Genomic DNA, 144179 nt, shown 5'->3' with positions numbered 1-144179 from the left:
CATTCAGGTCCCTTACTCCTACAGAGGAGAAGTATTCAGTAATTGGAAGATAAGACCTTTGCTGTTGTTTGGGGCTTAGAACATTTTAGAAAATTCTTATGGGGGAAAAGATTTATTGTTAGGACTCATCACAAACCCCTTACAAAATTACTTACCACTGAAGGTCTCAACAGAGCCACATCAGGATTGCCAGACTTTCTATGCATTTGCAAGATTATTTGTTTGAAATTCACTATGTTCCAGGGGCTAAAATGAAATGCAGACTGCCTTAGCAGACTTTCTTCACCCCTTACAGAGATTGATTGTAACTCATGGAATGATTTCTCTGTTGCCAATGTTCTTTCTAACAGTGATCTCAAGAATAGCATTTCTCAAGAACAATGGTTAAAGGCTGATATGGATGACAATATTTTAGCTGATGTTAAGTCAAGAGTCGTTGATTGGTGGAACATTTCTAGTAAAAAGAATCTTCATGATGACATGAGATATTTTTGGGAAGTTAGGGATAAACTTTCCATTTCTGATAATTTACTTTTAAGAGGTGACAAAATTATTCCTCCTGCTCTTTGAGAAAACAAATCATACATTTATCTCATGAAGGTCATCCTGGCATTTCTCGTACTAAATCCAGGGTAAGATACCATTATTGGTGGCCTGGAGTTGACAATACTGTTGAAAAGATTGTAAGAACATGTGTAAATTGCAAAATTGCTGACAAGTCCGAGAAAACCTTTAATCCACCTTTAGGTATTGTTTGTTCCCCTAAATTACCTTGGGAAGAATTAGCGTTTGACATTGTGGGCCCTATCAATTGGATGGATGGTCCATTTAAGTACATTATTGTCCTTGTTGATTTATTCTCTAGGTGGTTTGAACCTAAAGTTGTTGCTAAAGTGGACACTAGAACTGTTAGTGTTTTTTTAGATCCCATTTTTCTTCAAGAATGTTTACCGGCTTATATTTTGACCGATAATGGGGTGCAGTTTAAATCTAAAGAAATGTTGAATTTTCTTACTTCTAACGGTATTATTAAAAAATGTACCCCCCTTTATCATCCCTCCAGCAATGGCACTGTAGAGAGACTTAATAGAGTTATCAAAGGCACTTTACAATTGTGTAGAAAATCAAAACTTTCTTGGGAAGAGGAGTTAAAAAAATGCTGTGAGCTTACAGAGTGACACCCCATCCATCTTTAGGCAAACGTCCTTTTTCTCTTATGAGATGTAGAATTCCATTTTTCAAAACAAATACCAGTTGGATGAAGCGCAATCAAATGTCTTTTTGTGATTTAAACGATGTTGGATCTACTTTAGCTAACTCTCAAATAAAAAATAAGGTTTATTATGATGCTAAACATGGAACTAAACCTGCAAATTTGTATGTTGGTCAATGTGTTTGCGTTAAAAGTGCTAAAAAGGTACCCAAAGGACATAGCAAGTTTAGTTTTCCAAAAAAGAGTCCAAAAATCCATCATAACACTGTGACTTTAGATAATGGTGAAACATGGCACATGAGTCGATTAGCTTTGGCTCTCTCTACCAGTTCGGGTGATTTACCTGTTTCTGATCACCAATTAAGTACTGGCACAAAGTCATCTCCCCATCATTATTTCTGGTGTTATGAAAATACCAGTAAAGATTGACATTCTTCTTCCTTTGATGTTGTTCCCTCCAACATTAACAGTGATCCAGTGCTTGGACGCCGGCGGGAGGGCAGCATTAATTTTGCTGGACCTCTAGGCAGCGTTCGACACGGTCCCTCATTCACTTCTCCTTGCGCGACTTGCCGGGATCGGTGTGTCAGGAGCGGTCTGGGGCTGGCTTAGGTCCTTCTTGGAGGGGCGGGTTCAGCATATTTGGCTTCCACCGTCCTCCTCCTCCCCTCAGTCAGTGACAACTGGAGTCCCCCAGGGGTCTTCCCTTAGCCCCCTTCTTTTTAACATATATGTCACACCTCTGATATATCTGGCGGAGAGTTTGGTGGCCAAAGGTGATGGCCTATGCTGACGACACCCAGCTGCTTTTCACCTGGGACAAAAATGCGGACTCTGTTCTATCGGTCCAACACTGTCTATCTTCTATCTTCAAATGGTTGGCAGATGCACAGCTCAAGTGCAATGAAGAGAAGTCCGAGATTCTTCTTTTTGAGAAATTTCTGTCCAACTTCCAAGAATATCTCTGGCCACCTGAGTTCTCCTTTTTGATGCACATTAAGAAGTTGGCTGGTTGTTGTTTCGGTCTTCACAAAACCCTTAGAAAATATTTTCCTCTCCTACCGCAGGCGGCAAGGGAAACTGTTACTTGTGCACTGATTCTGTCTCGGCCTGACTACGCAAGGGACAAGGGCTCTGCTCCCCTCCTGGACTTAACCCAACAATCGGCACTTGCTCCCTCGGGAGCCACGACATGGTCAAAGAGAACCCCTCCTCTTGAAGTCTGAGCCATGGGGCATTGACGTCTGCGAACGCTTGCCAGACGACCAGAGCCTGACCAACTTCAAAGTACATTCCGATAGGCTTCCCCTCTGAATCCCTGCTGGAGTCCTGCTGGATTCCTGTGCTTTGACTCGCCTCCGCTCCACTCGACATCTAGGATGGGGAAGGACAAGGCCCCCAAGGCATTCACCACCCAGACCCAGACTAAAATGGACCAATATACCACAAGCGCGTCAGGCCTAATTGAAGATGCGACCGGAGGCTCATCCCTGCCAGGAGCCGATCTCGCTGCAATCCTTCGTGCCATCAGCACGTCCAGGGCCTTATTAGAGAATAAGATCGTGACGTCCAGGTGGTCGTGGCTCTCATTTGCCAAGACTTGTGTAACGCCACAGCTCATATCTCGGAAGCAGAATCCTGAATCTCCACAGCTATAGACTGTGAGAAGGTGGCCTGGTATATGCTGTCCACTAGTTAAAGTAGGCACCCTGTACCAGTCTACATGACCCTTATGATGAATGAGGTCAAAAATAACCTTTAGAAAGCTATCCTAGTGGTAGCTGTGGATAGCAGCTTTCAGACTTAATCTTGAAGGAAAGTAAAACAGCTTGTTTTACCAGAATATCACCTCCTGAATGACCAAATGAAAGGAGAACCATATAGTAGTTATATATAAATATGTATTTATTAATGTAACACTCTCTACTATCCTCTACACGAGGATAGAACACAAAGCACACAATACTGGATCAATAGAACAGTCGTAAGTAGCACAATACACAGCGGGCTCCAGGGGGAGACCGAAACATATACTAAAACAAGCATTTGCAATGCAATAGGTCTCGCATTTATAAGAGTTTGAGCTATTGGCATTGTAAAATTACAATGCCTTTTATTTATGTTTTGGTTTTAAAACAAATAAAAGGCATTGTCATTTACAATGTCAGTAGCATAAACTCGCATAAAAGCAGTGTGTGGAGTGCAGCAGTGTGTGGCGTGCGGCGTGCAGCAGTGTGCGGCGTGCAGCAGTGTGCGGCGTGCAGCAGTGTGCGGCGTGCAACAGTGTGTGGCGTGCAGCAGTGTTTCGTGTAGTAGTGTGAGGCATGCAGCACTGTGTGGCGTGCAGCGGCGTGCAGCAGTGTGCGGCGTGCAGCAGTGTGCTGCGTGCAGCAGTGTTGTGCAGCATGCAGCAGTGAGTAGCAGTGTGAGGCGTGCAGCAGTGTGTGGCGTGCAGCAGTGTGTGGTGTGCAGCAGTGTGTGGCGTGCAGCAGTGTGTGGCGTGCAGCAGTTTTCGGCATGCAGCAGTGTGCGGCGTGCAGCAGTGTGTGGCGTGCAGCAGTGTGTGGCATGCAGCGGCATGCAGCAGTGTGTGGCGTGCAGCAGTGTGTGGCGTGTAGCAGTGTACGGTGTGCAGCAGTGTGAGGCGTGCAGCAGTGTGCGGCGTGCAACTGTGTGTGGCGTGCAGCAGTGTTTCGTGTAGTAGTGTGAGGCATGCAGCACTGTGTGGCGTGCAGCGACGTGCAGCAGTGTGCGGCGTGCAGCAGTGTGCTGCGTGCAGCAGTGTTGTGCAGCATGCAGCAGTGAGTAGCAGTGTGAGGCGTGCAGCAGTGTGTGGCATGCAGCAGTGTGTGGTGTGCAGCAGTGTGTGGCGTGCAGCAGTGTGTGGCGTGCAGCAGTTTTTGGTGTGCAGCAGTGTGCGGCGTGCAGCAGTGTGCGGCGTGCAGCAGTGTGTGGCGTGCAGCAGTGTGTGGCATGCAGCGGCATGCAGCAGTGTGTGGCGTGCAGCAGTGTGTGGCGTGTAGCAGTGTACGGTGTGCAGCAGTGTGAGGCGTGCAGTAGTGTGAGGCGTGCAGCAGTGTGAGGCGTGCAGCAGTGTGGGGCGTGCAGCAGTGTGGGGCGTGCAGCAGTGTGTGGCGTGCAGCAGTGTGTGGCATGCAGCAGTGTGTGGCGTGCAGCAGTGTGCGGCGTGCAGCAGTGTGTGGCGTGCAGCAGTGTGTGGCGTGCAGCAGTGTGCAGCGTGCAGCAGTGTGTGGCGTGCAGCAGTGTGTGGCATGGTTTGTAAAGAACAAGAAAAGCGGACATCAAAGGAAGGGTGGGAGGGAACGAGCATATGGGGTGTGAGTTATAACGAAAGTTAATTGTTGTAAGAGGGGATGCAGGAAGTGAGGCCGAGCGCGCGCTGGCGAAAGCAGTCTGCTGCTTTCAAGTCCGATGCCAGATGCCAGCTTCGCGCTTGAATGCCTCACATGCACTGGCCATAAACCGCATTCCTAAGGTCTTGTGCCCCTTACTAACAAACATTTGCAATGCTCCTTCACAATCCAGCCAATAGACAAAAACGCAGGAATGCAAGGCAATAAAACATAAGGGATAAAGGCTACGGGCATCGTAACACTGTACTGTACCCCATAAACCAGCAATCCGCCCCATTTAATAGCACCATTAATAACCCTAGAGCCAATCATAGGGTTGTTCAATGGTACACCAGCATGGGGAGCGCGACTCTGCTAAGGTACACTTGAGGAGTCAGGCGACAATAGATACATTTCCACTGAAGTAACGAGTCTCCATTCACAAATGTGGACAGCTTTTTCTCCAGGTCTATTGTCATCCCATCCTTAACCACTCTAGTACCTGCGACTTGCAGAGAAGCATGTTCACTGTTCACGTTTAAGATCTGCATCCCTGCTTAGAAATGGGGTTCCCTGCTGTTCTTTGTAACCTGAATGAGCTCGAAGGCGATGCCTGATCATGTATGGTTATTTACAGGACGGCAGTCAATGGGTCTTCCTAATTTCGAGGTTGGTTAAAGTAGAAACCGGCAATTCACTTGTGTTCCACTCCGCATATTATGTTTTATTTCTTGGCCTGTCCTCGGGGCCTCTGCTGGCTGACGGCCTTGACTGCAGTGATTAGTTCGAGCATGTATGACCTTGAAGCCTGGTCTAATAATGTTGAGTGAAGTGCAGTCAGCGCCAGGCCTGTGCATTAATGCCCGCTGCTCTTTTGTAAATGAAAAATCCAGGGGCCCTGAGCAGTGCGGGTGCTGCGAGGGCGCTGTGCTGTGAACACCAATTACATAAAAGATGGAATGTTTTGAATTATAGGAGTGGATTGCTTTTCCACTAATTTCCTCTCTTGAGTCTCTTGGCCAAGACTTGGAGTCGAATCAGATTTTCATTGGCGTGAAAAGAAACACGAGACACCCGCCGCGCTTCGGGCATTATGTAAAGTATTTCAGCAACAGATCCCAGCAACAAAGGCGCTTTATTAATTCATGTAGCCTGTGACAGAGAGGAAGATTGGATTCTGCGGTTCACCATCAAAAAGATGTTCTCTTTAAAGATACGTGCGTTTCCATCTGCTGAGCCAAATGTTCAGTAAGAGGATTATTTGCCTTCGACAGTGTACATTACATTTATAAGGTTTGCTTTCTAGATTCTCCTGCCCCTGGCTTTCAAGTTTAAATGCCAAAACAACGCTTGCATGTTTCTGTGAGACAAATGCGAGATATTGAGACTGGATGAAACCACATCCTGTGCAAACATAAGAGTGATAATTGAATTTAACATTGAGCCTGCGAGTCCGGATCCCCCGGGGCTGTATTGACAGCAGGGATGAAAGGGCAGAATTCACACCAAGTCTGATTGACTCAAGCACCAAAGTGCACTCGGCGGTGAAGATTGTCGCATTGACTGGAAGACAAAAAAAAACAAGCATTGGCCGCTAAAGCACTTAATGAGCCATGACGGCTGGTAGATAAGAAAGGCAGATGGCGGCTGGAGCCAAAGCTATTGAGAAGGGAGGGGGGAGTGGGAGCAGACGAGCCATTAGATGCTAGCTGTGCACGTGCATGTGATCGTGCACTCAAGGTTTAGGCCAGCCAAAACTGTGGGTAGCACTTTGAAAATCCCACATATAAAATGTCTCTTCGAGCCTTTGGCTCGCGAGACCTAAAAATGGTATGACTATTATGAGTTGAATAAACACAGTGCCTAGAGCATGTAGAATCGCTGGGACCCCAAGGAACCGCCCAAGGTAGTGACACAGGGAGAACACAGAGGACGGGTACAGTGAGGAAACACGACTGCGTGCTCCATACAACTCTATGAGAAAGTTGCTGTTGCAAAGTTATAGTTAAAGGACACTTCTAGGAGGACTTCAAGCAAACCCTTTGGAACATAAGAGGTTCTAAGCCCAACCCACCCGTGGATACCAAGGTACCCGAGTAACCTATCCCAGAGGAGCCGGGTGCCTAGGGGTCAAGTGGTGTCGGAAACCTGAGTTGTTTTCAATGGATTGCTGAGAAGAAGTGCTGCTGCCATGAAGGTGAAAAGTGTCCAGTGGAATCCAAGCCTGGATTCGGGAAGGAAGGAACCTGAAAGCAGAGGGGACAGAGTCTGGGTCACTTCACGTGACCGGGGGCTCGGCGGTCACAAGGACCCGGAGATGTCTAGGACGACGAGGAGCCAGAGTGAGCTGTCCCACAAAGGATGTAGAGTGCTGAGGGGTCGGTGTCTGGCTGGAGCACCAATCAAGCCTTGGCAAATGCAACCCATGAAGGAAGACAAACAGGTTACGGTGTGGACCAGCAAGGTCCAGGGGACTCTCCAAGCAATAGAGAGTCAGGGTATGTCTAAAACAACCAGGAAAGCCCAAGAACAAACAAGGTGACCCTCACCAGGACCCACAGGCCAACGGACCAGGAGTCGCGAGGAAACCTCAAGCAAGTTTGCAAAGTACCAGCCCACGGAGCACTCAGGGTGAGGAGGCCGGAGTTCTTCGGGGAAAATACTGCTCGGGGTCACGACTACCTGGAGTTCAATGCACAAGCTCGGGAATCGCCAATTTGCAAATGTATGTGGTGAACAGGGGTTCGGGTCAAGCAGTCCCCACGAGGGATACTGGCCTCAGAATTGCTGAGAGGGCAGATCAACCTCAGGGACCTTCTGAAACCAACCTCCTGTGTTGTTGAAATCTCCGGAGTCCTCAGGAGCTCGGGAGCAGCAAAGGCGCAGCAAGCCAGTCAGATGCACCTAGGTGCCTGTTAGTGCAGGGGAGTAACTCCTTTACTCCAAGGGAGATTCTTCAGTCGTCCAGCGTCGTGCAGACAGTCAAAGTACTTGGTATCTTTTTAGTAGAATCTTGTCCAGGTAAAATCTAGCCAGGTAACCCATTTTATACCCACGGGAAAGGGCTGGACAGATTCAGGGGACCCTCCTAGGGGAGGGGCAGGAGAGACAGGCGGCTACATCCATGTCCTTTGTAGGAAGGTGGAATCTAACTGCATGGTTGCCCCCACTTTTTTCCTGGTGTTTTGATGGTTTTTGACTTAGTTACTGGGAACCTGCTATTCAGGCCCCCAGCCTATCTGCTTTCTCTTATAAATTGATTCCATGTACTTAAGGTACACTCCAAATTGGATTCTGGGGTACCCTTGTGAGTCCCTAGTATATGGTATACTATGTACCCAGGGCATAGGTACCCCAGAGGCCTACCAGGGGTTGAAGACTGTATTATGCCACCCCTGGAAAGCCACCCAAAATGACACCACAGGTTTGCTACTGCAGCCTGGGTAAGGTGGTGCATGCACCCCTTACTGAGGTATAGGTTCTCTATACCTCACCTATCACTGCACATACAAACCGATCAGTCACCCCTATAGCAGGCCTTATCAATCCTGAAGGCAGGGGCTTGTTTATATGTGAGAGGGTGCCAAGGCATGAGCTGAGCCTCTCTGCAGCCTTCAATCACTTCTCCGGGGTTGTCAGTGGTGCAGCCTGACCATATACTCTTAAGTGCATTATAACCGAAAGGTAAATGCTAACTTTGGACTGGCTGCACAGAAACATGTTGTGTTAGGTGTCAAACACCTTGGAATCATAACCCCACATCAGTAACTGGTGTGGGAGTATGATCCCACCCTTCTAGAGGGAGAGACATGACAGCACTGGGTTACCCGGTAGAAATCTAGTAGAGCCCTGGCATCACAAAATGGATGCTGCAGCCACAGACACGGGTCTGGCCTCCTGCTGTTGACTGAAACTCCAGCAGGGGAGGCCTGGACAATAGGTTTCCTGTCACAGGGAGGTGTAACCACCTCCCAGACAGGATGATGTGTATTGGGGCTGGGTGGGAGCACTCTCTGAGTGCTTTGAAGTCCTGCACTGGGGGCACATTTGGTGTCCCTGTGAATAGTCCAGCTCAAACCAGTTCAGGGGCTTCCAGCCCCTGCTCTGGCGTGAAACTGGACAAAGGAAATGGGTGTAGCCAACCCTCTATCCAAACCCTAACATAGGTGGGTCCCCAGAGCTAGTCCTACCCCTTCCTCAGGTATAAGTAAGAAACCTCTGTAACCAGAACTTTAGATATCCCTGGACGAAACTCTGAAGCTGAATCCTGGAACTTCAACGCTCTACTCAAGACTAGAGGACTGAAGAAATCTCCCTTGGGGTCAAGGAGTGACTCCCCTGCTTGGCAGGCACCAATGGAGCAATTTGGCGGTCTGCATTTCCGAAGCTCCCGCCAGACTCAGAAGTATTTGCAGCCCAGGAAGAGGATTTCCAGACATCTCAGAGGCCAACCCGAGTCCCCATCAGAGCTGAGACCCGCAGCCCTCGTGAGTAGCATGGAACCGGAACACTTGGTCACCGTACACTTTTGCAAATGCATTGACTTCTCGACAACTCTTGAAGTCGTGCTTGGGCTGACTGGTAGCCCCTACCTCGAGCACAGAATCCACCGAAGATTGTCAGCCTAGTCACCTCGAGTGACCTGTGGGCCGCCATTTTGTGCTTCGTATTGAGGTCCCTTCGCATTCCCTGGTCCGCCGACTGGTGGGTCCCTGAAGGGGGTAACTTTGAATTTGCTTGGGCTTCCCTGGTTGCTCCAGACGTGCCCCGACTCCATACCAAGTGGTGAGTCCCACAGACCCTGCTGGTCTGCACCGAAGCATCGTTCTCGTTTCTGAGTGGGTTGCTGTTGCCAAGGCTTGTTGTCTCCAATCTGGGCACCGACGCTGCAGTACTCGACATCCTTCGTGGGACAGCTCAAATCCAACTTCTGGTTTGTCCTCAACGCTTCCTGGTCCTCGTGGCTGAGGATTCAATATTCACCTTCTTCACCTGAAATCAACCGACATCGGTGGGCATCTGCCTATCGCCTTCCTGGTCACTGGCTAGTGACCCAGTCTCTGTCCCCTCTGCTTTCAGGTTCTTCTCATCTTCGATCCAGGCTTGGATCTCTTCGGACACTTTGCATCTTCCCGGCAGCAGCACTTCTTCGCCAGCTCCCATTGAAATCGACGATGCGACCCAACACCATTTGACACCTCTGCACCCGGCTTCCCTGGGTGAGGTAACACGAGTACTTCGGTGCTCCCGTGGGTGTTGACCCAAGAACTTCCTAAGTCCCAAAGGGTTTGGTCCTGACTCACTTCTAAGTGTCCCTAATCTTTAAAAATCTAACCGTGACTTTCCCCATAGAAGCTAAAAGGAGCTCGAGGTTGCGTTCACACACTGCACACGGCCCCCGTGGGTCCCCTGTGTCACTACCTTGGGTGGTTCCTTGGGGTCCCAGCGATTCTAAAGGCTCTAGGCCTTGTGTCTAGTTAAGTCGTGGTTCTTATACCACTATTTTAGTATATGGTTTGGCTCGCCCCTAGGGCCTGACGTGTATTTGTGCTATTTTATTGTCATATTTGAGGTGTAACTTATGTGTTTTGACCTCTCGTCTCATAAAGAGACTAGGAGGGTGTGTTTAGTAATAAATACATATATTTTATATATACCTGGTGTGGATGTCTTTCATTTAGGCACTCAAGAGATTATAGACTGGTAAAACAAGCTGCTTTACATTCCTTCAAGATTTAGACTGAAGGCTGCTCTCCATAGCTACCACTAGGATAGCTTAAAATAAAGGTTGTCTTTAACCTATAACCAATAAGGGGTTGTTTGGACTGGTACAGGGTGCCCACTATAATTAGTGGACAGCATATACCAGGCCAACTTCTAACATCCTTTGTCCAGTTTCGCGCCAGATCAGGAGTCAACAGCTCCCAGAACTGGTTTGAGCTGGACTATGCACAGGGACACCAAATGTGTCCCCAGTGCAGACTTTCCGGCATTCTCAGAGTGCACCCACCCAGCCCCAATACACTAAACCCTGTCTGGGAGGTGGTTACACCTCCCTGTGACAGGATGCCTATTGTTATGCCTTCCTCTGCTCGAGCTTGGCTCAGCAGCAGGAGGGCAGAAATGTGTCTGTGGCTGGCAACGTCCATTTTGTGCTGCCCGGGTCGAGAAAGCTGAGACCGGGTAGACTGATGACCCATAAAGGTTACTTCTGGAGGGGGGAATCATACCTCCCACACCAGTTACTGGTGTGGAGGTATGATTCCAAGGTGTTTGACACCAAACAACATGTTTCTACGCAACCGTTTTAAAGATAGCATTTTACCGAGGTTATAATGCACCTTTACCTATATGTCTGGCTGCATCACAGACAACCCCGGAGAATGGTCTCCAAAGGCTGCAGAGGGGCCCTACTCATGCAGGGGCACCCTCTCATGTAAAACGCAGCACCCTTCCTTCAGGGTTGGTAAGGCCTGCCATAGGGGTGACTGATACGTTTTAAGTGTAGTGATTCAGATATAGTGAACCTATTTTGAAAGGCCTTTCATGGGTGGCATAATACATGCTTCAGCCCAGGGGAGGCCTCTGGGGTACCTATGCCAGAGTACATGTGTACCATATACTAGGGACTGATAATGGTACCCCAGTATCTAATCTGGAGTGCACCTAAAGTACATAGATAGCAATTTAAAGGAGAAAGCAGATAGACTGGGGTTCTGGATAGCAGGATCCCAGTCAGACTAGTTCAAAAACATTGAGACATCAGCAAAAAGTGGGGGTAACCATAAGAAGCAGATACTACTTTCCTACAAAGACGACATCGGCCAACTGAAAGAGCAAGTAACCCACCTACGAGCCCACACCAAGGAACTGCACAGAAGAGCTGAGGACGCCAAAAATAGGTCACAGAGCAACAAACCCCGCCTGGTGGGATTCCTGGAGGGGGCCAAATGGGACCAAATGGTGGCCTTCCTTGAAAGCAGGCTGACATCATGGATGCCCAGAGACGAGCTGTCACCATGGTTCGCTATCGAACGTGCCCACCGATCTCTTGCGCCTAAACCACCTCCTGGCGCCCCACTATGCCCCATCATTGCCCGAATCCTCATTTTTAAAGACAGAGACGCTATCCTGAATGCGGCTCCGGCCCAGGGTGCCCTGAAATTCCAAAATGAAACCATATGATCATCCCAGATTACACTAAGGAAGTTCAGGCTCAGCGGCGCTCCCACACAGAGGTCAAGCAGAAACTTTGTAACTCGGGCCTCCAATACAGACTTCTCTTTCCAGCCCGTCTCTGAGTTGTTTTCCAAAACAAAACGCATTTCTTTGAGTCTCGGCAATCAGCCTGGACCTGGATAACCGAAGAATGACCCCTTTGGGTCCGCTCCGTTTCCTCGCCTGGGTCATCCAGATCACAAATACCTGGTCCTCCATCCCCCATGCAAAGCAGGAGATGCACACAATCACGTAGGGGCAGGGGAGCACGCAAGGAGGCTTGCAAATCGTCCAGTGCAAAGATGCGGGGATCCAGTATCCAATGCTGCCACTGACCCGATGGGCTCCCCCCTACCCCACCCCTGACATCGGGATGGCTCTGCGAATGACCTGTCCCCTGCAAGAAGTCCCTCCAAGACTTTAGATCCGACAGCTACATACTCAGATCTCTCCAGAAGCCCTGTGATTTGAGGTATCACATCACCATTGAGAGGTGGGCAAGGGAGGGTCTAGCGAAAAAGAGACATGTGGACCATATCCCACGGAATTACAGAACCTAGAGATGCCTGCCATTGCTAACATTAGATCCGATATTATGGAGGGGTCCAACACGCAGCTCTCAGCGAAACGTATTAGTTTAGTTTAAGTAGTTATGTTTTTACTTTGCAGGGCGACAGATGCTTCCGTTCCGGAAGTATAGGGTGGAGGGGAGCAGGGCGGGGAGGGGTAGGACCTTTGTCCTCTGCCTAATTTTATGTTGGGATTTGTAAAAATTTCCCTTCTTCATTGTTTGCAGCACCTCAGCTCTTGATCACCATGTAAGCGCTACGACCACGGACCTCACAGGGAGAAGACCAGTTGCACCCTCCCACAACACAGCACCAATCCCCCTGGGGATTCCCTGCCCCATTTCCCATCCAATGCATACACCAGATATGACACGATCATCCACTTTTATCTTGGAATGTGAATGGATTGCTAGACCGTATTAAACGGACAGCGGCCCTTAAATGCGCCCAAAGACACACCCCTGACATACACCTACTTCAGGAAAACCACCTCCTAGGGACTCAGTGCCCCTTCCTTGCGAGGTATGGCTTTGATAGGGTATGGAACTCTGGGTTTGAGCGAGGGTCATGAAGAATCGTCATCCTGCTATGACGAGGCCTTCCTTTCACACCCAACCACATTACTACAGATCCTCAAGGCCGGTTTGTCACCGTATCCGGGCCGCTGGAGGGGAGCACCCTCAACTTGGTTTCCATATACATTCAACCAGCTACGGTCACCTCCTCTCTGCACAACCTCACTGACATTATCACTGCCCTACCCCTGGGCCAGATGGTGATAGGGGGTGACTTTTATGCGGTTATGGCATCAACGTTCAACACCACTAGCACACTCACTACCGCTAGGTTGGCGAACGCAAAGAAACTGGTTGACTGGGCGGCTCCCCTGGGGCTGTGCAATGTCTGGAGCATCTGGAACCCCCGGTGCTCTCAGTACACTCATACCGTGGCGGCACATCACACACATTCGCGAATCAACATGATCCTCATGCCTGCCTCTGAGTGCCAGAGAGTATCAAACATTGCCGTCCTCCCCGGGGAATCTCAGACCATTCAGACCTACTTCTATACCTAGGCGAAACCCCTGATACGCCCTGCCCACTGTGGTGACTAAACGCTTGGTTCCTGCAGGACAAGGAGTCCAAGGAAGCGATAGGGGAGGAGCTATGCCAATACTTCCCCGCTAATCTAGGATCTGTCCCCTCCTGAGCACCCTTTGGGAGGCAAGTAAAGCCACCATGCCGGGGTGTAGCCAGAAGTCAAGTCCAAGCGCGTCGGCTGGCCCAGACCAGCCGCCTAACCCTTTTTGAGGCCCAAGCAATATGGATTGAAACAGCCCCATATGAATCTCCAAGCGATCTGCGAGACAGGCAACTCACGGTCATACGTGAGGAGATTAAACATATCTCATTAGAAACGGCCAAGATAATGTGGCGTTCCTCTGTACCCCGAGTGTACAGCTGGGGAGACAAGAACGGGAAGCTGCTGTACAACCTGGACTCTCACCCCCTGGCCAACCGAATAATCCCCGAGATCCATGACGCCTCAGGGACCACCAAGCACACGTCACCGACAATCGCACAGGCATTTGCAGACTATTACGCTCACCTATACACCACTCCCAGGTCCGAAACTTCCATTGTGGACATGATTAGCCAAATGAGGGTCCAGCTCCCCTGTCTCGTGGAGACAGAGGCGGCAGACCTGCATCTTCCCTTCAACCCAGAGGAAATACACAGCGCAATCTCCTTGCTGAAGGCCGGTTAAAATGCCGGGGCCAGACGGCTTCCCGCAGGAGTATTACGCAGCTTATCGGGACCTATAGGTCCCCCACCTTACTGAACTGTATCGCTGTGTTGCTGAGGCCCGGTCTTTCCCCCCTTAAATAGATAGGGGTGGCAACCATAGTGATGATCCCCACGACCCAACCACCTTCACCATCCTGCACAGACTACAGCCCCATTTCCTTAATTAACACAGAAGTAAAGATATATGCCACGATACTGGCCCAATGTCGGCCCAATGTCTGCACTCACAACAAACTACTCCACCCGGACCAATGCAGCTTCATGCCAGCACACAGTACGAGGCACTACCTGAGGCACCTCCCCCTGGCCCATGTGCACCGTCCACTTCTCACACCCTACCGGACGTTCCTCCTTGTCTATTTTGAAAAAGCCTTCAACACGGTTGACTCGCTCTACCTGGAGGAGGTTTTAAAGACAATGGGCCTGGGTCAGCAATTTAGACACCAAGCGAGCCCTGTCAGAGGCGTTCCCTATTCAAAGAGGAACGAGACAAGGCTGCCCCCTCTCCCCCTTCTATTTGTGCTGGCAATGGAGCCCTTGGCATGCCTAATTCGGTCAGATGACTTGATCCAGGGCTGGGCTTGGAGGAGCCACCACATTGACAAAATTGCCCTATATGCGGACGATGTCCTGCTTTTCCTGGCAGACCTGGCCAACTTGGGCCCACGCTGTCTCCAGGCCCTCCATACCTTGGAGAGCGTCTCTGGGTTCCGGCTCAACCCGGAAAATTCGACCCTAGTACTCCTTCATCCCTCGAGGGAATGCTTTGACTGGCAAACCTCCATCCCTATTAGGAGAATATCCTTCAAATACCTGGGGATATGGATTGCTCTGCTCCCCATACTAGAGTGGGCATTAAATATTACCCCGCTGGTCAGAAAAACCAAAGAGGATCTCAAGCGCTGGCAAACCTTACCACTCAACCCACTGGGGAGGGTGGCTCTGTTTAAAATTATGATCCTCCTTCCACCTCCCATGCAGCTGGTTTAAGCTACAAGATTCCTGTGGGGGGGCGGAAGACCACGCATCGCCCTCGCTCGATGTCTGATCCCACTTTTGATGGTGACATGGGCATGATTGACTTTCACCTGTACTACTTAGCTACCCTACTTTTAGTCCTCCACGACTGGTTCACCGGGGGCTGGTCTGACCCGGCTTAGAGAGCAGAGCTGAAGGACTGGGAGTTTCCTCAGATCCAGGCATTCCTATATGGCAGCCCACTACCTACAGCAATACCACCAATTACCAGGGCAGTCCTGATAGCCTGGCGTATGGCCATCAGACACACACGTTGGGACAAGAAACTAAGCCAGCAGACACCTCTCTGGCAGGGCATGTGGCTGGGCAAGGTGGCGGCGGGGATTCAGGCGATGGGACCATATTGGAATATCCCAACTGGGCGATGTCTGGGTGGGCGACCACATTAGACATTTCAAGACCTGCAGAGAAGCTACACTCTTCATACCTCACCATTTTATAAGTACCTACATTTATGTCTTGCTCTCGGCACACATATTCCAGCAGACACAACACTCCTTGAATTTAGCCCATTAGAAGCGGAGGTCATGATGGGAAACTTGGGGAAGGGAGGAGTATCCCGGATATACCATACCTGGTGGAAAGGACGGCTGGCCTCTGGAGGAAGGGGACTGGCACGATGACCTTATGGCTCCCAAAGCCATTGCAACTTTGGCCAGACTCCGCCTAATCCAACCATATTACTTACACACTGCCTATATCACCGCAGAGCGCCTTTTAAGAGCAGGCTTACGGCCCTCCCTGTTGGACAGGCCACATGAAGGGCTTGCTCCCTCCCCGCATGACAGGGCCCGAGCCCCGGCCCTCCAGGTGTTACCCACAGAAACAACCCGCACCCCGTCTCCAGACGGGACTCCTGCCCCCGGACATCTCTGTATCATGGGGCCGAACCACTACCGGCTCCCTCGCCCGGCCCAGCCGCCATCTTGGACACTGCACCACGAGGCCGCGTGGCCTCAGCTCGACCCTAACCCTGGGCCTGGCCAGGCCCCGACATCCCGGCACCACCATCCACCCAGGAGGTGAACGGACCACTTGGCAGGTCGATGGGAGAAAGAAGTGTCGATGGCTCTCCCCCGCCAGGTGCCGATCGCCCCCCAGCTCCCCCGGGCGCTGGCTCCACCCCCCTGCTGGGTGTCTGGACTCCCTCATCCCGGACCTCCCGACCTCCAAGTGCGAGGGTCCGGACATCAAAGGGCGCCAGACCTATAACTGGGGCAGCTCCAGAGCAGGAAGGCAGTTGTATCCTGGAGTCGAGAGACACCGAGAAGAACTCATCCTTGACGGACTACCGGCGCTGCCGTAGCCCTGCCTTGTGAACTATCATCCTGCCTGCTGGCGCTGCCGCGGCCTTCTGCATCCTCCATCCTCGTCGGGACCTGCTGGCGCTGCCGCGGACCGTTGTAACTACCACCTTCGTTGGGACCTGCTGGCGCTGCCGCGGACCGTTGTAACTACCACCTTCGTTGGGACCTGCTGGCGCTGCCGCGGACCGTTGTAACTACCACCTTCGTCGGGACCTGCTGGCGCTGCCGCGGACCGTTGTAACGACCACCTTCACCGGGACCTGCTGGCGCTGCCGCGGCCCGTCCAGCTAGAACACCGAGCTCGAGGATTGTGAGCTATCCATCATATCATCGCATCTACCAGATTGGTAACCAGACTGTCCCGCTACCCCCTTTCCCAACCAAGAGACTAGAATTGAGGGGACCCCTGAGTCCAGACCTCCTTGTACCATTCTATCGTACCTAAGAGATCGCTTATAAAGAACGTTAAACCTTATCCTTGTGTGGTGTACATCTGTGGGGGGGAAGTTACTCGTCTGTACGATCGCTGGAGACGGCTCTCCCCGGAGACCTCTGCCCTTGTCCTCGGCCGACCCTCCCGGTCCGTCTAACATTGGTGGCCAGCGGCGCGATCCGAATCGAACGCGTAATCGTACAGAGAGTAGCTCACCCCACGACGAAACCACAATGTCAACCAAAGAGAGCGGATCCACCGAGAAATTCCAGATGGAGAAATTGGAAGAGTACAGCCATCGTGAATTGAAACAATTCTGCATTGAACTAGGCATTGCTACCACCGGCCTGAGTACCAAAGACGATTTCAAGCACGCCATTGAGTCGTGGGCAGAAACCGGGGCCGCCAGATCCCCGGACCAAAACATTGCAGCATCAGAGAGGAACACCACGGCTCCCGAGGAGCGAAGAACGGGTCTCTCGCAGGAAGAGATCCAAGAGAGAGAAAAAAGCAGACTACATGAGCTAGAAATGGCACTGCTCAAAATGGACGGTAAAATTAGCCGAACAAAAACTGAACCTAGAACATCTGCGGCTCCGAGAAGAACGGGAAGAAAAACAGAGGCAGAGAGAGCTCGAAGAAAAAAGATTAGCGTACGAACACGAGCGCAAACTGTCAGAACTAGACCTACGGAAGCAGAACAAAGACATGGGGGTGCCCGAGCAACCGCGCCCCCCAGGAGCGACAGAAAAGAAAGTCCACATCCCCAAGGATGTCGTTCGAGAGTATGTCCGAGATGACGACATACGACAGTGGTTCAAGGCCTACGAGATCGCCATGACCTCCCACCGGATCGATCGAAGTGACTGGGGAGCCGGTCTATGGGGGAGGTTCGTCAATGAAGGCCGCGATGCCCTGTTACAGCTCCCAGACCATCTGATGTCATCCTATGACCACATGAAGGCTGCCCTCCTCACCCGATATGGGCTCACACCCGAAATGTACCGCCAGAGGTTCCGAGACTGCACCCGGATCCCAGGTACAACTTGGGTGGAATATGTGAACTATTTCAGCCGAGCCTTCGAGGGTTGGATCAAGGGAAGCCACGTAACGACCTACGAGCAACTTTTTAATCTCATGGTGTGGGAACACCTCTCTAACAACTGCTTCGTCGAGCTCAGGCAGCACCTCCTCGACAGTAAATTGACTGACCCACGGCAGCTCGCCGCCGAAGCCGACCGGTGGGAAAGCACCCGAGTAGGCCGGAGAGGGCCGCACGAACAGAACCGGAACAACCAAGGTCAGCACCGTCCCCGAGGAGGAGGAGGAGGCCAGGGACGAGGAAGAGACACCGTCCCGGCCGCTCCCGCTGCCAGCACCCCACCCCCGGCCAGCCGGGGCAACCCCCCGATGCGCCCGGGGTTCCGAGCCAATGTCACGTGTCACCGATGCCAGCGAGTCGGCCACTACGCCAATGACCCGAACTGTCCACAGAACCAAACTCCGAGACCCCGCCAGGTAGCTGCCGCCGCCCTGGGGGGAGAACAAATCTCCGAAGAACAGGAAGAATGCGAACAGGAACAACAAGAGTGGGAACCGGCCGCCATGGTTCTAGCGTGCCTAGGGGGAAGAGACATGGTCCCGCGGGCTCCCCTACCCGCCAACACCAGAAAATATAGTCAGTGGGTGAACATTAATGGACGCTGGGCCGAAGCCCTATGTGACACGGGGGCCAGTGTGACGGCCGTCCGCTGTCACCTGGTAAACCCAGAGCAGATCCTGCCGAACATTCTCTGCCCCGTCCGTTCAGCCGACAATTCGGAGAGTCTATGTCGGATGGCCTGCGTCCCCTTCGAATGGGGAGGAGTCTCCGGCATGTTGAAGGTGACGGTCCGAGATGATACCCCCGTGGACTGTCTCCTGGGGAATGATCTTGAGAGTTCCCCGTGGGCCGCCGTAGAAAGAAGAGAGCACCTGGGGATGTTGGGCCTCCCGGACTGGGCGTGCGTAACCACCCGGTCCATGGCCGCCCGTGCCATCCCCCGACCAGAAGTACCAGAATGGCCAGCACCTCCTCCCCCGATCGCTCCAGTAGAGGACACCGACCATACCGACCCCCCAGAGCAAACCCCCGAAGGGCTCGCTCAGCCCCAGGACCTTCCCGACCTGGCTCAGTGGCGTCAAGAAGGGGGGCCCACCCAGGAACAGTTCCGTCAAGAACAGAAGACCTGTCCCTCCCTCGAGGGACTCCGCCAGCAAGCCCTCGCCCAGAGCGCAGGGGACACCACCGGAGCCCATTGGATCTATTGGGACAACGACCTATTGTACAGTGAACAGAGAATCGCGGAGTTAGGGGCCAGTAGAGTGCTGGTGGTGCCCCTCCGTTTTAGAGACTTCCTGTTAAATTTGGCCCACGATGTCCCTCTGGCTGGACACCTGGGCCAGGACAAAACCTACAGTCGCCTGGTGACCCACTTTTTCTGGCCAAAGATGAGAAACGACGTCCTCCACCACTGCCGGTCCTGCCCCACGTGCCAGGCCAGCGGGAAGAGCGGCCGCAAACTCAAAGCACCTCTGCAACCCTTCCCAGTTGTCACCACCCCGTTCGAGAGGGTGGGAATAGACATTGTGGGGCCCCTGGACCCCCGTACAGCACAAGGACATCGGTTCATCCTGGTACTGGTGGACCACGCCACCCGCTACCCCGAGGCTGTGCCCCTGCGAACTGTAACAGCCCCGGTGGTCGGCCGGGCCTTAATGGGGATCTTCTCCCGGGTGGGCTTCCCCCGAGAAGTCGTCAGCGACAGAGGCACAAACTTTATTTCGAAATATATGAAGTCCCTCTGGCAACAGTGCGGGGTCACCTACCGATTCACGACCCCCTATCACCCTCAAGGAAACGGACTCGTCGAGCGGTTTAACCGCACGCTCAAGGGAATGATTGGGGGGCTGGAAGAGCCACTCCGTCGCCAGTGGGATGTACTACTTCCGTGCCTCCTCTTCGCATATCGAGAAGTCCCCCAGAAGTCCCTCGGCTTTAGCCCGTTCGAACTCTTGTACGGGCACCCTGTGCGAGGGCCCCTCAGCCTAGTCAAAGAAGGTTGGGAGATGGCCCCCCTAAAGACCCCTCCAGACGTCTTCAAGTACCTCCTGACCCTACGCAATCAGACCAGGCGATTCAGAGAAATGGCGAAAGCGAACCTTGAGGCCAGTCAGGAGGACATGAAAAAATGGTACGATCAAAATGCCTCCTCCATCGAATTCGAACCTGGCCAACAAGTGTGGGTGATGTCCCCCACCGAACCATGTGCCTTGCAGGACAAGTGGACGGGGCCCTTCAAAGTGGTCGAGCGCAAGAGCCCCGTCACCTATCTCATCGATATGGAATCTCCACGGAACCCCCTCCGGGTCCTCCACACCAACAGACTCAAACCCCACTTTGTGCGCTCGGAGCTCAGCCTCCTGATGGCTACAGACAGTGGAGCGGAAGAAGACTCCGAGCCTCTCCCTGATCTCCTGAAGACTCGTGAGAAAGATGGTTCCGTGGACGGGGTCCAACTCTCCGATGCCCTCACCCCGGGACAGCGCCAAGGCTGCCGGGACCTCCTGCTGCAGTTTGCTACCTTGTTTTCCCTCACCCCAGGGGTCATCCCCTGGTGCTTGCACGACGTGGACACTGGGGTCAGTCCCCCTATCAGACACCGGGCGTACCGCGTACCAGATCGGGTACGGGCCTGCATCCAAGAGGAGGTATCAAAGATGCTCACGCTCGGGGTCATCGAGCCCTCGGACAGCCCCTGGGCCAACCCGGTCGTGCTGGTCCCCAAAGCTGCTGCCCCCGGCACCACTCCTGAGTCGACTATCAGGGCTTGAATGCTGTCACCAGAACCGACGCTCATCCCATCCACCGAGCGGATGAACTGATCGACCGCATGGGGGCTGCCCGCTACCTCAGCATCTTCGACCTGACAGCGGGCTACTGGCAGATCGGTCTCACACCCCGGGCCCAAGAACGATCCGCCTTTTCTACCCCCGATGGCCACTACCACTTCAAAGTCATGCCCTTCGGCATGAAGAATGCCCCAGCTACTTTTCAGCGACTGGTGAACCAGGTCTTGGCGGGACTCGAGGAGTTCAGCGCCGCCTACCTGGACGATATCGCTGTGTACAGCCGCCACTGGACCGACCACCTCCACCACCTCCGAGAGGTCCTGCAGGCCCTCCAACGGGCCGGCCTCACAATCAAGGCCAGCAAGTGCCAAATTGGTCAGGGGTCCGTGACCTATCTCGGACACCAGGTGGGAAGCGGTCTGGTGGCCCCTCTGCAACTCAAAATCGCTGCCATCCAGTCCTGGCAGCCTCCAGTCACGCAGACCGAGGTCCGAGCCTTCTTGGGGCTCACCGGCTACTACCGGCGGTTCGTGAGGGACTATGGCAGCATTGTGGGGCCCCTCACGGGGCTCACATCCAAAAACCACCCGAAGAAGGTCAACTGGACCCCAGACTGTCAAGCGGCCTTTGAGAAGCTGAAAGCCGCCATGTGCACTGCCCCTGTGCTCCAGGCCCCCGACTACAGTCGGGAATTCATCGTACAAACAGATGCCTCCGACCATGGCATCGGGGCGGTCCTCTCCCAGCTGAACTCCGAGGGACTTGACCAACCGGTGGCCTTCATCAGCAGACGCCTCCTGGCCCGAGAACAGCGCTGGAGCACCATCGAGAGGGAGGCCTTCGCAGTGGTGTGGGCCCTCAAAAAGCTCCGGCCCTATGTCTTCGGTACCCACTTCCGGGTGCAAACAGATCATCGACCCCTGCAGTGGCTAATGCAGATGCGGGGGGAAAACCCCAAACTATTGCGTTGGTCCATCTCCCTGCAGGGGATGGACTTCACTGTGGAACATCGACCGGGCCAAGACCACGCCAACGCAGATGGCCTGTCACGCTTTTTCCGCCTCGACGAGGAGAGTCCCCAAGAGGATGGGTGACTCTCCCCGCCTTCAGCTGGGGGGGACGCATGTTGGACAGGCCACATGAAGGGCTTGCTCCCTCCCCGCATGACAGGGCCCGAGCCCCGGCCCTCCAGGTGTTACCCACAGAAACAACCCGCACCCCGTCTCCAGACGGGACTCCTGCCCCCGGACATCTCGGTATCATGGGGCCGAACCACTACCGGCTCCCTCGCCCGGCCCAGCCGCCATCTTGGACACTGCACCACGAGGCCGCGTGGCCTCAGCTCGAACCTAACCCTGGGCCTGGCCAGGCCCCGACATCCCGGCACCACCATCCACCCAGGAGGTGAACGGACCACTTGGCAGGTCGATGGGAGAAAGAAGTGTCGATGGCTCTCCCCCGCCAGGTGCCGATCGCCCCCCAGCTCCCCCGGGCGCTGGCTCCACCCCGCTGCTGGGTGTCTGGACTCCCTCATCCCGGACCTCCCGACCTCCAAGTGCGAGGGTCCACACATCAAAGGGCGCCAGACCTATAACTGGGGCAGCTCCAGAGCAGGAAGGCAGTTGTATCCTGGAGTCGAGAGACACCGAGAAGAACTCATCCCTGACGGACTACCGGCGCTGCCGTAGCCCTGCCTTGTGAACTATCATCCTGCCTGCTGGCGCTGCCGCGGCCTTCTGCATCCTCCATCCTCGTCGGGACCTGCTGGCGCTGCCGCGGACCGTTGTAACTACCACCTTCGTCGGGACCTGCTGGCGCTGCCGCGGACCGTTGTAACTACCACCTTCGTTGGGACCTGCTGGCGCTGCCGCAGACCGTTGTAACTACCACCTTCGTCGGGACCTGCTGGCGCTGCCGCGGACCGTTGTAACGACCACCTTCACCGGGACCTGCTGGCGCTGCCGCGGCCCGTCCAGCTAGAACACCGAGCTCGAGGATTGTGAGCTATCCATCATATCATCGCATCTACCAGATTGGTAACCAGACTGTCCCGCTACCCCCTTTCCCAACCAAGAGACTAGAATTGAGGGGACCCCTGAGTCCAGACCTCCTTGTACCATTCTATCGTACCTAAGAGATCGCTTATAAAGAACGTTAAACCTTATCCTTGTGTGGTGTACATCTGTGGGGGGGAAGTTACTCGTCTGTACGATCGCTGGAGACGGCTCTCCCCGGAGACCTCTACCCTTGTCCTCGGCCGACCCTCCCGGTCCGTCTAACATCCCCAAGCTGCACACGCTGTGTCCACAAACAAGCAGACTTTTACAACATGACCTGGACCTGACCATGCCTTGCCCCTTACTGAGCTGCAATAGAGTCCGAACTCACACACATCCTGGGCTAGCAGGATCCCCACAATCCCCTAAGGCTCTTTTTAGGAGTAATGGACGGTCTAGATGGATCTCGATCCGACAAGGTGTTCCGGGGACAGCCATTGCAGTAGCCAAACGCGATGTTGTGGCGACATGGGCACAGTCTAAGCTTCCAAACATATCTAGGTAGCACCGAGGAGTAGACTGGTGTGCCGCGCAGCAAAAACCCATATTTGAGGCCAGGGGATGCCCTACTAAATACCAAAGGGTCTGGGGCAAATGGACAAATCAGTTAAATTGATTAGAATTGACACCCACCACTGTCTACAAATGTAATGTCCATGTGCTGTGGTTGTAGATCGACACGCATGTACCTTACTAATGCAACTGTACTCTGAGATACCATGTATTACTGATCAAATGTGCTATGCTGCTATTTGTTTGCTCAGAAATCAATAACATTGTTTATCCAAAAAAATCCTCTTTAATAGTAAAGTTAGATTTTTACTTTCTATTTTGAAAATGGCACTTTCAGAAGGTTTTTACATTAAGTGGGATTTGATCCTGTTCACACTCATTTGGGGGGATCAAGTATTAAAAGTGGAAAAGAAACAATACCTCCACCAGTCTTAGATTAAACTCTGCTGAGCCCTGTGGGACTGAGTCTGACCCCCCAATTGTTGTCCTCCAGGTCCTGGACACTTGGCTGGAGACGGACTGTACTCCTCATTGCCCAACTGGAGACTTCACAGAATGCAGCACATGATGACACTGGGCCTCACAGCACCACTCAGCTCCTGGTCAGCAGATTTACCCTGACCTGATGCAGAGCAATGCCAAGAGTTGCATCACAGCTCACAGCACTGTACAGCTCCCGATCTTTGGCTCCACTGGACAGCACACAGAGTCTCCCATAGAAGCACCATGCAACTCCAGAGGGGTGGCTTCACCGGGTCCAACTCAGCATGCACAGTTCGACACAGAGCCCTGCAGAGCCGCACCACACCGTCTTTACACCAATAGCACAAGGTAAACCTTCCAGCCGAATTAACCTGGACCTTGATACGGCCCATGCTTTTTCACAGTCATCCTGCACTTGTGACGTTTTCCAACGCCGGTGTAATCAGATACCCACAATTGGTGCTTTGCACCTTTTTGTGCTATTTTTACCTAAAATTGTAAAAACCCATAACACCGATTCTACTTATTGGATTTTTGTTTCCATGGTACCAATTTATTAATTAAAATATCCTCTACTTTTCTAAATTGGATTGAGATTCTTATTCTTCTTGTGTTGTGTTTTCACATTATTTCTGTTAGAGTGCTATGAATACTATGCACACCGCCCCCAAGTTAAGCCAGACTGCTTAACCAGAGGGTTAACCAAAGGTTTATTTATTGACGTTTGTGGTTCCACCTGACAACGACTGTGATATTATTAGACAAGGTTCTGACCCCCTTCAACCAATAATTCAATTTTGTACAGGCACTTTTATAACCCTACAGATATCTCTGCTTTTCTTTATTCTGACTGGTCAAGTTTTCTATCTACTTTTTATCATCTGGTATTTCAATGTCCTACGCAGTTGTATTTTTATATAATTTTACGTAAATCCTTCATCGAACAATAACTGTATAATTTTGCCCCTATGTGCGTCCACTGATGGGTCAAGATTATTGTTGTTTGTACTTAAATTATTGCCAATTTTGCTGCATCTCTATAAATTATTTCTATGTTTGTTCAGTGATGATGTGTTTTCGTTGATGTCCTTGTAAGTGTACTAACCGACTAAAGCTCTTTCCATTTTTACTGCACTTGAATGCCTTTTCACCTGTGTGTGTTTGCTGATGTGTTTTGAGGTGTGATGACTGACTAAAGGTTTTCACACATTCACTGCAATTATATGGTTTTTCCCCTGTGTGTGTTCGCTGATGTGTTTGTAGGTGCAACAACCGACTAAAGCTCTTCACACATTCGCTGCAATGATATGGCTTTTTCCCTGTGTGCGTTCGCTGATGTCTTTGGAGCTGTGATAACTGACTAAAGCTTTTCACACATTCACTGCAATGATATGGTTTTTCCCCTGTGTGTGTTCGCTGATGTGTTTGTAGGTGTGACAACCGACTAAAGCTCTTCCAACATTCACTGCACTTGAATGGCTTTTCCCCTGTGTGCGTTCGCTGATGTGTTTGTAGGTGTAACAACCGACTAAAGCTGCTCCCACATTCACTGCAGTAGTATGGTTTTTCACCTGTATGTGTTCGCTGATGTACTTGTAGTTGTGATAACCGACTATAGCTCTTCACACATTTACTGCACTTGAATGGTTTTTCCCCTGTATGTATTTGCTGATGTATTTTTAGGGCTGAGGGGTCACTAAAGCTCTTCACACATTCATTGCACCTGAATTGCTTTTCCCCTGTGTGTGTTCGTTGATGTCTTCGTAGGTCTGATAATGTAAAAAAGCTCCTCGCACATTCACTGCACTTGAATAGTTTTTCCCCTGAATGTATTTGTTGATGTCTTTTTAGGGCTGAGGAGTGACTAAAGCTCTTCACACATTCATTGCACCTGAATGGCTTTTCACCTGTGTGTGTTTGCTGATGTGTTTTGAGGTGTGATGACTGACTAAAGCTTTTCACACATTCATTGCACCTGAATGGCTTTGCCCCTGTGTGTGTTCGCTGATGTGTTTGTAGGTGTGACAACCGACTAAAACTCTTCCAACATTCACTGCACTTGAATGGCTTTTCCCCTGTGTGCGTTCGCTGATGTGTTTGTAGGTGTGATAAACATCTAAAGCTGCTTCCACATTCACTGCAGTAGTATGGTTTTTCTCCTGTGTGTGTTCGCTGATGTTTTTGGAGATCTGATAATTGACAAAAGCTCCTCGCACATTCACTGCACTTGAATGGCTTTTCCCCTGTGTGTGTTCGTTGATGTCTTTGTAGGTCTGATAATTGACGAAAGCTCCTTGCACATTCACTGCAATGGTATGGTTTTTGCCCTGTGTGTGTTTGCTGATGTCTTTGCAGCTGTGATAACCAACTATAGCTCTCCTCACATTCACTGCATTTGAATGATTTTTCCTTTGTGTATGTTAGCTGATTCATTTTTAGGTTTCCTGAGTGACCAAAGCTACTTCCGCAGTCACTGCACTTGAATGGCTTTTCCCCTCTGTGTGTTCGCTGATGTCTTTCTGGGTGTAATATCAGCCTAAAACTCTTCACATATTTACTGCACTTGACTGTCTTTTCCACCTTGTGTGTTTGGTGATGGTGCTTTAGTTCTGATGACAAACTGAAGATTCAGCGGCATGTGTTTTTTTTTTCTTTCTCGGGTAGATATTTTTCTACATCCCAAGATTGTGTTTTCTGAATGCCCCCTGTATGTATTGGTATTTTGTAAGTTTGATTTCTAATTTAACAATAAAGTACAATGGTCACTAAATACTTGTCACATTCATAATATGTGTCAGGCGTCTTTTTGTGTGATTGTCTCTTTAAACTAGATAACGGTTTTGCTCACTTGTGGGTACAGATCCTTCCTCTTCCTAGTTGATGCAAACTGAGGCAGTCCTCTGTATTTAAGACAGAAGAGCTCCTCTTTCCCTCACCCTCCAGTTGTCTGGCTCCACTCCATTGTGCCTTTGTCTGGTTGCTGTGGTTTTGCCAGAAAGAGTTTACAAGATACCCAGAGCACTGAATGATGGTCTGATATCATAGAAAGAAGAGCACTGCTGTAACCACATCATACCGATCCCATGATCAAAGCTGTTGTTGGACACTGACTTATACCGGAGGTGGTTTGTTATTGTTTTTGCCTTTAGTTTCTTCGTCGTGTGGCTGGAGGTGCCCAACTCTGACTTATGCATTCACTGAACTGCCCTTGACGGCTCCTTCCAGGATCGGTGAGTTTAAGTTCAGGTTCCTCTGTCTCGGACTGCGCTTATTTTGTGCGCTCAAGACTTGTTTCCTGTTGGCTGTAAAGAGATTGAAAATCGCTAAATGGAAATGTAATGGAATATGAATACACAATATTTTACTGGTTGCAAAAGACATGTCTCCTTCACCATCTGTGAAACGTATCAAGCGATATTTCATCATACACTAATAATTAACTAAAAGTTCTATTACCCATGTGACATCTTTACTTCACAAAAGGTGGAGATTTACCAGGGTTAACAGAGTAACTCAGTAAAGAATGGGCGGTCACAGAGCACCATGTCCAGCTTTAGGCAGATCCAAGTGGACAATATTACATTTAAACAAGAACATATTGAGGAAACAGAGATGGATCAGGACATGATGCTGTTACTTTAGTTTGAGGGAGTGTATAACAAAGGTAACTCTTCGGAAAGTATATAACAAAGGTAACTCCATTCACACACTTCTTCACAATCCTTTCATGTTCACATTGGATCAGCTGATGCGCCAACTCCTTTCTTTACCTTGTTGCTCACTTGTTATCTTTGCCACTTTCCACAGCCCCCCTGGGGTTGGTTCAAGCATTTCTGGTCTCTTCAAACCTGTAAGATTGGAGCATTATTGTGAATTGAGGTGGATTTTCTATCACCATAATATCCGCCCATCTCCCTGAGACTAGTGCAGCTACACGGCCTAGTTCTGGCCCGGACACTTTACACAAACTAGAGATTCTTTAGTTCTTCCTAAAGCAGATAAAGTTCGGATCTCGTTACACTTTCAGCTGCAACCAGAATGAGACAAGGCACAGAAACAACAGCAATATCAGTTGTTTAGCTCTAAACAGAGTGAATCCACCACAATCAATAGTTGACCTGACATACCCTTGCAGCCAAAAGAGGTTAATTTAATGTTGTCGTTTAGTGTTGAGGAGGCTACTCTGTGGCCACGAGGGTATTTGGCGGAGCGGAGGAGGTGTAAGTTCATCACCCCCTACCACTCCCCTATACCTGTTTTATCACTCTACAGGGCTCACTGTTAGCCAAAACAAAGGGAGCGGTTTGAAACCTGTACAGAGCACAAATCGGGTAACAGCCTAATAGTCAAACGACCATTGTTGGCAGTGTGGGATCACAAGCTTCATTTTAGAAGCTCACCTGGGAGGTATAAATGGAGGAGGTGCACGGGTAGGTGCTTATGGGGTACAGACAAAGGAGGGGCAGAGGTAGGTACTAATGAGGTACAAGCAGAGGAGGTGCAGAGGTAGGTGCTTATGACACAAACAGAGGAAGCACTCAGGTAGGTGCTTCTGAGGTACATTCAGAGGAGGTTCAGAGGTAAGTACTTATGAGGTACTAACAGAGGACGTGCAGAGGTAGGTGCTTATGACATACAAACAGAGGAAGCACACAGGTAGGTGCTTATTGGGTACAAATGGAGGATGTGCACTGGTAGGTGCCTATGGGTACAAACAGAAAAGGTGCAGAGGTATGTGTGTATGATGTACAAACAGAGGAGGCACACAGCTAGATGCTTGTGAAGTACAAACAGAGGAGGTGCACAGGTAGGTGCTTCTGAGGTACAAATGGAGGAGGCGCACAGCAGTTGCTTATGGGGTACAAATGGAGGAGGTGCACCGGTAGGTGCTTATGAGGTACAAACAGAAAAGGTGCAGATGTAGATGTGTATGAGGTACAAACAGAGGAGGCACACAGCTAGATGATTGTGAGATACAAACAGAGGAGGTGGACATGAAGGTGCTTATGAGGTGCAAACAGAGGAGGTGCACAGGCAGGTGCTTGTGAGGTACAAACAGAGGAGGTGCAGAGGAAAATGCTTATAGGGTACAGAGGAGGTGCACAGATAGTTGATTATGAAGTACAGAGGAGGCGCACAGACAGGTGCTTATGAGGTATAAAAAGAGGAGGTGCACAGGTATGTGCTTATGATGTGCAAACAGAGGAGGCGCACAGGTAGGTGCTCTATGAGGTATAAAAAGAGGAGTTGCACAGGTAGGTGCCTATGAGGTGCAAACAGAGGAGGTGCACAGACAGGTGCTTATGAGGTATATGCAAAAGAAACAATTGATGGACGGAATGCTGGACAATGCAAACATTCACCCCTAGTCACAAGGATCTCGGTTTAATCCATAATTTCTTCAAGATTTAGGTACCTTTAATATGTCCCAGATCCCTCTTGTCATCCTCCGTATAAAGAGAGCAATAAAACTTACCAAATGCATCCCTTATGGACTCTGGATTAGTGGTCTGTCCTATCCCCGGATGGATAATGTCTTGCATTATGTTGGATGTTGTTTGCTCCCTGGTGCGAACTGCTGGTTGGTGGCCAACCTGTTGATTTAATTCATACACCATTTCCCTTCGTGCTATCGTTTTGCTCACCGCTTTGTTCGTAAATACATTGATAATGGCTGCTTTTGCAAATCGGTATCTGCCGCTGTATTAACGCAAGATCTTGACCTTCCTCAACTGCCCTGACCAAATCTTCTTCAACTGCCCCCAGATTATCCTGTAATGTTTTTAGGGACTGCTTGACCTGTTTGTTACGATTCAAGGAATATCGCAATGTTTCCCCCCTGTTGGACAGGCCACATGAAGGGCTTGCTCCCTCCCCGCATGACAGGGCCCAAGCCCCGGCCCTCCAAGTGTTACCCACAGAAACAACCCGCACCCTGTCTCCCGACGGAACTCCTGCCCCCGGACATCTATGTATCATGGGGCCGAACCACTACCGGCTTCCCCGGCCGGACCAGCCGCCATCTTGGACACTGCACCACGAGGCCGCGTGGCCTCCGCTCGACCCTAACCCTGGGCCTGGCCAGGCCCCGACATCCCGGCACCACCATCCAAACAGGAGGTGAACGGACCACTTGGCAGGTCGATGGGAGAAAGAAGTGTCGATGGCTCTCCCCCGCCAGGTGCCGATCACCCTCCAGCTCCCCCGGGCGCTGGCTCCACCCCCCTGCTGGGTGTCTGGACTCCCTCATCCCGGACCTCCCGACCTCCAAGTGCGAGGGTCCGGACATCAAAGGGCGCCAGACCTATAACTAGGGCAGCTCCAGAGCAGGAAGGCAGTTGTATCCTGGAGTCGAGAGACACCGAGAAGAACTCATCCTTGACGGACTACCGGCGCTGCCGTAGCCCTGCCTTGTGAACTGTCGTCCTGCCTGCTGGCGCTGCCGCGGCCTTCTACATCCTCCATCCTCGTTGGGACCTGCTGGCGCTGCCGCGGACCGTTGTAACTACTACCTTTGTCGGGACCTGCTGGCGCTGCCGCGGACCGTTGTAACCACCACCTTCATCGGGACCTGCTGGCGCTGCCGCGGACCGTGTACCGACCACCTTCATCGGGACCTGCTGGCGCTGCCGCGGACCGTGTAACGACCACCTTCACCGGGACCTGCTGGCGCTGCCGCGGCCCATCCCAGCTAGAGCACCGAGCTCGAGGATTGTGAGCTATCCATCATCGCGTCTACCAGATTGGTAACCAGACTGTCCTGCTACCCCCTTTCCCAAACCAAGAGACTAGAATCGAGGGGACCCCTGAGTCCAGACCTCCTTGTACCATTCCACCGTACCTTAAGAAATCGCTTATAAAGAACGTTAAATCCTATCCTTGTGTGGTGTACATCTGTGGGGGGGAAGTTACTCGTCCGTGCGATCGCTGGAGACGGCTCTCCCCGGAGACCTCTCCCCTTGTCCTCGGCCGACCCTCCCGGTCCGTCTAACACCCCCTAATTCTGCTTTCATGGCATCCCATATTACCTCGATGGAGGTACTTCCCTATATAATCTGCCAGAAATATTGTGATCCAGTGTTTCATATGGGTAGAATATTCAGTATCAGAGAGTAAAGCTCTCTCGAATGACCAAGACCTCCAGTTAAAATTAGCTACCTCTATTTCAATCTCTAGTACTAACGGATGATGATCCGATAGTACTCGTGGTAGTTTCGATATATATGGCATATTGAATTCAATGAACTTGAAATAAACATATAATCCAATCTTGCATGGGACCTGTGTGGATTAGAAAAAGAGGTGTACCCTGGTGTACCCTGGATCATTTGATCTTAACAATTGCCAACAGTCAACAAAGCCATGAGTCTGACACATGTTCCTTAAGGCTTGAAATACTTTTGACTTTCGTCCCACATATCTCCACCCTCCCTCCAGAGACCAATCACTTGGTAAATTAATATTGAAGTCTCCACATACAATAAGTGGGAGTGGCCAGTGAGTGAGTTCGCTCGAGATAGTATTCAGTACTGTAGGATCATCTCTGTTGCATCCATATAATGTGCACAGTGTTAGTTTCTTCCCCACCCCATATTGGCATTCAGAGATAGCCCAACGTCCGAATTTATCTGAACATGATCGATTAAACTGTAGCCCCCCTCCTTTAGCCAGGATCACCACACCCCGTACCTTAACCCCCTGTGTTGTCGCACTTATCACACTAAATCCCAGTGTATTTAGAATATGTAGTTGTGACCCATCTATATGTGTCTCCTGGAGGCAAATGATATTAGCACCCATCAATTGTAACCCAACCGCAACTTTCTGTCTTTTCTTTACATAGTTTAAACCACATATATTCATAGACACCACTCTCAATATCTCCATACCATTTTATGGTGTTGACCTACGACTAATACCTTATCTCCATTAAACCCCGCCACCTTACCAAAAATTTCTATCCACTTATAAGAAGTACTGCACAAATGTCTAAACCATCCAAGAAGCAATATAGGCATAACTTAGTTCCTTTCCTCCCCTGTCTGGGAGTCCCCCCTCCCTCTCCCCCTCACCCCCCCACCACAATTCAGGTAACCAGGCTCAGCCATGAGCTCGTGTGAGGACGTCTGTACCAACTCTCCTCTCCCTTAAGCTCCTCCCCCATCGAATGTGCCTTACCAAATACCCATATCCAGAGGAACAATCCTTCAAGCCTACAATTCTTGCTTACAATAGTTACTACATTTTTTTTACAATTTACGATTTACCCCCCCCATACTCCCCGCTGCAATATCATCCAAGAGTTTCTGTGCTTGAATTTCAGAGGTGAAACTGAAATTCTGGCCTTTGTATATCACCTTTAACCTCGCTCGATTTTGTAGGAAAACCACGGTTCCTGCAGATTGAAATGGGGTCATTAATTGCCTGAGCCGACCATCTCCTCTCGACCGTAGCGTGTGCAAAATCCGGTTTGGCAAAAACAGAAAAACCTTCAAAGTTCCTTTTGGCATTGGGTCTAACTAAATCATACACGGCTTGTTGAAGCAAGAAGTTACCAAAATAGATCAATATTTCATGGGGTAGAGCTTTTTCTCTGGAGGAATGCCTTGATGGTAAAAGGGGGAATCTGTGAGCACGTTGAACTTCCTTGTCCCAATCCCATGTTGGGAGCTCGGGTAGGGAGCCTCTTAGCATGGTTACTATGAACTTTCTTATGTTGTTACCCTCACAGTTTTCAGGAACTCCCTAACAGCCTGAGGTTATTGCGGCGCTGCTGGTTCTCATAGTCCTCAAGCTTTTACATCACATCTTTTATAGTACTGCCCTGCGATGAAGCCTGCGCCTTTCCACTGTGCTTTCAAGCATTTCCGTTCAGTCACTCAGCAATGTCCGAGCAGAGCTTCCCCACTTTCCCTATGGAACCTTAAAGTTTCTTAGTTGCTAGTCGTGCCTGTCGATTGTCGGCTTTGACATAATCCTGAAAAGCTCGTAGAGACTGCAATATCAGAGCCAGTGAGGGCTCAGCCGGGTTTACTCGCTTCGTCTGATCTGAGATCCCACCGATATTTTCCGCCGTTCGCTTCTCACCTTCGTCTATTCCCTACGGGGATAGCATTGATGTTGCTGAATAGTCATTCCTCTACCGTCTCCTGTTCCCCTGTGATCTTCCTGCGAGCCTTCTTCCCCGACACCCATTTGTTTTTTACTTGAGGTTGTGACTCTCTCTGACTCTTCTGTCAGTGAGAAGAATTTTTCCCCAGGTACATCTGGGGTCAAGCAGTCGGCTTCCATATCCCCGTTTGGTCCTCAGTGCCTTCCAGAGTATATGGCCCATTTTTGCCAGCCACAGCTGTTACTCTGTTCTCCTGTTCGCTCTTAGCTGTACCAGAAATACCCGCGTCCAACATCCGGGATCGAGTACCCTGCATTAATACGTCTTTACTTGGGCTAGTATTTACAGCATGCACTTGTGCCTCTATAATGGTATTATCACCATTTGCCTGCCATGGAGTCGTGTTTCCCCCATCCGGGACGTCTGACCTTTTACTTTGTCCAGTGGGCGTTCGCACTGCGGATGTTATTGCCTGGTCAGTTTCTGATACATGGTCGCTTCTAATCCTGTCCATATCACCATTGCCATTATTTTTGTTATTGCTGAGGTCCTTTTGTGTCTCCATTTTTAGGGGCCCCCTCCCCACCGGAAGCTATGGGCGAGACGATGTTTAAAATGGATGGTTGTGCTTCCTCTACATCAGTGGATGGTTTAGTTCGCCATAAGTTTGTTTTTCCAGAAAGTTCAGTTTTGTCATGTTCGATTTTCCCTTGATTGTCTCCTTTATTTGGCCGTAGATCCCCTTTTTTGAGATCGATTTTTAAATCAGAGTCCTCCTGCTGTAACTGTACGGCGGTAGCGCTCACTCGTTGCTTTCCCCTGCCTTGAGCAGCGATTGCCACTGACTCGCTGTTACGCTCGGGCTCCGTGTCTAACAGCGCTCCTGCCGATAGTGTATTGCCATCTCCAGGCAACCAATGCGAGCCGTAGGCATGCCCTGAACCTGTTGCTGCCATCTGCAGAAGCCACATTAGGGCCTCCCAGCGTCCCTGACAGAAGTTCCCTTTAGCTCTGCAGGAATGCCCTCGCTGTCCGACTTGATGGAAAGTTGGAGAACTCCACCGAAGCACAGCATGCCTGTCGCGGACTTCCCTGCAGCTCCAATCCATACTCTTGGGCTCCAGCCGGGATTTTTACAGCGAAGAGGGGGAGAGAGGTAAGCGGTGGCTCCTACTCAGACGCCATATTGCCCCGAATTGAGCTAGTAACAAATTTGTGATGATGTTTGAAGAGTTGTTTAAGGATACGTTGGGGCGTATGAAAGGCTATAGTCATCGTATTAAGTTGAAGCTTGGTGCCAAGCCAGTTGTAGCTAAGGTGAGGAGGATTCCTTTAAGTGTGCAGGATGCATTGAATTAGGTAATCACCAGGTTAATGGATTCTGGATTGATTGAGCCTGTGGAGGCAACGGAGTGGTTTGCTTCAATTTTGGTGGCCAAGAAGAGTGATAATGAGATTCGCTTATGTGTGGATCTTCAAGCACACAATATGGAGGTGGTGGTGGATAAATTCCCACTCCCCAATATTGATGCGGTCATGTCAACTCTGGGTAGGGCATTTTAATGTAACATTCTTGACTTAGCATCCGCCTACCATCAGGTGACTTTGGATAAAAGTTCACAGGAGTTGACAGCATTCATAACTCCCATGGGGGCTTTTAAGTTCGTAGGGATGCCATTAGGTTTGGTGTCGGCGGCTTCCGTCTTTCAAAGGATCATGAATGATATTGTCAAGGGAACTGCAGGTGTTCGTTGTTACCAGGATGATGTGTTGGTTTATGGGAAGACTATTGAAGAGCATGATGATAGAGTGGTGAAGGTTTTGGAGAGGCTATTAAAGGCAGGGTTCACGCTACGTTGTGGGAAAAGTAAATATGGAGTAACTAAGGTTGACTATCTGGGTCATCACATATCAAGCAGTGGGGTTAAGTCAAATAAGGATTTGTTTGACACTATGACACAATTGAAAGATCCATGTTCTAAGGAAGAGATGGCCTCATTTTTGGGTATGGCTGAGTTTTATAGCAAGTTTGTAAAAAGGTTTGCGGAGAAAACTAATCATCTCAGAAGTATGTTCGGCAAGAAGGTAGAATTTATGTGGGATGATGTGGTGGGCAAACGGGAGTTTACAAGGGGTAAGGCTGATCTGACGTGTGCTCCTGATCTTCAGGCCTTTACACCAGGTGATGCAACGTATATAATCACTGATGCAAGCAATAAAGGGTTGGGTGCTCTGCTAGCTCAACAAAGGAAAGATTTGGAACATCTGATTGCCTCGGCTTCGAGATGCTTAAGAGGTGCTGAGATAAACTACTCAGTCAATGAGAAGAAAGCACTTGCGATTTTCTGGGCAATAAACAAATTCAGGAAGCTTGTGTGGTGAACCTCCTTCATTGTTAGGTCTGATCTCAAACCTTTGAAGGAGATTTTTGAGAAGAAAGGTTTGGATTCAATTTCTTCAAGGATAAGGAAGTTGGTAATTTCCCTGCAAGAATTTGATTTCTCTATAGAATACATTCCAGGTGCTACTAATGTTAGGGTAGATTGTCTTTTGCGTCTGGTTGACAGTGTGGATTCTGGGGTTAATAAGGAAGACATGAACATTGTGGAAGAGTTTGATGTGAAAGTGTGTGAGATCACCTTGGGAGCAATCAAAGAGGAAGTATAGTATTGCCCTGCGATGATGCCTGCGCCTTTCTACTGTGCTTTCAAGCATTTCCGTTCAGTCACTCAGCAATGTCCGAGCAGATCTTCCCCACTTTCCCTATGGAACCTTAAAGTTTCTTAGTTGCTAGTCGTGCCTGTCGATTATCGGCTTTGACAACATCCTGAAAAGCTTGTAGGGACTGCAATATCAGAGCCAGTGAGGGCTCAGCCGGGTTTACTCGCTTCGTCTGATCTGAGATCCCACCGATATTTTCCGCCGTTCGCTTCTCACCTTCGTCTATTCCCTCCGGGGATAGCATTGATGTTGCTGAATAGTCATTCCTCCTCCGTCTCCTGCTCCCCTGTGATCTTCCTGCGAGCCTTCTTCCCCGACACCCATTTGTTTTTTACTTGAGGTTGTGACTCTCTCTGACTCTTCTGTCAGTGAGAAGAATTTTCCCCCAGGTACATCTGGGGTCAAGCAGTCGGCTTCCATATCCCCGTTTGGAGGACTTAAAGAAGGAGGATTTAAAGAAGGATTCTGAGCTTGTGAAAGTGATGGATGGGATTCTGGAAGATAAAGTGGATAAGCTTGAGAAACCTTAGTAGTTGTTGAGTGATGAGTTGGCCATTTGTAATGAGATGCTTACTAGCGGCATGAGGTTGGTTCCCCCGGTAAGTCGGAGGGACAACATCATTCAAATGGCCCACAAAGGGCACATGGGAATTTTGAAAACCAAAGAACGCATTAGACAGGGTTTTTGGAGGCCTGGATTGGATCTCATGGTCAAACGCGTGGTGAGTGAATGTGTACCCTGGTGATAAGATACTCAGGCCGAGACAGTCACCTATGGTCTGCAGAAAATTACCTACGTGTCCTTGGGAAGAGGTAGCTATAGATATTGTTGGAGCTCTTCACGGTGATCAGACACCGTATTTGATTGTTCTTCTAGAGTCATACTCCAGGTGGATTGAAGTGAGTTGTGTGCGTGACATTACTTCTCAATATGTGATAAAATTTCTGGATGCAGTTTTTAAAAGTGAAAGTTTTCCTAGGTTCTTGTTGTCGGACAATTGTCCACAGTTTTGTTCGTGAGAAATGGAGCAATAGTTGGAAGGTTGTGGAATTGAACACAAGAGAACTTATTTTTATCATCCAGAGACTAATGGAGCCATTGAGAGTTTGAACAAAACTTTGAAGGAGGGAATTCATTTTGCGAGGGTGAACAGTTTGAATTGGAGAAACAAGTTGCAAATCAGGATTTCAGCATACAGATTCATGGAAAAGAGGTTGTGGTGTTTGCCTTAGCTCATGTTAATTGTAAGGGGGAAGAAGTGTGAGGTAGCTTGGTTCCATATGGAATATCAAGGGCGGACAGAGTGTGGATTTGATTGGTGATAGTTGACCGCACTTGTTGATGGATGGGGTGTTAAAAAATGCCTCTTGATCTTACCTGTGTCTTCAGAGGTTTCTTCATCATTACTATTACCATCGAAGGACCTTTTGAGGGTACATGTCTGTGAAACAGAGAGCTTCAAACAGAGATTAACTTCCCTGAGTTCTAATCTTGTTTGATAGCCCAAGGCTCCATGAAGAGATGGTGGTGAGGTTATTTAGAGAGTACACTCAATTGATCCATAGATAATGGATCATGAGAAACTAGCCTAAGTCAACAGACAGTGGGTTCACCAAATTGCTGAGCCTCAACAATTTAGAAGAGAAAAATGCTTTTCTAGAGTCCCCTCACTCACCCAGGGTTGCCCCTAGGTGACATGCTTCATCATTGGGGCCATCCCAAGCATCTACTGCTTGGGGCGTGCTACGACTTGCGAGATTTACGTAGGAGCACTTTTTTGCGTGAAACTATGTGTTGTGTAGTGTTGGGGGAGTGGTGTTTGTGTTAGTTAAAAATACCTAACTAGTGAGTTAACAATGTATTCCTACTCCTAGCTGGAAAGATAAAAAGGGGTTAATAACAGGAAAAATATAACTGTTATGTGGTTATATTGCCTATTATTTTGTCAACATGTTTCGAGGTATCCCCTAACCTCTTCTTCAGGACAGCATGGGATCCAGCCCCACGTGTACCACTCCGTGTAGAAACCTAAATTAAGTGTGACCTGTAATATGCGGTCGAGCCTGGGACTTACAGGTCACACTGACGGAGGGATGCCGAGAACAGGTCCTACAGGCCCCTCCACCCAGACAGACCATGGGGCATATTAGTGCTACCATATAAATACTACGTGTTCATCAAAAACCGTATGTACATAACCAAGTGCGCTCAATAGGCGCACGTTATTAGTCTAATTTTTCACCTTAATTTAGGTTTCTGCACGGAGTGGTACACGTGGGGCGGGATCCCATCCATGGAGCAGAACACAGAGTTCAAAAAGTCTGAGCAACAAGAGCTTATGCGACTTGGAAGTGAAGAATGTCAATAGGGTGAGAAACATGATAAAGTTCTGTTCGTTTAAAAAAATATCATTCTGGGAGGGGATTAAAAAGTAATAGAAAGGAAAGAAATATTTTAAAAAATGTCTGGGTGGCCTGGTCTTATCAATCTATCAGCGTGTAAGCGCAAAAAGTGGCGACAGCTATCAACAGGAAATCATCGTCTGAAAATGTAGATGCCATCCAGTTAAGTAATTCAAAGGAACAAACATGCTCATTAACGATGGGTGCTTCCAGCACCAAAGGTGGGCAACTTGTGTGGTACTCGATGTAACTCCGTTGCAGGAAATCATGTGCTGCTGCACCGATATCCCACTGAGCTAGCACTCCGAGCGCGGCTGCACAGGCCATCAGACCCATACCAGAACAGTCCTGCTCATGAGACACTAGGGGGCTCATCAGTGAGGCAAAGTCCGGGTCAGGAGACGCTGTGTTTGTGAGGCAGAGATCCAAAGCCCATTGAAAAAGACATTCCAAACTGGTTGCACGCAAGTGTACCATGGAAAATAGGAAAGACAGATGATAGAACACAGATACATCATCCTGCACAATATCAACAACAGAAGAAACAATATTGTCCAATGTGTATATCTTGGATGAAAGGGTATTGATACTGTTATCTACCACAGCAAGAACTTTTTCAAGATTAGCTTGGTCGATAGCCCTTAAACGTGAAGCGGCTTCAATTTGAGACAATTTCCAAATGTCATTGTAAACCGCATATATCCATCGTTGAGGCCTGAGGCCAATCGGGCCTTTTATGAAATCTGATAAATTCACATCATTCGATAACATTGGCAAATGCAGTGTAACAGAAGACAAGGTAGTGTTGCAACCAAGTTTGACACAATTTACCAACAGAATACGTTGTATTAGAATGTGTAGTCAAAAATCGTGGATGAGGCCTGTCCTGTAACCTGAGCCCTGTCAGGGAAACGCATTTGGCATGCATCTGCACTGGTCTGACAAACCAACCACCCCATAGAGTCAATATTAGAGATATTAAATGTTGCATTTGTAAATAGAGACTGCAACTCCTCAAATGTGTAATTGGTAGTAACATTCCAGTCTGGATATTCTGCAAGGGAAGGAAAAGCAGGAGCCTTCAGTTGTTTAGCCGTAGCGAAACCCACACAAGTAGTCTGATAGATAGAATCATTCAAGAACAGTATTTGTGTTGGTATAAGACATGCACGATACAAAGCTTCCGTGCCCTGCACCTGCCAGGTTTTGGAACCCCAAACTGATTTGAAATCAACTGTATTTTTCCAATGATCATAGCTACCCACCGCCAATTTAAGAATGAAGGAATCAGAGTATAATAATTTAGTGTGGGTAAGCATAACTTTCGTATTTGATTTAGAATTTTATTTAAAATAGTAAGATTCAGGATTTGAGTTATCAAAACTCGTAAAATATGTACATTTATTCAACAGGGTCTTAGAACTCCCTATTGGTGGGGTGGGACAATGTTCCCATTGCGTGTAATTAAAAACAGCTCAAAGTAGTTGCTTTATGCAAATAATGGTGGCCATAATGCTGATAGCAAAATAAGTCAGCATAATTTGCAGAATTCAAATACAAGTCTTCAGCATCAAATGCTGCATAGTATTTTAAATCTGAAAACAGAGATTGTATTGCTCGCACATCCCAGTCATCTGAACGTATATTATATTTAACCACATCACCCATTGAGACACGAAGTACATTTGGAACACTAATAATCTCGGTTGGACCATGGATTTGAAACGGGACTGTATCCCAAACTATGCCATCTGTAACTGGCCAGGCTGCAATGTTGACGAAAGTCAGGTCCCTTTTCATGATGTGCGATGAAGAATGCGGGGCCAAAGTCCCATCTACCAGTTCAGCAGCAGAGCGTTCTTTAAGGTAGTGTCCATTGATCAAACGAAAAAACACAGTCACAAACACAATGGACATGAATAGAAAAATAAGGAGGAGCACCAGCCAGATTATATCCATGGGGGAACCAAATAAGTGCGTTTGAACCAGGAGATAAAAATTGCAAATTTTGATGGGGTCAAAGTCGATGTTGAATGAGAGTCAAAGGAAAAACGTGACCCGTTCCTCGCTGTAGCATTTAACACAGGCAAAGATTCACTTGTAGGGTAAGAATATGCTGGTTCTTCATTAGCATCTGTGGATTGTTGGACCAGCAAAGAATCAGCAACAGAGTCCATCTCTATGGCAGTGTCAGGATTTCCTGGAATAGTGCCATACGATGAAGCTGGAGGAAAACTATTCAGAATCGGCCAGATGGTGTAGCTTGACATTGTCAATTGAGACGTATCTGTTGTCTTTGCGACCTGGAAGTGGTGGTAAAATTACTGTACGAGTTCCCTGCATGCCCAGCACTGGAACCGGAGCTCGATAGGATGGACCAAATTCTTTTTTGTTCTCCACCTTCTCTCTGACCAGTTCTCCAACTTTGGGCAGCCAGCCGATCACTAGAATCTGCAGCGCACCATCAGTGGCGGCAGGTTAATGGTCTTGTGCTAGACTGTCTCTTCTGTCTTGTAGGTTCTGTAATACAGCACAATGTTTATCTACGTCAAAAGGGGCAGCAACAGCCGCCAAGTCTAGACCATCAAGGTCTGGCACAAACATTTTCATGCCAAAGAGCAATTCGTAAGGGGTCCGCCCACCCAGAGGTCTTCTAGGGAGATTATTAAGTGCGCGTTGTACGCTATACAAATGGGCGAGCCAGTTCCTGCCATTGCCTAGAACTCTAGCAGTTAAGGATTGCTTTAAGTCACGGTTCATTCGCTCCACAACGGAATTGCCCTCAGGCCTGTATGGAGACGAAAATTTGACCTGCACCCCCAAAGACCTTATGGATTCTTTGTACGCCTTAGAGGCGAACGGCGGACCCTGGTCCGAATGTAAGGTGCCCACTGCAAAAATTCCAACAAAAACACGCAAATCCCTGACTACAGTTCGAGCGTCAGCGCTGCATTGTGGCCAGACCCATAAAAAACTTGTGTGCGAATCAACATGCAACTAACATGTATTTATATACAGTATCAGAAGAAAATGGACCGCAGTGATCCAAATAAACACAAGCAAATGGTCGATTGGATATGCATAACGGTGTTTGTGATGTCTGGGTCACAGTAGATGGCTTGATTTGCTAACAAATTTCACAAGAAAGTTCATAAGTATGTGTTTGTTTATATAAGCAACCCACCAGTAACGTTGTTGCAAGATACTGACTGTAGCAGACACACCAGCAAGCGCCGAGGCCATGCCCTCGTGTGCTGCGATTATCAGTGTAAGGCTGCGGTCCGCGTAGGGAATCAACCTCTCACCAATGTTAGAAATTGTCACATAGGGAAAGTTATCAGGGTTTAATTGATAAGAGTATTTGGAAGGGAATCCTTTTGGATAATTACCTCCCTTCTCTATAGCAGCTATAGCTGCCAAGATGTCATCATCAATCTTACTCATGGATCTTGTAACCGCTGCTACTAAGCACATGCCACTGTTGACTTAGCTGCTTCATCAGCTAAGCTGTTACCAACCGCATGTACTCCTACACGTTGGAGGCCAAGAGTATGAATTACCTGTGTGAGCGGCAGGCGTTCTTTCAGCTCTGCCACTTGAACCCATAGCATTTTATGCTAAATTGTCTTGCCTTTGGAATCACGGTAGTCATTTTGAGACCAAAAGAATAAAATGTCATTAAAAGACTGCACACAGTAATAGGAATTGCTTGCAAGTAAAGTAGTCACATTAGGATCTGCAAACTCCAGTGCGAGCACCAAAGCACGCAGCTCAGCCAACTGGGCAGTACAGTCGCCGAGTGCCTGTGTGTGTACCACACTGGACTTAAACTCGCCGTTCACTATGGAACCAGCCACAATCGCACAGGCTGCAGAATAAAAATGTTTAGATCCAATCGCTGGTTGAGTGGGCGCATAGACAGAGGAGCTGGATGAACAAATTCATATTGCTGTGACTCCTGAGTCTGTAACGAGGAATCATAGATAAATGTGACATCCGGGGATGTCAACGATGTAGCCCATTGTATCCACCGTGGATGTAAAGCTTTGGAATTAGGAACACTCGCCTTTGTCACTGCTTCCAGAGCAGGATATGGTGTTACCACCAACACGCGTTTTCCTTGTGCCAGGGAGCGTTCTTTTAGAATCGCCATCTGGACTGCCGTCAAAACTTTTTCGACAGAGGAAAACCTCAGTTCTACTAAAGTGTACAAGTGTGACTTATAAGCAATAGGGACTGTGTCTCCTTCATTAAATATCAAGTATGTGGTCGTGCCCAGATATTCAGACTTACTGGTCGACTATCCACGAGACCCTCCGAGATCTCACGGGGTTGCCTCATCTAGATACATGGGAGTACTGCGCACTGGTAATAATGGGCCGGAAGACACGGCACAAAGTGCCCATACGATTTGTCTCCTTAGCACACCTCCTGGCTAAACGATGCATAGCTATGCATTGGCGTTCCCCCACGGGCCCCCCGCTGGCGGCATGGAGGGGGGCGGTGCTCAAGTGGTCCGCGGCTGAGGAGGATGCCCTGCGAGAGGAGGAAGCTAAGGGCATACGTAAAACCCTGATTTCCCTGGAGTGGGCGCTATTGATGCATCAGTTTAAACAGCCCCAGCCCCTAGCTGACCAGGGCGCGACCGCGACCATCCCTACTGCCACGCAGCCTTGCGCGACACAACCCCACTCGGATAATGCTCCCCCTAATGCCCCACGCCCACCCTAGAGTGACCACGTTCCTATCCCCGCTACTCCGGGGCCTGCACCTATGCCGTATGTCCGCCTGCATAGTCGTACCCCGACCAGGGGTTCCCCACTGCGTTGTCTCACCAGTTACCTAACGGACCACATGTGAGATGGTCCGGCTGCCCTATCCCTGATAGTCCATGACTGCCCCTAGTTTACTCTCCCCCTCCCTGGTTTGTTTATTCATACGGCAAATACCTGTTACATTGCATATAATTGCAGTAAAGTTATTTCTACATGTCAAGATGGATATCACCTGACTGGAAAAATGTACTTAATGACGCCACGCTCCAATACTGATATGTAACAACTGTACTAACAAATGCCAATAAAAACAAGTTTAAAAAAAAATAAATAAATAAAGGTGGCGCAACCATTGAAGCCCACTTTTCTGCAACAAGTTGCGCATGCTCCTTTGGGACATTGTGTAAAAAACTAGGGAGGATTACCTCCTTCCCTCTCGGAGCTGCCAGAACAAAAGGCGGGGGCCAGTGTGCCTCCGCTAACAGGATGTCATACGAAGAAGTCAGATTTTCCCCCAAAACACCTTTGATAATGCGTTTTATGTCACCTTCTAAGAGAATACTAATTTCATATAGTCTGTCAGGGGGAGCCTCTCGGGTCTCAGCAGTTTCAACTGTGATGAAAGTATCAGTTGCTGTCACCTCCAGAAATGGACGCAGTGCTTGCCGCACTACTGTAACCTCCGCTGCGCTGTCTAGCAGCGTTACCGCCCATGTTAGATTCCGGAGCTGGGTCCTCACCGTTCGAGGCTTACCTCGCAGTTAAAGTTGCCACTTTTCTTCTTTTGAAAAGGGGGACGCTGACGGGGAAAGTCGTCTTGTTTACCCTTTCCATCACTTGCCCGTGGCTGCTCATGTCCCTGCGGGGCACCTCGACCTCTTCCGTGCTCCTGGCGATCACCTCCACCGGCATATGAACCCGATGCTTCCTGTGAAGAACGAGGAGAACCTGAAATCGATCAGGAGATTTAATTCTCGCGCGGTCACGCAGTTCATAAGTGCATTCTGAGACAGAAGGTGTAGGGGGCAGTGCCCGTCCCCTTGCTTTTGTTGTGATTTCCCCTGTTTGTTATTCTTCAAATTCTTTTTAGGGAATTGTGGACGGCCTCCTTGATCAGTTTGAGACATCCGTTGTGCCTGCGGTCGTGTAGGTACTTTAGCAGAAGGCTTAACACCCAAACTATTACGCCCAACTGTTTTATGAACCTGGGCAATAATCTTAGGTAATTCGCGGGGCTAGTCTACATCTGGGACAAGCGCCAAATCATTAGACACCTGAAAGTTGACTGCATCACCCTTAACATTAGCAAGCATTAGATCAGCAACCACGTCATACGCTGCAACTAACCTCATCCCCAATTCTACTGCCGCCTCTGGTCCGTGCTCATCTTGAACACGTTTGATTCCAGAGGGGAGTACCGTCATGGATGGTGTGCCAAAACACTTTGTATAAACTGCAGCAAATATTTTACCCCAACTCTCACAATCAGTGACTTTGGGTACTAAGTCTTTCAGCAAACTAATTATCAAAATTCGGTGCTTCTCCACAGGAATGGTATGTGGAAACACCGCTTCCAGCTGGTCAAATTTCTAAACAAGCCAATAAGGTAAATCTTCCTTATTTGGGGGAGGCTTGCCCATAACCGAATTAACCATTACGGGGCTAATAGTAACACTGCCAGCACCAGCTGGTTGCTGCGCAACTCCAGGTGCTCCCGCCTGGATGTTGCGTTTCACATATTGAACCATTGCTCAATACACACAGACTAGTGTAGTGTGCATGAGACAGAGAGCCACTACATCGCACGTGAAATACCGTGGATGCGGCGTGTAACCCGCCAACACAGGCCAAATGGCCCCATCAATCGACAATGGGCCAGACATGATAGGTTTCAGGGGTACGGGAAGGGCGCCATCAAACCATATGCGATGCTGCCATGCCATCAACTGAACTTCTAGAGTGCTATCTGGCCGATACACAGCAGGAAGGTAGGTATGGCTGTATTTATGCCACAAATAATCCGCTCCCTCAATTGCTGGAAATGTCACCCAGGAAGAAAACACCTCATATGTGTATACTGGGTCGGCTTGGACCACAAAGATCAGATTGACACCAGCATCCGGCACCCTACATGCTTGCAAATGATGCCGGATTGCCACGCGGCTGTGCGCCGCGATGTCAACTTCAGCCATATAGAAACGTGAAAAGAAAACTGTAAGGAAAAAGGTGGCAAGACAATGTCGGGTCGTAATTCAAAATACAAACGATACCTTTTGTAAATCTCAAGCTTGAATCACCTATAAAAGTGACAATATAGGCAGGTAAATCGTCACCAATGTTTTCCGGAAACAGAGGCAAGGGGATTGTGAACAAGTAGTGAGAACTACTAAAGTGCCTCGTAAATAAGTACCAGACCAAACGTTAGGTGCGCCATGTTTCAGGGATTCTGCACATACACAGAACTATGCACAGGAAACCAGGACCTCGGTGTGTTGTGGTGTACCAAAAACTCGCCTCAGTGCCCAGAACCCCCTTCCGGCTAGCTATAGTATCCCATTCGTTCTCTGTACTACAGCGGAGCTACCAATGATTGGATATCCTAGAACATGTGACTCAGGGCCTCTTAGAATTCGTGGGAACAAGACACTCTTTCGTTTAGATACTCATACCTGTTCACAATGTGAGTAATTAGAGACACTGTATAGTTTAAAATGTTTATTTCAACTAACATGCTCTGTAATGCAGTACACGTGCTAACATTAGCAAAGAAATGCATAAAAACAATGTAATCATCATGGTTACAATTCCATATAATACGAACGAGGATAGCATATTATAATGACAGTGGATGAAGCCTTATAGCGCTTTACCACCCTCCCCGTGCTACAAGCTATGTTTATTATATCAGTGGAAGACCTCTGGGCTTGGACAGTGGAACCCCCTACCTCAAGTCTTAGATGATAGGATTTACATCTCCGGACAAGCACAGCTCTTCCTCTGGAAAGGTTTTCTCCCGTGCAATATTAAAACCACCCGAAAAGTCAGAAGCGGAGCTGTGTTCCCTGTTATTTCTATATGTCTGTGGGACGGACCAAAGCCGATTAACCAGTTGAGTTGTTTACTGGCCATGAACACGATGTACAGACGAGAACTCAGAGCACAACAGAAATACTGAAAGGCAGGCAGTTCCCATGTGAAGCAGCACGAGCAAAAGAGTTTACAGGAACCAAGGCATGTAGTGTTGTGTGCATAAGTGGCAAGATGGCGGTGATGCAAAGGACAAACTAATGCTAACTTAGCAACATCCGCTGGCTCCCCTAAACCCTCACGACACAATGTGCTGATCACCCACAGTGAACAAGGATAGCCCAAGGCTCCATGAGGAGATGGCGGAGATGTTTTTTAGATAGACAGGGAGGGAGACGATGTGGTGATCACCCACAGTAAACAAGGATAGCTCGAGGCTCCATGAAGAGATGGTGGTGAGATTATTTACAGAGACAGTGAGGGAGACAATGTACTGATCACCCACAGTGAACAAGGACAGCTTGAGGCCTCATGAAGAGATGGCGGTGAGGTTATTTAGAGAGACAGGGAGGAAGTCGATGAACTGATCACCCAGAGTGAACAAGGACAGCCAAAGGCTCCATGAAGAGATGGCGGTGAGGTTATTTAGAGAGACAGTCAATCAATCAATCGATCAGGGGGTTTGTAAAGCGGGCTACTCACCCGAGAGGGTCTCAAGGCGCTGGGGGGGGGGGAGCAACTCCGGATCAGTTAAAGAGCCAGGACTTGAGGTCCTTTCTGAAAGTGTGCAGGGTCGGCGAGCGTCTGATGTTCACAGGGAGTTTTTTCCAGGTCTTGGCTGTGATGTAGGAAAAAGCTCTCCCACCTGCTCTGTTTCTGCGGATGTGGGGGACCTCTGTCAGGGCGAGGTTGGCAGAGCAGAGGATCCTCTTGGGTACGTGGAAGGAGACTCTCTCTTTGAGGTATTCGGGTCTGATGATGTTGAGAGATTTGTAGGCGTGGGTGATGAGTTTGAAAGTGACCGTATTCTCGACGGGGAGCCAGTGGAGGTCTCGTAGGTGTTGGGTCATGTGTTCGTGACACAGTGTCCCGAGGACAAGTCTGGCTGCAGACTTATGGATGGTTTGGAGTTTGTGTAGAAGTGATCTGTTAATTCCGGCGTATAAGGCATTTCCGTAGTCCAGTCTGCTCGTTATGAGCGCGTGGGTGACTGCCCTTCTGCAGTTGGGGGGATCCATTTGAAGGCCTTGCGGAGAATGCGCAGGCAGTTGAAGCTGGTGGAAGCGACGATGTTGATCTGGCATTTCATGGAGAGGGAGGAGTACAGGATGGTGCCGACGTTTCGTGCGTGGTCTGTAGGGGTGGGTGGATTGCCTAGGGCAGAAGGCCACCAGGTGTAGTCCCAGGCGGAGGTGCAGGGTCCGAGGATGAGGACCTCAGTTTTCTCTGAGTTGAGCTTCAAGCAGCTGTCTTTCATCCATGCTGCGACGTTCTTCATTCCTTCATGGAGGCAGAGTCTGGTGTCTTCGGGACTCTTTGTGAGTGAGAGAATGAGCTGGGTGTCATCGGCGTAGAATACTATGCTGAGCCCATGCTGTCTGAAGATGGCGGCGAGGGGGGCCATGTAGATGTTATAGAGCGTGGGGCTGAGTGATGATCCTTGGGGAACTCCGCAGTTGGAGTCGGTGGGAGCGGAGAAGAAGGGAGGGAGTCTAATCCTCTGGGTTGTGCCTGAGAGAACGGATTGGATCCAGTCGAGGGCGGCTCCTTGTATCCCTGCGTCGTGAAGTCTGGCTGCGAGCGTGCGATGTGACACGGTGTCGAAGGCTGCGGATAGGTCTAGAAGGATGAGGGCCACAGTGTGTGCCTGGTCGAGTAGCATGCAGATGTCGTCAGAGGCGGCGAGGAGGGTGGGCTCGGTGTTGTGGTTGCTGCAGACACCAGACTGGGAGGCGTCTAGGATGGAGTTCTCTTCGATGAAGGCGTCAGCTGGCCGTTGACGAGCCTCTCGGTGACTTTGGCCACGAAGGGGAGGAGGGAGATGGGCCGGTAGTTTTTCAGGTCAGTTGGGTCGTCCGTGGGTTTCTTGAGGAGGGGTTTAATCTCCGCCCATTGCCAGTCATCTGGGAAGATGCCAGATCTGAAGGAGGTGCTGATGGTCTGTCCTAGTTCGGGTGCGATGGCCGCGGCGGCTCTGTGGAATATGTGCAGTGGGCAGGGGTCAGTTGGGGCTCCTGAGTGGGTTTTCTTCATGGTCGAGGTGATGTGTTTAACGGTGGCGGGATTACACCTTATCTCATTTACATGTACAATCATTCTGCCACAATGATTTAACCTTTTCTGTATTCTCCGACCCCTTGCGGTCTTAGCCTGACGGTTTCAAATGCCTTGCCCCCGCGCTGCTCACAATCCTGCAAGCCTTGATTCCCGTAGTGACACAGCATTGTTTTCCATTTTGGCTGCGAGCGAATTCCGGTTGCCATACACTGGAACGCACGCGTATTTATACATTCACTGCAAACCAATTAGCGATCAAAGTACCGTCGTGTTAACTCGGCACTAACTTTTATTAATTTCTCTCACCCCTTTTTAAATCACTGAGCATTTGGCACGTTTCCCAACCTTTATCCAGTAGTTTAAGCGCGCCCATTATACCGACCTCTCAGGTTTCTACTACAAAATTCTTCTCCCCTTATGTCTTCAGTCTCAGCCACAGGTTACTTCTGAACCTTCTGTGCTGCGCTACTAATCAGCCTACCCTAGTTACTGTCTACATATGGTAATTCTCCATGGTGAGTACACACTTACCTTTTGTTTTTAAAGCCCTCTCCTCCTTCAGCCACCAATACGAATCCTGACCCTAGCGATGGCGTTCTTGTTTTCCTCCTTATAGGAGCACAACAGGCCCATTCTCTCATCTCCCAGCATAAAGGTCTACGGCTGACGCCGGTAAATTTCGCTCAAAATGTTTTTACAACTAAATCATCCCTTTTTTCCTCCCTCTTTTCAGACACACCACAAATTATTCATATTGATTTCCCTAGGTGCTACCCCTTTACCCTCTGGTCCTGAAGAAGACCCCACTTCCAAGACTCACAATTTGCTAGTCCCCCATAGGGGTCGAAACATCGACATTCCTTTTCCTTGTATCTCAAACCTGGATGACAGTGATACTATAACTGCATCTGCTGTTTATGTTATTACATTTAATGTATTTGTCAGAAATCTGGCCGGATAGGTTTCATGAATTGTATGTGGATGTATATAGATGCACTACCTTTCCCTTGCACCTCACCTGCACTGACCCTCAACTCCTCACTTATCACTTTGTATGCACCTGTCTTGATCAGGAATTTTGAAAGTACAATTCAGTCTGTCTTTTTGAACTTTGATCCTTGTGACAACCGTAGCTTAATGGATTAAATAACGGTGATTCATCGCATTCAATTGTTTGGTGTTGTCTTAACTCATATTTAATCACTACATCAGAGCAGGACATTGTGATTCATCAGGGTAGCAGAGAAATCTAAATATGGACATAGTGATCCATCAGGGTAGCAGAGATCTCTAAATATAGAGACAGTGATCCATCAGGGTAGCAGAGATCTCCAAATATGGACATAGTGATACATCAGGGTAGCAGAAATCTATAAAAATGGAGACAGTGATCCATCGGGGTGGGGAGATCTCTAAATATGGGGACAGTGATCCATCAGGGTAGCAGAGATCTCTAAATATGGGGACAGTGATCCATCGGGGTTGGGGAGATCTCTAAATATGGGGACAGTGATCCATCAGGGTAGGAGAGATCTCACAATATGGAGACAGTGATCCATCAGGGTAGCGGAGATCTCTAAACATGGAGACAGTGATCAATCAGGGAAGTGAAGATCTCTAAATATGGAGATAGTGATCCATCAGAGTAGCAGAGATCTCTAAATAAGGAGACAGTGACCCATCAGGGTAGGGGAGATCTCAAAATATGGAGACAGTGATCTATAAGGGTAGGGGAGATCTCTAAATATGGAGATAGTGATCCATCAGGGTAGAGGAGATCTAACAATATGGAGACAGTGATCCATCAGGGTAGGGGAGATCCCTAAATATGGAGATAGTAATTCATCAGGGTAGCAGAGATCTCTAAATATGGAGATAGTGATTCATCAGGGTAGGAGAGATCTCTAAATATGGGGGTAGTGATCCATCAGGGTAGCAGAGATCTTTAAATATGGAGATACTAATCCATCAGAGAAACAGATCTCTAAAATTGAGATAGCGATCTTTCAGTCTAGCAGAGATGTCAAAATATGGAGACAGTGATCTCTAAATATGGAGATAGTAATCCATTAGTGTAGCAGAGATCTCTATATATGGAGATAGTGATCCATCAAGGTAGCAGAGATCTTTAAATATGGCTATAGTGATGCATCAAGGTAGCAGAGATCTCTAAACATGGAGACAGTGATCCATCAGGGTAGCAGAGATCTCTAAACATGGAGACATTGATCTATCAGGGTAGTAGAGATCTCTAAAAATGGGGATAATGATCCATCAGGGTAGCAGAGATCTTTAAATATGGAGATACTAATCCATCAGAGTAACAGATCTCTAGAATTGAGATAGAGATCTATCAGGCTAGCAGAGCTGTGAAAATATGGAGACAGTGATCTGTCAGAGTGGCAGAGATCTCTAAATATGGAGATAGTAATCCATTAGTGTAGCAGAGATCTCTATATATTGAGATAGTGATCCATCAAGGTAGCAGAGATCTCTAAACATGGAGACCGTGATCCATCAGGGTAACAGATCTCTAAAATTGAGATAGTGATCTATCAGGCTAGCAGAGATCTCTAAATATGGAGATAGTGACCCATCAGGGTAGTGGAGATCTCTAAATATAGAGATAGTGATCCCTCAGGGTAGCAGAGATCTCTAAATATGGGGACAGTGATCCATCAGGGTAGCAGAGATCTCCAAATATGAGATAGTGATCCATTAGAGTAGCAGAGATCTCTAAAATGGAGATAGTGTGTCAGGATCCTAAGGAGAATTCCTGCCAACCATTCCACAATTGCCAGCCTTGTCACTCATAGTGGAATCAAACGACAAAAGAGACCAAAGAATGAGAAATAGAAACTGAGCTGGCAGCGTTGGAATTGTAAGATGTCTGCCAGCCTAGTTCTCCTAACTGCGCACTAGTGTTTTCCTCCATAGAATTGTAAACGGAATGTGAGGCGCGCACTGCTAACGGAATGCGCACTTCACCTGAAGAATTTCAAGAAGCAGGAACCTCCTTGAGTTCTCGTGGGTTAGTTAGTCAGGTAGTTTGTTGCTGGTGTCCCTTAGTTCCTCTTCGGCAACGCAGCGTTGAAAAGAGTCTCCCGGGAACAGTGTCTCGGTCTTCTGAGCCTTTCTCAGTCGGAGCCCGTTTCCTGAGGTTTGGTAGTGTTTCTGACTGGGGCTTGCTCGTTATAAATAACCCTCGTCAGAGTTCTTTACATTGTGTTCAGAGTTAACCAACTGAATTACAGTAGTTCTTGGCAGCAACTATCTGAAATTCTCAAATCTCCCTAAATAAAGAAAAGAAAGAAAAGACGACCATTCAGAACTTACCTTACAGATCTTTCGGCGTCTTCCGCTGGTATTCGACCTTTTGGAACAGGCAAGTATTCTCTGAAATTTCCAAACAAAGAAATAATTAAATATATGTTCTCAACAACTAATGCAAGAGATATCACTTATAATACGTTTTGAAATCTAGAAGAAAAGAATTGAAAACGGAATAATTAATTACAGAAGAGGAGCTACAGCCAACATTGTAATTGGGTATGTGGTAATGTGAATTGGAGTAATAAGAAATATAATATAGAAACTAATAGCAGCTAGAATAGTTAGAGAGGGAGTTTTACATCATCTGTTATGCTTGTTTTTTTTTCAGTTCCATATCCTCCTAGAAGAAAAGGACTGTGCTTGGTATAGTCAATTGATGAAAGGAAGATTCTAGAAGAGGGAACAATAGTGGGTTGGCTGTCTCTTCTTTTACTCCCCACCCCCTTTCCCCCGTTTGGAACGCTTCTGTGCTATATCTTGCTTGGAGGAGGTGGAGAGCGTTCCGAGTGGGGGCATTGGGAAAAGCCTTCATTCTGCTCCTGGGTAACTCGATCAGCGGTGGGTAGGTGCTTATCGCTCTCTGACAGAGTGATCTATCAGGCTAGCAGATATCTCTAAATATGGAGCTAGTGATCCATCAGGGTAGCGGAGATCTCCAAATATGGAGATAGCGATCCATTAGGGTAGCAGAGATCTCTAAAATGGAGATAGTGATCCATCAGGTAGCAGATATTGCTAGATATGGAGATAGTGATCCATCAGGGTAGGGGAGATCTCTAAATATAGAGATAGTGACCCATCAGGGTAGCAGACATCTCTAAATATAGAGATAGTGATCCATCAGGGTAGTGGAGACCTCTAAATGTGGAGATAGTAATCCATCAGGGAAGTGCATTTCTCTAAATATGTAGATAGTGACCATCAGGGTAGAAAGGATCTCTAAATATGGAGATAGTCATCCACCAGGGTATGCAAGATCTCTAAATATGGAGACAGTGATCCATCAGGGTAGTGAAGATCTCTAAATATGGAAAGAACTCTGACATGTTCCTAACAATACAAGATCATTTTAAAGTGGGAGTCCTGTAACATCATAAGAGCTACTCTATGCCTACAGGCCTCTTGCTGACAATGCAAGCTCTTGGGCCTCTCCCTGTGACCTGGAGCTCTACACCAAGCATGCCTTCTTATCAGACATTGGACTACTGTCCCTGCCTTGGGTAAGTCACATAAGCGGCGGAGGCAGAAAACCAAGGTTTGTGAATTAACAGATCAGACCTTTTCCATCTGTGACAATGAAAACATGGTCTACTGACCTCTCTCAAGTAAAAGTTCTGCTGTTGTGTGAGATGCAGAAATGTGAGCTGGAAATATGGGTGCTTATTGAGTCTGTATGTGTGTAGGGTGAGTGTATAGCACAGATATGGTGTTAGGACTCAGTGTGTGTATGTGCGGTGAGTGTGTAGCACAGCAATGGTAGTAGGACTCCGTGTTTGTATGCATGTTAAGTGAGTGTGTAGCACAGATATGGTCGTAGGATTCTGTGTATGTATTATGTGCAGTGAGTGTAAAGCACAGATATGGCAGTAGGACTCTGTGTGTACATGTATGTATAGTGAATGTGTAGCACAGCTATGGTGGTAGGGTCCTGCGTGTGTATGTATGTGCAGTGAGTGTATAGCACATATATGGCAGTAGTGCTCTGTGTGTGCATGTATGTGTAGTTAGTGTGTAGCACAGATATGGTGGTAGGACTCTGTGTAGGTATGTGTAGTGATTGTATAGCACAGATATGGTGGTAGGGCTTTGTGTGTGTATGTGTGTAGTGAGTGTGTAGCACAGATATGGATTGTATGTGTAGCACAGCTATGGTCGTAGGACTCTGCGTGTCTATGTATGTGAAGTGAATGTATAGCACATATTTTGCAGTAGTACTCTGCATGTGCATGTATGTGTAGTGAGTGTGTAGCACAGATATGGTGGTAAGACTGTGTATGTATGTGTAGTGAGTGTGTAGGACAGCTATTGTGGTAGGACTCTGTGTGGATGTATGTGTAATAAGTGTGAAGCACAGATATGATGGTAGGACTCTGTGTGTGCATGCATGTGTAGAGAGTATGTGGCACAGATATGGTGGTAGGACTCTGTGTGTGCATGCATGTGTAGTGAGTGTGTAGCACAGATATGATGGTAGGACTCTGTGATGTGTAGTGAGTGTGCATCACAGATATGGTGGTTGGAATATATGTGTGTATGTATGTGTAGTGAGTATGTTTCACAGATATGGAGGTAGGACTCTGTGATGTGCAGTGAGTGTGTAGCACAGCTATGGTGGTACGACTCTGTGAGTGTATGTATGTGTAGAGAGTGTGTAGCATAGATATTGCAGTTGGACTCTGCATGTGTATGTATATATAGTAAGTGTGTACCAGATATGGTGGTAGGTCTGTGTGTGTATGCATGTGTAGTGAGTGTGTAGCACAGATATGGTGGTTGGAATCTGTGTGTGTGTATGTGTAGTGAGTGTGTTTCACAGCTATGGCAGTAGGACTCTGTCTGATGTGCAGTGAGTGTGTAGCACAGCTATGGTGGTAGGACTCTGTGAGTGTATATATGTGTAAAGAGTGTTTAGCACAGATATTTCGGTTGGACTCTGTGTGCATGTATGTGTAGTAAGATTGTAGCACAGATAGGGTGGTAGGACTCTGTGTATGTATGTGTAGTGACTGTGTAGCACAGATATGGTGGTAGAACTTTGTGTGAGTATGTATGTGTAGGGAGTGTGTAGCACAGATATGGATGTAGAACTCTGTGTGTGTATGTATGTGCAGTGAGTGTATAACACAGATATGGCAGTAGTACTCTGCATGTGCGTGTATGTGTAGTGAGTATGTAGCACAGGTATGGCGGTAGGACTGTGTGTGTATGTATGTGTAGTGAGTGTGTAGCACAGAGATGGTGGTAGCACTTTGTGTGTGGATGTATGTGGAGTAACTGTGAAGCAGAGATATGGTGGATGGAATTTGTGTGTGTATGTATGTGAAGTGAGTGTTTCACAGCTATGGCAGTAGGACTCTGTGTGATGTGCAGTGAGTGTGTAGCACAGCTACGGTGGTAGGAGTCTGTGAGTGTATGTATGTGTAGAGAGTGTGTAGCACATATATTGCAGTTGGACTCTGTGTGTTTGTATATGTAGTGAGTGTGTAGCACAGATATGGTGGTAGGACTCTGTATGTATGTGTAGTGAGTGTGGAGCACAGATATGGATGTAGAACTCTGTGTTTGTATGTATGTGTAGTGAGTGTGTAGCACAGCTATGACTGTAGGATGTGTGTGTGTATGTATGAGTAGCAAGTGTGAAGCACAGATATGGTGGTAGGATGCTGTGTATGTATGTGTAGTTAGTGTGTAGCACAGATATGGTGGTAGGACTCTCTGTGTATGTATGTGTAGTGAGTGTGTAGCACAGATATCACGTGTGAGAAGCAGACCTGGTATATGATGTCCACAAATGTAAGCAGGCGCCCTGCAACATTCCAGACAATCCTTATGGTGATTTAAGAGGTCTAAGACAATGTTAGAAAGCTCTCTAAGTGGTAGCTGTGGAGATCAGCCTTCAGGCTTAGTCCAGAAGGAGTGTAAGGGAGCTTGTTTTACCAGAATTAAATCTTATAGTATAGATGAAGTGAAAAAGAACCACACAAGGTATTTATAAAAATAAGTATTTATTATATAATACTCTCTAACGAGTTTAGATATCTCCTACCCGAGATAAACACAATACTTTTTTTTACAATACAGTAAATAGCACAGAATACATAGTGGACCCCAGGGGGGCGGGGCCAGACCATATACTAAAAAAGGGGTATAAGAACCATGACTCGGGTCAAGACAATGTCAAGAGGACATAGAAGTGCTGGGAACCCAAGGAACCACCAAAGTTGAGTGACTAGGAACCCCACGGAGCGAGTGTGCAGTGTGGCAACAACCGCACACTCCCTACAACTCTACGTGTAAGTCGCGGTTGGATTTTAAAAGATTAAGGACCCTTCCCAGTGGAACCAGAAGAAACCCCATGGAAGACAGAAGGTTGGAGAGCCACCCCACCCATGGATACCCTAGCACCCACATTACCTACACCAGGGAAGCTGGGTGCATAGGTGTGAAGTGGTGTCGGAAACCGCTGTCGAACCCAATGGAGGACTTCAGAAAGTGCCGCTGCTATCGAAGGAGAAAGTGTCCAGGGGAATCCGAAGGTGGATTCTAGTTGAGAGGTACCTGCAAGCAGAGGGGACAGAGTCTGTCACTCAGGAGTGACCAGGAGGTCTGGAAGACGAATGCCCACCAATGTCGGGAGTTGCAGGAGAGTTGATGAGGACATTGACTCTGCAGCTGAGAGGACCAGGCGATGCTGAGGAAGACCAGGAGCCATGTAAGAGCTGTCTCATGTCGGATGTCAAATGCTGAGGGGTCGGTGTCCGGCGCAAGCACCAACAAGCCATAGCAAGTGCAACCCACGCAGAAGTCGAAGAAAGTGCAATGTTGGCACCAGCAAGGTCCACGGGACTCACCACAAGCAGGGAAGTCAGGGTAGGCCCAGAACAATCAGGGGAGAACAAAAGTTACCCTCAAATGGACACACAAGCTGGAGGCCCTGGAGTTGCGAGACGACCTCAAGGTGGGCACGATGCACAACGGTGCTGTGAGGCCAAAGAATCTGGTCACTGGAGGTGCTCAGGGTTGGGGCTACTTGGAGCCCGAAGATCTTCTTGGAAGGAAGCCAACAAGGCTTTGCAACTGCAAGTTAGCACAGTGCAAGGGGGTTCGGTTATTGCAACCCCCACGAGGGATACTGGCCTCAAACTTGGTGAGAGGGCATGGCAGACCTCCGGAGCTGTGGAGAACAACTACCTGTGTTGCAGAACCTTTCAGAGTCCGGGGGAGCTCAGGATCAGCAGACCCGTCGACTTAGATGCGGTGTCTGCAAATGCAGGGAAGTGACTCCACTGCAAGGGAGAGTCCTGCAGGTGTCTTGGATGCCCACAGGCCTTGGAAGGTTCCTGTATGGTGCACAGGCACAGACAATGCTGGAAGGGAGATGAAGTTGAGCCCAAACTAAGATCAGAGTGCCCAGACAGTAGAGGAAGAAGTGGTGTCTGATCTGAATCTTGTCCCATGACGAAACTAGGGACCCACCCACAGGTAAGCCCTCAAGTATCCTTAGGAAAGGGTTAGGACGATTCAGGGGACCCTCCCAGTTGAGGGTCTGGATAGGGGGAGGTTGCTCCCATGTGCTTTGTCCAGTTTCACACCAGAGCAGGAGCCAACGGCTTCCAGAGCTGGTTTGAACTGGACTATGCATGGGGACACCAAATGCGCCCCTCATACAGAATGAGTGGTGCTGGCAAGCACACTCACCCGGCTCCAATATACTAAATGCTGTCATTGTTCTGCCTTCCCCTGGTCGAGCTTGGCTCAGCAGCTGGAGGGCAGAATCATGTCTCTGGTCGGCAGCCACCATTTTGTGCTGTCCGGGTCTAGAAGGTTGGTACCAGGAATACTGAGAGCCTAACGGAGGGCTCTTCCAGTGCTTAGAATAATACCTCCCACACCGTTTACATTGTGGGAGGTATGACTCCAACATGTTTGATGCCAAACATGATAGGATTAGTTGCAGCTGTTTTCTAGATGGTCATCGCGTTATTACATGGTGCCCCTCTATATAGTATATGGCTGCTTCACTTACAACCCGGGAGAATGGACTCCGTAGGCTGTAAGGGTGTCTTCCTCATGCAGGGGCACCTTTTCACTTAGAACCAAGCACCCTGCCCTCAGGATTGTTAAGGCCTGCTATATGGGTGACTTATAGGTTTTAAGTGCAGTGACCCTAGATATAGGAAACCTATATCTTTAGTAAGTGCTGCTAGCACCAGCTTACACGGGCTGCAATGGCAGGCCTGTAGTTCCATTTTGAATGGTCTCCGATAGGTGGCATAATGCATGCTTCAGCCCATGGGGGACCTCTGGGTTGCATAGGCCCTGGGTACCTTAGTACCGTATACTAGGGACTGATAAGGGTAACGCAGTATCCAATCTGGGGTGTACCTAAGTACTGAACACAACAATTTATGGAAGAAAGCAGATAAACTGGGGTCCTGATTAGCAGGACCCTAGTCAAGAACAGCATCACATCAAGCAAAAAGTGGGGGTAACCATAGAAGCAGATCCTACTTTCCTACATGGCGATAGGACTCTGTGTGAGTATGTATGTATAGTGAGTGTGTAGCACTGATATTGTAGTAGCGCTCTGTGTGAGTATGCATGTGTAGTGAGTGTGTAGCACAGATATGGTGGTTGGAATCTGTGTGTGTATGCATGTGTAGTGAGTGTGTAGCGCAGCTATGGTGGTTGGAATCTGTGTGTGTATGCATGTGCAGTGAGTGTGTAGCACAGCTATGGTGGTTGGAATCTGTGTGTGTATGTACGTGTAGTGAGTGTGTAGCACAGCTATGGTGGTAGGACTGTGAGTGTATGTACGTGTAGTGAGTGTGTAGCACAGCTATGGTGGTAGGACTGTGAGTGTATGTACGTGTAGTGAGTGTGTAGCACAGCTATGGTGGTAGGACAGTGAGTGTATGTACGTGTAGTGAGTGTGTAGCACTGATATTGTAGTAGCGCTCTGTGTGAGTATGCATGTGTATTGAGTGTGTAGCACAGATATGTTGGTAGGACTCTGTGTGTGTATGCATGTGTAGTGAGTGTGTAGCACAGATATGGTGGTTGGAATCTGTGTGTGTATGCATGTGTAGTGAGTGTGTAGCGCAGCTATGGTGGTAGGACTGTGAGTGTATGTACGTGTAGTGAGTGTGTAGCGCAGCTATGGTGGTAGGACTGTGAGTGTATGTACGTGTAGTGAGTGTGTAGAATGGGTATGGTGGTAGGACTGTGAGTGTATGTACGTGTAGTGAGTGTGTAGAATGGATATGGTGGTAGGACTGTGAGTGTATGTACGTGTAGTGAGTGTGTAGCGCAGCTATGGTGGTAGGACTGTGAGTGTATGTACGTGTAGTGAGTGTGTAGCGCAGCTATGGTGGTAGGACTGTGAGTGTATGTACGTGTAGTGAGTGTGTAGAGTGGGTATGGTGGTTGAACTCTGGGTGTTAATGAGTCTGTGGGTTCAATTTTAAATGCTTCCTGTTTAACAAGGAACATGAGGGACGGAGGAGGAGGCTTCCACAGACAGTGGGGAAGGGCTGCCTGCATTCCTGTGAATGGAGAGTTTACACTCACACACTGAGTTTGTGTGGGAGTTAAGAGGATGGAGACCAGGCAACTCTGTTTCAAAAACCTACAAAACAAATACACTCCTCGGTACACCAACTACCCCCCTAGAGCTTTGCGAGATGGCCTCCCTTACAGACAAATTTTGTGCATTCGACACAACTGTAAGTTTGAGGAGGACTTCTTTAAAGAAGCAGAGAGCTTATCATGCAAACTTAAAGCATGAGGCTACCCCAGAAAAATGATAAAACAATCACTCAAAAGAGCACGGTATTCTCAGAGGGAGACTCTATCACAACCAAAAAATAAACCTCCTGTGATACGTTCACTTGTGTTACGGCCTTTTGCCCTTCAACTAACAAATTGATAAAAATCATTAAAAAAACATTGGAATGTGCTCTCCCTATCACTGGGATTGCCCCTTTTATCTTTTAGAAGAGGACGCAACCTTAGAGGCCATCTGGTGAGAGCATTCAAACCTAAATCCGTTGACACAATGTTGGGCCTTCCCCCAGTCAAAGGACACTTTCAACGTGGAAACTGCACAGCTCGTAACACCACAGCCAACACACAAATCGTTCAACACAAAGATATACTTCAAGAGTGGGATTTCTTTTCCAATTATAATTTGCAGAATGTATTTTACAGCATCTGTTGTCCCTGTAATTGGATTTACATTGGCTAAACTATTCAAAAAGTTAAAGCCAAGATTTATCAGCATAAGAGCAGAATCCGATGTAAAGTGGCCTCTGTACCACTGGTCGAACACTTTATGGAGGATAATCATACCGAAGATGACTTCTATTGGCCGGTCATTGATCTGATTAAACCCCAGCCTCTGGAGGTGATGTACAAACCCTGGTAACTCGACTGGAATGTAAGTGGATATTTAAACCTCAGTCCATCCAAGATGGACTCAACGCTACGAAAGAATGGAATGCCGGACTCTAATGGGCGGAGTACAGTCCATACTCCATTTCTCAACCATGACAAGTTTACGAAGGTTGCCTTATTTGTTTTGCCGTACCGTCTTAAATCTGTTTGTAAGCAGCTTGTTCTGATTGTTTGTCCATCTATGCACGTTTAAGTTCAAATCAAATTTTGATTTGATGAGGATATATTTCTATAAATTAGATTTCTTTCCAATGATTATCAGTATATGATGTTTAATGTTTAGTGGTGGTTGTATTATTTTTCTTAATTTTATTATTTTATTTATGTGACAATATTTGTTTTAATACAACATTGTCCAATAGCATTTTATGCTGCATTTAAATAATGTTTGTTAATTCTGTGTTTTCACGTACCTGTCACTGCTTCCTTTTTAAGGTTTTAATTTGTTTTGCTTGGCCTACTGTATATAATTTTGATTTGGGTTGTGCCAAATGTAAATATGATCTCTTTTCATATTTATTTTGTTTGTTTTGTTTTTATTGGCATTTTCCGTAATGACAATACATTTACATTCAGATGTGACATATCAGCATACCCAATCCTTATCTTCGCAGTGCGGAGATGTAAATTTCACAAATCATAAGCTTCTGTTCTCAGATCCTCCTCTGAGACGTTTACAGCATAAATGTTGCATATACCATTTTCCCAACTATATAGAACAATAACGTTTAACGTATCCCCCTTCCCTCCCTCGCTCCCAAGGTCGTGTTAGTGTCATATCGTCGCCGGGAAAGAACATATTCCACTTTTTATCTGTCTCCTCCCTCTATGCTACTCTCAATTGCCAGAGAGCCTCCGAGCCCGGCCACTGTGACCATCTCTTCCTGTCCTGACTGCATCAAGTCTGCCTCCCCGTCGGGGGGGGGTCTTCCTTCTCAAGTATATCTATTTCATGAGATACCAGGCCCTCGCAACTTCATCTAGCTTATCGTCTTTTCTGACTTTTTTCATTCGGATTAGCTCTGCTGTGGCCCATTCGGGTACGTCCTTAACCCATCTCTCAACTGTGGGGGGATCTGAACTCAGCCAATTAATTGCTATCCTCCTTTTTGCTAGTACTAACCCTAATTGAACACATTTTCTACCAAGTTTCTTGTTTATTGGCATAGTGAGTGGCATGGTGAGTGGTATTTTCCATCCCCTGGCGGTTTGTAGACTGTCTATTATTTTCCCCCAGTGGTTTGTTAGTTCCAAGCAGTCCCACACCATGTGTACAAAATGAGCGTCTGCACCTAGGACAGTGATTTGTAAGCTCCGGGTATATTTTATGTGGTACTCGCGGGGTGAAATATGCCTAATTTATGGTATTGTATTGTATGAGTTTCAACCTTGTGTAAGAGCTTACCTGTGTGACCCCCTCATGCACATTCTTCCATCCTGTCGTTGTTAGGGGTTCATCCATTGCAGGGTCCCATTTTGTGTGAATTGGAAGGGGACCTGTGGGAAAATCTTCCTCAAGCGCTCTGTCTATATGTGAGAACAGTCTACGTCCTCCCGCCAGGTTGGATATCGTCTGTGGGACTGTCGTAACGGGTGGCTCTTGCGGAAATACCGGCCACAGTTCTCAGGCCACTGCGGACATTTTCGCATATTGCAGTAATTGCCCTCTGGCAAGCTCAAACGGGTTCTCTGCCTCCTCCCTTGTTATAAACTGCTCAGCGTTATATGTCTCCCATCATGTGGCAGCCTCCCTCTATCCATTTATTAATTGTCATTGTTTGCCCTGTCCTTTTGAAGAACAGTGGATCATCTGAGGCATAGAGCGCTCGTTTGACTACCTTCTGTACAGCAGTTTCCCAGATCGCAGCAACATGCCTGATAATGTATGGGAAGGATTCGGGCACCCCAGACCCAGTCATGAGGAGCTCCGGGAGAGGGGTTCCCTCGTGTGTACCTGCTAACAGCTGTTTCTCCCAGTTCTCCCGTTCATCTAACCAGTGCACGGCATGATGCAGTTATGTAGCCATGTAATATAGTTCTAATCGAGGGACTTCCAGTCCCCCCTGCTCCCATATCCTCTGTAAGGTGCCTCTCTTGATCCGTTTTCTTTTGGATCCCCACAGTAGTTCCACTATCAGGTGTTCTAGTTGTGAAAAATACCTGTGTGGGATTCTATATATAGAATTCTGAAGGGCATATAGACATCGTGGTAGGATGACCTTTTTTGTTAGCGCCACTCTGCCCATCAGTGACAATGGGAGATCTTTCCAAAGGGCAACCGATCTTTTAATGCCCTCCATGCTCCTTCCTATATTACTTTCTAGATAAACCATGTGTGTGCCACTCTAATCCCAAAATACCTCACCTCGTCGCGTACCCAGTCCATCCCCACCCTTGGTAGCTCAGGCTCTCTTTTTCCCACGAGATTTCCCATGGGGAACAGTTTGGATTTCCCCGGGTTAAGGCGCAGACCGGACTCCTCCCCAAATCTCTCCAGCTCTGTGATAAGTGCTGGTACTGCTACTTCGGGGCGGCGTAGGTACAACGTGTCGTCGGCATACATAGATACCACATGGTTTGTGTCCCCTAATCGAAATCCCCAGCCCTCTATTTTGGTTCTCAGGGTAGACGCCAACGGCTCCATCGCAATGGCAAACAGCAGCGGACACAAGGGGCACCCCTGCCAGGGAACCTCTACGAAGGCGTATCCTCGCTGCCAGCTTAGTGTATAGTATTTCCATTTATTTTATGTACTGTCTTCCCAATCCCATCCTCTCAAGTACCGCCCATACATAGTTCCATTCTACTGAATCAAAAGCCTGCAGTATATCCAACAGACCCAGCGCCCAGCTCTCTTTTTCTAAACTTGGCACATGCCACACATGTGCCAGGCTACGCAGATTATGTGTGGTATTTCGTCTAGGAATAAACCCAGCCTGGTCCAGGTGGATCAGCTGAGGTATGTAAGGCAACAATCGGATTGCCAGAATTCCACTTAGTATTTTAGCATCTATATTTAATATGGACATCGGTGTATAAGAGCTCGGGGAGAGGGGGTCTTTGTCTGGCTTCAGGATCATAGACACTACCGCCTCCAGCATAGTTTTTGTAACACTTTGTGGACTAGGGCTTCATTAAACATGTCCAGTAGGCGGTCGGCCAGCAGCGGGGCAAATTTTTGATAATACTCCGCTGGGAGCCCATCACCCCTGGGACATTTCTCCGGTTTCAGTTTTTTGATAGATGCGAGAATTTCCTCCTTGGAGATTGGCGCCCACAAAGCTTCTGCGTCTGCCTCTTCTAGGGTGTGGAGTACCGTATCCACCAGGAATTCCTGTAATATGTATGACCTCTTTTCATGTTTGTCTGAATTACGTAAATTGTAATCGTATAAGGTCTCAATATCCCCATGCCATAATATAAGATGGTCCTCTCGGTATCTCACATTCAGCATCTGTTGCCCCCTTTTGGCGTTGGTGACTATTTGACTATTCCACTGATACAAATCCTTTGTCATGATGGGTTCCATCCCAGCCAGACCTCTTTTGGCATTCTACTGTTCCACTGTCGCAAACTTTGTTAGATGGAACTTTACCCGCTGTAGCAATCTACACAGGGGAGAGAGCATCGATAGAGCCATGTCACCACCACTAAACATGCTTGGGACATACGACATGACAATCCTCTCTCTCCCCTCATATTGACTCTGTATTTGGAGCCAGCTGCAGACAAAGGGAGGCGGAAAAGAATTGTCAGGAATAGCCACAAACTTGACCTGTACGCATGCAACATCTTGGCGTTCTTGAGCGGCCCAACAAAGTCTCTTCCTAAGCTTGTAAGAGAAATGAACCCCTTTAGCGAGGTATCGGGCTTTAGACTTAATCTTCAACCAGTCTTAGCAAAGCCAACAGGTCTCGCTTATGAGAGAGCTGTTGGCTTTGTCAATGTTTTTATCTATAGTGTACAGCAGCGTGGCGCTGCATTGCATGGCTAAGCGTTAGAAAAATAGTGCTGGCTGTCACGCTGCCGGGTCTGGGCGCATCATAGCGCTTTTTTTATGCAGGAGGGGCGGGGCAAGCAACATAATACTGGAGGGGCGACAGGGTAAGTGACAACACAGGAGTGAGTGGAGGGATTAGGTAAGCAACACAATGCAAGAGGGAAGGTAGTTGGAGCAAACAACAATGCAGTCAGGGGTGGAAAAGGACCAGGAGGGGGACAAGGCATGCAACGGAATGAGGGAGAATGGTGGGGGGTGAGGCAAGCAACTCAGCTCAGGAGGGGGCAGGAGATCCAGGACAAACAAGAACAAAGGGGCGAGCAACGACGACGGGTCAAGCTACAATGGCAAGGCAAGCAACAACAATGGAGCAAGCAACTGGACCGGGAATCAACAACAACACGGTCAGTGAGGTGGGAGGACAGTACAAGCAATAAAATGTTGGGGAGAAGGGGCAATTGATGCAAAGCAGGAGGGAGCAGGGGCGAGGAAAGCACATCACATGGGATAGATAGGACAAGCAACGACGGAAGGAAAATAAATGGCCTCAGAATTCTGAAAACGAGCAACGGAAGGACACACAGTAATCAAGGAAACAGTACTTGAGTCATGCTCCAGGGGACGAGCAAACATACGAACAGAAAGTGATGCCAGCATGTGAAGACCAAAGAGAAGCAAGGAAATAAGAGTGACAACAAAGATAATCAATAGTAAATAATGGATGGGCTCTAAGGCCCCTATAAGTAAACCTAATGTCTCACAAGAACAACATACTGGGGCAAAAAGATACCTTGAGTCTCACTACCCGAATCAGACCTCTGTATACATATGTTTCTCTACGCAGAGAGAGCTGGAAAGAGGGCTAGAAGATAGAGCAGTGAGGAGCAGCCTTCCTAGGAGGGACATCAGCTTGGGCTATTCTCAGTGGTACACACAAGAAGGTGTGGGGTCCCGGAGAATACAGTATTATGTAGGGGTACAAGTATCACTGTCATAATTTACCTCACTAGGTCCAGGGATTGTCCTTATCAGGATGCACAGTCACAAATTAATTATGTTGGATTTGTGATTAGATCCTGCTAGTCCACAACCATCGGTCTTTTTAATCCCACGATTGATCCAACCAACTAACAATAAAATAGTCAGCAGGTTACTTATAGGTAATTCTAGCTATATATCACCCAATCTAAACACATTCACTCCTGACACTTATCAAGGGATTAAAAGCATCGCTCTTTCAACCACTGCACATAACAAATCGTAAAGATCTCTACAACGTGGTCCTGATGGAGCCCATTAGGTACTGTACACCCCACCCAACGTGGAGCACGACCCGATGATGAAGCATGCCTCCTCGGTGGGTGATGTCTGAGCATCTGATGAGGATAATCCTGGGACCTAAAGAGATAAATCATTCCCAGGATAATTGTAGCCCAACAAACGAATGTTTCTTTCACAACGCCACACCTTGTTGGGTGCACTTATGGTTTAGGAGGAAGTGTGAAGGACGAACATAACCCTCTCTTTCCCTTGATATTGAAGGTCATTCCCAGTGATAGAGGAAGTATTTGGAAATCAGGCCTCTGTAAGATGGTGGTTGATGAATTTGTAATGTTTTAGAATATTTATACAAAATGTCATGTTTTTATGCTGTTTAAGACCAAAGGTCTAAATAAACTTTACCTTTTGACTTGACTAGACACTGATAGACTAATTTGACTTAACAGACGCACGACCTGCTGAGTTTGGCAGCCCAGAAGATTTACCGATGGAACCTCTGGCATAAGACTGGGCAGGTGGTGTGTGGTAAAAAAGCTGTGGTGTTCTGCAGCTGAAAAGAAACACAATCGCTTTATTCAGGGATAGATAAACACATGCATCGATGGGCAGATCACACTTCATGTTTGGCCATCAAATTAAGACAAAGAAACATCTCGGCACAAGAGCCGAAGGATTGCTGTTGTTGGGCGCGTGAGGTGGTGTACGGACTTGTGAGATGGACCACTAGCGACGGGGAGGAAATCTTCTGAGGAGCTACATATGTCTTTAGAGGATCAACCTCTCATGAATCCTTATGACAACCACTTTACACCAATAGCTATAAAACTAAAGCATGAATGCTTGGACACGGCTTTGCAAGCAGTTTAGCAGGTTGTAGTTCTCGCAATATATCCTGCTGACGCTGCAGTCTTTCCTGGAGTTGGGATAGCGTTTCTGCAGTGACTTTGGATCAACAGCTGATGGTGTAAGGAATGGACAACTGTGAAACGTAACAGGTATTGAGAGATTTATTGAGAGTTGAAATATTGAGACTTCTGGAATTGATCAAGGAACCAGTGTGTGCTCAAAGCAGTTGAACTCTCGATACCAACAGCCGCATGAAAAGATATTTGAGCCAGTGAGCCTGGAGACTTGCTGGTTACAAACCACAATGATGCTGTGGCAGGTACGGCACAAGAAGTGTGAAGAGACAAGAAGCTACAGCCAGTGAGAAACGTCAGACAAGTGACGTGCAGGAATCAGAGATCATCTGTGTGAAAATAAAACTTTAACAGATCCAAGTGCAGTGCAATGAATGGGAGCTGGAAGACGTGCTGAGCAGAACAGCAGAACACACCCAGCAGGACACTCCACCTGGGCCATCTCTGGAAGGAGCCGTCGGGTACAGGAGCTGGAAGATGTGCTGAACAGACCCGCTGAGCACACCCAGCAGGACACTCCACCTGGGTCATCTCTGGAAGGAGCCGTCGGGTACAGGAGCTGGAAGATGTGCTGAACAGACCCGCTGAGCACACCCAGCAGGACACTCCACCTGGGTCATCTCTGGAAGGAGCCGTCGGGTACAGGAGCTGGAAGATGTGCTGAACAGACCCGCTGAGCACACCCAGCAGGACACTCCACCTGGGTACTCTCCGGAAGGTGCCGTCAGGTACAGGAGCTAGAAGAAATGGCGACCAAAGACGCTGAGCACACCCAAAAGGACAGTCCACCTGGGTACTCTCCGGCAGGAGCCGTCAGAGGTAGGAGCTGTCAGAGGCAGGAGCTGGAGGAAGTGCCGACCAGAGTCGCTGAACACACCCAGCAGGACAGTCCACCTGGGTACTCTCAGCAGGAGCCGTCGGGTACAGGAGCCGGAAGAAGTGCCGACCAGACCCGCTGAGCACACCCAGCAGGACACTCCACCTGGGTACTCTCCGGAAGGAGCCGTCAGGCACAGGAGATGGGAGAAGTGCCGACCAGACCCGCTGAGCACACCCAGCAGGACACTCCACCTGGGTACTCTCCGGCAGGAGCCGTCAGAGGCAGGAGCTGGAGGAAGTGTCGATCAGAGCCGCTGAACACACCCAGCAGGACACTCCACCTGGGTACTCTCAGCAGGAGCCGTCGGGTACAGGAGCCGGAAGAAGTGCCGACCAGACCCACTGAGCACACCCAGCAGGACACTCCACCTGGGTACTCTCTGGAAGGAGCCATTGGGCACAGGAGCTGAAGAAGTGCTGAACAGACCCGCTGAGCACACCCAGCAGGACACTCCACCTGGGTACTCTCAGAAGGAGCCGTCGGGTACAGGAGCTGGAGGAAGTGTCGATCAGAGCCGCTGAACACACCGAGCAGGAAACCACCTGGGTACTCTCAGCAGGAGCCGTCGGGTACAGGAGCCGGAAGAAGTGCCGACCAGACCCACTGAGCACACCCAGCAGGAAACCACCTCGGTACTCTCAGCAGGAGCCCTATCGGTACAGGAACTGGAAGAAGTGCCGACCAGACCCGCTGAACACACCCAGCAGGACACTCCAGCTTGGGTACTCTCAGCAAGAGCCGTCAGGTACAGGAGCTGGAGGAAGTGGCGTCCAAAGCCGCTGAGCACACCCAGCAGAACACTCCACCTGGGTACTCTCAGCAGGAGCCGTCGGGTACAGGAGCCGGAAGAAGTGCCGACCAGACCCACTGAGCACACCCAGCAGGACACTCCACCTGGGTACTCTCCGGAAGGAGCCGTCAGGCACAGGAGCTGGAGGAAGTGTCGATCAGAGCCGCTGAACACACCCAGCAGGACACTCCACCAGGGTACTCTCAGAAGGAGCCGTCGGGTACAGGAGCTGGAGGAAGTGTCGATCAGAGCCGCTGAACACACCCAGCAGGACACTCCACCAGGGTACTCTCCGGCAGGAGCCGTCAGAGGCAGGAGCTGGAGGAAGTATCGATCAGAGCCGCTGAACACACCGAGCAGGACAGTCCACCTGGGTACTCTCAGAAGGAGCCGTCGGACAGGAGCTGAAGAAGTGCTGAACAGACCCGCTGAGCACACCCAGCAGGACACTCCACCTGGGTACTCTCAGCAGGAGCCGTCAGAGGTAAGAGCTGTCAGAGGCAGGAGCTGGAGGGAGTGCCGACCATAGCCACTGAGCACACTCAGCAGGACCCTCCACCAGGGTACTCTCCCGCAGGAGCCGTCGGGTACAGGAGCTGGAAGAAGTGCCGACCAGAACAGCTGAAAACACTCTCCTGGGCACTCCACCTTGGTACTCTCAGAAGGAGCCGTCGGGTACAGGAGCTGGAAGATGTGCTGAACTGACCCGCTGAGCACACCCAGAAGGACAGTCCACCTGTGTACTCTCAGCAGGAGCCGTCAGAGGTAAGAGCTGTCAGAGGCAGGAGCTGGAGGGAGTGCCGACCATAGCCACTGAGCACACTCAGCAGGACCCTCCACCTGGGTACTCTCAGAAGGAGCCGTCGGGTACAGGAGCCGGAAGAAGTGCCCACCAGACCCCCTGAGCACACCCAGCAGGACACTCCACCTGGGTACTCCCCGGAAGGAGCCGTCAGGCACAGGAGATGGAGGAAGTGTCGATCAGACCCGCTGAGCACACCCAGCAGGACACTCCACCTGGGTACTCTCCGGAAGGAGCCATTGGGCACAGGAGCTGGGAGAAGTGCCGACCAGAGCCGCCTAGCACACCCAGCAGGAAACCACCTCGGTACTCTCAGCAGGAGCCCTATCGGTACAGGAACTGGAAGAAGTGCCGACCAGACCCGCTGAACACACCCAGCAGCACACTCCACCTGGGTACTCTCAGCAGGAGCCGTCGGGTACAGGAGCTGGAAGAAGTGCCCACCAGACCCGCTGAACACACCCAGCAGGACACTCCAGCTTGGGTACTCTCAGCAGGAGCCGTCAGGTACAGGAGCTGGAAGAAGTGGCGACCAAAGCCGCTGAGCACACCCAGCAGGACACTCCACCTTGGTACTCTCAGCAGGAGCCGTCAGGTACAGGAGCTGGTGAGCGCTCTTCTTGGTGTCTATGACACTGAAACTGAATAGCCAAGTTATTCCTGTGAGTAATTGACTCTCAAAGGGCAGTGAAGTAGCAAAGACAAGCATTCAAGGCATGCACTGGCGCAGGTTGGAACTCAGACGCAGCACAACACAGTAAGACACACACAATAAGGCCAATGTCCAACCAGAGCTACAGCATCAAAGAAGAGTAGGACTTTCATCAAAAAGTACAAAAAGGAGCAGCTACAAATATACTGAAGGTGCTGGAACCCCCTTGGGCAGAGATACAAACCCCCAAAAAGTTACCACATATCGTGTTTACGCACATAGAGTTGGAGTTTTCAGTTGAACCTGTGTCTAAAGTTAAGCTGCGGCATAATACTCAGGTGTTCCCAGAACTCCTTGGGACTCAGTAGATCATTCTACAATGTTTACAAACAAAACTAGTCAATAGAAAGTGGTACCTAGTAGAAACTGGCTTGCTCGTTGGATCCGAGTCCCTGCTACCGTTTTCTCAATTGTGAATGAATGTAAAATCCATCTTAAAAAAAAAAAAACATTTAAGCAGCACAAGAGTTACACCCAAGTACTCTACGTATGTTATTTGGTGCCAAAAGTCTCAGGGTCCTGTCAGAAAGCCTTATACCTATGTTTACTGCTGTAAATGCTTCCACTGATACCTGATAGCTATCCATTAAAGGATTCCTTCCAGTTTAAATATTTTTTAACACTGTGAAGTTATCATCCAGTCATGCATAGTTTTACACACTAGTAAATGCAGAGCAAAAACGGGGGAGTGGGAGGAGCAAGGTGAAGATACCTTTGACAATTTGTAAATGACCACAAACTTGCGAAAATGTGAGCATTTCACAAAGTTGAATGTGACCCTTTCCCATGCTGGACATTGTTAGAGATTTACTTCAGAAAAATGCTGGGGTAACTTCACATCCGGGGTGGGAAGGGAAATGGATCACCAACCAAACTTGGTGGCATGTTGAAGGGGTTTCTCCCGGATAAACTGGTGAGATGGCAATAAGCACTGGGAAAATGCCATGTCACTAACATGTTATGGTATGTGTATTTGTAGAGCACACAAGTCATCCTAGTGCTGAAAGCATGAGCTACAAGTGCCGTGCCCGGTCTTACATTTATTGCAGAATCCACAAACTGAGGAGGCGGCTCTGATACGTAGCGGATGGTCGTCTCAGACTTAGGAGCGTTGGGGAAGGCACAACTGCCAACTGGTTTTGCGTAAGCTGAGGAAGTGTGTGAGTAGGAGTCTGGCTGAGCAGAGGTGGCTAGTAGGTTTGTGGAAGTTTATGAAGTGGTTGAGGCATGTGAGGGACAATGTTGCATAAGGCTTGATCTCACAGCATGAGGAGTTTTGAGAGTGCTTGTTTATTGACTGACAGCCAGTCAAGATCTTTGAGGTGTGAGGTGAGCACAGGGAGGTAGGTTGAGTGCGAGTCTGGCTGCTGAGTTTTTTATGGTCTTGAGTCTTCTAATGATTCAGACATGGAATGCATAGCCGTAGTCAAGCTTGCTAGTGATGAAGGCTTGGGTGACGGCTCCGAGCGTGTAAGTGGGGAGCCATTTGAAAGGCTTCTTGAGCACTGTCAGTGTGTGGAAGCAGGAGGCGGAGACTGCGTTCACGCGGCCAGTCATAGCGAGTTGGTTCTCTATTACTAGTCCAAGGTTTTTAGCATGAATTGCCAGGAGGTGTGTAGGTGCACATTCACTAGGCCACCAGGTGGAGTATGAGATAAAAAGCTCTTTGCCGAAGGAGCTTGAGACAGTTAGTTCCATCCATTCGGTGACTTCCATCATGCATGTGAAGAACCTGGTCTGGGTGCTTGCCATGTTTTCGAGAGGGAGAGTATGAGCTGGGTATCTTCAGCGTAGGCTATGACATTGACTGCATGGACACAGATGATGTTGGTGAGTGGGGCAATGCAGGCGTTGAACCAGTTCAGGTTGAGCAAAGATCCTTGAGGAACTCTGCAGATGAGGTTGGCATCTTCTGAGATGAAGGGAGCCAGGCTGACGGACTGGGTGTAGCCTGCAAGAAAGGAGCAGATCCAGCGAATCGCAGGTCCTTGGATGCTGGCTTTGTCCAGTCGTTAGATTAGGATGGGGTGTGAGATTGTGTCGAAGGCTGCAGATAGGTTCAGTATGGTGAGGGCAGAGGTGTTTCCTCTGTCCGTGATCAGTCATATGTTGTCGGTGGGGGCGATGACGGCAACCTCTTGTGCCTTAATCAAGACTGAGGAGGTGGTCAAGAGGGTCAAGTCATTGAGGTTGGTGGCTAGATGTTTGGTTATCATCTTTTCCATAACTTTAGCTGTGTAGGTTTGCAGCGAGATGGGTAGAGAGTTGGCAAACGTCTTTGTGTCTGCTGAGAGTTTCTCGAGGAGGATGGGGGTACTTTGACTTATCTGCAGGCATCTGGGCTGAGTTGACTGGATCATTCGAGATTGGGGTAAGGGCTGTACTGATTGGGCCCAATCACCAAACACTTTCTAATCCCTTATTTGAGAGCTAATGCCCTGACGGATTTTAATGAGGCTTTCAGAGTTTTACGGATGTTAAGTACTGACGATGTAATTTACAGAGTCAACCACTTTCTTCAAACTGCTGTCCGTTCTCGTGCCTCAATGAATACGACTTGAAGTGTGTTGATTATTCTGTCAAGTTAACTTATTGTGTTTTGTTCATTGGTTGTCTACTCACCTTAATGAACTTGGTTTGAAAGCCTGTTTATTATTTTGTTCATTGCACTTTTGTACATTGGGTGTACCTTCAGATACGCTGTTTTTAAGATTAGTTTTTATCAATGACTTAGGTTGTTTTATTGTTTGCACACTGCATATTTGCACATTTGATGTATCTTAGACATGTTGCTCGTTTAAAATATGTTTTTATTATTCATTGGGATGATTTTTTTTTATGCTTTTTAATAGATGTATTTTCTGGAAATCTCTGACACGTTTGATCTAGAACTATTTTTACAGTATCTGCGTTTTGAATCTGCACTTATTTGACTGTGTTTAAGAATGTCTGTTGTATTTTGTATGTACTTTTATGGATGTCTTGTTTATATCCGAATAAAGATCATTTGATTGATTGATTGATTGATTGGGCCCAGTCCTTTAGTGAAGAGGTGGTTACTGCAGGGATCAGAGAGTGCTCTGGAGTGTATGACTGCATTGTTATTGTCGTTTCTTGAGGTGTGATGGGCCAGACAGTCTGGGCACTCGTCTGGGTGACTGTTGGTTGGGTGTTGGTTGTGATGGGCAGGATGGCTGCAAAGATGGAAGAGTTTGGTTGGAGTTCGAAGAGGGGAAATGGCAATACGCACCAGGAGGAAAATGGCATGTCTCTAAAATGTGACATGACATTTCAACTACACAACGCCAACTGGTCTCATAGCTAGAAGGTTCTCATTGGGCGATAATGGCAGTACTGAGGCCGTGCTCTCTACAGAGTCTGTTGCAAGGGGCTTTTTCTGCCAGTGTCTTGAAAGCTTCAAGCTGCAGTCACATTTTTGTAGTGGCAGGGCGTTTTTGGATTGTATTCACTGCTGACCAAATACTTGTCCAGTCTAGCTGAAACTAGGATTTAGGTCTATCAGCACCTTCGGAATCCATCGTCTCCAGAACTATCCACGCTACAGAGATGGGGGAAATAGTTCTGTAATCAGGACAAGTGCTTGCAGACAACAGGGCACAACACCAATGGCAGGGGGTGAAGAAGAAAGATCTGTGTCTCTTTGAACAGGATGGTGCCAGATATGGGTCCACTAATGGCACCGGCTGATTATCAATCGATCCCTTATTCCGAAGTTGGCCCTAGATGCTTGCAAAGAGAGTGGGAGTAATCATCACCTTAACTTGCATTTTTGTTTGGGTAGAGTCCAGTATCCCATCCTTGTCATAGCATGGAGGCATTTCTTCTGACCTTCCCAGATGAGTTTCAAATGACTCGTAATGAAGGGCTTGGTGCAGTTAGAGCTGACAGCTACTTTGGACACTGTTGACACTTGATAATGGTTGATCGTCCTTCGGCGACGGGTCTAGCGGCGTGGGTTTCCAAGGCATCTGCTCCTGTGTGGGTGCACACAGGTTGTTGCTCCTGTGCTCTTCTGCTCAGCAGTGTAAGCGACAGTGTATAGAACAGCCAATGGGATGTTATGTCTCATCCTTTCTCTTTACTATGCATTTGGCACTACTGAGGGGTTATTCCACTCCTTTAGTTTGATGGTATCACCCTACGTCAATGACACACAGCTGTTTCTTAGGCTGAAACAGGAGTCTGACAATTGCATCAGTCTTCTGAGGGTCTGCCTCACACCTATTCAAGTCCTGACGACTACTAAAACTTTAAAGACGAACAGAAATAAAAGTGTTCTTTTCATTGGTGGAGCACAGGAAGCCAGAACTTTGGCCTCCACTGCTTGTCGTTGCAACAGGGTTAGAACCTGGGCATCACATTTGTCTCAACTGTGCATCCCTGGAGTGGTAGTGACATTACTCATCACTCCTTAAAGAGTGGAAGAGGTAAGAGCAGTTATTCTCTACCAAGTAGACTGTCTGTTAAACCTGGCATCTTTTGGTGTGTTTCCCCTGTCTTTTTGCTTCTGACCTCCTGGTTTTCTTGGTACTCTGGATCTTGTTTTTGCTGGTCTCCCTACTACAGTGCACTGTGTGTACCGAGGGTACATAAACCAAATACTGCTAGTGGGCCTGCAGCACTGATTGCGCTACCCACACCAGGAGCCTTTCAAAATGTTCTCAGACCTGCCACTGCAGTATCTGCGCTCAGTTTCCCCTGCCATGTCAACCTGGCAAGTGCACTTGCCAGGCCCAAACCTTCCCTTGTCTTAGAAGCAAGACACCCCTCAGGTAGGCTCAACGTTCCCCCATGGGCAGGGTGCAGTGTATGTGCAAGGTAAGACACGTACTGGTGTGTGTGACATGTCCTGATAGTGAAATACTGTCAAATTCGTTTTCACTATTGAAAGGCTATCTGTCCCGAAGGCTAACATGGGAGTTGCTTTGTACCATCTTACAAGCATTACTTTCCATTGGGACAAAATAGAGACATAGAGTTTAGGCTTCCTGAACTCAGAATTAAAAAATACATTTTTTAGTGAAGATGATTTTTAGGTTGTATATTTGAAAATGCCACTTTTAGAAAGTAGGCATTTTCTTGCTTAACCACCCTGTGTGCCTCTGCCATTTGTGTATTCACCATCTGGGTTCAGAGTGACAGGAGCAGGGATGTGCATTCACACTAGACAATCGCAAGGGGGGGTGAGGTGTGCCCTGCCTTTCTGGGTGACTCATACCAGGCAGAATAGACCTGGCTGCATTTAGAGCAGGGGGAGGACTTGTCACTTGCACCTGAATGGACTGTGGCTGCCTTCCACAATGCTGTCTCTACCTGCCTGAGACGGACAGTAGTGGATTGGTGTGCCAGGAGAACTTTGGTTGTGCCAACACCACAGAACGTCAAAGGGAAATGTGATATAAATATTAGGGCTCAGACCCTGGGATCTTAGAACTCTTTTGGATCAAGAAACCTGCCAAGAAAAAGAGTTGAAGAAGCTGTTAGGAGAGACTACCACTTTGCTGAGTGCTTTGCTGTGTTGGCCTGCAGTGGCTGCTTCTGTGTTGGGTAGTGAAAGGACTGGACTTTCTGCATCCTATTTTCCTGAGTTTCTCCAAGGGCTTAAGGCAGAGCTTGCCTCCTGTTCAAGAAGTCTCAGGAATAGCAAAGACTTCAAGTTCATCTACTATCAGCACTGCGAACTGAGAGTTTTGTACCGCAACAGAAGAAAATGCAACCCAACGCCATCTACGAAGTCGCAGTCGTATCCATGACCTGAAGGCACCGCCGCATCGCGCACTGCAACCCTGGTCTTACCGACAATGCCATCTGATGCCACCACTGAGCCACTGCTTCCATCATGACCTGTGGGTACTGCACTTCGCTCTGCCTCGCTTCACACTACCGCCTTAGTATTCCAGACCCCGCCTGTTAGACCTGGCACCTTGGCGTGAGTTTCCCTTCCACTTTTTGATGGTGTGCCTCGATTGTTTTTCTGGTGTTGTCCGCTCAGGGCACTGCGCCACGGCTAATCCGTGCCGCAGTGCAAGTGCTCCCGAGGTAAAGTGTACCTGTAATTGATGTCCATGATTGGTTTATTGGATTCACTGTCAGTCCCCAGTACAGTGCACCAGGGGTGCCAGGGCTTGTGAATGCCAATGCTGCTGGTGGGCTTGCAGCGCTGGTTGCGCCACCCACGGAAGCGGCCCTGTAAAATGTGACTAGGGTCTGCCACCGCAGACCCTGTGCGCGGTCCGGGACCGTCGCGCGGACTGCGCAAGTGCCCCCACTTGCCAGTCCCTAAACCTTCCCTTACTTACATATCAGCCGCCCCTCAGGTAGGCCCGAGGGCAGGGTGCATTGTAGGCATAAGGTAGGACATGCCCTGATGTGTGTGGCATGTCTTAGTAGTGAATTACAGCCCTTTCCATTTTTCACTATTGAAGGCTACCTGCTCTCCGTAGGCCAGAATGGGCTGCCGGGATCGCGCCAACGCTGCGACCCCGGTGGACTCAGAGAGCATGGTAGAGTGTCGAGTTTGGTATGCCTGAACTCAGGATGATAAAATACTTCTTGTAGTCAAGTTTATTTTAATATCCTGGGTTTGTAAATACTACTTTTAGAAAGTTAGTATTTACTGACCTAACCATCTCAGTCCGCCTCTGCTGTATGTGTGTGTTCTGCCCAGCAACAGTAAGGAGCAGGGTGGGGGGATCCCCAGAGACAGGTTGGCTGCCAGGTGGTGGGTAGAGAGGTGACACCAGGATGGGTGGGAGGAGTACACCTTGACTCTTGAATAGACCTGTGCTCTGCCACCACAAAGCCGGCGCCACCCCCTGTGGGGCGGCTGATGTCTCTGCCCTGCTGCTGAAAGGAAAGAGCAGAGTCACCATAACAAAGTGCTCCAGAACTGGACTGAGCCAGGCCTAGGCCCCCTGGCGCTAAAGAACAAAAGAATCATGGTATAAAAGTAGGAGCCTGGCTCCTAAGAAATCAGAATCCTGTTTACCACAAAGAACCTCTGCCCGACTAGAAGGAGAAGGAGACGCTGGAGGAGCTGGCCTGCTGCCTGCCTTGCTGAGAAAGGAGAGGAAGAGACTATTGAAAAGACTTTGCTACTTTGTGCTTGAACATTCTCCAAGGGCTTGATCTGAGCTTGCCCCCTGAACTGAACCCCAGGAACAGTGGGTTCTCTGTGCTTCTTGCTCGTCCTCCAATTCGAGCCGTGTGTGCATCCCGCTGGAAAAGAGACTGCGCCCCTCACCGCCCCTCCTAGGGCTGTGACACTCAGGAGCTCGCCTGCCGCAACCCCGTGAGAGCCCCGCTCCGTCCGGAGCCGCTCTCTGTCCCCGGGCTAGGCCGCCTGCACCCCTGTCACCGCCTGCCATTGGAGCGCGCTGAACGCGCTATCACCCCTCCCGCCGGAAGCCGTCCGACGACTGTGATATACGCCGGGTCATCCAGCTGCACTGACGGTGCCCTGTGACCCCGCTTCGCTATCCCCGGACATCTCAGGCCGCGCCGCCCCCGCTGTGGAGACCCTCCTGCACCGCCGTGCTAAAGGGTCGTGGGCCGCGCCTGCCTACTTGCCCACACCTGCTGATTGAGGACCCAAGAACACTTCCCAAGCTGGGAGTCGCACCGACCTGTGCCGACTCTCCACATCGCGAAAGAAGTTCCAGTATCGGGCTCGGGGCCCGCGACGCCTTATTTCCCCGTTCGCAGGAGCCGATCTCTGTGAGTACTGGAACTACAAGTAAAGAGACTACAAAGTATCCATTTGAAACTACGAACCAAGAACATTTACCTGCTGTATAACCTGGTGGCCTAGCGAAAACGTTATTGGTCTTGTGATAAGTCTGCTGAGATATATATACCTATTTTTACATAAAGAATCGTATTTTTATATATATCCAAGTCTGGTGTCCGTTTCTGGGGGGATTGATGTATTTACTGTGTGTACGATTATAAGTGCTTAACCAACAACGCCTGAGGAATCGCCTTGGCTGCTCACGCCACGCACCTAGAGGGTGAGCAAGGGTCATTCGCGAGGGGTTATCCTGCGCCCTGACGTGGAGGAGAGGGTTCCCGCTTGACACAAGGGCAACCTTGCGCCAACCGGAGATCCCCGACTCTAACATTGTTGGCAGCGGTTGGGATTTCGGATTTGCACTTGTAATTTGCATACAGTGAATTATTAATCACCAGATAGTGAGAGCAGACCAAATAACGCAACCACAGGTTTTCATTTACTGAACTTTGTTGAGACATCTGCCATTACTGCAACCATGCCTGGCTCGCACTCCGCTGGAAGGGCACTCTCTGTGATTTCTGGAATAGATGAGGTGGATTGGGAGAGACTGGGAGGCTACACGATGGAGCAATTGAAAGGCTACAGTGTAAAATTCCGAGTCCCCCATGCTGGATTCAAGAGGAAGACCCAGTACACCAAGGCGTTGAGAGCCTGGAAGGAGTCACGAGACCCACGGAATGCAGGGGACATCGTTCCACCCGACAACCTTGAGGAGCCCAGCAGAGTCCGGTCGCCAGAGGAGCTGGCAGACAGGGCAGCAGACAGGGCGCATGCAATGGAGATGGCAAAGTTGGCAGGACAAATGGAAATGGAGAAGCAGAAGTTGGCCCTGGAGGCACAACAACGCCAAATGGATCATGATATCAGATTGAAGGAGTTGGAGCTGAAGGCGAAAAGTTTGGACACCGCTCCTTCTGGTGGCAACACTCCACCAGCGCAGGTAGAGTCCAAGGTGTACATCCCCAAAGATGTAGTGAAGGAGTATTTTAGAAAGGATGACATAGGGCAGTGGTTTAGAGCCTACGAGGTGGCCATGTCTTCACACCGGGTCCCTGAGAAAGACTGGGGAGCGGGGTTGTGGGGAAGGTTCCTTGCTGAAGGGCGTGACACACTGTTAGATTTACCCTTAGAAGTCCAGACCTCATACCCCCATATGAAGGAAGCTTTAATGACCAGGTATGGGTTAACTCCGGAGCTATATAGACAGCGGTTCAGGGAGACGAAGAAGATCCCTGAGAGTACGTATGTGGAGTATGTGACCTTTTTCTGCAGAGCGCTGGATGGTTGGGTGAAGGGTAGCAAAGTGGATGATTATCAAGGGCTGCTTGATTTAATTGCATGGGAGCACTTGTCCAGTCAATGTTTTCCTGAGCTACGCCAGCACCTGATAGATAGCAAGCTGTCCAACCCGAGGAAGCTTGCTGAGGAGGCGGACCGCTGGCTCAGCACCAGGGTCCACAAGGGTCAAGTGGGAGACTCCGCCAAAGGTGGGCAGGGTCCCCAGCAGAAGAGTGGGGGGGACAAGGGTAAACAGAAGGGGTTCCAAAAAGGCCCCCAAAGTAATTCCCAAGGGAACCAGCAGAAGGGTTCTCAGCCTCCCCCACCCCCGCAGCAGAACGGGGCCCCGACAGGTAGACCTGTTCCAAAGGGGCCCTTCAATTGTTATAAGTGTGGTGACCCGGGTCACATTGCCTCTGATCCTAAGTGTCGCCTGTTTGGTAAGACCGCACCCACTGGTGCTCCACCCCGGCAAGTAGCTAGTGTTAACTTTGGGGAGGAGGTAGCAGTCCAGGAGGGTGGGGGTCCCGGGCAGATGACCCTAGTCTCGCTAGGAGACAGTGAGATGGTCCCTGTAACCTACCTGCCCTCTAACACTAAGAAATATGGGCAAGTAGTGACCATCAATGGAAAGAAGGTTGAGGCTCTTCGAGATACAGGAGCCAGCGTGACCTCGGTGAGGCAACACCTGGTGTCTCAAGAGCAGATTGTACCCAATGCCTACTGTAGGGTTGTCAATGCTGACAACGTAGAGAGTCGTTGTCCAATGGCTCAAGTTCCCTTTGAGTGGGGGGAGGTTTCTGGTACTCTACAAGTCGCTGTGAGAACTGACATGCCTGTAGACTGTCTGCTAGGAAACGACCTGGAGAGCTCCCCTTGGGAAAAGGTGGAGAAGACCACGCATCTGAGGATGGTGGGTCTACCCGACTGGGCGTGCGTGACCACCCGGTCCATGGCAGCCAGTAGGGGTGTTGAGAGGGTCCTGGAGCCTGAGGGAGAGGTCCAGGAACCGGCCTTAGGGAGAAGGCGCAGGAGGCGCGGGAAACCGGCCCCCGAAGTTCCCACGGCCCAGGAGGAAGCAGACCCTGAGGGGGATGCTCTGGAGCCTACCGGGGAACAGATTGCCGAACTGGGAGACTTGCCTGAGCTGACCCATTGGCAGCAAGAAGGAGGTCCCTCCAGGGAGGAATTCTGCAGGGAGCAGAAAGAATGCCCTTCTCTCGTGGGTATGCGGCAGCAGGCTGCAGACCAGGCCAATGGTGTTCAGGCCAAAACACACTACGTGTACTGGGAGAGTGACCTCCTGTATTCCGAGCCTAAGGCTGCTGAACCTGGGTCAGCCCGTGTGCTGGTGGTACCCCAGAAGTTCAGAACCTTCCTACTGGGGCTGGCTCACGATGTGCCTTTAGCAGGACATTTGGGGATGGACAAGACCTATGACAGGCTTGTCACCCACTTTTACTGGCCCCAAATGCACAAGAATTCAGATTCCTACTGCAGAACCTGTCAGACTTGCCAGGCAAGTGGTAAGAGCGGAGGGAAGCACAAGGCTCCTCTGCAACCTTTCCCTGTGGTCGGTACGCCATTCCAACGAGTGGGTATTGACATTGTGGGGCCTCTGGACCCCAAGACAGCCCTGGGCAACAGGTTCATCCTGGTCTTGGTGGACCATGCCACCCGGTACCCTGAAGCCATCCCTCTGAGGACAGTGACGGCCCCCGTGGTGGGACGAGCACTGATGGGAATTTTCTCCCGAGTGGGATTCCCTCTAGAGGTGGTGAGCGACAGGGGGACCAATTTCATATCCACGTATATGAAATCCCTGTGGAAGGAGTGTGGGGTAACCTACAAGTTCACCACTCCTTACCACCCCCAAGGAAATGGGTTGGTTGAGAGATTCAACCGAACCCTCAAAGGCATGATCATGGGCCTGGACGGTCCAATGAGGCGTAAGTGGGACGTCCTCTTGCCATGCCTGCTCTTCGCTTACCGAGAGGTGCCACAGAAGTCTCTAGGATTCAGCCCCTTTGAGCTTCTGTATGGTCACCCGGTAAGAGGACCTCTGAGTTTGGTAAAGGAAGGCTGGGAGCAATCTCCCAGGAAACCTCCCCAGAATGTATATAGTTACATGCTGGCCTTCCGAAACCAGACTCGGCGTTTCAGGCAACTTGCTGAGGCAAATCTGGAAGCCAGCCAGGAGGAGATGAAGCGGTGGTACGACCGGAATGCCACTCTGGTAGAGCTTCAACCTGGACAAAAGGTGTGGGTCTTGGCCCCAGTGGAGCCGTGTGCACTTCAGGATAAGTGGACAGGTCCATTTGAGGTTGTGGAGCGCAAAAGTCCTATCACCTACTTGGTGGACATGCAGACTCCCAGGAACCCTTTGAGGGTCCTACATGTTAACCGCCTTAAGCCCCACTTAGAGAGGACCGAAGTGGGCATGCTGCTGGCCACTGATGATGGAATGGAAGAGGAGACCGAGCCTCTTCCTGACCTCTTAGTGGCCTCTGAGAACGATGGGTCAGTGGATGGAGTTAACCTCTCACCCACCCTGACGCCCGAACAACAGGAAGATTGCCGCCACTTGCTGGGACAATTTTCCGACCGATTCTCCCTGGTTCCTGGTGTCACAGATTGGTGCGTCCATGATGTGGACACAGGAGACAGCTTACCTGTGAAGCACAAGGCTTACAGGGTAACTGACAGGGTCCGAGCTTGCATCAAGGAGGAGGTCTCCAAAATGCTTGCGCTAGGGGTGGTTGAGTCCTCCAGCAGTCCTTGGTCCAGCCCCGTGGTCTTGGTCCCCAAAGCTGCTGCGCCGGGAGCCACACCTGAACTCCGGTTCTGTGTGGACTACAGAGGACTCAATTCAGTCACGAAGACTGACGCGCATCCCATCCCCAGAGCTGATGAGCTCATTGATCGGCTGGGGGCTGCCCGGTTCCTCAGCACGTTTGATTTAACGTCTGGGTACTGGCAGATCGCCTTGACCGATGGGGCCAAAGAGAGGTCAGCATTCTCTACACCAGATGGGCACTTCCAGTTCCGAGTCATGCCATTTGGGATGAAGAATGCCCCTGCCACCTTTCAGAGGTTGGTCAACCAGGTACTGGTTGGGCTGGATGCGTTCAGTGCCGCCTACCTGGATGACATCGCAGTGTTCAGTGCCACCTGGCCCGAACACCTGCGCCACCTCTGGGAAGTGATGATGGCTCTGCGCCGAGCAGGCCTCACGATCAAGGCAAGCAAGTGCCAGATCGGGCAGGGTTCCGTGGTGTACTTGGGACACCAAGTGGGGAGTGGCAAGGTGGCACCCTTGCAACCCAAAATCGAGACCATCCTGGCTTGGGAACCCCCCAAGACGCAGACCGCAGTGAGGGCCTTCCTGGGGCTCACTGGGTACTACAGGAGGTTTGTCAAGGGCTATGGAACGATCGTTGCCCCCTTGACAGAGCTGACTTCGAAGAAGCAGCCCAGGAACGTGATTTGGACTGACACCTGTCAGAAAGCTTTCGACACCCTGAAGACTGCCATGTGCACGGCGCCCGTGCTCTTGGCCCCTGACTTCTCCAAGGAGTTCCTAGTCCAGACAGACGCTTCAGAGCATGGTGTAGGGGCTGTTCTTTCACAGATGACTGAGGAGGGCTGGGACCTACCCGTAGCCTTCATCAGTAGGAGGTTACTTCCACGGGAAAGTAGGTGGAGTGCAATTGAGCGAGAAGCATTTGCTGTGGTCTGGGCGCTGAAGAAGCTAAGACCCTACTTGTTTGGGTCTCACTTCCGGGTTCAGACCGACCACAGGCCCCTCAGATGGTTGATGCAAATGAGGGGTGAAAACCCGAAGCTGTTGAGGTGGTCCATCTCCCTACAGGGTATGGACTTTACGGTGGAACACCGTCCTGGTACAGATCACGCCAACGCTGACGGTCTGTCCAGGTATTTCCGCCTTAGTGACGAGGAACCCCCTGGGCAAGGGTAGTTCTCCCCACATTTCAGCTGGAGGGGACACGTGTTAGACCTGGCACCTTGGCGTGAGTTTCCCTTCCACTTTTTGATGGTGTGCCTCGATTGTTTTTCTGGTGTTGTCCGCTCAGGGCACTGCGCCACGGCTAATCCGTGCCGCAGTGCAAGTGCTCCCGAGGTAAAGTGTACCTGTAATTGATGTCCATGATTGGTTTATTGGATTCACTGTCAGTCCCCAGTACAGTGCACCAGGGGTGCCAGGGCTTGTGAATGCCAATGCTGCTGGTGGGCTTGCAGCGCTGGTTGCGCCACCCACGGAAGCGGCCCTGTAAAATGTGACTAGGGTCTGCCACCGCAGACCCTGTGCGCGGTCCGGGACCGTCGCGCGGACTGCGCAAGTGCCCCCACTTGCCAGTCCCTAAACCTTCCCTTACTTACATATCAGCCGCCCCTCAGGTAGGCCCGAGGGCAGGGTGCATTGTAGGCATAAGGTAGGACATGCCCTGATGTGTGTGGCATGTCTTAGTAGTGAATTACAGCCCTTTCCGTTTTTCACTATTGAAGGCTACCTGCTCTCCGTAGGCCAGAATGGGCTGCCGGGATCGCGCCAACGCTGCGACCCCGGTGGACTCAGAGAGCATGGTAGAGTGTCGAGTTTGGTATGCCTGAACTCAGGATGATAAAATACTTCTTGTAGTCAAGTTTATTTTAATATCCTGGGTTTGTAAATACTACTTTTAGAAAGTTAGTATTTACTGACCTAACCATCTCAGTCCGCCTCTGCTGTATGTGTGTGTGTGTTCTGCCCAGCAACAGTAAGGAGCAGGGTGGGGGGATCCCCAGAGACAGGTTGGCTGCCAGGTGGTGGGTAGAGAGGTGACACCAGGATGGGTGGGAGGAGTACACCTTGACTCTTGAATAGACCTGTGCTCTGCCACCACAAAGCCGGCGCCACCCCCTGTGGGGCGGCTGATGTCTCTGCCCTGCTGCTGAAAGGAAAGAGCAGAGTCACCATAACAAAGTGCTCCAGAACTGGACTGAGCCAGGCCTAGGCCCCCTGGCGCTAAAGAACAAAAGAATCATGGTATAAAAGTAGGAGCCTGGCTCCTAAGAAATCAGAATCCTGTTTACCACAAAGAACGTCTGCCCGACTAGAAGGAGAAGGAGACGCTGGAGGAGCTGGCCTGCTGCCTGCCTTGCTGAGAAAGGAGAGGAAGAGACTATTGAAAAGACTTTGCTACTTTGTGCTTGAACATTCTCCAAGGGCTTGATCTGAGCTTGCCCCCTGAACTGAACCCCAGGAACAGTGGGTTCTCTGTGCTTCTTGCTCGTCCTCCAATTCGAGCCGTGTGTGCATCCCGCTGGAAAAGAGACTGCGCCCCTCACCGCCCCTCCTAGGGCTGTGACACTCAGGAGCTCGCCTGCCGCAACCCCGTGAGAGCCCCGCTCCGTCCGGAGCCGCTCTCTGTCCCCGGGCTAGGCCGCCTGCACCCCTGTCACCGCCTGCCATTGGAGCGCGCTGAACGCGCTATCACCCCTCCCGCCGGAAGCCGTCCGACGACTGTGATATACGCCGGGTCATCCAGCTGCACTGACGGTGCCCTGTGACCCCGCTTCGCTATCCCCGGACATCTCAGGCCGCGCCGCCCCCGCTGTGGAGACCCTCCTGCACCGCCGTGCTAAAGGGTCGTGGGCCGCGCCTGCCTACTTGCCCACACCTGCTGATTGAGGACCCAAGAACACTTCCCAAGCTGGGAGTCGCACCGACCTGTGCCGACTCTCCACATCGCGAAAGAAGTTCCAGTATCGGGCTCGGGGCCCGCGACGCCTTATTTCCCCGTTCGCAGGAGCCGATCTCTGTGAGTACTGGAACTACAAGTAAAGAGACTACAAAGTATCCATTTGAAACTACGAACCAAGAACATTTACCTGCTGTATAACCTGGTGGCCTAGCGAAAACGTTATTGGTCTTGTGATAAGTCTGCTGAGATATATATACCTATTTTTACATAAAGAATCGTATTTTTATATATATCCAAGTCTGGTGTCCGTTTCTGGGGGGATTGATGTATTTACTGTGTGTACGATTATAAGTGCTTAACCAACAACGCCTGAGGAATCGCCTTGGCTGCTCACGCCACGCACCTAGAGGGTGAGCAAGGGTCATTCGCGAGGGGTTATCCTGCGCCCTGACGTGGAGGAGAGGGTTCCCGCTTGACACAAGGGCAACCTTGCGCCAACCGGAGATCCCCGACTCTAACACCGCCGCTCCACGTTGACATCGACGCCACTGCTTGCACCGTAATTTGGGGGCACCGCTCTTAAGTTACATAACGCACCTCCCCGTCCTACACTGCAGCGTTCCTCCGCTGACGTCATCGACTCCAGGATGCCGTCACTGACTAGGTGCCTGCACTGCGACCTGAGGGCAACGCACATAACACCTCTGCACTTCGCCCTGACACCCACCAAAGCCTTAAACCGCACTGAGTTCGATCTGAAACACATGTGACTTCAAGACCCCGATGACTCCTGCACCGACCTCCAGATCCAACACCTGCCAATACCAGCTCTTCGGAGCTCACTGCAAGGTCCTTGACGCCCTGCATTTCTAAAGGAACTGTTAGTAGGTATTCCCGACACCATAGCTGGCCTGCGATGCCACGGTCAGCCAGAATTGTTGGATTTGTTTGGTCACCACGCCGTGATAGCCCCGAATGGAGCTATCAACTTCAAGGAACTTGTTTATAAAGTCTATTTTTGCTTTATGAGTATTTCTGAAAAACTGTATGTTGGATTCTTATCATTTTGGTCTTGCTTTACACAGATAAATATTGCATATTTTTCTAAAACTGGTGCGTCCTTTTCTTATGTTTTCACTGTATTACTGTTTGTTATGTGTAAATGCTTCATACACTGCCTCTAGGATACGCCTGACTGCTCGTGCCAAGCTACCAAGGGGGTGAGCAGGGGTTATTTCAGAAGTGTAACTCTCTTATCCTGACGGGGAAGAAGGGTCCCTACTTGGACAGGGTAACAACCTGCCAACAAGAGACCCCCATTTCTAACACTATCTATCTTGGCTTACTGTAGGCTGCGATGGGAAGACTCCAGCACATTCAGAATATATCAGTAATGCAGACGCCAGTGCTGCAGAAATCCCATCATGTTATTTCACTAGTTTCCAAGCAAAAAAACAAACAAATCCACTTTAAAATCCTCTGTCTTATTCATCAGACCTTTTACAATGTACAATGGAAGTCCAAACTCCTTGTCAGACACGTTGGTGCCCCACACTCTTACATGGCTTCAGCGATCCAGCCAGCAGGCCCTAAATCATATTCCTCGTTTCCAGAGGACTAGATACAGGCAGATGATCTTCAGCGAGCTGGGTCATCGCCTATGAAACGGGCTATCTTTGGCCCCCCGACTCATCCCTTTCTATTGTAAAGTCCGAGTAACTTCAGGAACAATCTGGCAATGTCCTTATTCAGCTGACGCGCTGTCCTGTGGGCCTGTGCTTCGTCTGTCTGTTTCAAGTCCATGAGTCTGACCTTAGACACTAGTGCCAGGACGCCTGTGGTACGATTGATAGATATAACGTTTCTACAGCTCCAGGAGCTTGGATGTAAAAGTGGTGCACGACACACAGATTCATCAGTGAGATGCAGTGCAGTCTACAGACTCCTCATAGTGCAGTGGCACAGACTTCTTTTAGTACAGTACAATGCAGTGCAGCGTCCACAGATTTCTTATTGTGCAGTTAGATGAAGACTGAAAGTGCAGTGTGAGAAAACCAGGATTTTGTAGGAATCCCCCCAAGTGTTGCCCCTATTTTTGACTGATACTGGTGTTTTCTGACTCTGATTGTGCCCTGGGCATTGCTAACCAGGCCCAGTGCTCCATTTAAAAGGTACATGGTAATTAGGTGTAATTATAATTGATACTGACAGCCTACCTGTAAGTCCCTAGTATATGGAAGGGCAGGTAGGTGTAGAGGCCCTGTAGATTTAATGCACTTAAGTGTGCACTGCCGTGGAGCCTGATGTCATTTTTAAACCAGCCCTTTCTTTCAGGCTGCTTTCAGAGTAAAATGATGTCCAAGTACTCTGGAATTAAAGTACCTTATTCTTGCATATATAACCCCTAGGTTCTGCCCTAGGTGCCCCAAGAGTAGGGGGCCATAATAAAATAAGCAGGGACAGTGTAAAAGATGTTTTAGATGCCTGGTGAGGGAAAAACGACCAAGTTGGTTTTCCCCATTGTAGTACACTAGCTCGATAGGCTAACGTTGGAAGGCTTGATTTGACATTAATAAAGTTTTTCTTTTGACAGTAGGGAGCTAAAATAGTAATTCAAAGAGTCAAATTAACAGTCGCAATGAATCTACAACTTGCCATGGTTGTATTTATTATAACTATTGTAGGAACTAAGTTATAGAACTGCTTTCCTAAAGTTACCCAATTCAACCCTCTAGCAGCCGCTTTGGATTGGCCAGCCTTTGACAGGCTGAACCAAGCTGCCCTGATGAGATGTGAAGTAGCCTGAAATGAGACGAAGTAGACATCTGGTCGGAGGTGATCTGCAGTCTGCAGCTGTCAGGATAGGAAGGGGGCTCGGTAGCCAAACTGACCTCCAAAGGAAGAAAGACAGTGAGGACAGGAACTAGGCCCACCCCGCTTCCTGCAACCCCAGCCAGGTGGGCGCCCCTGTAATTGAATTAAGAGGGGATGGAAGGCAAGTGTAGGGGGAAAGTTAGCCACACCTGTGGGTGGGCTTAACAAGACCTGAAGCTCCATGAGAGATTTTTTCCATTTTGTTTTTTGTGGAACAGTGATTTCTGAGATAAAAATATACCACACATCTAAGGAAGTGGTCATCACATGCACCCCATTGGTCAGCTTCTTTCCAGCCCAGAAACCTGGATACATAGGGAAGACCTGCCCAGCAACACAGATCCCTGCCTGGAATAATCAAGGGAAAAAGGACTTCCCTGGTGAAGAGCTGGTCTGCACCACACGAGGACTCCACTCATAAGGACTGCACCTGCTCCACGCTTTGGGCTTCACAAGAGGACTTTGCCTTTCTTCAAAAGATTAAGGAGTGGACTCCCTGAGGCAACAGGTACAAAAGACCTTTGAGAAGTCACCTACATCAACTCCACCACGACAAGTCCAGCTGGCTAGCTTCGCCTGGAATTTAAAGGATTTGACCAGGTGCATTGTGGAAATTGTAGTTCCAAACCTCCAAGAGGCAAATCAGAGCTTCTGGACCCTTGGCTGATGGTGTGGACACTCAAAGACCCAAACGAAATATCTGGACGAGAAGGACTGCCCTGCTGGACCCTTGGGCTGCTCAAGAGAGGCCTGCACTCATTAAGGACTGCACCTGCTGCACTCACAAGGCTTCACCACAAAAGGACTCTGCCTGTCTCAAAGGATAAGAAGTGGGCTCCCTGATCAGCAACAGACAGAAAAGTGCTGGATGGGTATGAGAAGTTGGCCTGGTATATGCTGTTCACACCACATATAATTCAACTCAATTGGCTCTCACTTGAAGCAAGGATTCGCTTCAAGATAGCCTGCTTGAGGCACAAAGCACTTCATTATAACACTCCCGTTTACCTGGCAAAAAAAAGCAAACTATCTGGTTTGAATCGGTCCCTAAGAAGCTCTAACACTCTACTGTTGGAACCACAAAAATTCAAAAAGAAGAGAACTTATAACCGCACCTTCTCCGGTCTTGCTCCGAGAATATGGAACGATCTTCCTCCCCAAATCAGAGCTAACCCTTCCACGCCGCATTCAAAAAAGAAGTCAAAAGGCGGTTCCTGAATAGCGACCTGCAGCAATAGACTTGAAGTAGCCGAAACTAACATTTATCTCATGTTTACAGCACTGTTCTATCTTTCAACTATGCAATGCTTTGCTTCTTTATATCTAATATGATGCTGTCTGTTCTATTTTCAGCATTGTGTATGTCTAGCTTCTTATGTGATTATTATTTTACACCTTCACTTGCTTATCGTGTCCGCTTCTATGTACAGGGTTCTGATACCCTGACCACGTCTGCGTGGACTTTGTGGCCGTGACCTTCCACTTCCGTGCTAAAGAAAAGCTGCATTTCTTTGCTCGATGCTTTAATTGTTTTTTATGCAAGCCATGGCAACCGTGGCCAGTCCCCTAATTCATGACCCTGCAGAGTTTAGCACTGCTCTGTGGCGGCTACACCGATAACTATCCTTTACTGCTTTATTAGATTCGTATTATTTTTCATGTTTCTGATTTGGAGTTTGTTTACATTATTTGTGCTCCCTTCCACGGGCCTGTCTTCCCCTCTGCCTTCTTTCCCTCCTTATTTTGCTTTCTCACAGACATCACACACTGCTGTACCAGCCCCCCTTCCCTTAGACCATGCACCATAACTAATGACCAAACAACGCAGCCTTATTCTCAAACCACACAACAACTCCATTGTATAGTTTAAGATGGCCGTCCTGTTTTTTTTCATCCAGTTTCCTTGAGTTGTGATACAAGTTTCCCTCTGTGACAATCCTCATGTTGTCAGTGCTTGTCCTTTTTCTTCCTCCCATTGTTGGTCAGTTTGACAAGCTCTTACTCTGGAAATCCCCCGTTTTGTCACAAAATAGGTTTATCACCCACCCTGTTATGTGCTACCTGCAATGCAGATATTTGTGTTGCAACCAATTGCCATTGAATCAGATCACCCACCCCCAAATTTTGAGAAGAAATCTACAATTGCAAAGAAGATTACATCCACCAAGGATATACTTACTGCAGGCCCAAGCAAAACTGGATTTTCCTCTTCTTCTACCTGAACTTTGTAACAACAGCTGTAGATGTTTGTTCGCTGTACGCGCCCTTTAAAAACCTCAAAGAGAGATCACAACTCTGCCAGAGATTCAGATCCTGCCTCGGTGCAGTGTTTGAGAGGACCATGCAATGTCTCTGCACCTTTGACTCTCACTTGTTACAGCCCCAGCTCCTCACTCTACCGCCCATGCTCTGTGCAAACATTTTATTTTGGCTGATCCGTGTCTCTAACTCCCTATCGCTCATACACTTTCTCGCGCTCTCTTTCTACGTGTCTCTCTCTCTCTCTAAGTCTCCCTCTGCCATCCTCCCTCTTTCTCTCTCAATTTATCAGTCCAGCCATGTCTCCCAATCTCTCCCTCTCTCACCTCTCTCGCTCACATTTCCCTATCCCTTGTCTCCTCATCTCTCTCTCTCTTTCTGTCTCTCTCACCATACCCATCCGCTTGTCTTTTCATCCCACTCTCGCCCTCTCTCTATCTCTCTTATTTAACCCACCCATCCTTGTCACGCAATATCTCACTCCTTCTCTATTTATCTTTCATCTAACCTACCCGTTGTCTTATCTCTCCCTTGCTCCTTCGTCTTACTTCTTCACCCAAGTCGTCCCATCTACCTCTCCCTCCTTTTATCTTTCTTTCTCACTTTACCCACTCAACACTGTGTCTTCATCTCTCTCCCCTTTCTCTCCCATCTTTGACTTCATCTCTCTCTCTCCATTATCTCTCTTGCCCTCTCTCCGTAACTATCCACCCATGTTGCCTCATCTCGTTCTTTGTCCTTACCATCTCTTCTTTCTTCTCATCTGTATCTCTATTTCTCGCGTCTGGATTTTTCGTATAGCTCTCCCCCATCTCACACACTCATCTCTCTTTTGTTTCTATGTCTGCCACCCTATCTGCCTCTTATCTCCATCTGTGCGTCTGTCTCTTGTTTTCATGTCTGCCGCCCTATAGACCTCTTATCTCCATCTGTCCATTTGTCTCTTGTTTCTATGTCTGCGCCATATCTGCCTCTTATCTCCATCTGTCCGTCTGTCTCTTATTTCTATGTCTGCCGCGCTATCTGCCTCTTATCTTCATTTGTCCATCTGTCTCCTGTTTCTATGTCTGCGCCCTATCTGCCTCTTATCTCCATCTGTCTCCTGTTTCTGGGTCTGCCCCCTATCTGCCTCTTATCTGCATCTGTCCATCTGTCTCCTGTTTCTATGTCTACCGCCCTATCTGCCTCTTATCTCCATCCGCCCATCTGTCTTTTGTTTCTATGTCTAACGCCTATCTTCCTTTTATCTCCATCTGTCCATCTGTCTTTTGTTTCTATGTCTAACGCCTATCTTCCTTTTATCTCCATCTGTCCATCTGTCTTTTGTTTCTATGTCTAACGCCTATCTTCCTTTTATCTCCATCTGTCCATCTGTCTCATGTTTCTATGTCTACCGCCCTATCTTCCTTTTATCTCCATCTGTCCATCTGTCTTTTGTTTCTATGTCTGCCCCCTATCTGCCTCTTATCTCCATCTCTGTCTCTTGTTTCTATGTCTAACGCCTATCTGCCTCTTATCTCCATTTGTCCATCTGTCTCATGTTTCTATGTCTGCCGCCCTATCTTCCTCTTATCTCCATCCGCCCATCTGTCTTTTGTTTCTATGTCTACCGCCCTATAGGCCTCTTATCTCCATCTGTCCATCTGTCTCTTGTTTCTATGTCTAACGCCTATCTGCCTCTTATCTCCATTTGTCCATCTGTCTCTTGTTTCTGTCAGCCCCCCTCTCTGCCTCTTATCTTTATCTATCCGCTGCCCCCATCAGAACACTTAAAAAGCTTAAATTTTCGAAAATGTAAAATAAATATTTAATTGAAGCCACCTCACTGGGGTGAGACAAGAGACACAAGAGTGTGTGGGTGCCTGGGTGCATGTGTGTGTAAGTGTGCACATATACGTAGGTATGTATAAGTGCCTGCATATGTCTGCTTGTATATATGTGCATGCGTGTGTGTGTAAATGTATCTCCTCATGGTAATGCTGTATATGTATGTGCATGTTTGCTTATGTGCATGTCTATGTGCGCGTGTGTGTCTGCGTTTGGTTGTTCTCTTGCCCACTTGCGAATGTGTGCACGAGTGTGTGTGTGTGTGAATGTATGCTTGTGTGGTTGCATCTATTTGTGTATGTGGCTGCCGGTGGCTGTTTCCAAATGTGTGCATGTCAATGTGTGTGTTTCTGTCTGCGTATGCGTGTTTCTTTGTATCTGTGCTTGCACGTTTGTGTGTGCCTATCTGTGCATCTATGTTTATTTTGAAGGTTTTTTGTTTTATTGCACATAAAAGGCCCATTGGGTGGGTGAGAGTGCTGTACTAAGAACAATATTTGTGACAATAACTACTGGCTGGGAAAAAATTAACCTCATTAGTACCAGTTTAGTACCTGAATTCAACAATCCGCAACTGTACGGTGACAGATAAACTTTGCAGAGAACATGCCAGTGCCCAGCACAACGTCACACTTTTTTTTCCTTTGCTTTCATTTGAGCTACGATGTGTTTATTGTATTAATCTGAGATTATGCAGTAGTTTGAGGATTATGTGTCATGTTTGCGAATTACATAGTCTTGTTTAAAGTCCTGTGGCTTCAAGAGCATATACTTCCATTGTTGTTACTTTCTTTTTCACAGCTAGCATATTACTCTTGTCTCCCCTCCCACATAACCTAATTCCCATTTTCTAGTTCTCCAGCGCCACAAGGTCATACAAATGGCAATAGTGCTTTGCAAATATCACCACTCCAATGCATACAAAAAACAAAAGTAAAAACATTGTCATTTTTAACACAAGAGCTCTAGCTTTTACAAATGTGATACCTATTGCATTGCAATTGCTTGTTATAAATTGGTGTTGGATTTTTATTGTCTGTTGTTTCCTTCTTATTTACTGTTATTGGTGTTTTTAAATGCTGAACACACCTGTCTCCCACATTAAGCCTCAATGCTCGTGAGCCGAGCCACCATGGGTCGAGCAAGGATTCATTTATTGAGACTTTACTGGACCTTACTTGCGATTGTGGCGTTGCTCCTAGCTGTTGGTACTTACCTACACTTACTAACAAACCACCTTCCAACATTTGGTGCGCAGTAGTGGGGTCCAGGGTTTGCGTTTAATGCAATAAAGCATTTAAGTGAAGACCTTTAAAAATACTCCAAATTGACCTAGAGCAAAATCGATTTTTGAAATTTTGACGAATTTCTTTTAATTGCTTCATTTTTTAATCTTTCTACATTATTCTGATCAATTGGTGCCAAAGCTTTTCTGTGACCCAAAACTGATCGCTCTGACTCGCCTACCCACACTCACAGTAGCTGAGCTTAGGGTGATGTGCAGAAAGAGGGGGTTACCTGCCCATACCAACACTAGGAAAGGAGAGCTGGTGCATTCCTTTGAGCCCTGGGCAGTGCTAGAAGAAAGAGGAAGTTCCACAGATAGAAGGGGAGGGGGTAAGTTGACCCTTCCAACCTCCACGAGGAGGATGATGACCGCCTGTCCATTCTTTCAGACACCAGGGCCAGACCTACAGCTCGTGGGAGGAAGGATTTATGGGATCCACCAAAGAAGAGGCAGAACTGTCCCTCAGGAGAAGAGTGTGAGGCCCAGTTAGCTTACATAGCTGTGGAGGATAAAAAGCATGCCTTGGCGCGGGAGAAGTGGACATGTGAAGGCAAATCAAGAGATAGTGGCAACTAAACAGAGATTTGAGATGTCAAGGGGTGGTGGGTTTGACCCAAAGCTGCCCAAGGAGGTTGTCCCCAAGTACTAGGAGTGTGACAACATACAAGAGTGGCTGGCAGCATTTGAGAGGGCAACCAGAACGAGAAGGGTTAACTCTCCATACTGGGGTTCACTCCTGTAGGACTTGGTCCCAGTAGCTGGGAGGGATGGGCTCCTGACGCTAGAGGGGGAGGCAGTAGAGGCTTACTCACACATGAAGCAGTGTCCGATCGGGAAATCTGGGCTCACCCCACAGCAGTACAGGATGAAGTTCAGGGCACCCACAAAGTCAGCACCCAATCTTGGGGGGACTTTGTTGGCATATCAGTGAAGGCACTAGAGGGCTGGATACAGGGTAAAAAGGTAAGTACATGTGCGGGGTCTCTCATCTGTTCATGGAGGAGTCTCAGTGTCTAGTTGATTCTAAGTTGTCTGGCCCCAGGGAGGGGAGACAGTTGATAGGTGGGTGTGTACAAGAGTTCCAAGAAGTCCCCGGGGTAGACTCCAAGAAGAGAGCGGAGGGGGGGTAGGCCCACAAAAACCTAAAGAAGGAGGTGGTAGGCCAACTAAAGTGATTCCCTCAGTACCCCAGAACCCTAAAAAGAAGGAGAGCAGATCCTACCCCAACTCTGACAAGCAGAGGCAGGATAACCAGGGCTTAAAAACATCTTTGAGAACACTGTGTGTTTTGACTGTTTGAAGCCAGGTCACTTTAGAGGTGACCCCGCCTGTTCCAAAAAGGTGGTTAGTACTGGGCTGTCAAGTGCAGCCTCCATAAAGTAGGACACTTCAGATGAGGAGGTCCTCCTAGCATTGTGTTGGACGACAGATCCAGATGGTTAGCTGGGGATCCCTGAGGGTGGGAGTAGGCAATGGGGCGGTCGCCCAGGGCACACACCCATACAAAGATCCTGGGAAGCCAGTCCCTATGGTTAGGAGACTGGGATCCCAAAAGAAAGGGGAAAAGAAAAGGAAAGGAAAGGGAAGCCGCTCCTAAATAGAGATTCAGTGAGCCAAGGGAATTCCGACCCAGTAAGGAGGAAGAGCAGAGATGGCATGGTAAGGCTTCACCTGACTCCAAGGACGTCCTGAGCAGTCCGGCAGCTGTCAAGGTGGAGGGTGGAAGAAGGGTGTATGCCACAGGATGTGGTAGCCCCCACTCTAAACAGCAGAAGAGGTTCTAAGAACTCATAGTTGCCCCTAAAGCAACTCAGCCACTTGTCAGTGGAGAGTTGAGGGTGTGGTCTATGATTTGCGCTCCCCTCAGTGTTGAGCAGTCCATGATTTGCGCTTCTCTCAGTGTTGAGTGTAGTGTGACACTACAGTCAACAATGACGGGAGCGCAAATCATGGACTTCATGTACCATGATGCAAAGGAGCAAACTTTCCTGGGTTATGATGTAGTGTCCGGCCACACCCTTTTCCCTGCCCAAACTGCTTTTCATGACCTCCTCTACCATTTATCACACATTCCTAATGTTCCTTTTTGTAAATAATTGGATTCCGGCCCATTGATTACACTTCATCTGGCCCGAGCCGGTGAGTACGGCTGGAGCCGGAGAGTACGGCCCGGGTGTGGAGAGTACGGTCCGGGTGAGGAGATTCTGGCCAGACTTCGGAGATTCTGGCCAGACTTCGGAGATTCCGGCCTGACTGCAGACATAAAGATACGACTCGTAAATGACCTCTGTGAATACCAAAAGTCGTAAAGATAGATTTTTGTCTCAGATGGCCTTTGTGAATTCGGCCTATCTTTTGACAGGAGTAAGCAATAATAATATTTCAAACGTGTCAAATTAATAGATGCAATGAATCCAACAACTTGCCATGGTTGGATGTATTGTAACTATTGGTGAAATGAAGTTATAGAATTGCTTTCCAAAAGTTACCCAATTCAACTCTGTAGCAGCCTCTTCGGATTGGCCAACCTTTGACAGGCTGAGCCAAGTTGCCTTAATGAGGTGTGAAGTAGCCTGACATGAGACTAAATAGACATCTGGTGGGAGAAGATATGTAGCTGTCAGGACAGGAAGGGGGCTGGGTAGCCAAACTGGCCTTCAAAGGAAGAAAGACAGTGAGGACAGGAACCAGGCCCACCCCCGCTTCCTGCACCCCCAGCCAGGTGGGAGCCCCTGTAATTGAATTAAGAGAGGGGCTGGAATGCAAGTGTAGGGGGAAAGTTAGCCACACCTGTGGGTGGGCTTAGCCAGACTTGAAGCTCCAGGAGAGATTTTCTCCATTTTGGTTTTTGTGCAACCATGCTTTCTGGTACACAAATATGTCACACTTCAGGGGAAGTGGCATCACAGAAGATGGCACCCTGCACCCCATTGGTCATGGGCACGCCCCTTGTTGTCAGCCCAGAAACCTGGAACAATAGGGGATAGCTGCCCAGCAACATCAGATGCCTGCCTGGAAATATCAAGAGAAGAACCTCTGCCCTGGTAAACCCCTGGTCTGCACTACAAGACGACTGCCCTCATAAGGACTGCACCTGATACACACATTGTGCTTTGCAGAAGAGGACTTTACCTTGCTTCAAAAGATTAAAGAGTGGACTCCCTGAAAGCAACAGTTAGAAAAGAGCTCCGAGTACTCACCTGCAACAACTCTACCAAGACAAGCCCAGGTGACTAACTTCACTTGGACTTTAAAGGATTTGACCAGGTGCATTATGGGAATTGTATTCCTAAACCTCCAAAAGGCAAATCAGAGCTTCTGGACCCTTTACTGGTGTTGTGGACCCTCAAACACCCAAACTAAATATCTTGAGGAGAAGGACTGCCCTGCTGGACCCTTGGGCTGCTCAAGAGAGCCCTGCACTCATAAGGACTGCACCTGCTGCACTCACAAGGCTTCACCACAAAAGGACTCTGCCTGTCTTAAAAGATAAGTATTAGACTCCCTGATCAGCAACAGGTAGAAAAGTGCTGGAAGGGCTACCTGTAACATCAGCAACAAGGACAACTCCAGCTGACAAACTACACCCGAATTTTAATTGGATTGACCTGGTGCATTGTGGGAGTTGTAGTCCCAGACCCCAAGAGAGGTCTGGGACTACAACTCGGCAGACATCAGACGCACCCCCCTACCTGAACACCTTCAAGAAGACCCTCAAGACCAGATCTGCGGACCCCTCCTCCCCCTCAGCACCTTGAGACCCTCACGGGTGAGTAGCACGCTTACAATTCCCTGACTGACTGATTGATTGAAGAGGCAAACCAGACATTCTAAACCTTTGACTTGTGCAGTGGACCACTTCCTGCATCAAGAAACACTTCTGGAAGTAAGTGTAAAAGTATTAAATTGCAGGCGGCCTGAACTCTTGACTTTGCCCCAGTCCAGAACAACCTTTTCTTAACTCTTTGAGTGCTATTTGCTTCTAAGCACTAGTTTTACTTTTAATATGTACAAATTCATATCGCCGGTTCCTACATTAGATTTTTGTCGTTTTGGTGTCATTTTAATCATAAAAATATTGGCTATTTCTATAAATTAGTGTCAGATTTTTATTTTGTGTTTTTTCCTACTTATTTACTGTTATTGGTGTGTTCTAAACCCTTTACACACCTGTCTCCTAAGTTAAGCCTGACCGCTTGTGAGCCAAGCTATCAAGGTTTGAGCAAGGACTAATTTATTGAGACTTTACTGGATTTTATTTGGGATTGTGGAGTTGGTACTAGCTGTAGTTGCACCTACTAACAAACCACATTCCAACGTGCAGTAAGATACAGTGCGGCGTTCAGAAGTTTCTTGCAGTACATTAAGATGCAGTGCAGTGGCACAGATTTCGAGCAGCTCAGTAATAAGCAGTGCAAATTGAATAGATTTATCGCAGTAAGATGCAGTGCAGTGGGACAGATCCCTCACAGTGCAGCAAGATGCAGTGCAGTAAGATGCAGTGCAACATGCACATATTTTCCATAGTGCAGTAAGATGCAGTGCATTGTGAACAGATTACTCACTGTGTAGGTAGATGCAGTGCAGCATGCACAGATTCCTCATACTGCAGTAAGATGCAGTGCAGTGTGCACAGATTCCTTACAGTGCAGTAAGATGCAGTGCAATTTGCAAACACTCCTCAATGCAGTAAGATGCAGTGCAGCATGTACAGATTCCTCACAGTGCAGTACGATGCAGTGCAGTGTGCACAGATTCCTCATAGTGCAGTAAAATGCAGTGCAGCATGCACAGATACCTCATAGTGCAGTACGATTCAGTACAGTGGACAGATTCTTCATAGTGCTGTAAGATGCAGTGTCAAGTGCAGATTCCTCACAGTACAGTAAGATGCACTGCAGCATGCACAGATTCTCAAAGCGAAATAAGATGCAGAGTGCACGCATTCTTCACAGTGTGATAAGATGCAGTGCACACATTCCTCATTGTGCAGTAAGATCTAGTGTGCACAGAGTCCTCACAGTGCAATAAGATGCATCGCAGTGTGTAGAGATTCCTCACATTGAAATAAGTACAATGGGCACAGATTCCTCACATTGCAGTAAGATGCAGTGCAGTGTGCTCAGATTTCTCATAGTGCAGTAAAATGCAGTGCACAGATTCCCCATATTGCAGTAAGATTTAGTGCATTGTTTACATATTCCTCACAGTGCATTAAGATGCAGTGCGCACAGATTCCTCAGAATGCAGTAAGATGAAGTGCACAGATTCCTTATAGTGCAGTAAGATGTAGTGCAGTGTGTACAGATTCCTCACACTGCAGTAAGATGCAGTGCGTTGTTCTCAAATTCCTCATAGTGCAGTAAAATGCAGTACACAGATTCCTCATAGTGCAGTAAGATGCAGTGCATTGTTTAAATATTCCTCACAGTGCATTAAGATGCAGTGCAGTGTGCACAGATTCCTCATAGTGCAGTAAGATGCAGTGCAGTGTGTACAGATATCTCATAGGGCAGGAAGATGCAGTGCAGTGTGCACAGATTCATCACAGTGCATTAAGATGCAGTGCAGTTCACAGATCTCTCATAGTACAGTAAGATGCAGTGCACAGAATCCTCACAGTGGAGTATGATGCAGTCCAGTGTGTACAGAACCCTCATATTGCAGTAAGATGCAATGCACACAGATTCCTTATAGTGAAGTAAGAATCGGTGCAGCATGCACATATTGCTCAAAATGCAGAAAGCCACAGTGCAGTGCACATATCTCCTCTTTAACACAAAGGAAAGCCCCCCGAGGCCCCCGGATAAAAGAGCCCAGCTCAGCCCCCAGAGGCCGTTGGATAGAAGACCCCGGCTCAGCCCGGCTCATGCAGAGATCCCCTCCAGGATTATTCAGTCTATTTCTACAAACACAGCAGAAGGTGCTGACAATCTCCTACCTGAGCAGAAACCTGCACAGATCCCTCACAGTGCAGTAAGATGCAGTGCAGTGCACAGATTCCTCGCAGTGCAGTAAGATGCAGTGCTGTGCACAGATTCCTCATAGTGCAGTAAGATGCAGTGCAGTGCACAGATCCCCTCTTTGACACACATGATGCCCACAAACACCCCCTGGGCCGGATGGAAAGCCCCCCTGAGGCCCCCGGATAGAAGAGCCCAGCTCAGCCCCAGGGCCCCCGGATAGAAGAGCCCAGTTCAGCCCCAGGGGCCCCCGGATAGAAGAGCCCAGCTCAGCCCCCCCAGGGGCCCCGGATAGAAGAGCCCAGCTCAGCCCGGCTCCTGCAGAGATTCCCTCCAGGATTATTCAGTCTATTTCTACAAACACAGCAGAAGGTGCTGACAATCTCCTACCTGAGCAGGAACCTGTGCAGACATGTCCAGGCTCTCTCCCCTCCCCTCCTGGGGCTGTGAGGGGGGGTGGGGTGGTCGGGGGCAGCTTAAGATCTGAGGGAGGGGGCAGATCTGGGGTCTGAGGGGGGGCAGGTCTGGGGTCTGAGGGAGGGGGCAGGGGCAGATCCGGGGTCTGAGGGGGGGCAGGGGCAGATCTGGGGTCCGTGGGGGGTCTGTGAGGGTCTGAAGATGAATATAACTGCACAGACACACAGGGGTCCTCCCTCCTCTGCAGAGGCCGGAAGTGATGTCACCACCGCTGCTGGTGCTGTCTCTGCCGCCGCGGACCCGGAAGAGGAAACCCTTCTTCCTTTCATCCAATGTGCAGCTCACAGGGTTTCATCAGCAGGAAAGGAGCGCCCTCTGGTGGCCGCTGATGGAACCGCCGGTGTTCTTTAAATGTCCCAGACATGAATGTTCTTCCATCAGTTTGTGTCTCACACTTGGGGTCACAGAGACCCTCAGACTCCCCACAGTGAACCACAAAGGGCACTTTATGCAGCACTTTGTATTTTGTGGGGTCTGCAGCCTTCGTTGGTGCTGTAGAGAAATATTAACAGCTTCACTTCCTGGAGGATCTTCCAGACACTGGTGCAGAGGACAGAAGTGTGTCTGGTGTTTACAGACAGACAACCGGAAGTGACGGCTTGTGTCATTACACACATGCTTGGAGTGAACTGGGCAGCTTCTTTATACCTCTCCTGGTTCTGTGGGTTATTCTTTATATTTAATATGGCTGTGTGTCCTCAAACACTCCCAGCTGTGGTTTAAGAGCCTGGTGCCTCTTCCAATATTACACCCCAGGCCTCTGTCTGCCAGGCTGTGACCAGAGACTCTCTGTTTGTTGCTGCTGTGGGGGCCTCTAGGGTGGCGCCTTTACCAGAGAAACATAGCGGCCATCTGCTCAGGTTTTAACACCCAGCAAAGGCCGGACATGTGGAACTTTACATGAAATCACCAGTATTCATTTTGAAAATGGCCTTCCTGTGTTGACATTATTCAAATTATTATTAATAAAATTATTATTATTTCCACTTATAGAGCCCAACTGTTACCCAAGAATGTCTTGGCACCTAAGAAAGAAAAAACAGACAGTCTCAGTGGAAAGACTCCAAAGACTGCACAGAACCGAATTTGTTAATGTTTGTAAGGCCAGGTTTTCAGTAATTTCCACAGAGAAAGAGCGACCACCAATCCGTCTCCTCCTCACGTGGGGCACAATAAGTAGGTTGGCATTAGCCAGTGAAGCACAGTGGCGGCTGCTCCGCTAAGGTGGAGCATTGCCCTACTGCTCTTAGAGCAGTGAAAGAGGGAAAAGTAAAATGATAACTGAACGCTATCATCATTTTATTTTTGGGTGCTGCGAGGCTGGGTTAGGATCGGGCAGGGCTGGTGACTAAGGGGGGAGGAGTGGACTATGCACATGACAGCTTGGCCGGCCGTTTTGAACAGCCTGGTAGGGAATATGCACAGGCTCCTACTCTTGATCTGGGCGCCGATCCACGTGCCCAGACCAATCACAACGCTCCATTGCAGTGTTGTGATTGGCTTAGGGGAGCCTGTGTGCCCTGGTGCTTCCTGCATCGTCTTCCAGACTGGATTTAGGAAGAGCAGAGAAGCGAAGGAGAGATGAGTGTGTTTTAAAAAAAAAAATCCGTTTGTTCACTTGAGTAGAAAGGGCCAGATCTGCATCCATGTAAACTCCCAGGTTATGACGCACACAGGTGGAGAATTCATTGGCAGAGGCCAAAAGCCAGCCAGAAAAGGGAAGGGCAGATTACCAATGGAGCAGTGGAAAATTTCCATTGTTTTTCCTCATTTAATTTAAGGGAATTCATTCCCAGCCAGCAGGAGATATTCCTTAAACAATTTTGAAAGGACTCAAGCCGTAAAGGGCTAGAATAATCAACTGACAAAATAATGTGCCTGTCATTGGCGTATCTAACTAAATTAATTTCATGACTGCAAATTAGTTTTGTCAAGGGTTTCAGATAGGTGGTAAACAGAGAGGGGCTAAGAAGATTAGCCATGAGGACACCTTGCCTACTACTTCCCTAAACAGGTATAAAGAAGGAGGGGGTGTACATCTCGTGCTCTGCCATCCAAATAGGATGAAAACCAAGTGAGGGCCACGCCTCAAATACCTATTTCCCTCAGCATAGAGATCAAGAAGTTATGATTTACTGTATCAAAGGCAGCAGGCAGGTCTAGTAGCACCAAGGCTAAAACCAACCCTTCTCTGCTGCTCTTCCAAGATCATCTAACACAGTTACCCAGGCAGATCCCATGCCATGAGCAGGGCGAAAGTCAGACTGTGCTGGATCAACTAAATCATGATCTTTGATTAAAGATGCTTGTTGTGTAGGAGAGTAGGATCTGCTTCACATGGGTACCCCCACTTTTTGCTGGTGTTTCACTGTTTTTCGACCTTAGTCTGGATGTGGCCCTGCTAATCAGGACCACAGCCTAGTTGCTTCCTCTCTAAAATGGTTTCCATGTACATTAGGCACATTTCTAATTGGATTCTGGAGTGCCTTATAAGCCCCTAGTATATGGTATACTATGTACCTAGGGCATAGGTACCTCAGAGGCCTACCAAGGGCTGCAGCATGTATTATGCCACCCCTGGGAAGCAATCCAAAATGGCACCACAGGTCTGCTATTGCAGCCTGGGCAAGGTTGTGCTTGCACCCTTTACAGTGGTATAGGCTACCTATATCACTATCATTGCACACACATATAAAACCTATAAGTCACTCCTATGGCAGGCCTTGACAATCCTGAAGGCAGAGTGCTTGGTTTTATGTGAGAGGGTGCCCAAGCATGAGCTGAGCCCCTCTGCAGCTTTCGGAAATACTTCCTTGTGGCTGTTCTGTGATACAAAACACTCAGGACCCTGTTTAAGCTCCAATATTGGCAGCACAGCCACTTAATTCAATGAGTCCAATCGATTAAATCTTGTTGTCCTTATTCTTCTTGTACTCCTTAATTTAATCCATTACTTTTTTCTGCCATTATCTTCCCGTTGTCTTCAATTCATTTTACTCATTTTAGTTCAATAGGAGATAGGTCACACAAACACAGGAGGCAAGACGATTTCCAAATGTCACGTGTTTTATTAAATAACCCAATGCATTTCGGGACGAATCCCTTCGTCAGGGGTATCTAAGATGCAAAAAATTAATATATGTTTACATCGTTATTACACATCAACCTCTGTGATACACTAGATGTATTCTATATAATCATTGTGTCCATAATTCGTGCTCAGTTCATCCACAAGCATACTAAAACCACACCAATTATTAAAAAAGCACAAAACCATTTACAACGGTCCTCTCACAAAACCTCCCACATCCTGGTAACCTTCGTCTGTCCTCTCAGTAGGCCACCTCGACTCAACTAGCACCTTTTCCCTTATTTAAACAAAAATGCATCAAAATCCCTTACATAATACTGCCTAACTGCGCTTACCATGACACGTAGTTAATCCTTCAAAAAAAGAAAGCAGCACGACCTCGCTTGCTACCGGCTTAAATTTAAACAAGCGTGTTCCATATCATTTCATAGAATTCACATTTTACAAGTGCACAAACGCACGTCTTTCTCCCTGTAATGATAAAATCCACTGCTTCTCAAAAGGTTCATCTACTTATTACAATGCACCAATTACCTACAGGTGCTCAATCGAATGCGTCAAAATGCGAGAGCTGCAAGTCACTTAATGACAAGCTTCCGGTATTGTTGGATCTTTAACAATCATTCTTTCTGCCATTGAAAACTACATTACCCAGAATCCCTTATAATGTGTCTTTTCATACCTATCATACTCCCGAACACCCCGTTGCTCATGCTATGTGCCCTCAACTAAAACCATGGAATGTGAATCGGCACATCACCGCAATATCAGAGGTACAATCACTGGAGTCCAATAATGCTCATATAATTAAAGTTTTTTGACAGTTGAAGTTCGTAATAACAGCTAAATGCTTCGCTGCAATTCAATCAAACATGACAAAAAACGACTCCTGTGTATATCATCTCTGTTTCAGTCCTTTTCTTTGAATCAATAAATCATTCACTTTTTCATATTCATCCAAATCTGTTCATGGGTGCAAACTCGCAGGTGGGGCGGCAATTAATGCAATACAAAAAGTGAGTTGCGAGATGCACACCTTTTTTATGTCCATTAAAATTATACTGAAACTTAACATATTGTACATTGTAGGCGTGCATGCCAGATACAGCCATACCATATACTCTTAAGTGCATTATAACCTCGCGGTAAATACTAACTTTGGGATGAATGCATCAAAACATGTCGTGTTTTGTGTCAAATGCTTTAGAATACTACCCCCCCACCGCCAGATCTGGCGGCGGGGGTAGCATTCCACCCTTCTAGAGAGAGAGACATGTTCACACTGGCTAAACCCAGTAGGTCTTTCCTGGGCCCTGGCATCACAAAATGGATGCCTCTGCCACAGACACGGATCTGGCCTCCTGCTGCTGACCAAAACTCCGGCAGGGAAGGCCTGGACAATAAGTTTCCTGTTGAAGGGAGGTGTGACCACCTCCCCAGACAGGCTGATGTGTATTGGGGCTGGGCGGGAGCACTCTCTGGTGCTTTGAAGTCCTGCACTGGGGGCACACTTGGTGTCCCTGTGCATACTCCAGTTCAAACCGGGTGCAGGGGCTACCTGCCCCTGCTCTGGCGTGAAACTGGACAAAGGAAATGGGTGCAACCACCCCTCTTTTCAAGCCCACCCATAGGTGGGGCCTTAGAGTTAGTCCATCCCCTAAACTTACTATAAGTATAGAAATCCAGTCCCTAGGACTTTAGATTACCCTGGATGAAACTCTGCAACATATATCCTGGACCTTCGACTTTCTATCACGACTAGAAGACAGAAGAAATCTCCTTTGGGGTCAAGGAGTGACTCCCCTGCTTGGCAGGCACCAAAGAAGCAACTGACCGGTCTGCATCGCTGAAGCTCCCGCCGGACGCCGAAGTCTTTGCATCACCAGAGGTAGATTTCCATACTTCTCCGATGTTACCCTGAGTCCACAGCAAAGCTGAGGCCAGTGGCTATCGTGGGTGATGTGGATCCGTGACCCCTTGACACCGTGAACTTTTGCAGCAACACTATCTTCCTGGTCCTCCTCGAAGTTGTGCTTTGGGCTCCAAATAGCCCCAGCCGTGATTACCTCCTGCACCAAAGATAGTTGGCCTCCACTCCATGAGTGGCACGTGGGCCAGCTTCAAGTGCGACCACTCAAGGCTCCTTCATGATCACTAGCCCATTGGCTAGCAGGTCCCCATGAAGGCAACTCCTTTTTTGCTTGGGCTTTCCTGGTTGCTTCTGATGTGCCCTTACTTACCTTTGCTGGGTGAGTCCCTCAGACCTTACTGGTCTGCACTGCAATCCTGTCAGGAACGTCAGGTTGTCAGCAGCACAATATACATCAAGCACGCCACTAACCTTTTTTCCCGTACTCCAGCAGGGACGATGGTAGCTGAATTATTCCCAGGCTCCCCTGAACAGCACCCCCTGCAGAGGAAGAGTCTCCTGTCCCTATCCATGCTCATTTATGTAGTGAGGCGAGGCACCCCATGCCGCAGCTCAGACATATGCTTGAACCGTGCATGTTCCCTGTTATCACCTGAAGCTTCTGAGAGTCTCCTGTCCCTATCCATGCTCATTTATGGAGTGGGGAGAGGCACCCCATGCAGCAGCGCAGACCTATGCATGAACCGTGCATGTTCCCTCTCATCACCTGAAGCTTCAGAGAGTCTCCTGTCCCCATCCATGCTCATTTATGGAGTGAGGCGAGGCACCCCATGCAGCAGCTCAGACCTATGTATGAACCGTGCATGTTCCCTCTTCTCACCTGAAGATTCAGAGAGTCTCTGTCCCTATCCATGCTCATTTATGGAGTGAGGGGAGGCACCCCATGCAGCAGCTCAGACTTATGCATGAGCCGTGCATGTTCCCTCTTCTCACCAGAAGCTTCAGAGAGTCTCCTGTCCGTATCCATGCTCATTTATGGAGTGGGGCGAGGCACCCCATGCAGCAGCTCATACCTATGCATGAACCGTGCATGTTCTCTCTTATCACCTGAAGCTTCAGAGAGTCTCCTGTCCCTATCCATGCTCATTTATGGAGTGAGGCGAGGGACCCCATGCCGCAGCTCAGATCTATGCATTACCCGTGCATGTTCCCTCTTCTCACCTGAAGATTCAGAGAGTCTCTGTCCCTATCCATGCTCATTTAGGGAGTGAGGCGAGGCACCCCATGCAGCAGCTCAGACCTATGCATGAACCGTGCATGTTCCCTCTCATCACCTGAAACTTCAGCGAGTCTCCTGTCCCTATCCATGCTCATTTATGGAGTGGGGTGAGGCAGCCCATGCAGCAGCTCAGACCTATGCATGAACCGTGCATGTTCCCTCTCATCACCTGAAGCTTCTGAGAGAATCCTGTCCCCATCCATGCTCATTTATGGAGTGAGGCGAGGCACCCCATGCAGCAGCTCATACCTATGCATGAACCGTGCATGTTCCCTCTTATCACCTGAAGCTTCAGAGAGTCTCCTGTCCCTATCCATGCTCATTTATGGAGTGAGGCGAGGGACCCCATGCCGCAGCTCAGATCTATGCATTACCCGTGCATGTTCCCTCTTCTCACCTGAAGCTTCAGAGAGTCTCCTGTCCCTATCCATGCTCATTTATGGAGTGAGGCGAGGCACCCCATGCAGCAGCTCAGACCTATGCATGAACCGTGTATGTTCCCTCTTATCACCTGAAGCTTCAGAGAGTCTCCTGTCCCTATCCATGCTCATTTATGGAGTGAGGCGATGGACCCCATGCCGCAGTTCAGATCTATGCATTACCCGTGCATGTTCCCTCTTCTCACCTGAAGCTTCAGAGAGTCTCCTGTCCCTATCCATGCTCATTTATGGAGTGAGGCGAGGCACCCCATGCAGCAGCTCAGACCTATGCATGAACCGTGCATGTTCCCTCTTATCACCTGAAGCTTCAGAGAGTCTCCTGTCCCTATCCATGCTCATTTATGGAGTGGGGCGAGGCACCCCATGCAGCAGCTCAGACCTATGCAAGAACCATGCATGTTCCCTCTCATCACCTGAAGCTTCAGAGAATCTCTGTCCCTATCCATGATCATTTATGGAGTGAGGCGAGGCACCCCATGCAGCAGCTCATACCTATGCATGAACCGTGCATGTTCCCTCTTATCACCTGAAGCTTCAGAGAGTCTCCTGTCCCTATCCATGCTCATTTATGGAGTGGGGCGAGTCACCCCATGCAGCAGCTCATACCTATGCATGAACCGTGCATGTTCCCTCTTATCACCTGAAGCTTCAGATAGTCTCCTGTCCCTATCCATGCTCATTTATGGAGTGAGGTGAGGCACCCCATGCAGCAGCTCAGACCTATGTATGAACCGTGAATGTTCCCTCTTATCATCTGAAACTGCTGAGAGAACTCCTGTCCCTATGCATACTCACATATGGAGTGGGGCGAGGCACCCCATGCCACAGCTCAGCCCTATGCATGAACCGTGCATGTTCCCTCTCATCACCTGAAGCTTCAGAGAGAACTCCTGTCCCTATGCATGCTCATTTATGGAGTAGGGAGAGGCATCCCATGCAGCAGCTCAGACCTATGCATGAACCGTGCATGTTCCCTTTTCTCACCTGAAGCTTCAGAGAGTCTCTGTCCCTATCCATGCTCATTTATGGAGTGAGGCGAGGCACCCCATGCAGCAGCTCATACCTGTGTATGAACCGTGCATGTTCCCTCTTCTCACCTGAAGCTTCAGAGAGTCTCTGTCCCTATCCATGCTCATTTATGGAGTAGGGAGAGGCGCCCCATGCAGCAGCTCATACCTATGCATGAACCGTGCATGTCCCCTCTCATCACCTGAAGCTTCGGAGAGTCTCCTGTCCCTATCCATGATCATTTATGGAGTAGGGAGAGGCTAGCCCATGAAGCAGCTAATACCTATGCATGAACCGTGCATGTTCTGTTATCACATGAAGCTTCTGAGAGTATCCTGTCCCTATCCATGCTCATTTATGGAGTGAGGCGAGGCACCCCATGCAGCAGCTCAGACCTGTGCATGAACCGTGCATGTTCCCTCTTATCACCTGAAGCTTCAGAGAGTCTCCTGTCCCTATCCATGCTCACTTATGGAGTGGGGCGAGGCTACCCCATGCAGCAGCTCAGACCTGTGTATGAACCGTGCATGTTCTGTTATCACCTGAAGCTTCAGAGAGTCTCCTGTCCCTATCCATACTCATTTATGGAGAAGGGAGAGGCTAACCCATGAAGCAGCTCATACCTATGCATGAACCGTGCATGTTCCCTCTTCTCACCTGAAGCTTCAGAGAGTCTCCTGTCCCTATCCATGCTCATTTATGGAGTGAGGCGAGGCACCCCATGCAGCAGCTCAGACCTATGCATGAACCGTGCATGTTCCCTCTTATCACCTGAAGCTTCAGAGAGTCTCCTGTCCCTATCCATGCTCATTTATGGAGTGAGGTGAGGCACCCCATGCAGCAGCTCAGACCTATGTATGAACCGTGCATGTTCCCTCTTATCATCTGAAACTGCTGAGAGAACTCCTGTCCCTATGCATACTCACATATGGAGTGGGGCGAGGCACCCCATGCCACAGCTCAGCCCTATGCATGAACCGTGCATGTTCCCTCTCATCACCTGAAGCTTCAGAGAGTCTCTGTCCCTATCCATGCTCATTTATGGAGTGAGGCGAGGCACCCCATGCAGCAGCTCATACCTGTGTATGAACCGTGCATGTTCCCTCTTCTCACCTGAAGCTTCAGAGAGTCTCTGTCCCTATCCATGCTCATTTATGGAGTAGGGAGAGGCTGACCCATGAAGCAGCTCAGACCTATGCATGAACCGTGCATGTTCCCTCTTATCACCTGAAGCTTCAGAGTGTCTCCTGTCCCTATCCATGCTCATTTATGGAGTGAGGCGAGGCGCCCCATGCAGCAGCTCATACCTATGCATGAACCGTGCATGTCCCCTCTCATCACCTGAAGCTTCGGAGAGTCTCCTGTCCCTATCCATGATCATTTATGGAGTAGGGAGAGGCTAGCCCATGAAGCAGCTAATACCTATGCATGAACCATGCATGTTCTGTTATCACATGAAGCTTCTGAGAGTATCCTGTCCCTATCCATGCTCATTTATGGAGTGAGGCGAGGCACCCCATGCAGCAGCTCAGACCTGTGCATGAACCGTGCATGTTCCCTCTTATCACCTGAAGCTTCAGAGAGTCTCCTGTCCCTATCCATGCTCACTTATGGAGTGGGGCGAGGCTACCCCATGCAGCAGCTCAGACCTGTGTATGAACCGTGCATGTTCTGTTATCACCTGAAGCTTCAGAAAATCTCCTGTCCCTATCCATACTCATTTATAGAGAAGGGAGAGGCTAACCCATGAAGCAGCTCATACCTATGCATGAACCGTGCATGTTCCCTCTTCTCACCTGAAGCTTCAGAGAGTCTCCTGTCCCTATCCATGCTCATTTATGGAGTGAGGCGAGGCACCCCATGCAGCAGCTCAGACCTATGCATGAACCGTGCATGTTCCCTCTTATCACCTGAAGCTTCAGAGAGTCTCCTGTCCCTATCCATGCTCATTTATGGAGTGAGGCGAGGGACCCCATGCCGCAGTTCAGATCTATGCATTACCCGTGCATGTTCCCTCTTCTCACCTGAAGCTTCAGAGAGTCTCCTGTCCCCATCCATGCTCATTTATGGAGTGGGGCGAGGCACCCCATGCAGCAGCTCAGACCTATGCATGAACCATGCATGTTCCCTCTCATCACCTGAAGCTTCAGAGAATCTCTGTCCCTATCCATGATCATTTATGGAGTGAGGCGAGGCACCCCATGCAGCAGCTCATACCTATGCATGAACCGTGCATGTTCCCTCTTATCACCTGAAGCTTCAGAGAGTCTCCTGTCCCTATCCATGCTCATTTATGGAGTGGGGCGAGTCACCCCATGCAGCAGCTCATACATATGCATGAACCGTGCATGTTCCCTCTTATCACCTGAAGCTTCAGAGAGTCTCCTGTCCCTATCCATGCTCATTTATGGAGTGAGGTGAGGCACCCCATGCAGCAGCTCAGACCTATGTATGAACCGTGCATGTTCCCTCTTATCACCTGAAACTGCTGAGAGAACTCCTGTCCCTATGCATACTCACATATGGAGTGGGGCGAGGCACCCCATGCCACAGCTCAGCCCTATGCATGAACCGTGCATGTTCCCTCTCATCACCTGAAGCTTCAGAGAGAACTCCTGTCCCTATGCATGCTCATTTATGGAGTAGGGAGAGGCATCCCATGCAGCAGCTCAGACCTATGCATGAACCGTGCATGTTCCCTCTTCTCACCTGAAGCTTCAGAGAGTCTCTGTCCCTATCCATGCTCATTTATGGAGTGAGGCGAGGCACCCCATGCAGCAGCTCATACCTGTGTATGAACCGTGCATGTTCCCTCTACTCACCTGAAGCTTCAGAGAGTCTCTGTCCCTATCCATGCTCATTTATGGAGTAGGGAGAGGCTGACCCATGAAGCAGCTCAGACCTATGCATGAGCCGTGCATGTTCCCTCTTATCACCTGAAGCTTCAGAGTGTCTCCTGTCCCTATCCATGCTCATTTATGGAGTGAGGCGAGGCGCCCCATGCAGCAGCTCATACCTATGCATGAACCGTGCATGTCCCCTCTCATCACCTGAAGCTTCGGAGAGTCTCCTGTCCCTATCCATGATCATTTATGGAGTAGGGAGAGGCTAGCCCATGAAGCAGCTAATACCTATGCATGAACCGTGCATGTTCTGTTATCACATGAAGCTTCTGAGAGTATCCTGTCCCTATCCATGCTCATTTATGGAGTGAGGCGAGGCACCCCATGCAGCAGCTCAGACCCGTGCATGAACCGTGCATGTTCCCTCTTATCACCTGAAGCTTCAGAGAGTCTCCTGTCCCTATCCATGCTCACTTATGGAGTGGGGCGAGGCTACCCCATGCAGCAGCTCAGACCTGTGTATGAACCGTGCATGTTCTGTTATCACCTGAAGCTTCAGAGAGTCTCCTGTCCCTATCCATACTCATTTATGGAGAAGGGAGAGGCTAACCCATGAAGCAGCTCATACCTATGCATGAACCGTGCATGTTCCCTCTTCTCACCTGAAGCCTCAGAGAGTCTCCTGTACCTATCCATGCTCATTGATGGAGTGAGGCGAGGGTCCCCATGCAGCAGCTCAGACCTATGTATGAACCGTGCAGAGAGTTCCGGTGTCAACATGGACTTCTATGGGAATTCTCTGCGGCATATTATCAAGCCCATTATCGCCGCTTTAGCGGCAGTTTTCTGCCGCTAAAACTGCGATAATTTTAACGTCATGCTTGATAATATGCCCCTAAGTTCTTTGACACAGCGCTGGCTCATCCTACACCATGATCGTCCCGTCCATCATCCACTCTAGAAGAAGCCGCCACAGGTCTCAACAATGCTGGTGAAAGAAATTAAGGGCCATATTAGCAAAAAAACTGTGGTAACCATTGCAGAGCGCGCTTAGCGCGAAAATATTTATCGCCTGCTATCGCTGGAATATATCGCCACGCTAATGCTGTATTAACAACAATTAGCGCCATGGCGTTATATAATCCAGCGCTAGCAGGATAAATAGGCCAACATCGCTACAAAACCAGCGATGTTTCATGGGGGACGGGGGAAACCTTGCTGATACGACCCTGTGGTCGTATCAGCATAATCCACCCCCCATGTTAAGTATGCACTATGTAATGTAATGTAATGTAAAAATTATTTGTAAAGCGCGACATTCACCGGACGGTTTCTTGGCGCTATTCACTTAAATCAACGAGAGGCAGAAGCAAAAGCAAGGAGGAAGAGAATTATGAATAGATACCGAGAAAGAGGTGGGTTTTTAGGAGGGACCTGAAGTGAAGATAAGAGGAGGAGAGTCTCAATTCCAGCGGTAGAGAGTTCCAGAAGGAGGGTGCCAGAAAGGAGAACCTAAGACCGCCGTGTTTTTTGCGCTTGAAGCGGGGAGTCTGAAGGAGCGCAAGATGAGAGGAGCGGAGATTCCTAGAGGGGGTATAGGGGTGCAAAAGGGAGGAAATGAAAGAAGGGCCGGTGCCTGCCAGAGATTTGTGGATTAGGCAACCAAGTTTAAACTTGCAGCGCTCCGAAATAGGAAGCCAATGGAGGGCCTTGAGGAGGGGACGGACGTGGTGGTGTTTCGGTTGGTGATAAATAAGGCGAGCTGCTTGGTTCTGAATGAGTTGTAGTCCGTTGATTTGATATTGAGGGATGCCAACGTATAGGGCGTTGGCGTAGTCGATTCGGGAGATGACTAATGCCAGAAGTACCAAGGTGAGGGCTTCAGTGGTCAGAAAATGGGCTATTTTACGAATCTTCCGGAGCTGGAAGAAGCAAGAGGACAGGGTGGCACTGACCTGATGCTGCATTGAGAGGTCTTGGGAGATGTAAACCCCAAGGCTTTTCACTTTGTCAGCAGGGTGGGGGGAAGGGCCGAGGGAGGAGGGCCAGAAGGTGGAATTCCAGGGATTGGAAGGGCCTCCGACAAGAACGAGCTCCGTCTTGTCGGGGTTAAGTTTGAGATGGTGTGTGCCCATCCAATTACTGATGTGACAGAGGGTGGACTGGAAGTCTAGAGCCGCTTCGTCCGAGGAGTCGAGATTGAAGACGAGCTGAATGTCATCTGCATAATTAAATGCTGTGACATTCCTACCGTGGAGGGAGCGGATCAGGGGGGTGAGGTAGAGGTTGAAGAGAAGGGGTGACAGGGAAGAACCCTGTGGGACACCGCAGGTGACTCTCGTCTGGTTTGCCGTGAACTGAGAGAGACGGACCGATTGATGGCGGTCTGCAAGGAAGGAGCGAACCCAATTAAGGGCCGTCCCGCTAATGCCTGCCTCTTCGACACGGTCGACTAAGATGGAATGATCGACCGTGTCGAAGGCTGCTGACAGGTCTAAAAGCACCAGGGCTTGACTGGTGTTGGAGTCGGCGCCTCTATGGAGTTCCTCCATAACAGAGAGGATAACAGCCTCTGTCGAGTAGGCGGGTCTAAACCCCGCCTGCTGAGAGTCTAAGAAGTTGGAGTCCTCGATGAAGGAACTGAGGACGGTGGTCACGTGCGACTCGAGTACCTTGCTTAGGTAAGGCAGGAGAGAAATAGGGCGGAATTTGCCCAAGACCGTGGGGTCGGCATTGGGTTTTTTTAATATGGGGATAACTTCGGCGTTCTTGAATTGGCTGGGGACCACGCCGAGCAGCAGGGAGTTATTCAACAGGGCCAGTGGGGGGCCAGGGCAGGACAAAAAAGCAGTCCGGAGAATTGCTGGGGGACAGCAATCAGTGGGGGAACCGGATGAGACTTTATGAAGCAGGGAGAAGAAGACTTCTTCAGATATAGGAGGCAGCTGTGATAAGGAGTGAGAGTTGAGAGAGGGAGCAGCCTCTGAGAGAGACATTGCTGGAGGGCTGGAGGAAATACTGTTTTTGATTTTACTGATTTTGTCAATGAAAAATTGGTTAAGGGAGTCACAGAGTGCCTGAGAAGGGAGGGGTTTGATGGTTACTCTGTCCGGGTGTGAGAGTTCCTCCACAATCGCAAAAATGTCTTTGGATTTATTCACAGAGTTGAGAATTTTTGTGGAAAAGTAGATGGATTTTGCGGATGAGATTGCATGTTTGTATTCTCCAGATAGTTTGAGGTAATGGGCTTTATCTAAGGGGTCGTAGTTTCGACGCCAGCGGCGCTCAGCTTGGCGAAGTCCTAGTTTAAGGGATTTGAGGCTATCGGAGAACCAGCGGTGAGCGTCGTGAGGACGCTTGGTTCGGATAGACTTAAGAGGGGCGACTATATTACTGGCAGATTCCAACCAATCGACGAGAGCAGCTTCCTGGGAATCTGGAGGGCCTAAGCCGGGTGGGACGGAGGATGTTAGGGAGGAAAGGAAAAGGTCAAGGTTGGCTTTATTCCAATTGCGAGCCAGGAGGCTAGCGCCACGGCTACAGGAGGGCGGTGGGGGGACCAAAAGAAGGAAAGAAATTAAGGAATGGTCCGACCAGGGGCAAGGGAGGATTGTGAGTGCTGTAATGTCGAGGTTGTAGGTCCAGACCTGATCTAGGGTGTGGCCTTTAGAGTGGGTCGCCGTGTGGATGTGCTGACAGCCATTGAGGCTACTTAGTAGGTCAGTGAAAGCCAGGGAGTGGGGGCTTTCAAGTGGGTCAGACGGCCAGTAATTGAAGTCTCCTAAAACCAGGAGTTTGGAGTTGTTGAGTGTGAGCTGGGATAGAAGGTCACCAAAAAGGGAGAGGAAATTGGGCATGGGTTGAGGGGGACGGTATACCAGAATGCAGGTGAGCGGGGACACCGAGGATTCGAGTCTGGTAACCAGGCAGTCGGCCTGGGGGATAGTGAGTAAAGAGAGGGAAGAGAATCTGAGAGGAAATTTAATAATAGCGGCTACGCCACCTCCGGATTTACCAGCTGGACGGTTGGCTTGAAGAATGTAATAGCCAGGAGGAATAGCTGCCAGAATGTCAGGAGAGGAGTCCTCTTTCAACCAGGTCTCGGTTAGGAACAGGATGTCGGGGCGGTCTGAGTCCAAAAGGTGGTATATATCGTGTTGGTGGCTGACAAGAGACCGGGTGTTGAGATATAGAACTGCTAGCTCCATGTTAGCAGGTGGCTGGGCAGGCTGAGTGATGGAGGATGGGAGGGCCCTGAGCTCAGGGAAAACGCGACGAGCGTTAAGAATCCCCAGTTGAAGGAGTTTTGAATGGCAGGAGAGGTCTAGCGGGAAATGTGAGTGTAGTGCGATCAAGTCCCTAGGGGCATAGGAGGTAGTTGGGGCAGAGTGACAGGCCCCGGGCCCCTGCCGGCCGCGGACGGGCGCAGACGGGCTTGCCTTATGCGCGCCTTCGGCGCGCATTCGTCGCGCCCGCTGCGCTCGTCCGCTGCGCTGCCGGGAGTGACACATTTATATACCAGTGAGGGGAGGGGTTTTGGGCAGGTGTTAAAAATCCAGCGATGACCCCGGTTAGCACGACTTTTAGCGTCGCTAACCAGGGCCAGGGCCTCATTGCTAATAGGCGATAGGCCTGTTAGCGGCTGTTTTCCTGGTCTTGTGGTCGGAAACGCCTTCTTTGCATGTCATTAGCGATAAATATCGCTGACATGCAAAGCGGCGCCCAATACGGTCACTTTCATGAGAAGGCTGTCGCTAACAGCTGTTAGCGACAGCTTGCTGATAGGGCGATAATAATATCGCTGCTTTAGCGGCAAAAAGTGCCGCTAAAGCGGCTCTATTGCCCTTGCTAATATGCCCCTTACTTTTTTTAATTCAGAGGCAATTTCACCTGAATGTAACAACTGATTCTGTTGACTTTTGTTCACTACTACAAGGGCTTCCAGAAACCCTGGGGAGACCCTTGCTTTCGGAAGTAAACATCCACCAGGGGGCAGAGGAGAGAGGGAGGATCCTTTCTCTGTAGAAGGTGAAGTTGAGAGATTCCTCCTGGGTTACTAATCAGATTTTCATTTGAATGAAATATCCTTGGGCTCCCTGTCAACATAAATGTGTTTTTTAGGGTTCTCTCCATGCTAAACACATTGTGAGCAGCTATAAATCATTAGAGAGGCAAGGGAGGGACGATAGCCGAGGAATCCTTTAATCTAAATAAGAAGACGCTTCAGTCCGTCTCTTACCACATCCCGCATCTTCATTTGACTGGAGCAGGTGGGAGTGTCTTGTGCACCTTCTGTAAAAGGAGAGGTTTCTACTCTTAACTGAATTACTCTGCACCATCACCCTGGGTGGGAGCCTTCAGGTGGCTCTTTGACCAGATGATTAAAATGTTTGGCAACAAACTTCCTAATGGAATTTGGATTTAGGACGGGGAGACTGACCGGAGCCCTCCGTCACCATCCGGCAACAATTTATCATTAGTGTTTAAACAGCCCCCCTCACCCTCTTCATATAACATCTACAAACTCTCCCTAACCCCAAAAGGCAGGGAGATAAAGAGGTCAAAGCTTGCATTTCTAAAGAATAAGAGAACATAAAATAGCAATAAGATGTTAGTCAGGTGCAGTTCATACTAGTTAAAAAAAGGAAAAGTGTGATTTTTATTTAAGATACGATTTAACACAGCGTCCTCTGCAGTCATTCGATGTGATTCGACTCTCCAGGTTTGAACAAATTACATACTACATTTAACCATTTGTGTTGGTTGTTAAATGACCCCTATTCGATAAAAAAGAAAACATTGGATTGTTCATAAATGCAGACACTAGGACCCAGATTGACAAAACTCTCACACAACGCACCACAGCACCAAAAAATGCTGTGCTGCGTGTGAGGGAAAGAGCAGGAAAGGGCCATATCTACAGAGATATAAAACTCTTGACCCCGCTCCCCAGCGCGCAATCCCGCAGCCGTGCGCCACACACACACCTTTGCACCATAATGCACGGGTGTCGCGTGAGTCTAGCAGTGGGTTTGTACTGGAAGGCGACCTTTACAGCACAAAATACTATCCTTAGACTAACTTTGAGACATTTCCCACATTGGGTGTGTGCCGCACAGTGCAGCACACAAAGTGGGAAGCGTTAGGCAAAATAAAAGCATTCCTCCTTTTTAATGCCTGCTTTAAAGCAGCGTTATTTTCGGGGGGAATCCACCACTGTCTGCTATTGTGAGTAGATATGGTTTTGCATCAACAAGCACTTGTGGTTGCATGGGAACGCCCGTGTACAAACCCTTGGCTCAGAGAAACACAAAGCAGCGCTTTGTGCATCGTTGTGTTACTTTTAAGGAACTTTCCAGTGCAAAAGAGACAAAAAGTCAGTTAAACTCTAAAACTCTGCATCGTCCAAATTGACAGCCACTAACACAGATCACTTTAAATGTTCGAAGCTTAAAAATTGAAGTGGAACAAAAGCTCCTCCCAGTAGATTTTTGCTTAATGGACAGAACTGTAAGAAGGAGACTGATATACGCAGATCCAAGGAAGGCTAGGGAGCTGAAGAACGAGACAAGAGGCTGATACAAATAGCCCCATAGAACTGCTCACACGCTGCTAGGACACCAGCAGGCAACCAGCCTCCAAACACCAGCATGCCTCTTATGACTGTCTATTGGCCAGAGGCCTTCATCTTCACCCCTTGCACCACTCTCAGAGGAAATTAGCCTAAAATAGCTCAAGAGCACAGGGACTAGAAGGCTTCAAATCTACTCAAGCCTAAGAGGTCGCAGAGTGTGGAGAAAGACGAGCAGACGCAGGCTGTGCCCACAAACACTGCTCCACTGGATGCCATTCATTCTTACCTAGGTGTAAAGCTGCCAGGTCTTAGCTCCCTCGACACAAACACGGCAGATGTCCACTTCTCACACTGTTTTGCCAGATGTCTACTTCCTATGCTGTGTTGGCACAGAGGTCCACTTTCAATGCTGTACCGGCAGAGGTTAACGTCCCACACTGTGTTGACAGAGGTCCACTTCCCATGCTTTGTGTTGGCAGAGGTCCACTTACCATGCTGTGTTGGCAGAGGTCCACTTCTCACGCTGTGTCGGCAGAGGTCCACTTCCCACACTGTGTTGGCAGAGGTCCACTTCCCACACTGTGTTGCCAGAGGTCCAATTCCCACACTGTGTTGGCAGAGGTCCACTTCTCACTCTGTGTTGGCAGAGGTCCATTTCTCACACTGTGTTGGCAGAGGTCCACTTCCAATGCTGTGTTGGCAGAGGTCCACTTCCCACACTGTGTTGGCAGAGGTCCACTTCCAATGCTGTGTCGGCAGAGGTCCACTTCCCACACTGTGTTGGCAGAGGTCCACTTCCAATGCTGTGTTGGCAGAGGTCCACTTACCACGCTGTGTCGGCAGAGGTCCACTTCCCACACTGTGCTGGCAGAGGTCCACTTCCAATGCTGTGTTGGCAGAGGTCCACTTCCCACATCGTGTTGGCAGAGGTCCACTTCTCACGCTGTGTTGGCAGAGGTCCACTTCCCACACTGTGTTGGCAGAGGTCCACTTCCAATATTGTGTTGGCAGAGGTCCACTTCTCACACTGTGTTGGCAGAGGTCCACTTCCAATGTTGTGTTGGCAGAGGTCCACTTCCCACACTGTGTCCGCAGAACTCCACTTCTCACGCTGTGTTGGCAGAGGTCCACTTCCCACACTGTGTTGGCAGGGGTCCACTTCCCACATCGTGTTGGCAGAGGTCCACTTCACACACTGTGTTGGCAGAGGTCCACTTCACACACTGTGTTGGCAGAGGTCCACTTCCAATGTTGTGTTGGCAGAGGTCCACTTCTCACGCTGTGTTGGCAGAGGCCCACTTCCAATGTTGTGTTGGCAGAGGTCCACTTCACACACTGTTTTGGCAGAGGTTCACTTCCAATGTTGTGGTGACAGAGGTCCACTTCCCACACTGTGTTGGCAGAGATCCACTTCCAATGCTGTGTTGGCAGAGGTCCATTTCTCACACTGTGTTGGCAGAGGTATACTTCCAATGCTGTGTTGGCAGGGGTCCACTTCCCACACTGTGGTGACAGAGGTCCACTTCCCACACTGTGTTGGCAGAGGTCCACTTCTAATGCTGTGTTGGCAGAGGTCCACTTCCCACACTGTGGTGACAGAGGTCCACTTCCAATGCTGTGTTGGCAGAGGTCTACTTCCCACACTGTGGTGGCAGAGGTCCACTTCCAATGCTGTGTTGGCAGAGGTCCACTTCCCACACTGTGTCGACAGAGGTCCACTTCCCACACTGTGTCGACAGAGGTCCACTTCTAATGCTGTGTCAGCAGAGGTCCACTTCCCACACTGTGTCGACAGTCCATTTCCCACGTTGTGGTGACAGAAGACCACTTCCCATGCCACACAGCTTTAAATCCCTCTCCACTCGTTCCATTGACTCGACCACAGTTCTTCCTTTGACCTCCAAGCCAGATACACCTTCACTCTGGAGTCTCGCCACCACGCCTCTCTCCTGTACTAGTCCCTATCAGTAACCGCTGCCTGCAAAGATGCCCTCCCACCAGCACCCGCTGCCCTCAAAGATGCAAACCTGGCAGCTACCTCTCCTCTCAAAGATACCCACCCGTTAGTAATGCTAACTTCAAAGATACCCACCTGCCAGCAAACGCTGCCCTCAAAGATGCACAACAACAATAACCGCTGCCCTCCACAATGCCCTTCCACCAGCTACGAATATATTCATTTACAATGCAAATTTTACTCAGCAATACAATCACAATGCGGTCGTTACAATGACGACATTGTTACCACGCAATACCATTACTACGCCAATCATTATATCGACTTGCAGTAGATGGTGCTGTAACATCAGAAATGTATAATTTACTAACCCAACTCCAGCCTACGTAACAGTAGGGAAGATGTTGGAATAGTAAACTATACTATTCTTTATGTTAGAGCGCCATCTACTGCAAGTCGATGTAATGACTTGCGTAGTAATGGCACTGCGTGGTAACAATGCTCCTGTGGCGCAGAGAGGTGAGTCTGTGCTCAGCGAAGTGTGACCAGCTCCTGTTCTGCATAGATTGGTGACTCTGTGCCCAGCCAAGTGTGACCATCTCCAATGGCACAGAGACGTGATTATGTGCTCAGCCGTGTTTGACCACCTCTTGTGGTACAGAAAAGGTGAGTCTGTGCTCAGCCGAGTGTGACCAGCTCCTGTGGTACAGAGAGGTGAGTCTGAGCTCTGCGAAGTGTGACCAGCTCCTGTTCTGCATAGATTGGTGACTCTGTGCCCAGGCAAGTGTGATCATTACCTGTGGCACAGAGACATGATTATGTGCTCAGCCATGTTTGACCACCTCTTGTGGTACAGAAGAGGTGAGATTGTGCTCAGCCGAGTATGACCAGCTCCTATGGTACATAGAGGTGAGTATGAGCTAAGCCAAGTGTTACCAGCTCCTGTGGTGCATGGATTGATGAGTCTGTGCCCAGCCGAGTGAGACCAGCTACTGTGATATAGAGAGTTGAATCTGTGCTAACCCAGTGTAACTAGCTCCTGTGATACAGAGAGCTAAATCTGTTCGCTGCCAAGTGTGACCGGCTTCTATTGCACAGAGAGTCGAATCTGTGTTCAGCCGAGTGTGGCCAGCTCCTGTGGCACAGAGTTGAATCTGTGCTCAGCCATATGTGACCAGCGCCTGTTGTACAAAGAGGTGAGTCTGTGCACAGCCAAGTGTGACCAGCTCATGTGGTACAGAGAGGTGAGTCTGTGCTCGGCTGAGTGTCACTAGCTCCTGTGGTACAGACATTGGTGAATCTGTGGTCATGCAAGTATGAATAGCTCCTGTGGCACAGAGAGGGGATTTTGTGCACAGCCGAGTGTGACCAGCTCCTGTAGCACAGAGAGATGAGTCTGTGCTCAGTCGTGTGACCAGCTCCTGTGGCACAAAGATTGGTGAATCTCGACTCATGCAAGTGTGAACAGCTTCTGTAGCACAGAGAGGGTGTGTGCTCAGCCGAGTGTGACCAGCTCCTGTGGTACAGAGAGTCCAATCTGTGGGCATGCAAGTGCGAACAGCTCCTGTGGTACAGAGAGGTGAGTCTGTGCTCAACCAAGTATTTCCAGTGTCATATTGCCCATAGAGACATTGTTGTTTTCTCTACTTTAGCATGAGCACACTACAGCTTGCCTGCTGCTTTGCACACGTTACTACACAACTTTATTTTTGCAATCATTTCCATGGCTGTTTTCACATGAGAACTCATTGCTGTGTTCACTCTCTGCAAGTTCCCGAGATTTTGACTGAACATTGTGAGCAAGGTCGAACAACAATGCCCCTTGTTATTTTGTCCTGGCCAGGCCTTAGCCCTTAGAAAAAAACATACTGATGCAGCTGTTGTTTGGACAACGTAGTTTGGTCTTATTAGAATACACGAATAGGTAGCACACACTTGGAGAGAGACCTTTCCAGGGAGAGGAGCGAGACACCACCTATGATGTAGATGTACAATCTATAGGCTGTGGTATGGGTTCTGCTGACATAGCCCAGAGATCTTCTAATATATAATAATACTGCTTGGTAGCAAGGAGAGGGAGGTTAGGCTCTATTGTCCTTTCATGATGACATCTCCCTTCATGATATATGGACGAGCTGCTATGCTGACTGTATTTGTAATGTGCATTTTTCTGCTTGTTGTGGCATATATATCGCATGTTAGGGCATGTTAATTGAAATAAATACTTTAAACTTTTTCGTGTCTCTGTCAGATTTTATTGTGGACAAGTACAAGAGTGTGAGTGAAAGGGTGTGTCTTGTTACCACGATTCCTGCAAGATCTGGGAGAGTTGTATTCTGGGGTGTCTAATCATTTGTTTCTCTGTGAGTGAGTAGGAGAGCAAGTGAGACACTATAGCTAGTCAGTCCTTGGCTCATGGGTACTAAGGTGGTAGGATGACTCAGTCCCTGTACACCATAGCCCTATAATCCTGCGCATAGTTTTGTGTTTGTGCAGAATACCTGCAACATAGTCCCACCACCGTCTGGTCTGGTACTTATTCACGAGGGCCCTGAGTAGCGATTGTGCTTGTCCACAGTACCCTCTCACCGGTTTTCGGATACGTCCGTGGTGGTGGGCCTTAGCCTCCTATATTGGTATATTTATAGGTTTTTCAAGCTTGAATTTTGAAAGGTTTCTTTAAACCATTTTATGCGCTGCAGATCTGTTGATTGCTTTCTTTATAAATATGGCACAACCGATCGCTATTGTGGTACCTTACCGCTCGGCGGTTACAGCACACTTAACTCAACACTGAGTCCATAATGCAGGAGCTACCTTTATTTTCTAGTCTAGGTGGACCCGGCTTACCGCTTCAAGGTTATCTATTCTTGGTTTACATTTCCCGCAGCGGATGGGAATGATAATTTGTTTCATGAATATATGAGAGCGGCTGCTCCAGCGGCTTATCGTCCTTATGCATTAATTGAAGTTCCGTTGAAGTCCGAGGAGCATACTATTTGGTTTACAGGCCTGGGCGTAGTTCGCGAAGTAGCACTTCGCGAAGCTACGCAAAGTGAAGTTCGCACTACGCGAGCTACGCGTACCACTTCGCGAACTGCGTAGTACCTTGTTCGCACTGTGCCAGATGTCGTTTTCAATGATTGCACAGTGCGGACAAGCAACCGGCACTGTGCAATCATTGAAAATGGCATCTTGCACAGTGCGAGCTGTAGTTTTCTGCTGCTCGAGTAGATTTTTACTCGAGCTTCAGCTTTCTCAACGCGAACTGGTAGTTTCTCATCGCGAGCGGTCGCGAGCATACGCGACCACTCGCAATGAGAAACCTGACCTCCTCGCGTTGGGAATCTCGCCGGGAGGTTTATTTTCCATGCTCGCGATCGCCAACTTGAAGTTGCTGATCGCGAACAAGGAAAAAGTCTCGCCGGGTTGTCATTTTGCTTGCTCGCGGTCGCCAACTTGACGTTGAGGACCGCGAGCAAGCAAAAACTGACCGCAGCACTACGCAACACTACACTACGCGTGTTCACACTGTGCTACGTGCAGTTCGCGTAGTGCGAAGTAGCGCGAACTTCGCAAACTACGCGAGCGTAGCGTAGTGCTTCGCCCAGGCTTAGTTTAATGGTACCCTGCCTCACCTTCTCTCTTTTGTTTGTATGGGCCCCTTATCTGTTGATGGGGCCACTTGACTGGTTTTGGCTGGTTTTACATCACATCCCAATTATCTCACTGTTACTGTCACAGAGCTACGTCTGTTATATACACAGTTGCTGCGTATTCATAGAAGTGTCATACAGTTTATGCCCCGTGCACTACAAGTGGCTCTGGCTGGAGCTATTCCTCTGCCCCCGGGACACAGTGATGTCATGTTTAACTCAGTGATGGGCAAACGCCCTCATAATCATGATGACTTGCCGTTTTGGATTCCACAAAAACTTGAGCAGCTTGAGGCAGTTTTCCCCCATACAACTCCTGTTGAGAAACACAGAATCCTTACAATGAGTTTACGAAGTGGTCTGATTCCCTCTTCAGCTGACTACACCACCTGGGGGATGGCGTTTGCTTCAGTGTATACACTGTGCTTTGGCACCCCTTCCATGAGCGTTCTTCATAGCATTCTGAAAAAAGTACAAGATGAACACGGCACTGGTCCAGCCCTGGATTTGGGGATGAAATTGGTGGGAATGTTCCCTATTGTCTCCGATATGATTCTGGACAAGATTAAAGGTGAGGCAGTTTGCTCACAAGTACATCAAAGTCTAGTGGCGATGGTGGAAGTGGATCAACAGCAATAGTTGTAGGAGAGTAGGATCTGCTTCACATGGGTACCCCCACTTTTTGCTTGTGTTTCACTGTTTTTTGACTTTAGTCTGGCTGGGACCCTGCTAATCAGGGTCCCAGCCTAGCTGCCTCCTCTCTAAAATGATTCCATGCACTTTAGGTACAGTTCAGATTGGATCTGAGGTGCCCTTATAAGTACCTAGTATATGGTATACTATGTACCCAGGGCACAGGTACTCCAGAGGCCTACCAGGGGCTGAAGCATGTATTGTGCCACCCCTGGAAAGCCATGTAAAATGACACCACAGGTCTGCTACTGCAGCCTAGGTAAGGTGATGCATGCACCCCTTACTGTGATATAGGTTACCTATATCACTATATATATATACACACATATAAACCTATAAGTCACTCCTATGGCAGGCCTTATCAATCCTGAAGGCAGAGTGCGTGGTTCTTACGTGAGAGGGTGCCCCTACACGAGCAGAGCCCCTCTGCAGCATTCGGAGACCCTTCTCTGATGCTGTTTGTAGTGCAGCCTGACCATATACTCTTAAGAGTATTATAACCAAACGGTAAATGCTAACTTTGGACTGGCTGCACAGAAACATGTCGTGTTTGGTGTCAAACACCTTGGAATCATACCCCCACACCAGTAACTGGTGTGGGAGCATGATCTCACCCTTCTAGAGGTAGAGACATGACAGCACTGGTATACCCGGTAGAAACTTAATAGAGCCCTGGCATCACAAAATGGATGCTGCAGCCACAGACACGGTTCTGGCCTCTTGGTGCTGACCGAAACTCTGGCAGGGGAGGCCTGGACAATAGGTTTCCTGTCACAGGGAGGTGTAACCGCCTCCCAGACAGGCTTATGTGTATTGGGGCTGGGTGGGAGAACTCTCTGAGTGCTTTGACGTCCTGCACTGGGGGCACATTTGGTGTCCCTGCGCATAGTCCAGCTCAAACCAGTTCAGGGGCTTCCAGCCCCTGCTCTGGCGTGAAACTGGACAAAGGAAATGGGTGTAGCCACCCCTCTTTCCAAACTCTCCCATAGGTGGGTCCCCAGAGCTAGTCCAACCCCTTCCTTAGGTAAGGAACCTCTGTAACCAGAAGATTAGATTACCCTAGATGGAACTCTGAAGCCGAATCCTGGACCTTCCACACTCTGCTAAAGACCAGAGGACTGAAGAAATCTCCCTTGGGGTCAAGGAGTGACTCCCCTGCTTGGCAGGCACCAACGAAGCAATTTGCCGGTCAGCATTTCCTAAGCTCCCGCCGGACTCCGAAGTATTTGCAGTCCAGGAAGAGGATTTCCAGACATCTCACAGGCTGACACAAGTCCCCAGCAAAGCTGAGACCCGCAGCCCTCGTGAGTAGTGTGGAACCGGAACTCCTGGTCACAGTGCACTTTTGCCATTTAGTGTTTTGTCTCGAGGTCCCTTCATGATCCCTTGTCCATTGACTTGTTGTGTCCAATCCAGGCACCGACACTGCAGCACTCAACATCCTTCATGGGACAGCTCAAATCCAGCTCCTGGTTGTCCTCGGCGCCTCCTGGTCCTCGTGGCTGAAGAGTCAAGCTTCACCTTCTTCACCTGAAATCACCCGACATCGGCTTCCTGGTCACTGGCTAGTGACCCAGACTCTGTTCACTCTGCTTTAAGGTTATTCTCATCTTCGATCCAGACTTGGATCTCTTCGGACACTTTGCATCTTCACGGCAGCAGCACTTCTCTTCGGACACTTTGCATCTTCACGGCAGCAGCACTTCTTCGCCAGCTCCCATTGAAATCGACGACGCAACCTGACACCAAAAGACACCTATGCACCCGGCTTCCCTGGGTGAGGTAACATGAGTACTCTGGTGCTCCCGTGGTGTTATCCTTAGAACTTTTTAAGTCCAAAAGGGTTTGGTCCTGACTCATTTCTAAGTGTCCCTAATCTTTAAAAATCTAACCGCGACTTTCCCCATAGAAGCTAACGATATACAAGATTGCCTACGGGATATAAGAATAGCCCTGGCATGTTTGCGGCACGCATTGTATCAATTTTACATGAGATTGACTCTGATGCCTTTTCGTAAGTCAATGACATTTATTTGACTGATGATGAGATAAATTCTCATCTTCTGCGCGTTGATCGCATTGTCACACATTTTGCGAAATTGTGCTCCAAATCGCACATTGCTTTTCAGGCAGTACTTTTTCTTTGTTATGATCAATAACAAAGGTGGGAGGTTGGCTCCCCATTTGTTTTGAGAAATGTGCTCAATTGCAGACTCCCTCTGCCCTTAAAAATTTGCAGTCTTTGCTGTTTTTTCTAATTTTGGTACAACATATATTCCTGAATATGCCCAGCATATCAAGCCACTATACGGGTTGATACAACCCTCCTTCTCATCTTCCAGTTGGCTTCCGGAACATACAGCAGCATTGGGGGCTTTGCAGTCTGATCTGCTTGCTTCTCAGTTCTTGTTAACGAGAGATAGTACTGCTAATTTGGTCATACGGATTGTCCCAGGCGGGGTAGGTTTTACCTTCGTGACTTTCAATGAGGGGGACATGGTCCCCATTGCTTATAAATCACATTTGTGTACTCCAGCTGAGATGTGTTTCTCTTCTACTGAAATTTTTATCAGCTGTCCAGATGGCGATTCTGAAAGAACCCTCTTTGGCTCAGGATGAACGCATTTCCATGGTCTCGCCAGTACCTGCTTTAGATGCGGTTACGAAGGCTAGTGTCTCAAATTCCAAAGCCTGGCATCCACGTTGGATACCATAGGCTAGTTCTTTGACGTCGGCTGGTGTCAACTTTGTCTTTGATACTTCTTTGCAAACACAGGAATTTTTACAATGTGAACATGTTCATCCTCCTCTTTTATCATTACTCCCTCTTGATCAGTACAAATGCATTATTTACAGGGATGGGTCTGCGCAGCCAGCTATTGGTTCTAAACATGCTTATTCTGCAGCCTACGCAATTGTGGCAGGTTCGATTATTGATGGGGATTTCAAATCCTCCTTGGTGCACACACAATCTTTTGGGGATTGCACGGCTCAATTGATGGAGCTACGTGCTTTGGTTTTGGATCTTGAGTTTACTTATCCGGACGTTCCTACACTTGTTGTGTGCGTTTCTTTTTCCTGTGTACAATCCTTCAATGACGACTTGTTCGTCTGGACACAAAATGATTTTCGTGATTCTAAAAGTAGTGCACCTAAGCATAAAACGCTTTGGGTCCAAGTGGCTGCTCTTAAGGAACATTTGCCACTAATATGTTATTCATACTTTGGGACATCAACGTGTGGGAGCACACGCTGTTGGTAATTCAATGGCTGATGAGGCAGTCAAATCTGCAGTAGCCATTTGTTCAGTAGTAGCAGTCAGTAGGTCTATGACTAAAAGTGATGATGATATTCTAGCAGCTATAGCGGCGTCAAAGGATGGTACGGAGTTTCCCTAAGGTTTCCCTTCACATTATACATACCATTTATCATCTGATCAAATTCCATTTGCAACTATTCCATCTGTTAGGGATCGGCTGATTCCCAAAGAGAACCGCAGACTTTCTTTGATCATAGCCGCACATGAAGGCGTTGCTTCTGTGCATGCTGGAGTGACAGTGACTATCTTCCTTTAACAGCAACGTTTTTGGTGGCTTGGTTTGTATCAACAGGCACGTAAATATGTTCTTTGCTGTGACATTTGTCAACAGATTAAGCCTTCAACTGTTTCGCGTCCACCTCACACTCAACTGTACATTTCAAATCAACCGTTTGGTTGTATTTATCTTGATTACTGCGGTCCTTTAACATCTTATAATGCTTCTAAATATATCTTGGTTGCAGTGGATTCATACACTAGAATGCTTTGGGTTTGGCCTCAACGTAGTGCTGACACACAAACTGTTATATAAGATTTGCGTGTCTTTGTAGGGACATTTGCCTGTGGCACCTTCCATATAGACCAAGGTCCTGTTTTTGCCTCTAAGGCTTACCGGGATGCGATGAAGTCTCTGGGGGTGCAGGTGCAAATCTCGTCATCGGCCTGAGGACAATTCTGTTGTGGAGCTGATGAACCGTGACTTAAAGCAATCTTTGACAGCGAAGGTATTAGGTACTGGTAGGGGCTGGTTGACTCATCTATATGAAGTTCAACGTGCACTTAACAATCTTCCAAGAAGATCTCTGGGTGGGCGGAACCCATACAAAATGCTCTTTGGCATTATAATATTTGAGCCAGACCTTGACGGTCTAGACGTTGTGGCGACTACCGCACCCTTTGACGTACATAACCATTGTGCTATGTTACAGGATCTACAAAAGGCTTGTGATTCACAAGCGAAAGCACATTTGCTCTTTTCCATGGATGCAGCGGTGCTGATTCCGGTTTCTGGCTGGCTTCCTAAAGTTGGAGATCTCATCTGAGAAAAGGTGGAGAACAAAAATGAATTTGGTCCATCATACCGTGCACCGGTCAGAGTCCTTGGTTTGAAACGCACCCATTCTGTGATTCTGCCTCCACTACCTGGTCGTAAGGAGATTTGTTTCATTTCAATCGAGCATGTCAAGCTACACCATATGGCCGATGCTGAGTAGTATGCCTAAAAGCATTCAACGCCGGGATATTTCACTGAATCCGTCAGCTTCTGTTTACTCGACGTCTCCCCAACAAATGGAGGGCTAGATGGAATCTTCAACTGATTTCTTGCCTGTTTTACCTTCTACATCTACAACTGTGGATAATGAGTATACTTCACCTCCAGTTAAAGTTATAATTGACATTCCGGAAAGTACAATTCGTTCATCTTCAAATGAAGAACAACCCCTGTTGTTTCAGCTGGGGTCCAGTGGTTACTATATGGACCGTAATAGCTTTTCCTCTGATTCATCTTTGTTGTCATCATCAAAGGCAGAGCCCCCTACACATACCAGTCTTTTTATCACCTGGTTCAAAAAGACTTACCAAGTTCCGCCCTGCACATATGTCTGGATGGTGCTGACAATGGTGATTCTCTTCATGTGGATTGGGTTTGTGACTATGGTTTTCCTTTTGATTAATGTCAATTACTTACCTGTACGCTCTGCTGTGAACTTGGTTGACTTAGTTCTGTCCCCTCACACTTCTTCACATAAAATGAAAAGTAATCAAGCCCTAGTAAATATTTCAGCCTTCCCAGTTGTTCATGGCATTGTTTGGGATAAAGTACCATTCGGTATCCATGGCCCGACCGAAACTTTGAACATTCCATACATTTTCCATGTTTCTTTAGGAGATGTGGTTTAACCTGGAATACACTCTGTGAGAAGTTGGCCTGGCATATGCTGGTCACTAGTTAAAGTGGCCACCTTGCGCCAGTCCAATTCGACTCTTATGGTAGATAGGTTTAAGACAACCTTTTAAAGAAAGCTATCCTAGTGGTAGCTGTGGAGAGAAGCCTTCAGGCTAAGTCTCAGAGAAATGTAAATCAGCTTGTTTTACCTTATAATCTCTTGAATTAGCAAATGAAAAGACACCACACAGGTATATATATAAAATATATATGTATTTATTTCTAGACACACTCTACTAATCTCTTTAGCAGATTAGAAGTCAGGAACATATGCACAAATCAACGTTTCACAACAAATTAAGCACTTATATGGCTAGGGCCCAAGTGGCGTACCAGACCATATACTAAAAAAGAGGTATAAGAATATCGACTTGAGAAGAAAGAAGGCCTAAGGTCTTCAGAAGCGCTGAGGCCTCCCTAATCCACCCAAGGCAGGTAAGTAAAGGACCCACGGGAGACGAATGCAGTGTGAGAACACAGCCGCGGATCCCAATAGACTTCAATGGAGCAATGTCGCGGTTGGAATTTTAAAGTTTTTGGGTACTTTGGGTGAGTCTACAAGCAAGTCACTTACAGGGTAAGTAGTTCGAGGGCCAACACACACAGGAGCACCAGAGTGCACGAGTTACCTCACCCAGGGAAGCCGGGTGCATAGGTGTCTTCTTGTGTCGGGTCGCGGTGTCGTTTTCAATGGGAGTCAAAGAAGACTTGCTGCTTGTGAAGACAGGAGAAGTGTCCGGTGGAATCCAAGGCTGGATTCTGAAGAAAGAAGACATGAAAGCAGAGGAGACAGTGACCCGGGCCCAGGAAGATGGATGCCCACAGTTGTCGGGTGATTTCAGGTGATCACTGGTGTCTTGACTCTTCAGCCACGAGATCCAGGAGGTGTCGATGACAATCAGAAGCTGGATTCGGAGTGTCCCACAAAGTCTGCAGCTTACTGACATGTCGGCAACCAGATTAGTGCCAACAAGCCTTGGCAACAGCAAGTCTCATGAAATGTGAAGAAAGTCAGCGGTGCAGACCAGCAAGGTCTGAAGGACTCACCCAGCAAGGGTAAGTCAGGGCAGGCCTGGAGCAACCAGAAGAGCCCTTTGGTTTGATGAAGAAGTCTTCAGGGGACCCACAAGCCAACCAGCAAGGGATTGCAAAGACACCTCAGGAGGTTTCACTTCACAGGAGCCCACGGTCACTCGGGACAAGGTAGGCCTCTGATTTTTGAGGGAAATCCTGCTGGAGGCTTGGACCCCACGTGGTCCAATACACAAGGTTGAAGAATGTCGTGAAGGGGTTGCACTCGACAATAGTGCACAGTACCCGGGTATTTCTGTTCCTCGTCACTCGTGGGGTCCACTCACCTCAAGTTTGCTGGGGACTCACAATGGCCGTCAAGAAGTCAGGAAATTTACTTCCGGCACTGCATGGACTTCGGACTCTGGCGGGAGCGGGAAAGTTTGCGACCGTTGATTCAAAGTTTTGGTGCCTGCCAATCAGGGGAGTCACTCCTTGACTCCAAGGGAGATTCTTCAGTCTTCCAAATGTAGTGGAACATCGAAGGTCCAGGATTCTTCTTGTAGAGCGTCGTCCAGGGATATCTAGTTTGCAATGGCAAGGGTTCCCTATCTTATACTAAACTATACTATACTTAAACAAAGGGAGGGACAAGCTCTATGACCACTCCTCTGGGAGGGTCAGGGGAGTGGGTGGTTACACCCACTTCCCTTTGTCCAGTTTCGCACCAGAGCAGGGGCTGATTGCCCCTGAACCGGTTTGAGCTGGCATATGCACAGAGGAGCCTACTGCTCCCCCAGTGCAGGACTTCAAAGCACTCTAGAAGTGCACCCACCCAGCCCCAATACACTAAATCCTGTCTGGAAGGTGGTTACACCTTCCTGTGACAGGATGCCTATTGTTGGGCCTCCTCCACTGTGAGTTTCAGTCAGCAGCAGGAGGGCAGCCCAGTGTCTGTGCTGGTGGCATCATTTTGTGATGCCAGGGCTCTTTTGGATTCTACCGTGTTTCCACAGTAGGTACATGTCCATTCCTCTAGAAGGGTGAGATCATACTCCCACACCAGTTACTGGTGTGGGGGTATGATTCCAAGGCGTTTGACACCAAACACGACATGTTTTGATGCAGCCATCCCAAATTTAGCATTTACCACTAGGTTATAATGCACTTAAGAGTATATGGTTAAACCGCATCCACAAACAGCCACAGAGAATAGACTCTGCCAGCTGCAGAGGGGCCCTGCTCAGGCAGAGGCACCCCCTCACATGTAAACCAAGCACCCTGCCCTCAGGATTGTTAGGGCCTGCCTTAGGGGTGACTGATAGGTTTATAAGTGTGTGTAAGGTGAGATATAGGGAACTTATACCTCAGTGAGGAGTGCTAACACTACCTCACCCAGGCTGCAGTAGCAGGCCTGTGGTTTCAGATTTAGTCTGCTTCCCAGGGGTGGCATAATACATGTTTCAGCCCCTGGTAGGCCTGTGAAGTACCTGTGCCCTTGGTACCTAAGGTACCATATACTAGGGACTCATAAGGTACCACAGTATCCAATCACTAGTGCATCTAATATGCACTCCAAGTCGTTTAGAGAGAACAGAGAGGCCGGGGCCCTGATTAGCAGGGTCCCAGCCAGACTATAGCCAGAAACCAGTGTAAACATCAGAAAAAAAGTGGGGGCAACATAAGTGCAGATCCTACTCTCCTACACACTCTGATGACTGGGGTGTTAATGCTGTTTATTCACTATTTTCTTATTTAAAATATTATACTGCTTTTGACACTGAGGATTTTTATTTGAATCTTGCCAATTACACTTGCTTGTTCTGTTTCCAACATTATGGCCATCATTTTTTGCACAAAACGAATACTCAGAGACCATTTTTTGATTATACACAGTGGGAACTTTGCCCAACCCCGTTACCGAGGCGCTCACAAACCCAATGGAGTAAATTTGTGTATTTCACCGGTTACAATCTTTCAGACCATTTGTCCTATTTTTATAAATTGAACGTACCCACCCAAATTAAATGTATTCTGACCCATACCAAACTGATCTACTCCCTGTCCTTCATAACTGATTTGTACTTGAAGGACACAGTTGATTTAAAATCCATATGGGGTATCAAAGGTTGGCAAATGCAGTGCACTGAATCATTGCATCGTGCATGTCTGATACCGTCTCAACACTTATTTGTAAATGATACGGTACAACAGACTACTTGTTTTGAATTAGCCACAGATAAAAATCTTAATTCTCCTTCCATTCCGTCATTTGCTGCTTATGACACATGGCAATACACACTAACTATACAATTGAGGATTTAACTGTCATGTTTCAGAATGGCACGCTCAATATTGACCCATTGGGATGGGTATTGTGGTCAACGAGCTCAAAAGCATGTCAATTAAGTTTTTTGAATACCACAAAAGGGATTGCTCCAAGTAGACCTGACCCTCGTTTTCCTCATTCCCATACTGTTACCACATATTCTGTGGGTAAATTATGCCAACAATGTTAAAACACTCCTCATTGTCATCTGTGAAACAACACCTTTCTCAATTATCAGGTGACATTAATCTTGCTGATTTTCTTTTGGTTCCTAAATCCCCTCGTGCCAAACGTTTTGTTTATGCTGCATATAATGAATTTTGGAAGCTATTGCAGATGGAAGCTGCGGTGCCCCTGCGCCAAATCGACCAAGATCATTTAGACAAAGTTCTTGCAATTGTTGATAACAGCATTAATACACTGTCTTCTTGTATATATACTTTGGATAACATTGTATCATCAGTCATTGACATTGTTCAACATGAAGTGTCTGTTTTGTACCATGGTCAAAATCAGTTTCGTTCTGTAATGCAATTTGGTTGCACTTTGCAAACACTCAAAATTGGTAAAATTCCATGGGATTACATGAATGCATCCGCACTATTTTTACCGTTTAATTTGACAGATAAACAGAAATTGATTTTGATGAAGAACGCAACATATAAAATGTTACATATTGAAAAACTAGACCGGTTACCATTTTCTGTGGCAGACTCTGATTCAGCTGTGTGGTTAATACATGGGGTTATTTCACTGCCTATCTCTCACTTCCAGTTTACGTCCTGCATAAAACACTATCTGGTTGGTAGATATGAATCCCTCAGTAAAAGCTATATTCATGAATTTTGGTCCCTGCCTTTCACATTTCGGTGTCAGCGAGCAGATAAGGAGGTTTTTCTTACAGGGGAGGATTGTGATTCTACAGTAGGACATTCCCTAGTGTGTAAACAAGTCAAACTTCATGGTGTCTGCAACGTTTCGGCCCCTATTTTAGCTTATTTAAAGGGGACCCCGGTCCCACCTATTATTCCCGCATTGACTTTGCTTTCTAACGACAGTTATCTTATTTTAAATAATCACGACTGCTGCGGCTTGCGGCAGGTATCACGTATATAGTACCAGTTTCACAATGTGTGACTTGTTGCAGCAATGTCCAGTTTCCACCTCCGCATGGGATTGTAGTTAGTTTGCTTTGGCCTTCCATTCCAACTTTGATCACAGATTTCAATAAGCTAAGCAGACTCAAAGTGCTATTGTTTCAACAAGGACATGAATCTCCCCCTCCATTTTTGGAGAATTAATACACCAAATATTTAATGCGTCTAATACAGAGGGCCTTGCCCCTCTTTTTTAAACTTGTGGGATCCAGGCATGTCACCTCCTTTCAGAATATTTTTGGAGTAATACCTGCTATTATTTATTCTTCTTTTTCCAGCACGTTCGGAGGGTTTTCTCTGGTGCTACTGCTAATTTGCGGCTTACTTGTCCTTCTATTGCTGCTCCGCAATGGCTGCTCGATCTGTAGAGCTGTCAGACCGGGTAAAGTTGCAGCTGTACCGTGATCAGATGCGCCAGCTTTTTGGCTCCATGCCATTAAAGGATCTTAACATCGACTATTGGATGACCTTCCATTATGCCTATTCTACATGTGTGGAACCTGTGTTCCACTGCCTTCGATGCCCTTTTCAATGAGCCCTGGATGTCTGCCTCTCCAATAAGACACACACTTCCCTGGATTATCCACTGTTAATGTGTCCGTTGAAGGCCCATGACCAGTAGTGTTCCATGGGTCGGCACCTGGTGAGCGATCCTCTACTTCGACCAACAGCAAATTTGAGTACCTGTGCTTTGGAACAGCGCCTCTTGGATCAGAGTTTCTTCTAAGTTAACACAGGTTGCCCTCATATGCTCCTAATGGCCTCTGGATTTGAGGAGCATGTGTGCTCGTTCGACTTACTCAACTGAATCGCATACCTTTTTACTATGGAAGGTTCAGACAACATATTGGAGTTTATGGCATTCCGCTTTTCCCGCGACATATTGGCCTCTGAAGAGTAGCTGTGAATGGATATGTTTTTGGGCACTACATTGGCTATTTGGAAGGCCAGGTACAGGCAGAAGCTGATGGAAACAATGCAATAATACGAGTCAGTGAATGGGCGCCCGAAGGAAGGTCACGTACAAGCAGAAGCTGATGGAAACCATGCAGTAATATGAGCCAGTCAATGGGCGTCCGAAGGAAGGCCAGGTACAGGCAGAAGCTGATGGAAACAATGCACTAATACAAGCCAGTCAATGTCCATCAGAAGGAAGGCCAGGTACAGGCAGAAGCGGATGTAACCAATGCAATAATACGAGCCAGTCAATGGGTGTCCAAAGGAAGGCCAGGTACAGGCAGACACAGATGCAAACAATGAAATAATAGGAGCCAGTCAATGGGTGTTCGAAGGAAGGCCATGTACAAGCAGAAGCTGATGCAAACAATGCAATAATACGACCCGGTCAACGGGCATCTGAAGAAAGGACTGGTACAGGCAGAAGCTGATACAACCAATGCAATAATACAAGACAGTCAATGGGTGTCCAAAGGAAGAGAAGGAAGGTCAGGCACAGGTAGAAGCTGATGCAAACAATGCAATACATATTGAAAAACTAGACCAGTTACCATTTTCTGTGGCATAGACTGATTCAGCTGTGTGGGTAATACATGGGGTTATTTCACTGCCTATCTCTCACTTCCAGTTTACGTCCTGCATAAAACACTATCTGGTTGGTAGATATGCATCCCTCAGTAAAAGCTATATTCTTGAATGTTGGTCCCTGCCTTTCACATTTCGGTGTCAGCGAGCAGGTAAGGAGGTTTTTCTTACAGGGGAGGATTGTGATTCTACAGTAGGACATTCCCTAGTCTGTAAACAAGTCAAACTTCACGGTGCCTGCAACGTTTCGGGCCCTAATTTAGTTTTGAAGGGGACCCCGGTCGCACCTATTATTCCCGCATTGACTTTGCTTCCTAACGGCAGTTTTATTATTTTAAATAATCACGAATGCTACGGCTTGCGGCAGGTATCCCGTATATAGTACCAGTTTCACAACGTGTGACTTGTTGCAGCAATGTCCAGTTTCCACCTCCGCATGGGATTGTAGATAGTTTGCTTTGGCCTTCCATTCCAACTTTGATCACAGATTTCAATAAGCTAAGCAGACTCAAAGTGCTATTGTTTCAACAAGAACATGAATCTCCCCCTCCATTTTTGGAGAATTAATACACCAAGGTGTAGATTCCGATCCTGGAAAAACCGGGTACGAACCGTCGGACGGAGCGTTTTCTCCGTCCGACTCGTACCCGGTAAAAAAACATTACAAACATGCAATTACGATTCATACGGAAACACCATTTCCATACGAATCGCAAAATTCACCGACCGAGACAAATATAGCCACAATTCCGATCCGGGACACCGCGGACATGACGTCCGGACGCATTCAGGCAGCGTTTCACGAACCAGGAAGTACGATTCGTACCGACATCACTCCGCAAGGATTATATTTTCCGGCAGCCAAAAACTGCCAGGAAATCAGGACGACGCGCAGAAGGAGCACCTGTACGCGATGGACAGCCATGGCCCCAACCTACGTGTCATCCCGGCCCTCATAGCAGTCCACCTGGTGTACATAAACCGACGCAGATGCCGCAGAAGGTCAGAACAACACCCAGGGGCAAAGGGGGGGGGCAGGGGCAGGAAACATAACCCCCACCCAAGGTCAAAATCATACATGCCCTGTACATACCTGACCTCCAGGGCCTGGTCACTTCGGGGGGTGGGGGCGTGTCCACCAAGGCCTGCGTCCCGCCGCAACGGAACCGGCAACACAACAATTGTGGTACGTACCGTACCCACGCCTTAAGAGCGTGGGTACGGGTCGTAGCACGCCCACCCCTACGTCACCCCAACAATGGCGGTACGGCCCATACCCATGCCTTTGGGACGTGGGTATGGCCCGTACCGCCATTGTTGGGGTGACTTAGGGGTGGGCGTGGTACGACCCGTACCTACGCACTTAAGGCGTGTGTACGGGCCGTACCCCCAATGTTGGGGTGCCGTAGGGGTACGGCCCGTACCCACGCCTTCAGAGCGTGGGTACAGGTCGTACCACGCCTACCCCTACGTCACCCCAACAATGGAGGTACAGCCCGTACCCATGCCTTTGGGACGTGGGTATGGGCCGTACCGCCATTGTTGGGGTGACGTAGGTGTGGGCATGGTACGACCCGTACCCATGTCCTAGAGGCATGGGTACGGGCCCACCCCTACGGCACCCCAACAATGGCGGTACGACCCGTACCCACGTCCCAAAGGCATGGGTACGGCCCGTACCCCCATTGTAGGAGTGACGTAGGGGTAGGCGTGGTACGACCCGTACCCACGCTCTGAAGGCGTGGGTATGGCCCGTACCCATGCCTTTGGGACGTGGGTACGGCCCGTACCGCTATTGTTGGGGTGACGTTGGGGTGGGCCCGTACCCATGCCTCTAGGACGTGGGTACGGGTCGTACCACGCCCACACCTACGTCACCCCAACAATGGCGGTACGGCCCGTACCCATGTCCCAAAGGCATGGGTACGGGCCGTACCCCCATTGTTGGGGTGACGTAGGGGTACGGCCCATACCCAGTCCTTTAGGACGTGGGTACGGGTCGTACCACGCCAGTGGACACACACATAGGGGTGTGTGCCAATCACTCCCAGCAGTGCCCAGACATAGGAGGGATGGGTGCCTATTACTCCCAACAGTGCCCAGACATAGGAGGGGTGGGTGCAGAGTCCTCCCAGCAGTGCCCAGACATAGGAGGGGTGGGTGCCTATCACTCCCAGCAGCGCCCAGACATAGGAGGGGTGGGTGCAGAGTCCTCCCAGCAGTGCCCAGACATAGGAGGGTGTGGGTGCAGAGTCCTCCCAGCAGTGCCCAGACATAGGAGGGGTGGGTACCTATCACTCGCAGCAGTGCCCAGACATAGGAGGGGTGGGTGCCTATCACTCCCAGCAGTGCCCAGACATAGAAGGGGTGGGTGCCTATCACTCCCAGCAGTGCCCAGACATAGGAGGGGTGGGTGCAGAGTCCTCCCAGCAGTGCCCAGACATAGGAGGGGTGGGTGCAGAGTCCTCCCAGCAGTGCCCAGACATAGGAGGGGTGTGTGCCTATCACTCCCAGAAGTGCCCAGACATAGGAGGGGTGGGTGCCTATCACTCCCAGCAGTGCCCAGACTTTGGAGGGGTGGGTGCCTATCACTCCCAGCAGTGCCCAGACATAGGAGGGGTGTGTGCCTATCACTCCCAGCAGTCTGGAGGGAGCCAAGAGATTGCTGGGTTGTCTGGAGGACTTGGCAGGTCTGAAGGTAAACTGGGCTAAGTCGTGCCTCTTCCCCGCTTCCCGGACGACTGGAGGCCCTAGCTCTACGGAGGGGGTCAGCTGGGAATATAGCTGCATCACATACTTGGGGACCCGCATTTACCATGACCGCGCGGACTTAGTGGAGGGCAACATCGGCAGGGCGATGCGGGGTCTCCGAGGTGCTATGGACTTCTGGCAGACGCTGCCACTTTCCCTGATTGGACGAGTGGCTCTACTTAAGATGGTGGCACTCCCTCGGCTGCTGTATTACTTCAGGACGCTGCCAGTCTGGGTTCCGGTGTCAACGTTCAAACGGCTCCAGCAGATGATCACGGGGTTCTTATGGAATTCGGGCCGGCGTCGGGTAGCTCTGCACAAACTGATGAGGCCGCGGGGGGAGGGCGGTCTGGCGGTACCCGATCTGGAGACTTATTATTTGGCTGCTCAATTGCAGTGGCTGACCCAGGCTGTGGCCCGAGAGTTCCGGGGAATCGGTGAGGGTGCGGGAGGGCGGATACCGGCCCCTATTCTGGCAAAGATAATCCTGCAGCAGCCGCTTCGGGTGGGGGATTTGCCTGCTGAAGTGCAGACTTTTCGGCGGTGTTGGTCTCGGAGTCAGCAGAGAGCACGGGTCGCTCGTCCCTATGCGCCCGAGATACCGCTCTTGATGTGTGGGCAGCTCCCGCATGGGGGCGACTGCGCGGCGTTATCGGGGTGGAGCGACGCGGGGTTGACGACGATAGGGGACCTGTACGAAGATGGTGTGCTCCTGCCATACGACTCTGTTCGTGAGCGTTATGAGCTGCCGTGCGGGGATTACTTGCTTCACACAGCTCTGGTGTCGGCCATTCAACGTCGGTGGCGGACTGGATTATCGGAGCCACAGACCTCCGCATCTTGCCAATATGTGGTTCTAGCGGCGGGCACACTAAAAGCGGTTACGTGTCTATATCGGCGGATGACGACGGAGCGACTGACCCCCCTTGACAGGTTAAAGCAGCACTGGGAGGAGGATATTGAAAGGGAAATTCCTGATAGGGTGTGGACTGAATTGCTAGAGCGCCCTTGGAAATGCTCTAGGAATGCTCGTTTTCAGCAGATCCAATTTTTTATTTTGCACCGGGCTTATCTTACCCCAACCAAGATTCAGAGTTACTTTAATACTCACACGGCGCTCTGCCCTCACTGTCGGGCGGAGGGTGCCGACCTCTGCCACATGCTGTGGGGTTGCCCCCAGATTAGGGAGTACTGGCGGGAGGTGTGGACATTGCTGTGCACTATCACGGACAGGGAGATAGACTTTGGTATCAGCCCGAGCTTATTACATTGGTTCCCCCACACCTCCAGGAATAAACTGACTAGCAAATTTATTGATCTGGGGCTGGTGTTAGCTAAGCAGGAAATAACGGCTAACTGGAAGTTGCAGCGGGGACCACGTTTGCAGAAGTGGAGGGCGGAATTTACTCGATGGGCGGACTGCGAGGCGACCCACCGAACGCAGTCGGCTGCCCGGGCGCATAGTGATAGGGCGATGGAGTCGGCCCGAGCTTGGGGTGCACTGATGGAACTACTGAAAGTAGCTGACCCGGCTGTGGATGAGGCCTCTGAGGCGGAGGTCGGGCAGGTCCCGGCCTCTCCTTCATCTGCTCAGGGTAGAGAGTAGCGACTGGGACATAGCGCAACTGGGGGGTCGGCGGGCCTGGATCGGGAGGGTCAGAGATGTAGAGTCCTCGTCTTCAATGTATCATCAGGTATCCTGTCAAGTAGTCATGCCGGAGGGGGGGGGTGGGTGTAGGGGGGGGTGGTTGGGGGGAGGGTCATCGTAGGGGGTGGTTGTTTGAAGTTTGAACTTTATTTGGCGGCTCCAATTACATGGGGGTACCATCTGTGTGGGGACCCCGCGCCCTGCGAGTATATACTATGCCTACGGGGGGACGCCAGGGGGCGGGCCTCTAAGGATTATCCTGCAGGGTGACTAGGGGGGGCAACGATTTACCCATGTACTGTTGACTCATAGCTGGGAAATTTATGCGATGGAAATTGTATATTGACATGCCCTGACAGGGGATAGTCGTTGATTGTACTATTTTCCGAGTGTTTAAATGCCAATAAAAATATTCAACAAAAAAAAAAAATCACTCCCAGCAGTGCCCAGACATAGGAGGGGTGGGTGCCTATCACTCCCACCAGTGCCCAGACATTGGAGGGGTGGGTGCCTATCACTCCCAGCAGTGCCCAGACGTAGGAGGGGTGGGTGCCTATCACTCCCAGCAGTGCCCAGACATAGGAGGGGTGGGTGCAGAGTCCTCCCAGCAGTGCCCAGACATAGGAGGGGTGGGTGCCTATCACTCCCAGCAGTGCCCAGACATAAGAGGGGTGGGTGCCTATCACTCCCAGCAGTGCCCATACATAGGAGGGGTGGGTGCAGAGTCCTCCCAGCAGTGCCCAGACATAGGAGGGGTGTGTGCCTATCACTCCCAGCAGTGCCCAGACATAGGAAGGGTGGGTGCCTATCACTCCCAGCAGTGCCCAGACATAGGAGGGGTGGTTGCCTATCACTCCCAGCAGTGCCCAGACATAGGAGGGGTAGGTGCCTATCACTCCCAGCTGTGCCCAGACATAGGAGGGGTGGGTGCAGAGTCCTCCCAGCAGTGCCCATGGAAAGAAAAGGGTGGAGTACCCACAGATACAATGCCCACAATTGTCAGTCAGGTGCCCAAAGATCCTGCCGAACACGTAACACATGTGTGCGAGGCTGGGAGTACACACATGCATAGTGCGTAAAAGGGAACATGTACACATGAAGTCATGTCAATTTACTACATACACAAGTACAGTGACCACCAAGGATGCCACAAATGATGCAGGTGGAGACATTGCTGAGCATGCATGGCCAAAGTTGAAGGGATCCGTCACACACCCAGGAAATGTAGACACAGCTCAGCACAACAATTGGGAAACACCCTGCAGGGAAGATGTCAGGGTCCACATAGGAAGGAACACACCTTGGGACAATGTCACCATGCAGTAAGAGCTTACATGACCAAAGATTATTTGCAAATACCTTGTGATGGCACTCAGATACCAGGGTCCACACCATGAGCAGCACACTACTACATTTCCCAGACACCTAACACATTATCAACAACCCAAATCATGGAGCAGCACCACCAACAGCAATACCAGAAAAGGATTTGTGTTCAAAAGAAAAAAAATATGCTTTATTCAGCAGAAAATAAAAATTACTTTTAGAAATGTACACTATTTACAAGGCCCATAGGGCAGTCCATATATGAATTCCTGGTGGGGGACACATTGGGACGCGTGTCCCCTAGCTTGCCTGCACAGTTCAGAGTTACTTTTCTTCCACAGGGGGGGGGCATCATGTGGGGGGGAAGGACCAGGCACCGCAGGGACAGGAGGGGCAAGGGTAGGCGTTGTGGGTGCAGGGACGGAGGACTCCACCACAGGGGGTGGGGCAGCGCCAAAGGTGGTGGTTAGGATGGCGCTGCACACGGTTGCAAGGTCCCCCAGCGTCTCCCCTGCACCCGATGGAAGCACAGGCCCCAAGGAGGGGGGGGTCGGAGGGATGGGTCGCAGCGCTACTGGGGGAGGGTGTGGACAGGGGGGGGACTCAACTACCCTGCCCGTGTCCTGCCTCCACCGCTTGCGGGGTGGTGCCACACTGGGGCTGATGGACAGACTGGGCAGGACTGACTCTTTGTCCGACTCTTGGACAGGAGAGCTGAGGGGAGTGGATTTGGAGGAAGTGGGTCATGAGGAATGTGGACTCCCACTGTGGCTGCGTGTCTTCCGTTTGCCCCCCGACCCAGTGGGTGGGCTTACTTCCCCCTGTGCGTGCGTGACAGGAGGTGTGCGCTTGGCCTTCACTGGTGGTGTGCTGCCTGTGTCTGGTGTGGTGCGTGCATGGGGACGTCTGGGTGTGCTTGGGACAGGTATGGGAGTGGGAAGTGTGGATGGTGCAGGGGTAGGGGGGACGCAGCGCTGCAGGAGACCCACTGCTGCAGTCAGTGTCGAGTCTATGGACCTCAGCAACATGCGTTGGTCAGACATCGCAGCTGACATGCCCTCCATGTACGACATCATCTGTGTCAGCACTCTGGTGTGGCCATGGAGGACATTAAGCTGTGATGTCTGACCAACCTGCAACTGCCACAGAATGTCCACAGACTCGGCATTCACAGCAGCAGTGGAGACAGGGGCAGGGGGTGTGGTGCCAGCACGAAGGAGACATGTTGTCGCCTAGCACGGACGTAAGGGACCCGAGCAAGTGGGAGGCCGGTGATGGGAATGGAGGGGGCGGCGACAGATGGAGTACTGCTTTCAGCTGTGGGAGCAGCCTCCGCCCCCTCTGGGAGCTCAGCCTCGGACCCGTCAGCGTCATAGTCGGTGGTGGGACTGGACAGGTCCTCCGCCTCACTCCCCTCGGCCTCCATGCCACTCGCTTGGCCAGACTCGACAGCACTGGTGCCACCGGTTCTCGATCCCTCCTCAAGGTCCGTGCCAGTGTCTCCTTCGGTTTCCCCCGACGATGCTGTGGGCAAGGTGAAGAGACAGGAAATAATCAGACACCTGTATACATTTGACACATGATTCAAAACTACATAGGTCACAGTGCATAGCATGAAAAGCAACATGAGAAACATCTACAATACTACGCACATATGTAGGCCCTGCAACACACAGTTGGTTGACCCACCATGCCACTGAGGAACAATGGAGAGCATGACACAACAGCAAATAACTTTATATCAAATTAGACAGAGGAGCCAGCCTCTGGGGACACTCGAGCACAGCATCTGGACCACACACCGTTGCCAATAAAGGGATGAGCAGGAACCATGTCTTTGAACTTTTGGCACATGCTGCTTAACAAGTACATTAAAACATGCCCAACATGACTGGGTCACTGCATGTTGAGTGTATGTCCAGACAAACATCACACACAGGCCAGACCTGGCAAGGAGACATAAGGTTTTGACATGTTGGCCTTGCCCGCACAAACCCCCCCCTACCTGAGACAATGTGATTGAGACAGAGGAAGTACTTACACCTCTTACTCTGGGATAAAAAACATGCCCTACAACAAATCCTGATTGTACACAAACTACCCCTCGTGCGCCTGTCCACACATATTATTGACAAACAACCATCATCAGATAGTTGTACCAAGACACACAGGCACTGGCCACTGTGAGTATGCACAAGCAAAATTAGGTCACCCTGTACAGTGGACACATGTAGCACACTTAACGTAAATACAAATTAGGCCAGGGTACAATGCCACAGAGCCCAACCTATGCTGCAGACACAGAGAATGTCCACATTGTTGGATGACACACATGATATCTAGGAAAAGGTGCCCTAGGGGACGGTAGTGGCCACACTCCTCCATGGTCCTGGATGTATATGACTGCAACTGAAGCAACCGTCCCTGCACTATGCATATCTCCCACTCATGCACATCATGTCTGAGGGCCCAACATTGGACATGCATGCTGTAAGGCAGTACACTTTTAAGACACAATGCTATGTCGGGACTCAGCATCAGTGCCAACTAACATGGACCCCACAATGACTGAACTGGACAGGGCACAGGCAAGGTCCCAAAACCTGTTACACACCACCCCCACACATGATGCTGCAAGCATTGGGCACTTGGATAAACTGGCAGCCTAGATAACCTTGTGCAAGAGTGACTACACACAGACCAGGGAACACATGTCAAGGAGGGGAAGGGAGGAAGAACAGCACCGGTTTACTTTGGGGAACAGGATCTGCACTGCACATATAAACCCTGGCAGTGTATCCATGCAACTGCGCACTTCCAAAAGCTGGTGACACACAACAAACACACATGTACCTACCCCCTTCCTGCTGCTGCTTCTCCTGTAAGCGCCTATCCAAGTCAGGGAAGACCACCGCCAGCACACGCTCATGGATGTGGGTCAGGCGCCGGCGCCCACGGTTCTTATGGCTCTCTGGTGAGTCCCCCAGCAGGACCCATGCGATCCTCCTCGTCCAGCACCGGATATCCTGCCAGCGTTTCCTCACCTGGGCCAGGCGCCGCTTCCGACCCTCCACCGACCTCACGGCACTGACGGCTTGCTTCCATATCTCCCCCTTGGCATAGACGCCTACCTGTGAGGATGCAAAAGTGAGAATACTTAAATACACCTGCTAAATGTCACAGAGACACACATTAGAACAATTTTGCTGGTTTGAACAGGGCATAGCGAAGGGCTGCCTTTAAGGTGGCTTGTCTCACCTTTAAGGCACTTCATTGCCCCTCCCCTGCTTTTCTAAAATCTACCATCCGTCCTCACTGCCCCACACGTAATCTTCGATCCGCCCACCGCGACTTGCTGATCACCCCCAGGAGCAAAACTAAGAGATTCGGCGGACGCCGGTTCTCTCACCTAGCCCCCGGGCTCTGGAACCTCCTCCCTTTCTCTATTAAATCTTGCTCCTCTTTTCTCAAATTTAGGAAAATGCTAAAAACTCACCTCTTTCCCACCCCCACGTAGACTCTGTTCCTCTACCTCCCCCTCACTCTGTTCTGTCTACCAGCGCCAGGAAGCTTCGGTGTCAGTGCGCTTTATAAGCATCACTTAACATAACATAGTATGCAGCCAACTCATTGCATCTTTGTCATAGGGACATTATCCTCTAGGGAAGGCCAAATGCACTATGTGGCATTGAAAGTACACAGGTGGCATGAGGGGTGCAACACAATCAATGATCCAGGCTCACACTGTGCATCACAAGCTACACCACGATTATGTAAAGCACCTCATAGCAGTCACATGCCCCAGGCCACTGACGCAACCTCAGCAGAGTACACAGACACACACAGGCACAGGACAATCACCTGCCATTGCCAACTGGGGGTACAAACCTCACTCTGCACATGTGCCACTAGACTGGGGGGTGTCACAGGTGTGGGGCTGGCTCAGCATGGCAGACACTCAGCACTGCTCCCTGCTCACATCAGATGGGTAGGGTATATGCATCCCTCATGCAGCTGGTGTGCAACACTCCACATATACACTCACCCACATGACAGGGGACTTACACACACACCAATGTCCAGGGGACGAACACATCATTTGGATACTCTCACCACAGTTACACTCAACTCACAAACATCTGTGGGTACAGTCACCTGTCACACTGGGGGGACTACAGAATCCCATCAGGACTGTAGATACAACATTCCCAAGAGGATTAGCCAGGCTGAATGTGGCATGCACCATGCAGTGATTGTCACAGTAAACACTATGCAAGTGAGGAGTGCAGACATGCACTACAGCATGCTCTGCATGAGAGACATGAGGCATTCCCCCCCCCTGGGACCCACTCTAAAGAACATTGCATGTGTGTCACACCTGGACACAATGGCACAATTCACAGTCACTAAAAAGGGCCACAATCTAAGCTAGTGGAGTCAGCACTCACCTGCACCCCTGGTCTCCCATACAGGCTGGGGTACTGTGGGAGGATCACATCCAGCAAGGCCACATTCTCCTCCAGGGTGAATGGCTGGGCCCTCTCCACAGACCTGGACATGGTGCCAGAGGAATCACGAGCAGCAGCAGTGTTGTGGAATGAAAGGATGTGCAGGCAAGTGCTCTCTCATGGGACCTGGCTGCCTTATATCTGCCTTGCTGGCCTGTTTCATTTACAGGAGTACAGAGTGATTGGTCAGTCTCATTTGCATCCTATGTTTCCTCCAATCCCTTTAAACCTACCCCAGTAAGTGCCTTTGCATGGTTTAAAAATTGAGCATGATGTCAAGTCAACAACCACTTTGCAACATAGTATATTGTCTCCAACCGACTTTTGCTGGCCACCTGATGCAAAAGTTTAAACTTGAAACTCGGTATCCATGACAACGAGCATGCATTTAGGCCCTTATACTTGTCCCTCATGTGTCCCCTATGTAATTTCACTATTCACACACAGGTACGGTGCGTTCCACGGCCCTAGGGCATCACTACTCCAGTGATACGGTCCGTACACGCGTGTGTAGGGTCCGTATCACTATGGGAGTGCTGTCGTAGGCGTACGCCATGGTGATACGGACCGTACACGCGTGTGTAGGGTCCGTATCACTATGGGAGTGCTGCCGTAGGCGTACGCCATGGTGATACGGACCGTACACGCGTGTGT

General features: G+C 49.1%; 1 protein-coding gene across 2 annotated transcripts; it reads right to left on the bottom strand.

Annotated features, from left to right (window-relative positions):
• Positions 1-24581: 24581 nt before the first annotated feature.
• LOC146839145 (uncharacterized) lies at positions 24582-98757 on the bottom strand. Of its 2 annotated transcripts, none has more exons than XM_085603177.1 (4): positions 98489-98757; positions 51535-51594; positions 27654-27731; positions 24582-27185 (listed from the first exon to the last, which is right to left on the bottom strand). In XM_085603177.1, exon 4 carries the CDS (start codon positions 26314-26316, stop codon positions 24934-24936), a length of 1383 nt encoding a protein of 460 aa, XP_085459303.1. In that variant the 5' UTR covers positions 26317-27185; positions 27654-27731; positions 51535-51594; positions 98489-98757; the 3' UTR covers positions 24582-24933. The 2 variants fall into 2 exon arrangements, with proteins under 2 accessions (XP_085459303.1, XP_085459304.1); XM_085603178.1 differs by lacking the exon at positions 98489-98757 and adding an exon at positions 98077-98448.
• Between the last annotated feature and the right edge of the window lie 45422 nt (positions 98758-144179).

This window comes from Triturus cristatus, chromosome 4_2, assembly GCF_964204655.1.
Source record: "Triturus cristatus chromosome 4_2, aTriCri1.1, whole genome shotgun sequence".
NCBI lineage: Eukaryota > Metazoa > Chordata > Amphibia > Caudata > Salamandridae > Triturus > Triturus cristatus.
Note: the sequence above shows the minus strand (reverse complement) of the source record. Positions and strands in the feature narration are given on the sequence as shown.

What these genes read in the sequence shown, in the direction of transcription:
- LOC146839145 (XM_085603177.1), bottom strand. Translation starts at nt 26,316, where the DNA reads ATGAATCAGCTAACATACACAAAGGAAAAATCATTCAAATGCAGTGAA.